Source organism: Tamandua tetradactyla, chromosome 20 (genome assembly GCF_023851605.1).
Source record: "Tamandua tetradactyla isolate mTamTet1 chromosome 20, mTamTet1.pri, whole genome shotgun sequence".
Classification (NCBI taxonomy): domain Eukaryota; kingdom Metazoa; phylum Chordata; class Mammalia; order Pilosa; family Myrmecophagidae; genus Tamandua; species Tamandua tetradactyla.
The window spans coordinates 47,384,692-47,528,870 of record NC_135346.1 but is presented as its reverse complement, the minus strand read 5'-3'; positions in this window follow the sequence as shown (position 1 = coordinate 47,528,870).

The following is a 144,179-nucleotide window of genomic DNA, read 5'->3' as shown; positions in this document are numbered from 1 at the left end:
GGTTTCTCTCTTCTTAGGCTCACTTTGAATGGTAGCCAAATGTGTTTTCCACCCAAAAGACCAGTATGAACACCTTTCTGCTCTTGGTACAGAACTATAGTTGAGTTCCCATCTGGTAAAACATTTTTTTAGCCCAATCAGAAAGATTTATTTTTCAATTTGGCTCCATAATCAAAGGCATGCTAAAATACCTTAAACTGTCATTGTGGAGGGCTGGAGCAGCATTCTACAAAAGAATCATCACTAAAGCGATGGAGGTCCATCTGCCTAATTATCCAGCAATGGAGAGTGCCTTTAGTAAGTGCAATATTAAAACTGTTTTCGGGTTCTTCAAAGTGTGCTACATTCCCATCATCTTCCCTTGAAAATAATGAAAGGGAAGACACAATAATAGAGCGCTAAAGTAGATGGCATGTAACAAGGGCTCCAGGCAAGCATTGTGTTTCCTCCTGTGAAAAGTATCACCATTTATTATCTCTCATTAAAATTTAATTTTATATGGCATCTTTAAAAGGTCATTTTTTAAATTGGAATTTTGTAGGCAACATTAGTGACTGGTTAACCACTGTGAAAAAAAACAAATCTTCATAGATTTATTGTTTTAAGCTATTATTAAAGAGGGAACTTAAAAAACAAATTATTTTCCTCATGTACAGCAAGATTGGGCTCCTTTCTAAGTAATTTAGTTTACACGATATTTTCAACTGATTTTTGCACTAGAAGCACCTAGGAAACTTAATTAGAAGGGAAAAATTCACTAATATATAAAGGGTTTAAACCTATAACTTAACTGTGACAAATTTAAGCCAAGATTAAGATGGTAAAATATGAATAGTATTAGAATGGAAAGTAGAGAAGTTTAACTTATATATTTATTCCTTTGCATTTACTGCAATTAAAGTCTATTTCTCTACTATTGAATCTTATTTTATTACTTTCTGATCTAAAATGGTTTCATGTAGCTGTACAGTTGTAATAAATATTAATACTTATAATATCAATATAAAATAAGCCCTTTACTCTCCAAAAGGCAAGAAGAAATTTAATATGTATTGAGCACTGAGGTTTCTAAGCACTTTATAGTCATTTTATTATTTAACCCTACAAGAACATTTTAGGATAGACATTGAGCTCATGTTGAAAATAAGGTGACTGAAGCTTAGGGAAGTTAATGCCAAAAAAAAGAAAAAAAAAATCAAGACAATGGTAATAGAATGTAAGAAGAGTTTTAACCCAGATCTCCCTGATTCCAATAAATTTCCACTATCTAGGCTACCTCCCAAAGAAACTGTCTTCGTTTGCATTAGAGCAGGGATCAGCAAACTTTTTCAGTAAATATTTTCCACCATTGCATCAAGAAGAAGACATAAACAAAATATAAAAGAATCGGCAGGTTATGATCTAATAAAATTTAATTTACAAAAATTGGCAGCAGGCAAGAGTTGGCCAAAAGGCCATAGTTTGCCAACTCCTGCACTAGACTACAAGCTGCACTACCACGTAACCCAATGACAAAAATGTAATGACTGATTGATGATGCCGAAAATAATGTTAACTTTGATGGTTGGGTTCAGATGTCAAATTTGGCCAGGTGAGGGTGCCCAGTTGTCTGGTCAGGCAAGCACTGGCCTAACTGTTACTATAAGGATATGTCATGGCTGGTTATTAAACCAGAAGGTTTACCAGTTGGTTTTCTGCATCTGTAGCTGATTACATCTGTTATCAACTTACGGGTGTGTCTTCTGCAATGAGAGAATCCAATCAGCCACATTTAATCCAATCAGCTAAAGACTTTTAAGGGAGAAGAGAGAATTTTCACTTCTTCAGTCAGCCAGTTTCTTCTGCGGACTTTTTTTGAAGACCTTCACTGGAGTTGCCAACAATGTGGTCTGCCCTACGGATTTTGAACTCTTGCATCCCCACTGTTACGTGAGACATTTTTATAAATTTTATATTTACAGATATCTCCTGTTGGTTCTGTTTCTCTAAAGAACCCTGTCTGATACACTAGCTAATACTTATATGGAGTTTGCTACATGTCTGGCACTTTCACATATAATAACTCATTTACTTCTCATAATATCCCTATAAATTAGTTCCTATTTTTATCTGCTTTGGGAGATGAGGAAACTGAGAACACATAACTAATGTGTCCTAGTTTACTCAGCAAGTAAGTGGGTAATATAAGATTTAAACTGCAAAAGTACATATGACACATAGAGGGGTCTAACAAAATAATTGGTTAATTATATGAATTAATAAATGATTGAGTGAATTGGTATGGAGTGTTGGTATAGGATATTTTAAAACATATATATAAATAACATCCAAGAGATTACTCACATTCAAATATCAAGGTTAACATAGCCAGAAGTAAAATTTAAAGCAAAGACAAATAAAATTAAAAGCTGTTATTGAGTATATGTTTCTGTCTTAATTAATCAACCAAGTTGAATTTTCATAAAATTGAATTTTAGTTGAGTAGATGGGGATGCTTAGATTTAACAAGTCTATATTTGTCTTAAAGGAATGAAAAAGCAAAGAAGGAAGGAACCAATGTAAAAAGGATTCCGGGAGAAGTAGAAAACAGAGATGGAAGCCAGGGGCTATCTATTGAGAAGAAAATTATAAGGGAGCCCTTTTACTCAACAGGCTCCGCTTTTGCTCAACTTTGCATTTACTCAACATTTACCAAGGCCTAACATGTACTAGGCACTGAGTTTACACCCTGGAGATACATCAAGTAGTGAAGTAGGTAAGAGGCATGCATGTGGAGGGACAGGCTAAGAGGATGTCACAATAATAATCCATAGAGAGAGAACAGTGAATCAGACAAGGGAGCTAATGGAACAGTATACTTGGGATGAATGAGTAAGTGGGGGATATGTTTTAGCAAGAATTATTGGATCAGATGTAGCAGGTGACAGAAAGAAAAGTGCCCAGGATTAGTGTTAGAAGCAGGGGAAATTCAAGAGTAAAATTTTGGAGGCTTTAAGTTTTGAAATACTGAGTTTTGAGAGACTTTTAAAAAGGGATATGCTGTAGGCAGTGAATACACAAGCCTACCCCTCAAAAAAGAGTTATGAATGAGACAAAAGAATTGGGAAATTTTAACATAGAGACGACATTGTCATGGATATAGTAAGATCATTTAGGCTAAGATTGTAGAGAGAAAAAAAGAATACTAATAGAATAAATTGTTATTTGAAGATTCTGTATTTGCAAATTCACCTACTTACTAAAATTTCTGTAACCCCAAAATCAATACTTAGCACTTTGGGTGTCATTTGTGGGTGTGTGAAGAATGGCAAAAAATCTGAGTTACCCAACACACGTTCCCATCTGAAGGTGTGAACAAGATGATGCTGCCTTCTCATTTCAGCTCTCATACTGTAAATGAGTGTCCTTTCCAAGGGAGAGGTTCACTAATCGCTATTATATCCTTTACTCTTGAGGATTTGCTCTGTACAATGGCCCCCAAGCATAGTGCTGAAGTGATGTCTGGTGTTTTTAAGCACAAGAAAACTGTGATACGCCTTTTGGAGAAAACACATGTTTTAGATAAGTTTTGTTTAGGCATACATTATTGTTCTGTTGGCTGTGAGTTCAATGTAATAATTGACAATATATATTAAAGGGTCTTTAAACAGAAATGTACATTAAACGTTATGACTGATTTGATGAGAATGTTATGACCAAAGGATAAGAGTAATCTAACCCTGCATTTTCTTGAGGAATGATGATTCATTATTTATTAATTCCATGTTTCTGGCAATCTTATAGAACATAACTACAACAAATAAAGAGAATTGAATGTTTTTTTTTTTTTGGAATGAGGTAAGGAAAGTACTTTATGTTGGGGATACAGAAACAGTAGCCAGAAAAGAAGGAAGAAAGCCAGGAGACTGTAGTTATATAGACGTCAACAGAAGAGTGTCTTCATGTAGTCAACTGTGTGAAATGTGACCCAGAGTTCAAGTAAGATGAGGACTAAGGAGAATCATTTGGATTTAGCATCATGAAGATCATTAACCAAAAATGTTTGGAAGTCCAGGGTACAAAAGCCCAGATGTGAGTGTTAGGGTAATGTGATGGTAAGGGAGTGAGAGTGTGCACAGACACACTTTGGAAAAGCTTCAGGGTGAATTAGAGTAGATAGTACAGGATCAGGAGAGGGTTAAAAAGACAAGATCCTAATTATAAATATTTGAATGATGCTGATGAGAGAATCCAGTAAGAGAGAGAGGTGAGAAGAGAAGAGTCAGAACGGCTTTGCATAAAGCTGCAAAGAAAAAGAAAAGAAAAGAGAAGCATGGGAGAGTGCAAGAACACAGGCTTAAGAAGATAGAAAAACAAATGAATGAAGCAAAGTTGGAGTTGGTATGGTTAATGAGAAAAGCTAAAATCCAAACAATTAATGACAGATACTACAGAGATGCTCTAGAAGTCCTGAAAGTTGGTCCCAGGCAATAATCAACAAATAGTATGGATTCACACCCTCACTTTCTTCCAGTATTTATGGGTGCAATCAATTAAGCTTAGCAACATTATACAGTAGTAGCACAGTGATTACATTTCCCATCCTGTGGGGCTGTCATTGCACAGAGTCATTTTCCAACTGTCAGGGCAGAGGATTCAGGCTCTGGATAGTGACTACACTTTTTTGAACATTTATTAGAGGCTCTTCCTACCCAGAAGAAGAACAATTACAACAAGCACTATCAGAGAATGATGCACTGCTTCCTTTTGCATTCTCAACACAGATATAACTAAGCTACGATATAAATCAGAAAAGCAAAGACACTCCTTAGGAATTATTTTCTTGAATTAAACTAGTCATTGATTTGTAGAAGATAGGTCTCTAGCACTCGCTCTATTTAAATTTATCTGTAGTCATTTGCTAGCTGCCAGAATGTGATATACCAGAACTGGAATGGCTTTTAAAAAGGGAATCTGACAAGTAACAAATTTACAGTTCTAAGCCTATGGAAATGTCGAAACTAAGGCATCCAGGGAAAGACACCTTAATTCAAGAAAGGCTGATGCATCTGAAACACCTCTGTTTCCTCTTTTTAATTTTTTTTCTGTGTCGTATGGCAGGGGTCACACTTCATTTTTTTCCCATGTGAGTATCTTCTTATTGCAGCATCATTTGTTGAATTGTTTGTTTGTTTGTTTGGGAAGTGTATGGGCCAGGAATTGAATCAGGTCTCCCACAGGGCAGGTAAGAGTTCTACCACTGAACTACCCTGGTACCCGCTTCTGTTTCCTCTTTTTAAAATATTCCAGTAAACTAATCAACACCTACCAGGAATGGGTGGAGTCACATCTCCATCTAAGCAAAGGTCACACCCACATTTAGTTGTGTCAGATCTCCATGGAGAGACTCTAATCAAAAGATTCCAACCTACAATATTGAATCAAGATTAAGAGAAACAGTTGCCCTCACAAGATTGAATCAGGATTAAAACATAGCTTTTCTGAGATATATAATATTTTCAAACCAGCACATCAAACTCTGAACTTTACTCATCGATTTATTAAATAAAAATTCAGAGAATACTATTTATCAGGTACTAGTAATACAAAATGAACAAGACAACATGTCCCACCTTTCATGGAGCTATGCTCTAGTGGGAGGGAGACAAAACTGCAAATTTATTTTGTAGAGCCCTGTGCAGTTGAGTCATTTGAAACTCATAGCAATACTGTGAGGAAAGCAGGGAAGACACTATTATTCTCATTATAAAAGGTAAGTAGAAAGGACTTTGAGAAGATAAAACTGAAAAGCAGAATGGCATAAAATGGTGGTTCTTCATGATTCCCAACCAGCATCAACTGGGAACCTGTTAGAAATGTAAATTCTCTAATCCTAGTCCAGACCTAATAAATCAGAAACTCTGGGATGAGGCCCAATAATCTGTCTGCAAAGGTCTCCAGGTGATCTGAAACACATTCAGTTTGAGACATGGGTATCAGAGAAAGGTATTAACTGCATTAAAAGACTGGGCAATGAGTAATATGTCCTTGGGAAAATTTCTTAACTGTTTGTCCTCAGTTTCCTAAATATGAGCCCCTTCTCATCTGTCACTATAAATATATCTAGGCAGGCCAGGAGTCACAAACTCAAACACCTATAGGTATTAACTTTAGTGACCGAAGAAAACAAAAGTATAAATGATAAATGTCACCCAGGTTTTGGGAGACAGAAATGTGTGGTAGTAATGGTAGAAAATATGAAATGATAAAGCCCTCCTAGAAAATATAGCCTCTTTTCAGTGATTAACATGGACAAATCTTTCAATTTTGCAAGAGAAAATAGAAATATGAATGTGTGAGAGAGGAAGGTGGGGAGAGGGAGATAGGCTTATTATTAAATATGAAAAAACACTACGTTTTTAAAAGGTACATGTTTGCAAAAAATAAAACGAAAGAAAAAAAGAGAAAGGAGAGGGGGAGAAAGAAATCTATGGGCTAAATGTGGTGAGAAGGCAGTGAAACCTGGTTTTGTTTTTGGAATACACATGAGGAAAGGACTACCTCTGGTGGAGGCGAGGATTGTGGTAGGAAGGGATTGATTAAATAACAAGGTAGAAGAGATAGACTCCCATGTTAGACTCTGCAGTGATTTTCTTCCTCAAGGTAGCACAGCTGGTGATTACTGGCATGACACATATGACTGCCCAGGAATAGCCAATTAAGACTCTGAAAAAAAAAAAGACAGGATGTTGAAGTTGCAATGCTCTCGAATTGTCCTGCTGGGCACCAGATGTCTAAGGGACAGGGTTAACCAGGTAAGGATAGGACTAAGTGTTTGACTAAAAAAAGTTCTGGCAAGGCTCAGGCAGGCAAAACGTATGATGAGATAGGAATATTGGGTAAATGCAAAATATGGGGGTGGGTGGGTAAGGAGATGAGAAAGGGAGAAAGTGGTGCTTATTTGAAATCTAGGTAAAGAGGTAATATTCGACCAAGGAAGCAAAACAAATTGGTGAAAAAGCACAATCAAGTCCAAGGTCATGAAATCTGAATCTCAGACAGAGGCTGATTTCTCTCTGACCTTCTAAAATATACTATACATGTTCTTGACCACAGAAGATAACAATTGCCAAATACATGCAAATAATGCTGAACCATGTTCAGGGCATTGACCAAGAAGCTAGGCAGGAATTATAGCCTTGACCATCTCTTTATTATTTTTATGGATACATGACAGAACATGACACATAGGGAAAATGGAGAATTTGAGACCCCTCCTTAAGAATGAGAATTCATGCTCTGAAAAAGTACGTGAATGCACACAACATTGATCAGTTAAAAGCCAAATTGACAAAATTGTCTACTTACATGTGCTTCAAAATGTCATTGCCTGTATCAACTAAAGCAAGTTTTCACATTATTACTAAACTGGCCTGAACCAAGATAAGCATGGCCATATATATTTACAAGTGCATCTTTACTAGCATGAGAGAAGGAAACTGAAAAGAAAAAAATCTAGTCCAGGTTGTATTCTATGGTACTTGACTTATTTCTAAACCAATTTAGGGCACAAAGGGAAGGCACTTCTAAATGAAAAAATAGTCACTACTTATGGCAGTATTTTAAACCATATAATGGCTGAAGGTCACCCATTTGCTGGCAGAGGTGCCTCAGTGCATTTGCACAAGCTCATTGCTCTCGAAATGTCTCCTTCTTTCTCTGTAATTGCCAGATTTCTCCTTATCTTTCAAGATCCAGCATAAGGGCAACCGAATCTGTGAAGCCTCTCTGGACTCCTGCAGTCAGAGTTATCTGTTTTCTTTCTGCTTCCACAGCACTCTGTCCCTATTTCTGTTTTATTTCTGTTCACTTTATAGATATTTATACGGCTATCTTATATTTAGGCTGTGAGTTTCTCAACAGTACTGCCTTTCCCCAATTCATCATATCTCCAGCATTACCAGAATATCTGCCCCAAAAGATGCTCATTAAATAAGCACAGAGTCAAATGAATGAACAAATAATGCAAACAAATATGATATGGAGGACAAGATGCATTTCATTAAAGCAAGGCCAAAGTTTCCGTGTTTTCATATGTAAATAATTAGGGCAGGAAGTAGTAATCTGTAATTGCACTTCACCAACTAACTCACAGGTGAATCTACACTATACACTTACCACATGTTGCAATTCTTATGGTTTATATATGCAAGGATAGGAGAGGCAGAGACCGGAAATGTGTGAACGATGTTGGAAGAGCAATCAATGAAAGAATTGTTTTCAACTCCTAATATCATGACTCTTTCATAATTCATTTCTATAACTATAGCCATATTTTTCTAGAACAGGTTTCCTAGAACAGGTACCATAGATTTTTTAAATTTTAATTTATTTGTTACTCTAATCCCATTGCTTTTAGTAGCTGGATGAGCATCTTATTTTCCTAAAAATCCAAGAGTATATCCAATATGTTCTTGGCCTGAGAAGAAAGGAGAGAAGATGCAAGACTAGGGTCCAATTTACATTCATCACCTTTAGACAAATATAATTCTATTTTATAGTAGTAGCCTCACCTTCAGTGGGATAGGAGTGGGAAACAGACTGAGGAACACCTCTTGTGAAACAACTGCATATTGTTTTTGCACTTTATACTTTCAAAATGTATTCTTAAGGTCATACCTATTACCTCTTCTGTTACAGAAGGTATAAAGAATATTTTATCAAGACAAGGCTCATATTTTGTCTCCTATGTGTGTGTGGATATATGCATACAAACACTCATGTACATATAAAACAGGAAATGCCTGAACCAGTAGAAAATGACACACAATTTGAACCAAAGAGGTGAGAAATTGCAGGTCTGTGTCATTTTATGTGAGGGAAAAATAAAGAAAATTGCTTGACAAATGCAGAAAAGTTGGAGGGAAATCTTTAGCAATTGCTGTTAGATTGCTACATTGTGAGGCATTTTCCCTTATTATTTTTATCTTTAAGGAGAATATGCAGTGCTCTGTTTATGCTATGCGTTTATGTCTCAACTTTGCTCTCTGATCCTCACTCAGACTCAGCAATTGACACTGCCATCTGTGGATCTTGGGCATTCTCAAAGGAGAATGAGACCTACTAACCACACACCTGCAAAGGAGCAGGTGAACAACCTGTTTCTAATGTTCCAAGAATGAAACTACTGAGTAATTGCTCCTAAATTGTTTTGTATCACTCAAGCCACAGGCTTAAGAAGCTTTTAATTGCTCAGATTTACTACCTTCCCATTTTGTTATACAAAATACTGCATTCAGCAGTTTACTGGTCAGAATTACTCACAGTCACCTCATATATCATTTTCTGATATTCACATTCCCTCAGATGCTTCCTCTAATGACAAGTACTGTCTTCTGTTGGGACACAATTCTGCTCATGTTGCTAATTTCTTAATTTCCCTGCCCCTACCCTTTCTCTTTATTGCAAAGAATCACTTGCAGGCTAAATGAGTATTTTTTTTTTTTTTTTAAGTCTTCAACTGTCCTGCTGCTCAATTTCCAGCTGAAGTTATAATCTTCTGTTTGGGATACCACAGTTGATTACTTTAGAAATGACTGTAATATTCATTATCCACCGTTTGTTGGAAGAATGGAGGAAAACTGTGATTAAATAAAAATTGGTTTGGATTTTGCTTCAGACTTCCACTTCATTACTTTATGGGCTTAAACGAAATTTTGCTGTTGGCATTTCTAAATGCTTGTAGCTATTGCTTGGTCATTACAGATGTGGTGGCTAAAATTATTAACTCCTTAATTACCTCTCGCTGAATCTGCACCCTTCTCCATGAAACTTTGCAAGTCCACTGCAAACAGGGTAAACTCCCACTTTGCTGCTGGGCTCAGCCCTGTGACTTTCTTTGGCCAAAAGGGTTGAAACAGACTTCCATGGTTGGGCTTGTCCTCTTCCACTTCTGCCATATTCTTATAACAACACATCATTTTAATAATGATAGCTCAAAGGAGATGAGATGTGCAGAAATAGATTTGGACTCAACCCTCAAGCTGGGAGCCAACCCAAACCAGATCAACCAACTCTCAGCCAAACCCTGCACAGATAAGAGAATAGTTATTATCTTAAATCGGTGAGTACTGTGATTATTTATTGTGAAATAATAGCTAACTGATGCAAAAACCCACTTTTATGAATATGAGGAGAAAAGTGTATTATGAACTTCAGTAATATATTCAGTGAACATTTAGACAGTACCTTTTAGGGGGTAGAAATGTGCATTATGGGGACCCACAAAAGATATAAAAAATTTTGATTCTACCCTGGAGGAATCCGATGAAATGGCATGACATGTATGTATTTTTCTAATGAACCTTTATTAAGACCTTATTCTGTGTCAAGCACTGTGCTTCAGTCAGAAAGTATAAAAATATAAATATTTTTAATATATTTTTATTTTTATACTTTATATAAAATGGTTATACTTTATGTAAAAATAGATAAGACAGAGATCCACACCTCAATGGAAGTGAGGCCAGTTGGCAGAGATAGACCTGCAAACAATATAGTGCTTTAAAAAGTGGCATTTATGATAAATTTAATTATGCATAGCACAGTGACTTGGAGCCGAGCATATTGTATCAGAATGTGTGGGTCAGTATCTTTTCATTTAGAAAGTATCATTTAACCATTTGTCTCAACTTCCTTTGCCTCAGTTTCCTCACTTTAAAAAGGAAGATAATATATGTTCCCAATGCACTGTACTAATAATGAGAATTAGCACTTAAGCAGGTACCTAATACACAACATAAACTCAAAGTTGGTTATTATTATCACTATTATCATCATTATCAATATCAGCCACAGTAGCCTCAAAATTGTAAAAGGTGGATTAGTCAATACTTTCTTGAGCATGACATGTTAGAGATATTGAAGGCATTATGCTAAAAGCCATGAGGGTTTAGAAAAGGAATGAAGCAAACATCCACTCTCAAGGAACTACCAGAAGAATCCACATGGAAAAGCCAGTGGATATAGAGGATGAAAAGAATGGAAGAAACACACAACAGACATTTTGGTAATTCAAAGAAATAAAAGCAATATTATTCCTTGTCTATATATCCAGCCAAACCTCACCAGTGATATTTGCCTCACCCTTGGTAAAGTTAATACTCTGCAAAGTCACACTTGGTGGTTATAATTAAAGTTAAAAAGTGAAGATTTGTATTTCTTCCTTGATGAGTTGAACCAACATTTGTAGAAACATAGTCTCAGACCACTAATCTCTGTGTAATTCTATTCAAGTTGTATACACTGACCAATAGCCAGACTCTGCCATTTCTGAATGTACATATAACATTTAATCTGATTTCTGGGGTTTCTCTTGTTTACTGTATTTCTACTCAAGACTAAGTGCATGTACAACATTCCTAACAGTACTCCAAGTTTCCAGATTTAACCACAGCATCTAATTTCCACTCAAATATACATACACTAGAACTCCACTTTTTTACCCCCAAGATGGTGGAATAGGGAGCTCTGGGATTTAATTCATCATCCAGGGCAGCTAGCAAACAGCTAAAAAGAACCTGAAACAACTGGTTAGGGGGCTCTGGAGACCAGAGAACACTGTACATCATCCAGGGAAAAGCAGTAGGAAGAGAGTGATAAACTGAGGTAAAGATCTATGCGTGGCTCTGTCCAGGCTGCAATGACTGGTGTCCATCCCCCACTGGTGGCAGACTGCCTTGGGAGCCACACCCTGGCTGGAAACAGCAGCCCTCTCTCCCAGGAATGGGGGAGGGGTGCACAGTAGGACACCAATGTGGCTTTGGATTGGAAAGTTTGGACTCTTGGGTGCCACTCTCAGCAGAGCTAAATATGCAACCTGCCCAAAACAGAAAACACTCAGCTGACTCTGTAACAATCCTGCTCCTGGCAGGGGAGGAGGCAGAGCAGACTGAGAGACAGTGTACCCATTCAGGATGGTGGGGATCAGTTTGCTGAGTGATAGCTCTTCTCCAAGAAGAGGCAGGGGCAAGCCTGGGACTGCCCGCAGCTTTTGATTAGCAAATTCAGGGTGCTGGATTCCAGCTCCCAGAATAACTACAGATTCAACCTGCCTAGAACAGAAAGCAGGTAGCAGCATCTGTTTCAAACTCACCACCAGCAGAGGCAAAGTGGGGTTGACTGAGTGTCACAGTATCTTCTTGTGGTGGTAAGGAACAGATTCCTGAAGCATAGCTCATCCTCCCCAAAAGGGGGAGACTTGACCCAGCACAAATTGTGGTGGTTGTTTAGAGAATCCCAAGGTCTGTCACTGAATAACAGTTTCAACCCGCCTTGGTCAAAACTGGCTGGCAGCCTCTGTCTCAGCCTCCCCTACCCCCAGCAGGGGAGGAGTCAGTTGGGAATTAAAGTCAGGGTCCCACCTTAAGACTGTGGTGGGTAGGTGCAGAAGAGGGCTGTACAAGAGACTTGCCCTACAAGAAATGCAAAAGACAGTGTTACAAGCTGAAAGGAAAATATAAGAGAGAGAGGCTTGAAGGAGAGTGTGAAAATGAAGAATTTCAGTAAGGGTTAACTAAAATAGTGGGTGGGAGAGGGAGAGAGGTAAAGGGGGGAGGGGGAGAGGAGAAAGAAGGAAGAAAAGAAGATGAGACATGTAAAAGCTAAAGGATAAAATGGTTGAAGTAAGTATTGCCTTTATAATAATAACATTGAATGTTCATGGACTGAACTTCCCAATCAAAAGACACAAGCAGCTTGGATAAAATAATACAATCAATCAATATACTATCTACAAGAGACTCACCTTAGACCCAAGGACACAAAAAGTTTGAAAGTGAAAGGCTGGAAAAAGATATTACATGCAAACAGTAACTAGAAATGAGTTGGGGTAGCTATACCAATATTGGACAAAATAGATATTTTAGTGCAAAACTGTTAAAAGAGACAAATAACATTATATATTAATAAAACGGGCAATCCACCAAGAAAAAAATAACAATCACAAATATTTATGTACTAACCATGGTGCCCCAAAATACATGAGGCTAACATTGGCAATGCTGAAGGTAGAAACGGATGTCTGTATGATAATAGTTGGAGATTTCATTATACTGCTCTCATCAATAGATAGAACATCTAGACAGAGGATCAATAAGGAAACAGCATACTTGGATAATATGATAAATGAACTTGACCTAGCAGACATTTACAGAACACTTCACACCAAAACAGCAGGTTATATGTTCTTCTCAAGTGCTATGGATCATTATTCAGGATAAACCACAGGCTAGGTCATAAGACAGATCTCAATAAATTTTAAAAGACTGAAATTATACAAAGCATTTTCTCTCATTAATATTGAACAAAGCTGGAAATCAACAACAGGATGAGAATTGGAAAATGCATAAATGTATGGTATTTAAACAGCACTCTATTATACAATTGGTCAGTCAAAGAAGAAATTGTAAGACAAATTAGCAAATACCTAGAGATGAAGCAAAGCAAGAACACACATATCAAAACTTAAGGGATGCAGCAAAGGCAGTACGGAGAGGGAAATTTATATACCTAAACACCTACCTTAAAAAGGAAGATGGAGCTAAAATTAAAGCCCTAAGTATACAACTGGAAGAACTAGAAAAAGAACAGAAAACTTATCCAAAAGTAAGCAGAAGAAAAGAAATAAAGATTAGTGCAGAAATAAATAATATTGAAAATAAAAACAGAGAGAATCAACAAAACCAAAAGTTGGTTCTTTGAGATAATCAACAAAATTAACAAACCCTTAATTAGACTGACAAAGAAAAAGGAGAGAGGATGCAAATAAATAAAATCAGAAATGGGACTGGGTTCATTACCAGTGACCCCATATAAATAAAAAAGATCACACAAGGATACTATGAACAACTATATGCCATCAAATTAGATAACTTAGATGAAATGAGCAATTTCCCAGAAACACACTAACAATCTATATTAACTCAGGAAAAAAAAAAAAAATAGATGACCTCAACAAAACAATCACAGATAAAGAGATGGAATCAGTCATCAAAAACCTCCCAACAAAGAAGCCCAGAACTGGATCGTGTCACAGATAAGGGAGTTTGAAGCTATATATATCATAGAAAAGATTATGTTCTTAACTTTAATCCATTCCTGTGTGGGAACCCATTGAAAGTAGAGTATTTTGGTAAGTAGGATCTTAAGTTAAGATGGGACCCAGCTCACTCAGGATGCGTCATAATCCTCTAATGGAGTCCTATATAAGAAGATAAAAGACAGGAAGATGTTGGGAGAGAAAAGCCAGAGGAGCTTAGAGAGAAAAATCACAGAAACTCAGAAAGAAAACCACTGGCAGAGTAGCCAAAAGCTGGAAGTAACTAAACCTGGGAGAGACCAGAAGACACTGCCATGTGTCTGGACATCTGACAGAGGAGCCAGATATCATCTGGTGACCCCTCATTTGGACATGTTCATGGCTTTGGGACTGTAAACCTGGAAGTTAATAAATCCTTCTTGTAAACCCAATCCATTGCTGGTATTTTGTGTTTTGTCAGCTTTATCAAACTAAAACAATAGGTAAATTCTACCAATCATTGCAAGAAGAATTAATACTGATCCTACTCAAATTCTTCAAAAATTGGAGAGAAGGGAGCATTACCTTACTCACTCTATGTAGTCAATATCATCCTAATGCCAAAGCCGATAAGATACTAGAAAAAGATACAAGAAAAAAAAAAACTATAAATTCCTCTAATGAATATAGATGCAAAAATACTCAACAAATCCAACAGTACATTAAAAGAATTATATACTATGATCAAAGTGGGCTTTATTCCAGGTATGCAAGGCTGGTTCAACACACAAAAAAAGAAATTAAAGTATTATACCACATTAACAAATCAAAGAGGAAAAAACCCACATGATCATCATGATTTACATGGCAAAGGCATCTGATAAAAGCCAGCATACTTTCTTGGTAAAAACACTTTGAAAGACAGGAATAGAAAGAAACTTCCCCAACCAGATTAAGGGTATATATGAAAAACCACAGCTAACAGTTTACATAACAGTGAAATACTGCTTTCTTTCTAAGATCTGGGGCAAGAAAAGGATACACACTGTCACTGCTGTTATTCAACATTGTGCTTGAAATTCTAGCCAGAGCAGTTAGGCAAGAAAAAAGAAATAAAAGGCATCCAAATTGGAAAGGAAGAAGTAAAATTTTCACTGCTTGCAGATAACATGATCCTATATTGACAAAGTCCCCTCAAAAACAACAAATCTCCTAGCGCTAATAAACAAATTCAGCAAAGTAGCAGGATACAGGATAGACATGAAAAAACCAGTAGTGTTTCTAAAATCAGTGGAGCTTCTATATACTAGCAATGAGCAACATGAAGAGGAAATCAAGAAAAAATTCATTTGGAATAGCAACTAAATGAATCAAATATCTAGGGAAGAACTTAACTCAGGATGTAAGTCAGTTGGATAGATGTCAGCTTTTCCCAATTTATTTACAGATTCAACAGATTTCCCTTCAAATTCAAATAGCCTACTTTGCAGAAATGGAAAAGCCAATAATCAAATTTATTTGGAAAGGCAAGGGGCCCTGAGTACCCAAAACCTCTTGAGCAAGTAAAACAAAGTGGGAGGACTCACACTTCCTGACTTTATAGCATATTGCAAGGCAAGAGTGGCCAAACGGCATGGTAGTAGGTGGGCCACGGTGACTCAGCAGGCAGAGCTCTCTCACCTGCTGTACCAGAGACCCAGGTTCGAGTCCTTGTGCCTACCCATGCAAAAAAAAAAAAAAAACAGCATGGTACTGGTATAAATTGGATCTCCATATCCAAAGAATGAAAGAGGACCCCTATTTCACACCTCATACAAAAATTAACTCAAAATGAACCAAAGACCTAAATATAAGAGCTAGGACCATAAAATTCCTAGAAGAAAGGAGGTAGGTTCTTAGGCCTTATACCCAAAGTACAAGCAATGAAAGAAGACATAGATAAACGGCAACTGCTCAAAGCAGAATACTTTGTGCTCTAAAAGGACTTAGTCAAGAAGGTGAAAAGACAGCTGACTCAATGGGAGAAATTATTGGAAACCACATAGCTGATAATGGTTTAATAATAAGACTATAAAGAATATAAAGAAATTGTACAATTCAACAATAAAAAAGAAATACATAAAGAGGGCTTTCACTTCTGAGCAAGATTCAGTAAGAACTGAATGAAAGAACTACTGAATCAAAAAAAAAAAGGACAAAATATATGAAAACATAGCTTTAAGTCCTTGGATATCAGGCAATAAAGGTCAGTGATTCCTGAAAGATCGCGCCACATGAGGTAGGTCCTATGATGACTCATGCTTACTTTCTTGAGAAAGTTTCCAAGCTGCAACAAAAGGACTAGAAACCTCGGTGAAGTTCAGAGAACTCCCTAAGTTGAAGAGATAGAGCTGACATTCTGGAAGGATCGAGCCTGTGACCAGAGGAGTCAGAACAGAGTATCAGAGAGAGAGAGAATCACAGAGATCTGCAGAGGGATCCTATCACGTGGTCAGTTGTCTGATCATTGACTGTGAATGAGGAAACTACCTGAAACTGGAGAAAGAACCAACTGAAAGGACGCCTCACACAGGACCTGGACCGGTGTTGTTTCCATGATTTGTGGGGCATCAAGCAGAGAAAACAGAAGAGATTTGCCAAAATCATGAGGAATTATAAGCCCAAAACTGTACACTGTTCTGCTCCCATCTAGCAATTTTTTAAATTCTTTTAAAATTGATATGTATTATACATTTACATATCATATTATCATCCAAAGTGTACAATCAGTGGTTCACAATATCATCATATAGCTGTGCATTACCATCACAATCTACTTTTTTAGTGAAAAATATCCCATATACAAAAAAGCAATAAGTTTCAAAGCACACTGCAACAATGAGTTATAGAACACATTTCAGAGTTTGGTATGGGTTATAATTCCACAATTTTACTTCTAGCTGCTCTAAGATACTGGAGACTAAAAGAAATATCAATATAATGATTCAGCCATCATACTTCTGTGTTAAACCCTACCTTCTCTGTATAACTCCACCAGACCTTTGATCTTTCTCCCACTCTTTAGGAGTATTTAGACTATGCTCATTCTAACTTTTTCATGTTGGATGGGGCTGTGGATAATATGGGATAGGAGGATGGAACTAGCTGATGTTCTGGAGAGGCTGGGCCCTCTGCATTTCAGGACTTATCTGGTCCAGGGACCCATCTGGAAAGTTACCCTCATGCATGGAACATTTGTAGAATCTTCTATAATACTCTAAGTGTTCTTTTTTTTTTTTAACATGGGCAGGCACCAGGACTCGAACCCCGGTCCTCTGGCATAGCAGACGAGCATTCTTGCCTGCTGAGCCACTGTGGCCGCCCTCTGAGTGTTCTTTAGGATTGACAGGAATGGTTTTGGTTGGGGGTTGGCAAGTTATGGTAGGTAGCAATATCTAACTGAAGCTTGCATAAGGGTGCCTTCCAGAGTAGCCACTCAACTCTATTTGAACCTTCTCAGCCACTGATACTTTATTTGTTACACTTCTTTTCCCCATTTTGGTCAGGTTGACATTATTGATCCCATGCTGCCACAGAGACTTTCACCTCTGGATGTCATGTCCCACAGAGTGGGTAGGGCAATGATTTCACTTGCAGAGTTGGGCTTAGAGCGAGAGAGACCACATCTGCACAACAAAAGAGGTCCTCAGAACTAACTCTTAGGCATATCTTTAGGTAGACTAAGCTTCTCTGCTATATTAACAAGCTTCACAAGAGCAAGCCTGAAGATCAAACAAAGTCTTGGCCTACTGATGTGGGTGTCCCTAATATTTGACACAGTATCAGGGTTTTCCCCAGAGGTAAAGTTTAATAATTCCATATTTTTTCTCCCATCCTTCAAGAGATTTGTATTTGCCAATACTTTTTGATTATCTGCTTAATGTACTCAGGGATGTATCCAGGCGTTATATTAAGCAAAACAGGATTAAAGACCCTCGTTTTTATTCTGGGCTTCTTGTGTTTGGACTGTTTAAATGATCTATCCAGACGGTTGAGTTAGATTATGTGCTACAGAAAATTTAGGTTTGGACAAAACAAACCTTTCTTCCTTTGGTCTCAAAGAATAGATGAGATTCTAAAATACAGACAATGTCTTCCTTACCCCTGTATGCTGAATTACTTTGATCCAGACCTGATTGGCTTCATTCTTACCTCTGAATACCAGGTTACATATATATAAGACAGTCTCTCAAAATCCAGAAATAAAAATTACCACTCCGGACTAAATGTGACTGCTGTAAGAGCTTACAATCTAAGCCCCTGTTTTCTTATACGTATTTTCTAAATGAAACCATACACTATTTGTTTTTTCTCTTGATTATTTTGTCTCATCAAATGTCCCACAGGTACATTCACAATGTTGCATGCCTCACAACTTTGTTCCTTTGTGTAGCAGCACAATATTCAATCATATGTATACACCATCATTCGCCAATCTATTTCTCAGTCAATGCATCCTTCAGTCACCTCCATTCATTGGGCATCATGCATAATATTCAAAGTCAACAGTCCATCAACATTCAATTTTAGATACTTTCATTGCCCCCAAGAGAAAGATAACCAATAAATACACCCTCACCAAATAAAAAATCTAAACCTCCTCTTAACTCTAGTTCCTCTACCTATTATCTACCCCTGGTGTTGCTGTGGTACCATTGACGTTTTCCTGTTAAACACAGCCCATAGCATGCAATAGCAGTTTTCCTCCTATAGTCTTTGTCCAAGATTCATACCTTTGCAGTAGTTCATGCAAGAACTTACTCATATTTTTAGTGTTAATCACTGAGACACATGGGTCTACACAACCCCTTTCAATCGTGTTCACCTTCAACATGATAATATTACTTATAGACCCACTAGTGAACCGCTGTCACTTCTATCCACTCCCTTACATTTAAGCTCAGCCTCATTAGCTAACCAGTCACCCATCTCTACCTTCTGTGTATCTCTAGGTCCCCTATATTCTGTATTATAAGCCTCTGATTTTACCTTTACCACAGTCATAAAAGTGTAATCATATAGTATCTATCCTTTTCTGTCTGGCTTATTTCACTCAGCATTATGTCCTCGAGGCTCATCCATCTTGTCCTGTGCTTCAGGACGTCATTTTGTCTTACTGCTGCATAATATTCCATCGTATGTATATAACACATTCTGATAATCCACTCTTCTGTTGATGAGCCCTTGGATTGTTTTCATCTTTTGGCAATTGTGAATAATGTTGTTATGAACATCGGTGTGCAAATGTCTGTTTGTGTCAATGCTTTCTGCTCTTCTGGATATATTCCAAGCAGTGCTATCACCGGGTCATTGGGAAATTCAATATTTAGTTTTCTGAGGAACCACCAGACTGTCTTCCAAAACAGCTGTACCTTTATACATTCCCACCAGCAGGGCATAGGTGTCCCAATTTCTCCATATCCTCTAAGACATTTGTAGTGCTTTGTTTGTTTAATAGCAGCCATTCTTATAAGTGTTAGGTGGTATCTCATTGTGGTCCTAATCTGCATTTCCTTTATAGCCAATGAAAATGAGCAACTTTTCATGTGCTTTTTGCCGTCTGTATTTGTTCTTCAAAAAAATACCTATTCATATCTTTAGTCCATCTTCTAATTGGGTTGTTTGTTCTTTTGTTATTGAATTGTTTGATTTCTTTATGTATGCAGGATTATCAAACCTTTGTCAGACGTGTGATTTCCAAATATTTTCTCCCATTGAGTTGGCTGCCTCTTCACTTTTTTCACAAAATCTTTTGGGGCACAGACGCATTTTATTTTGAGGAGTTCCCATTTATCTATTTTTTTTTCTTTGGTTGCTTGTGCTTTGGGTATAAAATTTAGGAAGCTAACTCTTATCATTAGGACTTGAAGATGTTTCCCCACATTTTCTTCTAGGAGCTTTGTGGTATTGGTTCTTATATTTAGGTGCATGATCCACTTTGAATCAATTTTTATATAGGGTGTAAGGTAAGGGTTCTCTTTCATTCTTTTGGCTATTGATATCCAGTTCTCCCACATCCACTTATTGTAAAGACTATTTTGTCTCAGTTTAGTGGCCTTGTCGAAGATCAGTTAACCACAGATTTGGTGGTCTATTTCTGCACTCTTGATTTGATTCTATTGGTCAACACTTCTATTTTTGTGCCATTATCATGTAGTTTTGACATGTTGTTTATAATGTTTTTTGAAATGCTGTTTATAATAAGTTTTAAAACTAGAAGTGTTAATCCTCCTACTTCGTTCTTTTTTAGGACATTTTAGCTATTCAGGGTCTCTTTCCCTCCCAGATGAATTTGGTAACTAGCTTTTCCAAGTCTGCAAATTAGGTTGTTGTAATCCACTTAGCAATTCTTAAAACGAACACCCCTTTAAGGATTAAAATGTTTTCAAGTAACTTAATTGCACCTTATGAAAGCTGAACTCCTGACAGGCTCTTGCTTCATCTGGTACTCCTGTTGTCCTAAATGTCCAGTCTGGTTCCAGGATTACTGTCTAGCTAATATTAATCCATTTATCCAACCCATTCCTTTTTCTGGTGGAGGGAATCATGTATAAAACTTCCTACTCCACCATTTTTTACCTGCATCCTCATGGCAGCTTTAATTTTAATAGCCCCAAAACTAACTCAACTCCACAGGGACAAATGAAGACAATTTCAATGGTAAAAAGAAGGTTAATATAAAAACTATATAAATATATATTGTTTTTCTTTTTTCTCTCAGCTTCTTTAAAAGATATAATATTATACAATGCAATAATCATTACAATAAGTTGTTGGGATTTAGCATCTATATATGTTATTATGTATGGTGCTAATAGCACAAAAGTGGTAGAAGAGGGATTTAGAATTACAAGTAACATTTCCTCTCACTGAGAGTAAGCCATTATCAACCTGAAGTAGAGTTTGATAAGTTAAAATGGGTATGTTAAGCCCTTAGAGCAACCACCAATGAAACAGTTTTAAAATTATAGTTAAAAAATGATTCAAAGAATTAAAATATTACACCATAAAATGTCCACTTACTATAAAAGAAGACAGTAAGTAGGAATATAGGAATAAACACAGAGACTAACAAAATAACACTCTACCTTATGGAAATATTTCTTCATCACTGACATACAAACCAAGTTATTCCTTTAAAATGCCTGTTTCATATTCTACTTAGTGTTATGCTCTACAGTTTAATTTATCTGCTACCAAGGATCGTTTAGATTGTTTCAATGTCCTTACCATTGGAAAACTGCTCTTGGGAACACATGCGTACATATGCCTTTGCAATTCAGGGCTTTTTTATTTTTGTTAAAGTGCCAGCTAGCCTATTCCTTCTCTCATAGGACAGTATCTAGCTATGGTAGGGATGGCAGAGCATGGATATAATATATAATCACAGTACTTTTCCATAGTTCGATTTCCTTCCAAATATGAGCCATCACAAAATGTAACTTGGGCTGCAGTTTGAATATAGACGACCCTTCTTCTCAGGATTAAATTGTGATGAGATTTCACATAAGCATCATAATTGTTGAGTTGGAAGAAAACATCTCAACCTCAATCTCTATGTGTGTGTTCACATAGGAGATCTGTGCAACAACAGGTACTCTTAAACTTAGTAAAATCAACAACTTCCAAACAAATCACAAACCACTAGAAATATCACCAGTACTAATATTTATGCTGGCATTACACTATTAATAGCGAGTCATGGGCTAAGTACTTTCTGTTATCTTATTTACTCCTCAAAGCAGTAAAAGAGGTAGATAGTATTGTTTCAATTTAAAAGATAATCTAATCTAAACACACATAGTTTAAGTAATTTGCCCAGTCACTGAACTGGTAAGGGAAGCAGTCAAAGATTCAGATACAGATTCTTCCAACAGAAAAACCAAACTCTTAAGGCTCTACTTCATGCTGCTACATTTAACATACAAAATCATCTGGAATTTCAATGGCTACCCATAGGGAAGACACTGAATAAAGGGTGAAATATTTGGACAATGAAATCGTCTGCAAACTTTTAAAATGTATATTCATAATTCACTAATTCCTGTCAAGGTAAAACAATCATCTAAACTTTTTCCACAACTCTGAGTATAGGAAGGGATAAAGACAGGTCTGTATTATTTCCAAAGCCTTTTTTTTTAATTTATTTCTCCTGGGCATATAGAAAGACTACATTTGTCCATTTATTTTGCAGTAAATTTGAGAGCATGTGGCAGAAGTGACAATAGCTACTTTCATGCCTGGTTCATAGAAACATCCTGTGTGAGCCTGCTGTCTTCTCTTACTCCATTGCAGCAAACTTGGAGGCCATGTGTTTGAAACAATTCAGCTATCATATGGCGGTATCTACAACAGGCTAAGACTCTGACTATGAGAAGCGGAGCCCCTGCCAACCTGCAATATATATATATATATATATATATATATATATATATATATATATATATACATAAATAATAGATGATGTGACTAAGGAATACTTGTGTGGTAAGCCCTTGAAATTTGGAAATTTGTCTCTCTAGCATAATTTAACATAACCTAAGAGTCTCTCTCTATGTTTGCAAACTATCATTTATGTGTGTCTGTATGGATCCCCCAGAAAAACATATACCATGCACCAAATATTAGAGATTTTCCCTTTCAATTTTGAGCTTATTTTTTTTCTCTTCTCTGCATTTCTTAATGCCATCTTCATAAAAATGACATTCTTTATGTAATTAAAATTTTCAAATTTCCTACTGTGTCAGCTTGAGGCAATAATTCAGAGGGGTTCTTCAGTGCTTTTTGGAAAAGTATTCAAATTTATTTTTCTTTCACAGCTCAGCACAAGTTTCAATCATTTATATGAGGTCTTTTCAAACTATGCTAATTGGCATTTATTTCTACCTTCTTCATTTTCCATTCAATGCTACACTCTTTTACTGTGTCCTTAAAAGTTTCAGAATTTGTTTAATTTATTTTAGATTTTGTTTGACAACTCAGACTGACATGTTTTACTAGCTTTGGCTAGATTTAAAATTCTCTGAGGACAGGGAACAGTCTTACAATTTTAGAATTTCCCCTAAGCCCCAAAACAGCTGTGACCGCGTCCACCAAATATTTATGACTTGTACCCATGAATATATTTGTGCCCATGAACTTCATTGTATTTCTCACATTTTATTAAGAATGTATCCAAGCACTGTATATTGGCAACCTAAGCAAGAGGGATTAATTGAGGAGGGAGAAATGGATTATTGATAAAGAGAAAGCTAGGTCATTGTTATCTCAGTGGGGTCACCAAGACACTCTGAGAACTGTGCATTGATCATTGCTCTCTCTCTCAGAGTCCTACAGATCAGTTATGATTACTTGAACAAAAATAACACAAATTATTTCTCTCACTGATCCAGGAAATAGCTGATCCAATTGTTTGTTTGCATTTATGGGTATGTCTGTTTGTGTTTATGTATGTGCATCTATAGAAGGTGACAAAAATAAGGAATGAAACGGGGAAGAAAGGACAGAAGGGATGAAGAAAGGATGGAACTTGCTCACCAACAAATAGATCAAGATGCCCACTTGCCAGCTGGATTTCTTTTCTCCCCTGAGCAGTGCTGCCAAACTAGAGGCAACAAAACAACAACTCACCTTCTATAACCCAGGACCCAATCACAAGAAATACCAGCTGAAAAAACCACTGGTCTCTGGACATCATTTGATTTACAGGAAATTCAGAATAGGAATAAAAACACATCAAACCTCAACAGCACCAGATGCCACAGGCTCTTACTTTGCAGACATTACCCTATTATTGTTGGAACACAAAAACAGTTTGGGGAGGAATTCTCCAGAAAACCATGTTACTGAATTTGTGAAATTTCCTCTTGTTTGCTAATTAGGAAATGAAACATGTTTTAAGGAAACATTAATGATAAGTTTTGCCTACATTTGCTGCCTTTTAAGTAGGGAAGACCTGAAGGCACAGGACTCAGAGAAGGAAGCCCAGGAATACATGCATGAGTTTTAAATAAATTTTAACTACAAAGGATCTGTCTTGAGGAAATATTCCTGGATTCAAAGTGGGCAGCTCATCCTGAGTCTCTTGCAATAATTTCCACAGTTCTATAAAATTGAAAATCAACATGGTACATGTGGCACACTCATATATTCTCTATTTCCAGAATCCCAAGGTCACTTTAGTTGCATTGTGATTCTGATGATTTTTTAAAAACTTTGTTCTACACCTTCTCCATTGTCAGTGTGTGTTTCACCACAGGTAGCCACGTACCTCAATAGAACCCCCAAAATGCAATGCAAAAAAAATGACAAGACAAAAACAAAATGTCCTTTAAGATGTGGTTTGCAAACTCTTCCTTGTTTGCTGCCTACTGTCTGTTTTTAAATAATGCACAAATCAACTTCAGTACCATGGAAATAATCAACACAGGATCAAAACCTGGAGTTTCTAGTAGAGCACAAATCAAAAGCTGTAGGAATCCAACAGCTGGAGCCTGTCTCATTATTTCTCTGTTCTTTGATGTGCTTTTCAGCCAAGTATCTTACAGATTACTTGCAGATATGTCTATCTACAAATTCTACATTGCTTACATATTATAGTTTCCAACAGAGATAAATACTGTAACTGAGTTTCATTTTCAAAATAGAAATCCCATCTTTTTTTTCATCTTCTATTATACACACAATCTTGTAAATGGCAGAACTGAAAATCAGCTGCATCTAATAAGAGAATCAAGTTTGTTATTGACTCTGAGATGCTAGTTTCCATTAGATCATCCATCATAGTTTTATTATGTGATCAACTGCCTAATTAATTTTGTACTGGGGTATTTAGACAGAACATTGAATGTTTCAGTGGGGTTTTGATATAATCCTGCACCTGCGGCCTCAGAGATTTAGATATCCTCCTCTCATAAGTTTATACTGTGTTTATAATCACTTCTGCTTCACTAGGATTCCAGCAATTCAGTCCAGTGAAATTCAGCAATATTAATTTCAGAAACACCAGAACATTTGCATCTGTGGTTATGTTTCTTTGGACTTTAATCAGATCAAAGTCACTGCAAGATATTAAGAGCGCTAGATACAATATTTTGTTCAGACAGTTTTAGTGGTTAAATCAGACACTGTTTTGATTTTCTGTGCTTATCTGTTAATATGAACAGATGCAATCATGCTATTGTATAATGACTCTTGATTGCCAGCAGTATTTGATTTTGCCACCATTCGGCAGTGATAATTAAAGATAACGGGATATCCTATACGGTAATAATTAAAGATAGCTTTGTGGGCTTTATCGCATGAATAAATGCCATAGACGAAGAATTGGTTCTCTGAAGTTCATTATGCGAAGCATATTTTTGGAAATACAAGTTTGAAAAGTCACAAAAAGAGGCATTTAGGAGCAACAGGCTTAGCTAAATGCAGGCTGATTTCAAAAGTTTCATTTATCCTGGTAGCCACATATTGAGGCTTAGTTCTTTATATGCAAAGCCAGACATCAGCACAAGTGTTTAGCTCGCAACCCAGAAACAGATGAGAGTCAAATAATAGGTCATTGGAAATTTCACATACAAACAGGTGACTTTATCTATTCTATGGAGATTAGGCAACAATTCAGGATGTAGACCTCTCACAGGACATTACCAGTCTTGGACTGAAGCAAAACAGTGTATCCATTATCTTTGCTAATTTTAAAAGATAACAAATGGCTTGTCACAAAAGACCTACCTTAAACTAAAGCAGTCAGTGGGCTCAGCTGGAGATGCGTGCCACTAGAAATACAAGGCTTAAAAATGTAATGTTGTCCAGTATAATTTTACTTTTGGATAAACAACTAACATGTCTTTTACTTTAGCATAAGTAGGTCCCACGAAATATCTGGTATGTGCTTATACTAAAAACATTGTTGGTTCCCTGAAATTCAAACATAATTGAGTATTCTGGGGTGGGCAGTGATGGCTCAGAGGCAGAGTTCTTGCTTGCCATGTTGGAGACCCGGGTTTGATTTCCCGTGCCTGCCCATGCCCAAAAAATACACACACACACACACACACACACACACACACACACACACATATATAATTGAGCATTCTGTATTTTTATTTACTAAATCCAGCCACCCTACTTTCTGAGACCTGCGCTTCAGAGTACCTGCAGTGTTTCTCAAAGGGGTACCTCATGGGGTCCAGCAAGGGTTAGAATAACAGCAGACTGAGCCTCACAAAGACCCAAGTACGGCCTGATGGTTGGGAGTTAATAACCTAAGCGGAAATGTTTCCTAGGCAGGAAACCACCTCTCCTCCCTCCTGCCATCCCTCAAAGGCTTGAAGATGATGCTGTTGAGGGAAGGTGGTGCATTTCTTTAAGTGATTTTAATCAGGAGTCTATGATACTTATCAGAAAAGAGAGTTTATAGTTTTAGTCAGCTTCATAAAAGAATGGATAATAAGTGAAGACTCCCTATTCGATGACAAGGTGACCAATCTGAAATAGTTTATATATTTTGTAGTCCTCTTTTTTCCACCCCATCCCGATCCAAAGTAGATCCTTGGCCTATGAATATCTTTTCCTCTGAATTAAAGGAAGGTTAAATACTAAATATCACTACATATGGCCTCAAGTTCTTTGATAAGACAAACCTCACAAAAAGATACTGAGGTTAAGAAATTAGTTAATAGTCATAATGTTCTACTGCATAGAAGATATGAATTGAGGAAGGTGACAGTAAAAGTGGAGTGAATTTTAAATTTTCTATCTCCCGGTGAGTTTTTTTTAAAGCTGCCAGAGAGACTGGCTTCACTCCTGATATAAATCCTGACTTTTCAAAGATTTGCATTGAAAGGATTTTGTGAGGAGAGGCCTCTTTTCACATTTGGCAAACAATAATATTTTGGAAATGCTAAATCTCCATTTTTAAACTTCCTTTTTGTAGATCTTAACATTGGGTCTGAGGGACCTCATCAAGTCTCTTATGTCAGGCATTTTAAATTGCTATAAGTGAGTAGTAATACAGAGCTGGGGTCAGTAATAAAATAAGTAGCCTTCTACTCTTTAGCTACACGAACTTGGAGAAATGACCTAACTTCAAACTGCAGTTTCCACATCTATAAAATGGGTTTGAACAGAACAACCACGTACGCTCAAGGTAAGGAATAAATGAACATGCTGCGTATACAGGATGTAGCACCGTTCCTGGCATGTTCCATCTACTTAATTAAAATGAATGATTTCCTTCTAAATATTATTTGGTTATTCTAACTTAGAAGACTCCAATTTTTAAACACATTTTTAGGGAATTGTTATGTAAAGATTTTGACAGATAATTCTTATCCTTTACATAGGACAGCCTCTAAGGGTACTTGAGAAAGCCAAAAAAGTGTGAAATTCCAACATACCATTCCCCAGAAAAATCTTTAGAGGGTAAAGAAAAGGGTATTTAGAAATATATTCTTTCGATGTTAGAATGTTGCCATAGCAAGTTTGTGACAAAATGGATTAATGAATGCATAGTAAATATTTCCACAGATTCCTGATCAGTTAGTTTTGCTATAACATTTGAAAATGCAAATTTAGTCCAATGTGATTGATATATTAGGGAACAATTTGAGTAAAATGTGAATTGTGTTTACTTATAGGCAATTTCATTTGAGAGAAACACTAAGGGAATTCAGAAAACTGCACCCAGCTGAACCAAGCTGTGTAAGAATTCATGAAACACAAACACCTCAAAAATCCATCTGCTACTGCATTTTACCATCTCTGTTAGGAGCTAAGCTACCCCTTATCTGGGGTCACACTTTTTCTTCTGATTATCAGATAACCCTGATTCCATCAACAGGTTGCAACCTTTCTGACATTCACTTCCAGGCACCTACTTCAGGTTTTGTTTTATTTTTTTCTTGCCTGTTGTAGCATTTATGAATATATTAACCATTTAATATATGTAAAAAGTGTGCAACCCTTTTTATTAGACTCTTATCTCTTTTTTTAAGTGTCAGCAATTAAGTTTTTGAGTGTTATGTCCCTAGCCTCATTTCTTCCATAGGAACGGTAGTTTTTATTGTGCCGTTTTGCAGATTGAAGTGATTTTTAGATGTGAAATATGTTGCATCACAGTAGAACTGACTGTACAATGAAGGCATACTTCATAATTTTTCCAATTGTGAGTTACATTTGTGCTTAAGAAAAATAAACGCAAATTATTCTTTCATTTCTGAAACGTTAACTGGTCTGAAGCATAAGCATTTAACTCGTTGTGCAGTACACAATTTGTACATTTAATCTAAGATTTGGGGGTTAGAGGGACAGGACAGAAGGCAAGCTTTAGTTCTTTCCCTATTAATTGTTAGACACCTTGTCCTCAATAATTAGTTGAATCTTGGCTAACATAAACTGTAGCTTGCTGTCTAAACATCTCTATGATTCTTTAGGAAATTGAGTCAAATGTAGGTAGGTCTGTATTTATAACCAGTGAATTCAAAGTTAAAGAATAGCACTTGCTTTTCTGAAGGATGAAGAATTTTTTAACAATTTTCAAACAGCTTCACTTTTAAAACCCTTTTTTTTCCTGTGCCTTTTTTTTCCCATTAAGAAATTAATTAAACAGATACCTATTTCAATTTTGGGCAAAAACATTTCCTATCTTACTGCTGTTATGCACCAGTGTTGGACCCGCACGTGCTAGCAAGCAGATGCTTCCGTCTCCCACGTGGCTTTCGGATGCTTGTTACTACATTTCAGACTGCAGGATTAGTTTTGATCATGGTTCAGGATCTAGTCTACCAGCATCCCAGTTGGTCCACTAGTATTTCATCTAATAAGTAATTTTTTAAAAAGCACTTAAAAGCAGAGTTTTATTGTGTTTAAGAAGTGATGTGAGTAAGGCATCCAAAACTCCAATTAAAGCATTTTTTTTTCCTGCTCACAGCTGCTGATTTTATACCAAGATGATTCTGTTTAAAAAAAAAAAATCATATATGTGTCCCTGTTTTTCCTTATCGGTTGGGGCTAGGGAATGAGTGTGTATATTACTACCAGAAAGAAGGGGATTAATGGTATTTAAGTGTCCTGTTCTTTACTTTGGTCCTGTGTTATAGGAAAAGATCAGTTTCTTCAGGAGAAAAAAACATCTAGAAGCATTTGTGCTGGCAGTGTACTAGCACCTTTTCATTCCAATTCATACATAATAGTGTGAAACAATTTTATGGCTCCTTGCCTGCCCTACTGGGTGACAGTATAGCCTTGATTAGCTCATCAGAGATCAAACTCTTTAGCAAGTTACCGACAGATGCAGTTTTAAATCTAGGAACTAGGTCAGGTTTATTACCTACATCAATCCTTTTATATAGTAAGGCAGAGGCATAAAGAGGGAGTGAGGGAGAGTGTTTTTGTGCAGGAATGAGTATACAGATACAATACAAAAATAAGTCTTATCCTTTAGAATATCCGTTATTTAAAAAAAAAATAGAAAATTACACCTCAAGATAGGGATCATGTAAATTCCAGGCTTACATGAGTAAAATGTGATTGCATGGCTTATCATGATTATAAATAGAATTTTTCATGATACATGGTCAGGAGCAGTAAACATTCTTTTCGTGCTAATACAGACCTGATTAAGGGAAGACCCTTCCACACCTGCTTTAACAGAGCCTCTGACAAAATATACATATTTTTGCTAGCTGAATGGTGAGTACTTTATAATAATATTTAAACTAAGATCATTCTAAGTTCCTACAAATTTTGATTCTTGTCTAAATTTTTCCTGGGAGTATTTCTGTTTGATCACAATTCCACATTCAATCTCTTCCTTCCTTTTTCTCTCTTTTGACCTCTTAGCGCTTTGTTTTCTATTGCTGCCTGTGAAAATAAATTTAGCCCCAATATAAAACTTGAGGATACAAATAAAAACATGCTGTAGCTTTCATTTTTATTCATACATTTAAGTAGATTTTGGAGGATACTAACAATTGAAACCATCTTTCTGCCCCATACTGGTTAAGTAATTGATGGTAGAAATAAGGAAGAGAAATGAAATGATTTTTTTTCCCATTAAAAATCAAGAAGTCCCTGCCTATATTAATAAAGTATAACATGACCACAAAACTTTTTCCGTGGCTCAGCAGGCAAGAATGCTCGCCTGCCATGCTAGAGGACCCAGGTTCGATTCCTGGTGCCTGCCCATTAAAAAAAAAACAACAAAACTTTTTCCTTTTCTTTGTTCTCTTCTGCATTTGATTTACAATGAACCAGTAAATGTGAACAATAAATACCCCAGATTAAAACAATTAACATCTCTAGAGACCAATTACAGGACTTTTAAAGAATTAAAACAATAAGCTGAGACAAAAGTGAGATCTACAGAGAGTCATATTTCATAATTAAAATATATGAATTGTAAGTACGCTTCCTTGGCCAATCATGTCACCACTATGGATCTACCATAAAAATCAGAAGGCACCACATATTCCAATTAATGCTTCCATCTTGGCTGACTGACATGGTGGATTCAGAAAGCCAGAATATGCTAACAGTTTCACATATGCAGCATATGAGCTGGTCCAATACTTTGTTAACATGCAACTCTTTCCAAATACTAGCACATGCTCTGAATACAAAATGACAGGTGTAATTCAAAAGTAACATCATGAAAAGCTTAAAAAAATGATAAAGAATAGCTCATTGTGTAGCAATGTTTGTAACTGTAAAAACATGACAGACTTCCTCTTTTTAGGAGGGAGTGTTGTATAGTCCAGTCCATACATGGGAAGTATGTTTTTTGTTCTAGCCAAATGAGTCCATGAACATCATGAATTTGAAAGGCTGTTGGTTAAAAAAGTGCTGGCACACCCATTACCACCTATTTAAAAGATATTTTTCAAAGCATTAAATAAGCTTATTTTTATTTGGTTGGAAAATGTTTCTGAAATAAAATAATACATTCCTGAGTCTATCAAAATCTCTCTACATATCATTAATCTGTTTCATAAACAACTGGAAATCATGGTCTGTCACAGCACAGTTGCCAGATTATAACCTTAGGTAGGTAACATCCTTTTAGAAGGAGGACAAGCAGATAAATGGGAGAGAGGAATTATTAAAAATAAAATATTTGTGGGGCCTGGGGTGGATTTTAGCCCAGAGAAATACCTTTCAGAATAACATATGTTCTTAATTTAAGTTTGTTTCTCTGCCTGACTGGCTGTTTTTCTCAAGCAATGGTTAATTGGTTCCTAAGACACATTATCTGTACTCATGCATTCATTTATGCATTTATTCTTTTATCAATCAAATATTAATTGCCACATATTATGTGGGCAACAACTAATTTTTTTTTTTAATCTGGGGTTAAAAAGATGAATAAGAGAAGATTCCTGGCCCCAGGAAGTAAAACATGCAACCACCAATCTAGAAAATAAACACAATGACTAAAATCCACTTTAATTGATATATGGACAAAGTGTTTTGGGAACACTGTGGAATGATGTATTAATTCAGCTCTTGTAGGAAATAAAGAAAGGTGAATAGGGACTTTTTTTGAGGCATGAATTCAGTCTTCTCTTGAGCAAAGAGATTATTTTGAGTGATGATATGACGGTATGAAAGTAGGTATTTTCAAGAAAGAGGCTAGCGTGTCTCACTTATAAGAGGCATGAGGATTCGTGGCAGAAAATAATCAGCTGTGCTGTGCGTTTCTGTGTGTATGTGTAAGATAGGTTTGGGACCAGTATTCACAGAAGAGTTAACTTTGAAGCTGTCTGAAAAATTGAATAGGCTTTCACCACTGTCTTAACTTGCCAGGCTGCTGTAACAATTACCATACAATGGGTTGGTTTAAGGAACTAGAATGGAATGGCTCACAGTTTTGAGACTAGAAGTCCAAACTATCAGCGAGGCTTGCTTTCTCCCAGCTTCTGTAGCTTTCTCGTGCTGGCTGCCTGCAGTCCTTCCGGTTCCTTAATTTGCATCTGTCTCCAGTCACGTGGTGAAGGCTCTTTCCTCGTGCCTACACTTCCCAGTTTCTTCCTGTGTGGACGTCTTCACTTTTCAGCTGCTCTTTATAAAGCCTCCCGTAATTTGGCTTAAGACTCACCCTTGTGAGATCCAGCCACACTTTAATTAATATTAATACCTTCAAAAGTTTTTGTTTACAGTGGGTTCATACTGGGATAAGGATTAAGCATGCGTGTTTACTGGGGTACCTCAAAGAAAGAATTGCACCTGAGAAAATTAAATAGGCAAGGCGACTTTATCAGAGACTGCTATAACAGGGGATAAAAAATAGAACTCAACTCTTTGGAAACAAAGGACAACAACCTTTTTAAGGGTTGAGGGTGGTTTGGAGAAAAAGCCCTGGAAGATAATAAGTGGGGGTTGGTCATAGGGTGGGAGAGTGATTTACTTAGGCATTTAGGATTGCTTGGTTCCACCTAAGCCAGTGAGGTTGCAATTAGAGCCACTTAGTTTAGAATGTTTCCCTTTGTGATAATTAGGCCATCTGGGGACTGGGGGCTGGGAGAGATGAAGAGGGAGCTAAAAGAACCCCTTGAGGAGTCTTTCAGGTGACTGGGTAGCCCAGGTGAGAGCGAGAAGCTGGGGCAAGATTGATATTTATGATAGGGATGGAAGCTGTTTCTTTTTCCTTTTTTTTTTTCCCCTCTAGAGTTTGAGTTGTTTTTTTTCTGCAGCCAAACAGCTGCAAGATTAATTTCAAGACAGTCAGGACCCGGGAGGGAGTTGCTAGTGGTGAAGCACGTGAAGAGGAAGGCTGGCCGCTTGGTCGAGAGCAAAAAACACACAAACATCCAGTCTTCATCAGGTACGCATTTCAACCCACACAACCTCCAAACAATGAAAGCCTATTCTGGCAGCAGTAACAGCACGTGCACAGGAGGAGTAGAACATCCCCGATCACGAGGAAATGATTTCCTTTCATAGCCCATGTGGTGGATGCTGAGGAAATCAGGGACACACCCAGCAGCTATCTCCCAGCCCTCCCCTACCCCTGGCCTGCACCCACCTACTTTTCTATTGTTTGTAGGTGTTTCAGTATGTTTCTATTTAGCAGCCCAGAAAGACATTAGGTCCAATGAAAAGGCCTGACCAAACCTTAAGCCTAGGAACCGGGAGCAGTAACCCCAAAATGTGTATCATGGCTGTGTAAAAGGGAATTTTATAAAGCTTAACAGTAGCTAATTTTTCCTGCTTAATTTAGCTATTTACATATATTTTAGCTTCTGAAATATTCAGCAAAAGCATTTGTGTCATTTTATATTCACGGCTATGCATTTGGTGTGAGTTAAGAATTATAAAGAAAAGAATTATGGGCCCCATCAGGCTGAAGATAAACAATCCTGGCGCCAAGGTTACTTGTAAAACTGTTAAGAAATGCTTATTGTAAAACTGTTCTTATCTGCTTTTTTGCAAAACAGCACCTGTGACCCATGCTCAACCCCCACCCCCCTCATCTTACCCTTTAAAAAGCTTTTGCAAACTTAGGTTCGGGGCTCTCTGTTCCTGCGTGTTCAGCGAGCCCCACACATGTGTGGAAAATAAACCCCTTGCGTGTTGCATGAGAGAACGTCTCTTGGAGTCCTCCTTTGCGTGGCAAAATTCTCAAATTCTTACAGCTGGAACCCTCAGTAGCAGGAAACCCTTCCCCCAGGGTCCTATAAATACCCCACCTTTGATGGCACACATTTGTCTCTCCTCTCTATCAGGAAGCGGGGTGGGTGGAGCTGCCACCTGTCCTGCCATCCCTGACCTTGACCTCAGCGATTGGCCTCCCCAGGAGACCAGCCCCGATGGGATCTCTCTCTTGCTTTTTTGGTTCCTCTGTGCTTTGTAAATAGTCAAGCAGTCATCTGCTGAAAGTTTCATTTATGCCAGAGCCTGTGTTCCCTTGATATACCATAAGAACAACTTGCTTGATGGTAGAGAATCGTATTTTGTAAAACTGAACTATTTGATTTAGTTTAGATTATAAAAAGCCTTCACATTCTGAACTACGAAGTTTAGATGTTCTTCGAAATGGAAGGGAATGAATGAAATAATTTAATAAGGTTAATGATATCAGAAGTCTCTTCTGAAATGATCATTGTAGCAGCAGCCTAGAAAACAGATCGAAACAAACAAGGAACTTTCACTTCCAGAAATGATGCATAATCTTTTCATAGTCTAGTAAATGTGTAAATTTAAAAAAAAACAATAATGTAAAAGACAAAGAAAAGAAATGCATAGCTTTTTTTAATGTAACAAAATGAGAGAGATTGTTTGCAGATAACTCCTTCCCGACCTCTCCTTTTAAATTTTCACTGCAAATGCTTGGTTAACGCATTCACATCTTGCTTTGGTGGATGAGAATCCCACGTACATCACGACTGCCTTGCCCAGGCCCTCCTGCTTTCGACGCTGAGCTTTGGACTCTATCCTATGCAGCCCACAGCACTCCAGATGGGTCTGGGAACTGTGCCACAAGCGGCACTCACCACCCCACCATGATTTTATGGCCTTATGTTGGAGCGTTATACAGCACTATAGAGCCTGGATGACACTTTTTAGTCACAATAATAATGACATATGGCACTGTCTTCATAACCCTTCCATTTGGGAGAAAACAACTTTTCTACTTATTTTCTTAAAACATAGGGGCTGAGTGACTGCTGCAGCTTCTGAAAGGGACACTCAACATGAAAGAGCACTAGCCTATGGTGACCTATTGAGTGGAAGGCTCACAGTATGACATTCTGTTTAAGTGGTCTAAATGAGTGGACATCAGTAACAGGAGTTTAAAGGTCTGAAGAGATGGCAAAATATTATTAATTCAATATCTCTTTAATGCTAAAAAGTGTGGCCGTGGGGACCCTTTGACAATTTCTTGGGCTATCAGAATACCTAATTGGAGATTAATCTCTAATAACCTCTTAACACTATTCGGAAGTTTAAATGAAGCCCAAATAAGAAAGACATTGTCAGTTCAATGGTGTCATTTACAGCTAATGCTATGGAAAATTCTTTAATTCGTTATGGAGGCAGAGAGGCCCATTTCAATTTTTGCCCTGTTTCTATCTGGCCAATTAAATATAGTGACTGCTAAATACCAGAATTAGAAAATGGAATTCTTGTGCCCAGCATTAACTACTGCAATGAATTTTTTGGCTAATGCTTTGGGTGTTAGGCTAAATATCAGCCCAAGGGCTTGCCTTACCTTACCCTCCAGGCCACAGGTTAGCCTGTCTAAAAACTAGGTATGATGGAGGCATCAGGCTTAATACAATGAAAATTGCAAATGTGTTTCTCTTTAAATTATTCTGTCACCTCCCACCAAAAAGAAAACAAAACCTCAATGGGGCCAGGTCATTTGTCTTGCATATTAATGTATCGCAGCTCCTGGAGAAGTGCCTTATTCAGTAAGTAGATAGGCAATATAAACTTATTGAAAAAAGAATGAATGAATGCACCCCTGAATACACACTGAGAGCCTGATCTTAAAATCTATTGTGAATGATATATATTTGCTCCTGCCCTACAAATATTATTACCCTATTAGCATGTAGGTTTACAGGAATGAAAGTATTTTCCAAACCTCTCAATCATTTGCAACCCTTTAGAGACAGTGTCTCTGAATTATAAAGTTCAGTCTTGTCACTGCTCTTCTGTGTGTGGATCCTAGATCTAGCTCAGGAAATACTAAAGTAAAAAAGAAGGGACCAGAACCTAGTGTTCGTAATATTTGTCCCCATATTAGCATAACCTGTTAGCACTTTTGTTTTATCTTCATTTATTCCATGAGGAATAAATCAGTTTCTGTGGTAAGGAGATCCCTGGCAAGGACCAGCCATTCTCTCATAGCAGGAAAAGTCCAGTGTAATGAATCTGACTCAATTTTTGATGTTTGACCACTGACTTCTTTTAATCTCATCTTCCCTTGCCCCTTTAGCCATATCTGGATTGGTTGATAAGAAAGTCCTCTCATGCCTCTTCCTGTGATGCTGGTGGGAAATTCAGACTTACAAATCCCCAACCCACACAAAGAACTTTCCCCAGTTTCACCCTCAACCCACTATAAAGGCCCAACCTACTCCCTCTGCCTCTCTCAGACCAAACCAGAAGTGTTTATACCTGCCCTGCTCTCTCCAAGAGTCCCTTTTGTGAAGAATAAACCTTCTCTCAACTTATTATTAGAAGGGGTCCATCCATCCTTCATAGAGTGATTACAAAATAGCCTACCTGACCTAAAAGGTTTCCGCCATTGATTAACTTCATACCTCAAAATAATTCAGATATTTTATAAGAGTTTATCTACAGAGGCCCTTGTTTAAAATCCACATTTCACTCATGATCACATATTGGTTGACTCCGCAGAGGGAGGTATTCTAAAGGAAGAGGCTTTAGAACAATGAAATGTTAAAAAAACACATGGATTTGAATGACCCATGAGAATCCCTTGGTGCTGGGCCCTGGATGCATGGAAGGGCTAACAAAAAGGGAAGAGTGGTGTCAAGAAAGAAGAGGGGGTGCGAGGGTAGTACAGTGGTAGAATTCTCTGCTGCCATGCGGGAGACCTAGGTTCTATTCCTGGTCTATGCGCTACCAAAAAACAAGCAAGCAAGCAAAACAACAACAACAACAAAAAACCCAAAATTCAACAAATGTTGCTGCAATAATGGGATGCTCACCTGAAAAAGATAATGAAATGTGACCCTTCCATACAGCATACAAAATAAAAGGGAGGTGGCGAAAGGCATCTTCCTCAGTTTAATATTTTGGTCTGACCATCTCTTAGCATAATGATGGCTGTGGGGTTTGGAAACTTTGGAAAGCTCTGGTTTCTAGGTCACATGCTAATTTACATAATTTCCTTTCTTTCTTTCCTTTTAATTTTGTAGCATCTTAATTTCTTATTTTCAAGATTAGTGTTCAAGTTTTAGAACAATAAAATCAGTACATAATAATGACACCACGGAATACATTTGCAAAGGAGCTATTTGCTCTTTTAGCATCAGTATATGCCTTCACTTATTGCCTAAATCCTTTGAGGTCATCATCATCCCAAAGGGAAGTTGCCAGGGTGAGACCAGAAGTGAAGATGGCAAATCTGTGGCATCTAAGGGAAAAACAGCCAAATCCAGATAGAACTAAGAAAAATCTGTGAAGAGTTCCCAAGACAGTTAGGTCAGATATGAGCTCTCTGAGATGACTGGATGACTGAACCCTGATTGGACCTCAGCCCTCCCTGTATGCCCTGGTAGGCACCAAATCCTCTGAGATTACTGCAAAAAATGTGTTTTGAGAGGAGAGAGTATATAAAAATACTGGTTCTAGCCCATGTGACAAGGCATGGGAAGTTGCTATTTGTTTTCCCCTAAGGCCATGAATGGTGAAATTGTGACACTACAACCTGGACACCTGGAGGAAACTCAGACATGTAAAGATGCCAGAGAGGGAAACAGTGCGGATGGAGAATTTGTTGGGACAAAGAAGCTTGAGCAAAGTTAATATAACATCCAGGAAATCAGATGCACCCTGGGGAGATGTTGGTGGGAGTAGGATAGGTAGAGGAAATACTGATTAAATTGAGTTTAATCCCCAAATACTGAGTGAATGAAATGGACTAAAACTCTAGGTTTAGAAGCTCAAGACAAAGAAGAAGTTCACTTATAAAAATAAAAAGTACTTTTTTTTATGTCCTGCAAATCTGAACAAGTAGCTGAGAAATGTCATCACCCATATCTACAATGAATATATCTGTGTTAGGAATGTAGCTTGTTAACTTTGTCTTTGAGAGCTCTTTCAACCAAAATTTTTTTGAAATATCACTGACTATTTTTACTAAATAACAGTCTGAAAGCAAAATTAGCAAGTCACCAAGGACAAACCTTATCCTTGGTAGAGTCTGTGTAAATGATTTGTTAGCTTCCTTTCATCGAGATTTTTGCCAATTAATTCATAAATATTAGCATTCCATTAATTGCACCAATATTAACACTTCATGTCAGTGGGGATTTTTAAGCAAATTTCTAATTACATTCGAAAAGTAAAATAAGAAAAGGTCTTTCTAATACTAATAATAGAGGGTCCTAGATTAATTTTGCCTAGAGTACACATACATTCTAGTATGAAAATATTTTGCTGAGATTTAACGATCAATTTTATGGGTATATTATGAATAACATACTGAGTGCTATTAATTGGCTAATGAATATAAATGGTTAGGATGAATTTAAGCAGCAATCCATGTATCTTTCTCTTTAAATCAAAAGAAAATCAATTCCAAGGACATAAAATATTTTCTATGGGCTTATTTAATTAATCAATAATTCAAGTGAATTATAAGCATATTGAAGGATATTTTTATTTTGATCATTTTTTTCCAAGAGAAAATTGTTTCTATGGAATAATAAAGTATAGCAGGGAGCTTCTTTGAGAAAACTCAACTCATTCTTGATTTTAATAATCCAAACAGACACTTCCACTATTTTGAGATTCACTCCCTATTCATAATACTAAGCTTTATGCTAATTTACCATAATTTAATTTGCTTTACATATAAACTGTTCTCACACTAGCCACGCACTACAGAAACAAAGTAACATTTCATTTGTTTAGTAATCCCTTTAATAGAAACTCCTGAGGCTTAATGAGTGCAACCTGGAAACAATGACTTTGGGGTTTCAATTGGCATAAATCATTTTGTTTTTGTTTGTTTTTTTATCCTTTGTTAGACACACTTTAATTTCCTTGGGGAAATCTTGGATAACTTAAGGGGAAATATGATGATGAATAACAAACATAAAGGTAACTTGTGAATTATGCATGCAATTGACCAAAATCCGCATTAATCCTTAAAAACACCAAGGGTTTCGGGTTTGTTTGGGGTTTTTTTTGGTCCGATTTTTCATTAATTTTGTGACCATTTTCCTTAATGTTTAAAACACTCAGAAAGTGGGGACATCCCTTTCTCCTACCTCTTACAGAACCTGAATATCCTTCTGAAATCACCCTCCTTTCTCGTGCTTTAGCAATATTGGCCTTTTATCCAGTCCATGAGTGATTTGAGGTCTTCCCCACTTTAAGTCCTTTGCACATGCTATTCCATTTCTCTAGCTAATTCTCTCTTTTTTTTTAACATGGGCAGGCACCGGGAATCGAACCTGGGTCCTCGGGCATGGCAGGCAAGCATTCTTACCTGCTGAGCCACCGTGGCCCGCCCCTCTAGCTAATTCTTAATTTTAAAAATCTCATTGGAAAAACTCCCTTCCCCAAGGAGTTATCCCTTGATGCTTTAGTCTAAATTAGATAACTTTTGATGACATCCTGTTTGTTCTTTTCCTGACATGTATTAAAATTGACCTATATATTTATGTGTGTATTTCTTCTACTTATGCCCATTTATCAGACTAGATTAAATTCAAGAAGTTAAGGACAGTGTCTATTTGTTGCCTTGATATACATCGTGTAACACAGTTGGCACAGAGCAGGAATCCAATAAATACATAGAGAATGAATTAATGATGGAAATTCATCTGCCTACAGCAATATCTTGCTTAGTAAATTACTTAGAATCCGGCATACCATTATTAAGCATTAACACAAAACTGGATATTCATAATGATGTTCCTGAGTCCTTTAAAATAAAGTTAAATTATGTTCAACATGCTCTGTTTAGGACAGCAGGAAATGTTTAATACATCTAGAGTAATTTCCATAAAGAATTTAAATAGTGCCTAAGGGGCAAGACCCACTTATAGAGAAAATGTACATATTGTAAAACATCTCAAATATCTAACAAGTCCATAAGCATTTCACATTATTAGAGTCATTAGAACACCATTTCCCCCCTGAAAACCTGAAGATTGACTCCTTAAGAAGACACAGGTAAGAGCTGCACAGCTTGAAAAGCCCTTTTTGAACTTTAAATGTTAGCAGCAGCTTACTGGATAGCAGCTAGAGGGAGAACTGGAAATTCATGCACATTCATTGAAACTCATAACCTGGTCAAATACTGCAAATGTGTGGGTCTCCATTTTTTTTTCCCCAATTAATTATTCCAGATTTCTTGTGGAGGAAGAGGAAAAGGTGAGAAATGTGGAAATCCCATGCAGTGACTGCCGCTTTTGGATCAGGGTGTTCTGAAAAGTCAGTACCTGCCATACTGATTGACTGAGAGCAACAGAAAACCCCTGAGGCCTTCTGGTTCAGTTGGAATTGTAATGATAGACTAGCAAGATAAAAGCCTGCCAGAATCCTACCTTCAACTGTATGACAACACCCTGCTCCAGAAGATAGGATGCCGGTGGATGAATTAGATTGAAACGTGGATCCTGTCAGCAGCACTGATTTCACCCAGAGAGCCTATATGCTGGGAGGATGCTGTCTCTGCTCGAGTTTAGGACTCCAGCAATGTGTGAAAAATTCGTTTTCTCAGCTGGAAATACTCATGGGTCCAGCCAGACAAGTGGTAAGTTTGGGGTTCATACTAATGCTTCAGGAGAAAGAAAAAGGTAGAGAGGTGTGAATGTCTGCCCTTATTAGGAATGAGTGGATATTTTTTGATCTAATTCTGGGGTGTGGGGGAGGATCACATACTGTTCATAAATGAAATGCCTTCCTAGGATAACTGGAAACCCTACTTTCCATGGCACCTGACACCAGGGAGTAATTTATTTTCCTCCCCTCCATGGAACAGACATAGTTGTCATGAGTTTTATTATTTCTCTGACTGATTTTCTCCCTTCCAACTCCACAGAGCATGAAATTTACCCTCCAGAGGTACAGAGGAGATAGATTTCCTCTTTCTTTTTTGGTATTATTCTTCCAAAAAGGAATATTCAAAGAAAAAGATGAAGATACATTTCTTCACCCCCTTATTAGAATGGTTAATAACATTGACTTTCGTATCAGACAGTACTGAGTAGGATTTCTCTACCTGTGAGATCTTAAGAAAGTCACTTTAACTGTCTAAACCTTTTAGGGTTGATGTATGAATTTAGTAAGATAATTCACCTAAATGTGACACACAGAAGCTACCTATAAATGCTAACTAATGTCCTTATTACCACAAACACAATGGAAACACCACCACCATTTTTTCCACATGTTTATTGATACTGTATCTTTTGATAAAAGGGTCAGGCTGAAATATGGCAATTAATGAGAACTTTTTTTTTTTGGTGAAAAGAGCCAGGAATGGCATAAAACTTCATCAGAAAAGTCATTCTCAAAGTGGGGATGCATGAATTTGGATCTTCACCTTAGAGAAATGGTTATGAGTCTTTTCTGTGATATGACAATGATACTTTTCCTGATATTTGGGATGAGGATGTATAATATATAATATTTTCACTATAAAATTTAACTCTTATTGGACACAGTACCTATGGGATGTGTGTAATTCAGCTCTGACAACTCGAATTTTAATCTTTGTGTAATATAAACAAATCCTTTGTGGCTTCTCCTTTCATGCCAGTTGACTGGGGCTCTTTCTTGGTTTACTAGAAATAACTGATTAGGAATGCTACTTTCATTTTTTTTTTAATTTCAGTTTTCAGTTTTTGTTGATGGAGATTTGTTTATGAGATAAAACCTGATGATACTTTTACACCATAACAGGTATTTGCAAAATCTATAGCAGTTTTTATTTTCCTACCTATAAGTGAATTGTCAAAATGGCTACATGCCATAAAAGGGGTTTGAATTTTTGAACCTTGAGATTATTTAGGTTGAAAGGTCATAAGTGATCATCTTTCTTTCAAGGAGTTAATGCATTTTTTTCTCTGGTAATTTTAAATTTCTTCCACTACCAACTCAGTCTGTGTCCTGTAAATCTCATAGATAGAAGAAGTAAGAATTGAACATTGAGTTACCATTTTAGTTTCATGTAAAATCTCTTTATTTGGAAAACATTTTAGACATTTACGATATCAGATAAAAATCATTTGGATTTACCTCTCCATTAACTGAGATATGGAAATAAAAGAAGAGGAAAATAATGAGTTTGCTTTTGAACATATTGTGTTTTACATACCTACTCAAATATCAGCCATCTGGAGATACTCAGCACTCTACATGAGGTATAAATCTGGACCATAGGAAAATGGCATGAACTAACTAAATAAGAACTATTAGCAGAGAAGACAGTTGAAAACACAGATGTAAGCTAAGACAATGCTTCTCAACTTTTAATGTATGTATGAATCACTTGAAGATTGTGTTCAGATGCAGATTTGATGCTTTAGGTCTGATGTAGGGGGTTTGTGATTTTAAGAGCTTACAGATGATGCTGATTCAGCTGGCTGGCAGATCAAATCATGAGTGGTAAGGATTTTGATCACCTGGGCAAATGTGTAGGCTGAAATGAGTAGATAACTAAGAGATTATCTTTGATAATACATCAGAAAGTAATTCAAAGAACAGTAGTGGAGAAGATTAAAATGGATGAATTAGAGCATAAAAAAATGAGCCAGTAAGAAAAATAACAACAGCTAAGAGAGAAGCAATTTTCAAGGAGGAGTGGGTGGTCAAACAAGGTCAAATGATGTGTAAAAGTATTAGAGACAATCGAAAAGCCTAAATATTTAGTAATTAAAAGATCATTAGTGTATAATAGATATTATCTACAATCCTTGTTAGATATATGTATTGTGAATATTTTCTCCTAGTTTGTGGCTTGCCTATTCATATTTCAGTAGTGACTACTGATGAGCAAAAGTTTTAAATTTTTGTGAAATTTAGTATACAAGTTTTCTTTAATAAATAGTTATTTCACTGTCCTAAGATATGCCTTCCATACCCTAATGAATGAAGATAATTTCCTATGTTCTTTTCCAAAAGTTTTAAAAAATTTTGTTAACTTTATGTTTCAATCCAAACTTCACTTTGAATTCATTTGTATATGGTGTGATATAGAGGTCTGTGATTCTATATAAAGTAAAAAACTCAATAAAATGAGCAAAGTAATTGCAAGACCCTTCACAAAGGGAGATAAATAAGTGGACAATAAGATCATAAAAGAGTCCTCAGCATCCTTAGTCTTTAGGAAAATACAAATTAAAAATCACATTTAGATATCGTTACCTACTTGCTAGAATGGTCAAAATTAAAAAGATTGACCAGATGAAATGTTGGCCAGGATATGGAGCAATCAGAACTTTTGTACATTGATTACCAATGGGAATGTAAAATGATACATCCATTTTGGAAAATTGTTTGGGAAACTTCTTATAGAGTTAAATGTGCATCTACATTATGATCCTACAATCCCATTCCTAGGCATTTACAGAAGAGAAAATGTAAATCTAAGTCCACAAGGAGTCTTGTGCAAGAATGTTTGAGTCATCTTTTCTCATCATGACCTGACACTGGAAACAACCCAAATGTGCCTGAAGAAAACTGATTAATAAATCAATGTTCCTATAATAGAAGGCAACTAGTAATATAAAGGAATGAATTACTATTACTACCACATATAATAATATGAATGAGACTCAAAAATATTGTGCCGAGTGGAAATGTAGTGCGAAAACCAGCAACGAGGCTGCAGGCCTCCAGGAACGTTCTGCGAAGTTAGAACAGGCTGAGACTAAGGATCCTTAGTTTCAGGAAGCAGGTTTTATTTGCTATGGCCATAGGGCTCAGCCAAGTAGCCTCTGAAAGTCTGAGCCCTGAACAAAAGGTTAACATGAGTTTTTATAGACAGGATGACGTGTTAAAGACAAGTTAAACGATGGGCTGGTTTAAGTTGAGAACGGCGCAGAGCTGGGTTACAGAAGCACATGAGTCGTTAAGGGAGGGGTTCCTATCCCAGGAATGTGTCTATCTAGCCATTGCAGTTTCACCTGCTCTTGAAGGCTAGGGGTGGGAGTTTGGGGATTTTCCACAGAGGAAGCAGCTGAACCAGAAGAAGGGTTGGGGAGAAGCCTGCCTTCTGCAAAGCCTGCTTGCTATAATAACCTCATTGTTATAGTAAAAGTCAAATGCCTCTACTTAAAATCATTGCGGAAGTTTCAGAAATTCTTGTGCATGTGCAGCATTAGCAAAATTTTTAGCAAAATTTATGGTGTTTTCTGTTCTTGTTTGTTTGATGAACCACTTGGTAGAGGATGAGAAGACTAAAGGAAGAATTTTTATTCAAGCTCAAGGAACACAGATATCATGTAAGGCTTATGCTGAATAAGAAAAGAACCTATTTAAATGCCCTTGGCATTTTACTCTCATGGTCTTAAATGAGTGGTCTCAATACCATCAGGGTTGTTAAAGTACTTCTCACGGCGTAAGTTTCCTATGGCAATAGGTCTCGTGTCCTCCTGTCTGAAACAGAAAGTGTTCTAGAGTCTACTGTATTTTAAAATAAAATAATACCTAAAATAATTCACATTTAAGATTTTTAAGGAAAGCTTCTAGGGTTAAAAGATAGCTAGGCTGCTACCAAAACAACAACAAAACAACAAAAAAGAAAAACAAAGGAGAAATAGAAAGTAAGGTTGGGAATCCCTCATGGTAAGGAGCTACATCTGGGATCAGCAAGGGGAAAGCTATTTAAATTCTGCCTTTAGCTATAATCAATATGAAAGTGATACTGTTGAACCCAGGCTGCCATCAGTCACTAGGGGTCTTTTGCAATGAAGCGAACACAGCAAAAGCCATTTGCTAATATTTTTCAGGGGCTCAAACTTTAATCTATTAAATGTTTTACTTCCCTGTTTTGCACTATGCTTTGGGGGATCCAAGAGGAATTACATGGTATTCCTTCCTATCTCTTTATTATTTCGTCTAGATTTTTAGATATTGAATCTATTGTACTTGACACAAGCAATATCCTTTTATTAATCCTAACTCACCAATTTATCCAGTAGATCTGAGTGAATGCAAACCCTATGGGGAGAATGACATATAGGATTATGCAAGGAAAAGAGAAATGAGTATTCTCCAACCTTCATGAAAATACAGGAGGAATCCATAAAGGTGGGTTTTTCTTATTTCCTTTTATTTTAGTTTTTATTTTCTTTTATGGGGGATGGAAGAGAATTGGAACCTGGAATTTTCAGAGGAAACCATGGCTTAGTGGTTACGGTACTGGCTTTGAAGCCAGATTACCTGGGTTCAGAAGTTACTTAGTCTCAGTGTGACTGTTCTCTGCAATGGGGATTAATTTCCTGTTCTATGCAATGGGGGTTAGAGTAGGTTATGGTAGCAGTATTAGCTCTTGCAGAGGGCAGCCATGAGGAATTAATAATATATGTACTCTTGGAAGAGTGCTGTGCCATAGTAGGCAGTCAACCATTATTACCAGAAAGAAAAAAATGACTTTTCGCCTCTAGTAGTTGTTCTCCCTCACTGAACTATTGTACACACACAGGTACATGCACGAAACAAAACACATTTCTACTATATTTATGTTCCAAAATATGTTGGACTTGCAACAGCCATTGCTCTGAACTCATGACTCCTAGACTTACAGTTCTAGTTGAACGGAACCATTTCTTCTTCTGTAACTAATTTAGAATTCATTTATCAAATGCCTGCCAGAATGTCTGTGTGGCTCAAGTAAAATTTCGAATTTCGAAGCACACACCACACTCTCTGGTCCCCTTCTGCTCTCCACGGATACTGTCAAGCCAATCTCCTTTCTGAAATATTAGAAGGAAGGGGGTTCTTCTTTATTAAAATACCTGGGTTCCTAGTTTCTTTCATAATGTGGCTATCTATACTAGTTATTTCCAGGAGTTCCCTATTTCTCCATTCGGTGCAGAGATAGCCTGCCCTGAAATCTTTAATTACTGATCATACCACCACCTAATCTTCTTTCCTCCTTGGTCTCTTCACCCAAGGCTGATTTGTGACTTCTGTCAACATCCCTACAGATGAAACTGCTTCTCAATTAATGTAGCCCGCCCCCCACCCACTGATTTATATAAAAAAAAAAAAGCAACAACCTCCTATTCTGCGAAGAATGCCACTTAGAAAGGTTGTTAATCACCACATGCCTGTGCTGAGTTGCATTGTTCTGCATTGAATCCGCTGCTCGATTGTAAGCTCCCCGGGGCAGAGCCTTTGTTTGCCATGCCCCACTATTGTTCTGTGCAGTGCACACTGATGGCACTATAGAAAAAACAAACAATGGCTTTTTCCATGTTTTTCCATTTTAAATTGTCAGATGGGACAGTTTTAAAAGCGCAATTCACACAAGAAGTTGAGTACTCTGCCTCCAAAATTGCTAAAATAAACCTTGTGCGCTGTAGAGGTCAAGTCTGTCTTTTTTAAAGTATCACTTTCAACGCTTGTCCATTTGTCTTTTGTTTTTCCCCCTCTAAAAATTACCTGCAAGTCAAACATGTCATCTAAATGATTGCAGGTACCTTTAATCTCATTTGACTTGAGGGAAACTTGGTGGGTGTAAATCTAGTACCCGAGTTTAGTTGGCACTGGCAGAATTACGGACATTAAACGCAAAGTCTTTGAAAGGCTTTTTACAAGCTGGCTCCGTAGAAGGTACTGTTCCCCTGCAAAGCCCACAATTAGCAACATGGACGGCAGTCGGCACATTCTAACCTGTGTTTTTTTGTGAGAAGTGATTAACATAAATTTTGAGTGCTAATCTCTTGCCAAAGCACAATTTGCCTTATCTCTAGGAAACTCGGTACACGCCAGGAGCATAACATTTCATCAGTTGCCAAGTATTTTAACTGCTTCTGCCTGACATTAGTTCCTACAGTACATCACATTTGGGATTATTTCAGTGCATCTTTGGATTCAATATCTTACTAAATAGAATGTTGATTGAATGGTCAAAGCACTAGATGGACTCTGAGAAATAGCAATATTGCACAAGACAGATGTATAAATACCATAAATATCAAAGCAGATTCCAGGAAAATTGACTTATAAATGGATCCAACACACAGTTCTAAATGTAAGCCTTCCCAAAGTCTCACATATGAATAAAAAAATTTATATAGATATACATACTAGAAATAGTTATAGATAAATAAGTCCATAAAGATATATTTTAGAAATACTGTATTTATATGATACATGGTGATCTTTGATTCTTGGGAGTAAAATAATAAAGTGCAGGGTGCGCTGTGGTTTCTGTCTCAAGAAATTACTGGAGGCATTTATCAAAAGGCAGATTCCAATGTTCGACTCTAGAATTATTTAGATTTTCCAAGGGAGACTCCTAGGTATCTGTATTTTTAAGAATTCCCCTACTTGATTCTTATTGATCAGGCAATAAGCACTAGAATGGAAAAAAACGTGAAGACAGAACTGGAATGCTAAAGTACTGATTTTTTTTATTTTGTATGCTGCTAGATACGGTCCTGTGGACCTTGGGCCACTTCGTTCTCAGCCTCCTCTTTCTCAAACAGAAATAGAAGGGTCTAGACTGGGGATTCTCTAAGGTACTTTTCTACTCCAACATTAATTCTGTGATTCCAATTAAGAAGATGAGCTGGTTCATATTGTTTTCTGATTCATCTTTACATATCTGAGAGATTGTCAGCTTGCTAAGAACAAAGCACATTCCCTTTGTTGTTTCTCTTGATACATATAACTCAAGGCTAATTTCCCTACTGCATGTCAATGCATTAACACTGTTGTAGAAAAAGACTTCCTTGAGAAATTTGGACTTGTGGGGGGTGTTTGGAAGGGGATCAGTAAAAAGTAAAATTGTTTGATGCGAAGATTAAATTAGGTCTTAGAAGACTCTTAGAAGGCTTTTTAAACATCTATTCATGATATGGCCAGGAGCCCCTGGAGAGTCATAGAAATTATTCTTAAGACTCTTTCATAAGATAATGGAGGCTAATTTGAAGAAGTAAATAGTAATTGCAATATTAAGCAATTCAAATCACCTTTACAACTATTTCTGGAACTCCCCATGCTGACAGATTTATTTGATGCTAAATCCTTTTCCCTCATCTTTTAAAAAAACATTTTACATAATCTGGCAGTACCTATTTTACATATGTGGCATTTTACTTAGCATTAAAGTAGTTGATTTGGAGAAGATCCTTTACACACTATTCTGGGGAACAGCCTGCTACTCTCTTCATGTAGCAGCAAAAGATGCAGGGATGCTTGTTGAAGTGTAGTTTTTCTTAACAGCTTGTTGAGATAGGGAACAGAACAAGAGTGTAAACATTATTAAAATAGTATATAGTGCCAAATGTAGGGAAGCAAATGCCAAAAATTCTCCAAAAGTAGCATGGAATTGACAGAGAAGGCATACTCCACTATTTACACTCTTGGTTTACTATGGCTTCCCAAGGTTCATACACCAGCCACGTGCTCTAACTGGTAAGCTGCGGCTGCATGCCTTCTCTTCCCAACAGCGCTGCAGAGAAAACAACAGGTGTTTCTAGTCAAATAATCCGGTGAAAAGCAGTCAGTAAAGACCCAGATGGGCCTAGTAACCCACAGATTTGCTTTAAGATTTTCTTTTAATGATATCCTTTGCTTTTCTGGACTTTGGGGAAAAAACAAAACCAAAAGAACATACAAACACACACAGTCACCCACAAACACACCGACGTTTGTACGACTGTGCCCTCACTTCCCTCAATTCCCACCATTTTTCAGCAGAATTCAACATTGTTCACAACTTGACAATGAAGGCTTGAGGTAAAAGAGAATGCAGCAGACACATTTTGCAGCTCCATAAAAAGAATGCAAACAAAGGGATTTCTGATAAAGCCCAGTATTTTAAATGTTGGAACTCACCCCTGCCCTTTGTAAAACACTAGCTGCTCTATATTTGTCCATGAGTGGCGTTCAAACGCAGAGCTGAGACAATAGCTAAATTCTTGGGATTTTCTTTCAAATACTGTGTACAAGAGTGTGGGGAGGCGCAGGGAAGCTGCTTCAGCTCAACTTGAATTTTAATCTGTATCCTCTGACCTCTTGTAGGACTGGAAGGTTTTGTATGGATGAGGCAGGAATTTACCCTTGCCATGAAAAAAGATGATGCTGTAGGCTGTTTTGCCTTAGCAACAGGATATGTATGTGTCCCTCCAAGGAGACAAACCTAGCCTGACAGCTGTTGAGTCTCATGTTACTCAATTGGTTTTCTCCTAGTTAGTCCAGTTGCAGGCATTAATTGGCAGTGTCTGGAGGTGACAGGGCTATTTTGGTTTTAGCTTTTATGCTATAGAATCCAAAAGGTAAAAGAAAATTCCTGAGGTTGCCGGTGACAAGTTTGAAGAACTCATCATAAAATCTCCATCTAGTTATAGGAAATCTTGTTTTCTGTAATTTTTTGTATCACTACCTCACATTTAAGACTAAAGATTTGGCTGTTCTAATTTGCTACATGCTTATCAAATTTTCCCCACTGTCAGTTGTAGATATATTGTTATCTAGTAAAAATCCCTTAAATGGATTTTAAGCTCCCAGAAGGTAAGTTAGAACTAGCGTTTATCTGTACACAAAGTTGATAGATATTGAGTGAACAAATAAATAATGGCAATGTTAATACAATAACTGTTCTGAGTGATTTATTCTTTTTTAGGTATTATGTGATACATCCTATTAGCATTATTTCATCTAACCTTCAAACCATTCATATGAATTAAATGTTTCCACAAAAAAATAAGAGTAAGTCATTTCCTTAAGACTAGAAGGAACAAACAGACATTAAACTAGTCATGTCTTATGACAGAATCTTAGACTTATTCATTACTTTCGAACGTCATGTAAAGGACTTACATCCAACTAATAAGACAGGCATAAATGTACAGATGGAAAGGTGCTAGTCCTGTTCACATTTTGGTTTATGGTATAATGTTAAGTAAATGAGCAAGGTTCAGGATCATAGATGTTATATAATTTTACATATTGTGTATATCTATGCATATATATATTTCTTTATGCACATGTATATTCATTTATGTAAAATGTGAGCACAGTTTCCTTTTGGCTATTGAAATTGCAGGTGATAACTTTTATTCGTTTGTTTATTTTGTTTATCTCTATTTTATATTTCAAATTTGTGCATGTATTCCTCATACAGCAAATATTTTTAAAGATATGTAGAAAACTAAAACTCCAAGATCAGAGATTGATAGAGTGTAAGCTGAGCACAGCCTCAGGAAAAAAGGTGATTGAGTTAGTCTGAAGAATCTTTCAGATAAGGGCAAATGGAGCAGATGGCTAAAGATGTTTTGAAAAAGGAAAAACCTTCTCAGGTTAAGTAAGAGGCATGAAAACGATGGAGCATGTTCTAAGGACAAACACAAACAGAGGTCAGCTTTCTGGTTCAGTATATTAAAAAGAGAAAGAGAGAGAAAGAGAGATGGACCATACAAGGAGAAGCATCCTTGTAGTATAATCTTTAGGATTAGTCTTTCCCATCAGTTCCCAGAAGAAGTCTGGAAATTTATGAAACTGAAACTGAAAACTAAGATTCAATTCATCTTCAAAATAGCATGGCAGTCATCTCAGTCAAGGTTCAAAATTTACTTTGTCCCTCCCTGTTCACCAAGGCCCTAATGAGTCAACTCACACAAAAGCTTTGTTTGGAATCACTCATACTTAGGTATAAAATCCTGTCTCTTAAAAAGCCAGGCTAACGGTAGTACTGATTTCCCACTGTTGTCATGAGAAATAGATAATTTTCTGCATGTCAAGTGCTTAGCACAGTGGCAGGCATAGAATAAGCATTCCATAAATCTTAGCCAGACACTAGAGGGATGGTCACTCACTAAAGTGCTTAGAAGGTTTTTGCAAGTCCTCTTGAAAGAGAATATTTTCCTGATCAGATTGCCATAGTGCCTACAATTTCTGCCATTAGCCATCCCTTTTGTATAACATGCAAAGGCTCCTGCTTAGATACAACGGCTTATTTAACAAAAGTAAAATGAGGAAAGGAACTAAACATTTACCAACAAACTGATATTTCTCCAGGTACTGTAGAAGATACTCTGTGGTCTCTGTTTTTTTTTTTGCCATTTCTTTAAATTGTATACTGTACAATTTGTACAATGTTAAATTGTAAACATATATACAAAGCAAAGAAAGAAAAAAGCGATAGTTTTCAAAGCACTCTTCAACACGTGGTTACAGGACAGATCCCAGAGTTTGTCATGGGCTACCATACCATCATCTCAGATTTTTCCTTCTAACTGCTAGAAGAAATAAATATTTTTTTATCATCACTATTGACTTTTTTCCATTTTTGTGAAAAATAACATATATATAAAACAATAAATTTCAAAGCACAACACCACAATTAGTTGTAGAACAGATTTCAGAGTTTGGTATGGGTTTTATAGTACCACACTTTTAGGCTTTTACTGCTCTAAGATACTGGAGACTAAAAGAAATATCCTTAGATTGATTCAGCAATCATATTCATTTGTTAAACCCTACCTTCTCTGTATAACTCCACCATCACCTTTGATCTTTCTGTTCCACTCTTTAGGGGTAATTGGCTATGTCCATTCTAACTTTTTCATGTTGGAAGAGGCTGTCAATTATATGGGTTAGGGAGATGGAACTAGCTGATGCTCTGGAGAGGTTGGGCCCTCTAGGTTTCAGGACTTATCTGGTCCAAGACCCATCAGAAGAAGGTTGTAGGTTTCTGGGAAGTTACTTTAATGCATGGAACCTTTGTAGAATCTTATATATTGCCATAGGTTTTCTTCAGGATTGGCTGGAATAGTTTTGGTTGGGGTTTGGCAGGTTATGAGAGGTAGCAATGTCTAACTGAAGCTTGTGTAAGAGCAACCTCCAGAGTAGCCTCTTGACTCTAATTGAACTCTCCCAGACACTGATACTTTACTAGTTATACTTCTTTTCCCTCTTTTGGTCAGGATGGAATTGTTGATCCCATGGTGCCAGGGCCAGGCTCATCCCTGGAAATCATCTTCCATGCCGTCAGGGAGATTTTCACTGGAATGTCATGTCTGTGGTCTCTATTTTTAATCCCATTTCAAACACAAGAAAACCAGAGGATCCAAAAAGACACCTTATTTCTCAGACTCATTTGAATAGAACATTGGGAAAATGGAATTCCAATCTAGTTTTTTTCTGATTATCTGAAGTTTGTGGTTTTTACTCAAGGACTCATGTTTACTGGAGAGAAGAAAGGCTTGCATGTTGTACACAGGTAATTTGAGATCATTTAATTTTCTGTTTGTAATGTTATCAACTGTTAAAGGAAGAGATCAAATTCTATCAGCGTTTCAGGACCCTTTTTCTTCTAAACTCTTTCAAGTTTTATTATTTAAAACCACTGGCAATGGACAGGTTGTAATGAGAGATAAGGTATGTGCAATCCACAGTATATCAGGAACTGTGCTAAATGCTCTACATATATTAACTCATCGATTTTCTCACAACTTTATGATAGAGTCATTATTAGTTACTATTTTATCGAGATTTTACATATGGGGAAACTGAGGCACATGGATGTCCAGGATCATATAAATGGCAGAAATTGATCCTTCATCCAGGAACCCTGGATCTGCTTTTGTGCTCTTAATGGCTATGCAACCATCAGATCCTTGAGTCTGTTCTTCTGAGTAAAGCAAAGAAAAACATAACTCAATGCAAAATGATAAAGATTTGGTGCTTGAAGGTAAGCTGACTTGTGTGGCCAGTAAAGTCATATGAAGCTACTGGATAGCTGCAGTAGGAAAAGTCAAGGGGAAAGGAAAAGGGCTGAAATGTAAGCAATTGATACAAGCTTTACACATTTGCCCAGCTGACATGGTTTGATTCTGGGATTTCAGCTAGCCTGGAATCAGTAAGCATTTTCAGATAACAGTACTCATACTTGCTGTGAGAAACTTTCCTCCCAATACTCTGAGGCAGAGTTTCTCAAAATGTGTTCCCGACTGAGCAGCATCAGGGTCAGCATCACCTGATCATTTGTTAGAATTGCAGATGATCAGGCCTACCCCTGACCTTCTAAACCAGACACACTGGAGACACTGCCCAGCCATCTGCGTGTGAACAAGCCCTCAGTTCCATCGTGATCTGTGTGACAGTTGTATCAAATCCATCTGGCTCTGACTTTAGAAGTGGGCTTTTAATCCAGATGGGGTCCTTCACACCATTGAGGAGCCTGAGAAAAGTGGCTGACAAACCCAAATGGAGTCAATGTGACACGAGCCTTGGAATCTGGTGGGAAATCTTGAGAGCACAGGAAGGGAGATTGGACTCCTCATCACAGGTAGGGGAGAATGGAGCCGACACAGGGAAATGCAGAGGAGACCAAGATAAAAGAACCATCCCTTCTTTTACCACTATCCCACTGCCTCTCCAAGGTTTGTGCAACACAAAGTGTGTACTGTCAGGTGCTCATTTATGAGAGTTGCTTCCTTTGCCCAGAATTTTCTTCCCACGCTTTACCTATTTTATCTAATCTTTCAAGGTCCAAGCTCTAACATCATCTCGTACCAATAAGTGGCCTGCTTTGAGCCCCCAAATCCAGCTATAGATAAAACTTTATACCCCAAGAAAGGTCATATATATGAACTAATAAATTATTTTGTAAGCCGTTATGAATTCATTTGCTCTCACTTGAAGCCTCAAGAGTACTTTGGTATATATACTTCACTGCCTTTCACTTAGATAACTAGCTCAGGGACAATGGCAAGTCTAAGTTCTGGTTCCTGGACTATTTTAAGTTTATAGAGTGAATACCCCACCAATAAACTCCTCGGTAAAGCCAGTCCATCTTCTCTTAGCAATATAATTTATTCATGTTGTATCATCTGCCTAGAATGCTCTTTCCACTTCTTTACTTTCCTCAGACAGAATTAACCATTTCCTGTTCTTATTTACTCACCAGCTTTTTTCTTATCCTGAATACAGCAGTAATTACCCTTTACTATAGTTAGCTGTTTTTGTATCTGCTCTGCCCTCATTCCTCACCCCCAAAAAGAGAGCTTTCTGAAGACAGGAAGGTAAAGTTGCAGCTCATTTTTATATTTGTATCCCTAGGACTTAGTCTTATAGTTCAAGCTTAAAATATGTTTGTTGAATAAATGACTTTCCTGAATTCCATATGGGATTATTGCAAGGATTAAATGAAAGTAAGACTTAGAATAGATTTAGTAAAATATAAAGCTCTATACAAACATGAGCCATATTTATAATTATTAAACTTTCTTGTGGGCTTATCTCTTCTACAAACGTGTCATCTTGAGGAATGACTAGGAAATAAATCTGGAAAACCTTTCATATCTGCGGTAAATTGGTTACAGAAATGGATGCAATGTTTGTTCCTTTCTACCAAATCTGCACATTAATAAAAAAATGACAAATGTGATAAAGACATGGAAGAGACATTAAAGAGCCTTGACTGTGTATTGTACAGAGATCTGACCTAGCCTGAGTGACCAAGGACAAGAGTGAGTCAGTTTGGTTGAGGCTTTCAAGCTGAGAGAATAGCATGTGCAAAGGTCCTGTGGCAGCAGATATTCAGGGTGAGGGGAGCTACAGATGTAGGCAGAGACTGCAGAAGGCACTAGGCTATATTCAATGGTTTGGATTTCATCCCAAGAGTAACGATAAGCTATGAAAACTTGATAAAAGATGAAAGACATGAACAGACTTATAGTTTGAAAGACTACCTTGGGTTCTACAGTTTTATACAGTTAGCCCACTCCAATATTCTGTTGTTTTTAGTACTTCTGATTGATAGATTACAAATTGAATAAATATTTGCAGACTTTTGAAAGTTATATTTATTTTGCCCTAACCTTCGCTCAAGCTGTTAATTTGTTGAATACAAATCCCTTTTTGGTTAAGGGAGAAATTTTGGTCACCTATGCATTGGGAAATGTAAAGTTTGGATTTGACAGATTTTAATAACCATCATTTAAGGAAGTGTTTCAAAAAGATTACATCATACACAGAAAAATTTGATATGTACATACTTGATTCATTCACATAGTATTAAAATGCCATATCCAATTTCAAATTTTATATTTAAAATAATCTCGGACTTCTTACAGCAATTCAACATGTAAAATAATTTTTTAATGAGAATTTTAGTAAATTTTACACATAATTTTATGTAAAATTACATATGTAATGTGTAATTACATATGTAATACTACATATTACATATGTAATAACATATTACATATGTAATTATTTATTTGTTTTTCATCAATCTTGAAATTATACATTATAAAACATGGGTGTCTCTAGCCACATCTAATACTTGACATCCAATTAAGAAATGTGTCAATAAAAGGAATATAGAAATCCCTAAAGAATTTTGAGATTTTTTTGTAGAACTTCATAGCACAACCAATAGCATGAAGTGACTAAAAAACTCTTAGTTTATTCAAAAATAAGTAAGGAAATATTTGTTCCACTTATTTTTTCCAGATTCTACACATTATACCAAGTTTACGTCCTTTTAAAAACCATTTTGTTAAATTTGGATGTTCTGGCGATATTGTTTGCAGATGTTTGACACTACCCCGCCTACATCACGGATTTGACACTCCCACATAATCTTCCTGTTTCTCCACTGCCACTTTAGGAACACATGATTGCTATTGTCAGCTACAATTACCACCCACTGCAGAGATTTGCTTAAGCTGATTAGTTAGAAAGGTATACATGTTTCAGCAGCTTTGAAACAGAGAAAACTATACGTAATTCACCATATGATGTTTGCTTTGTGTTCCAATATAACAGAGGAGGATACAAGGCAAAAAAAAAATAGAGACAACCACGTAATAAAAGGAGAGCTTTAAGGGCATGAATCATCATTGGCCCTGTTGCTGGTTACAGCTCTGTTTGGACTTTGGCCACCATGCTCCTGATGCGGGTTTCTCAACTTTAGCGCTACTGACACTTAGGGTCAGATAATTTTTTTTGCTGTGAGGGGGCGATCTATGCATTGTAGGATATTTAGCAGCATCCTGAGCCTCTGCTAATTGCCAATAGAGAACCCTCTCCCTAGTTGTGTCAATAGAATGTGTCTCCAGACATTGCTGTTGGGAGGTGATGGGAGAAATCAGCCATGCCCCTGCTGAGAACACTACTCTATACTCCATCTCTTTAAAGCTGTGATACCTGCTGGAAATTATCTAGCTCTGTTACTGCCCTAGCAAATGGGCTTAGAATTAACCCGGACCTGCCTTAGCTCCAATGGCTCCGTGATCTTTATTCTGCCCCCAATCTCCAGCTGTTTATTAGACAAGCGTGTTAACGATAACAGAAACAAAATGAATAGTAGCTATTATTCTAGAATAGCCATAATATACCAGATCTTGCTTTTAAGCAAATTATATGCATATATCTCACATAATCTTTACCAAGACCTCATGAGAGTGTCAAGATTATCTTCATGTATATTGAATGAATCATGACTCATTAGAAATGTTAAACAGTACTGATAGGGGAAAAAATCCAAAATTCTGATGTCCCTTTCAAGGACCTCCAGGATCTGGCTACAATTGCCTTCTCCAGACCATCTCCAGTCATTTAGACTAACTAGGCTTCATTTCAGTTCCTCAAATGAACATGCCAGTCTCTAGGAATCCCTAAATGATGTTACTGCTCTGGAAAACTTGCTTCCCTGAGCTCCATACTCCCAAATGTGGTTATGCATCCTCTGGTTTCAGTAGATACCCGTTCTCCTAGATATGCCTCATCTAACTCCACACGATTAGGCTCTCTCTTTGCACACCAACTGTACTTGATATTCTATTACTATTTGCTCTATGTTTTTGTTTTCTTCACTCGTTTGTGGCCTTTCTAAAGAAAGGGACTTAATTTAGTCCATTGCTATTTCCTCAGTGTCTAAAACAGGGCTGGACTCAAACTTGCCACTTGAAAATATTATTGACTGACTGACTGAATGAATGAGTAATGGATTAATATTCTCAAAGTCATTTAGCTTAGAAACAGCAGAATGGGAATTTTAACTCACATCTTTCTTATTTTGAAGCTGATTTCCGAGGTTTACACCTTTTGAACTACATCTACCTGAAAAGCTTCTCAATCTTTTGGCTTCATTTTAGCCTTTCCCAGCTGCAAACTATGACTTTGCATGAAGACAACTTGAGACATATGGGTATCTCATGATCTAATAGCAAGGACTAAACTGTTATTTGCAATTTCACAGAACATACACCTGAAAAACAGTAAGTTCACTCTTAAGTTGAAAAATCAGAATTAGATGACTAATGGAAATCAAGACCAACAAATGACCCTTTTTTTAAAAAAAAAAATCCTTTGCTAGATCTTATCAGTTCACATGATAATGAGTGTAAAATCGGTGGAGTTTAAAATGCCAAGCCTCACCCTCTGCAACGGTTAACAAATGGAGTTCCCCCATGTGTGAAAGTTTCATGATGATACAATCTATGCTTCCCAATATATTTCAATAGATAGCAAGTGGTTATGGTTGAAACTTTTCTTACCACTCTTCAGATTTCATTGAACTTCATTATGATTGGATGACCTCCACAAATCTAATAACAGTCACTGCCACACTCCTGAATGAATATGTTTACAACATCTAAAATGCCTCATGAACTATGTTTAATTATGCATAGGTTACAGCTGTTTGCTTAGCACACTGTATATGGGATGAAATATTCAAGTCAGAAATAATATATAACCTATTGGAAAAGGATATTAAAGACAGCTACTGTGTAAACATCTACTTCAGATCTGGGTGCCAAATGTCAACATTCCAAATATATGAGTAACTGCATGGTCTCATCTTTCCTACTGCTTGTGGTTTTGTAATTAGTCCAGTGGATAAGGGCAATAATAAAAAAGGTTATTAATTTAAATTCGTGATTTAATTCTACATTTAAAAATGCAAAATGTTAGTTCATGGCTAACCTTAAATTCTGGAACCCAGCTTAAAAATACACAAGCAAGTAATTTAAATCAAAATAAAACAAAGCTCTCTTTAGCCCCCACCCCCACCCCGCACCTCCAAGAAAACAGCAGCCAAAATCTCTGATTGGGCAGCTCCATTGACCCTTTACCTTGGGAAAGTCCCAAGTGGTAAATAATATGGGAGAAGTGAAAACGACTATAATTCTTTCAGACTAACATGCAGCCGTGACTTGCATCTCTATAATTGGACAATATATTATCCCACAAAAATCTGGTTCATTGAGCTCTCAAATTATTGATATTGTCTGCCACTGCTTAGATCTCCTTTGAAGACAATTTTTGTGTATCATCTTATTCTTCTACTTAAGTATGTATTTATATATATAAGTGACGAAAATGTTTGATGGTAAAATGCCTTTGAAAAATTAATTTTCCTTAGCAAACTCCTTACTCCCTTTGGAGGGGAGAGGAGTTTCCTCATCCTTTGTCAATTTATCTTTGGCTGTTTTCACTTCTGTACCATTTCAACAGCAACTCAGATTTGAAAAGAACAATGTGCAAGGAATATGGTAGCTGATAGAGGACTTGTAAATGATGAGGAGAAAGAGGGGCATGAGGAGCAATCTTCATTTTATTGAAGACTTACAATGCGGCAATCACAAAATCACAATGGCACGGCCTTAAAAATAGTTTATCCTGCCACCATTATGAAAGTTGCATGGGATCAGAATTATTATTATTTAATTGTTATTTTCCTTGAAATTCAGTTAATTCAAGTGCCAAGCTGAAAATTATCCAGCTAGATATTTTATTTCAAAGCATATTATACTATGCTTTTTTAGTATACCATATTGGATAATATAACTAAAAAAGACATTTATTAAATTTTGACCAAGCTCTGAAGGGTCAAAAGGTTAAATAATGACAATAAATGAAAAACAGAAATTTAGGATACAAAATAATGCAGATGAACTAATGAAAGAGTTGTATTATTTTATCAAAACATTCAATATAATATGCTGGATAGAAATTGTTATTTTTATATACAGAGAAGTAAAATAATAAAATTAAAATGGTTCTTAATTATATCACCCAGATATTGTTGACATTAGTAATTATCAACAGTATCAAGAAGTAACAAAAATTATAGGAAACCCTTATCCCGAAACCAAACCCTGACGAGAAAACTGTTTTACTACATTTACCTGTGTGCACACACCCATGCTTGTGTGTAACCTAATAGATCACTCTATAAATACTTCTGCATTTTGCATTTCTTAAAGAAATAATATGCCATCAGGCAGACTGTAAGCACATTAAGATCTCTTGTATCATATTTTTTTTTTTTGGTAATTATAGTTGTCATTCTGTTTTGAGATCTTTATTGGCAACAAATATTTTCAATACTTATTTGCAACATTTACCCCAAAAATAACAATTACCAGAAAAATGGGATTTATTGTTTATATAGTTTGGCACTATTAAGGCTTAAATAAAAATTATATCACATAGCTTTTAATCACTGAGTAGCCTTCTATTGAACAAAGGTACCGGAACTGATTTAATCTGTACCAATGAACACTTCAGTTGTTTCCAGTTTTTGCTATTAATGTGCTACACTGAATATCCTGTGTGTGTTTAAATGTGAACGTTTTTGTGTATGTCGGCAAATTCCTAGAAGGAAGATTGCCCGATCAAATATTAACTTATGAATAACCAATTTTTGATGCTTTTAAGTAAAACATTTTAATCTCATTAAATAAGAAAATGACAACTAAAATTGCGAGTACCTTGAAATTTTTTTCAAGGTCATTTGTTACATCAGTCTAGATTTATTATATTCTAGTGATGAATGATGATGATGGAGTCCAATTGTGTACAAAGAGGACAGAATTTAAATTTTAAGCTGTTAAAAATAATTCACAGAAAAGGAATGTGGACACATGGGAATTCTGTGGTTCCTTTTGGTTTTCTCTTTAAGTGAGGTATGATATAGCACTCTAATAGAACTGCCTGGTTTCCTTAATGGCTCCAAGTTAAGAAAGATTTTACATGGTCATTTGTCTCAAAGTAAACCTTATCTTTTTTTGTCTTTTCAAAGTAAACCTTATCTATCCATGTCTATAGTTTCTCTTTAAATATGTATCACTTTCTGGTTAGACAATACTTTTCAAAAAAGCAAATGATACAAAATGATAGCTACTAATAAATGAGCATGTACAAGATGCCAGGTGCTGTTTAATTCATTTAGCTCTCAAAATAAGTCCACTTGAAATAAATATTGTAAAAAGGGGGTTATTGTTATTGACCTCATTTAGAGATAAATAAATTGAGGCTGGGGTAACTTAGGCAAGGTCACAGAGTGAAGCTACATTTCAGGTGCTGGAATTTGATACCAGGATTGAACCCAAGAGACTCTTTCCTTAACTGCAATAGTATAGTGTGCATACGGATAAAAATGTGTTCATATCATGGAGTTGAGCTAAAATAATTAAATTTCAATATTGGGATTCTCTTCCTTGAGTCAATGAGATTCAGTACAAATAATTATTCTACTGGCAACTTGGATATATATACATTTTTACTTTTTGTAATATAACTTTTAGCATTGATTTATCAAAGACCAAGAAGATTAGGAAAGAAAAACTAATTCCCAATTTACCTAGAAGTTTCACTCTCTAAATCTTCTCCTACCTTTTAGATTAATCTACTTATCTAGGTGGAATCACACCCTCAGGAAGCCAAACTAGTAATACATTTTTAAAATGAAAATGGAAAAACAAGATGCATGATAATTCACCTAAAATTTTCTGTCTTGAAAATTTCAACCTACTTTTGGCAAATGACAAATAATGCCAAATATCTAGAAACTGTGATTTTTAATCATTAAGATAATACTGTTTCCTTTAATAGTATCATTTTAAGTGTTTAAAGATCCACAGAGAATAAGTTGGCATTTTATTATTAATATGTGGCATCTCATAATAGCTTTAAGCACTATTTCTGATTGGTTGTTGGCTTGGCTAGTTTCAAATAGTACTAATGAGTCCAGCAGCTGATGTAGATCTCCATTTAGATGATAAGCTTTTTTATACATCTGAGACAAAAGACAAATATCTAGCCTTACCTGATTCTCAGGGGGCACTAGATACAGAAGACATAACAAACTCATTGCAGAAAACATCTTTAGAAAATAGACTTTAGCAAAGATTCTAAGTGTGATATGTTAATAACACTGATTTCTTTTATCAAAGGCTAATAATAACAATGATTATATCCAATTGTATTGGGCATTTACTATGTATCAGGCACTGTCCTAAACCTTTTGCAGGCCATTCCTTTATTTATTCTTCACAGTAACACACTGAAATAGGTACTTTAATCAATTCTGTTTTCCAGAGAGGAAAACTCAGGCAAAGCAATGTTAAATTGTTTGCCCAGATTGACACAGCAAATGAGTAGGAGAATCAGGATTAAAACATGGGCAGTGGGCAATAGCTCTGGCTTGCTGAGAAGACTCAAGCATGTGAAATGAAGAGGAGCGATGCACTTGTCATTAAGTGTATACTCTGGCTGGCCAGGCACATCTGTGAAAGAAAATATTCAGAAATTTACATCCCTTACTTTTATCTAGTTTGACAATTTGATAATTCCATTGAATAAAAATAAATAACTGCAAAAATAGAAGACTTTAATCTTCCCACTATCAAATGTACAAATTTACTTATACCCATCTTCATTTCTTCCTTTCTATTATATTGGCTCTCACCCTTTATATTTTCCTTTCTACTCCTTCCTGTATCTGTGATATCCCTTCTCTTCCTTGAATATTTAATCTCTCCCTCTATATTAGATTTTTATCACTGATTTTTTTCATTATACAATTAAGTTGCTCCCATTTTAAAACTACGCTTTCTCAAAATCGGTTGTACATTTCCAGCTACAGCTCAATCTCTTTCCTTTCCCCACCATGCAAATATTTAGGGAAAGTTTTCCTTTCCCCCTTTTTTTTTTTTTTGCCTCCATTTCTTTAAACCTTGCTTTCTTCTTAACCAATTAACTTCTGTCACCATTAAAGCACCAAAATAAGTTTTATAGAGTCACCAATAATTCCAATTCCTTATTATTATACCAACCGTGCTGTTACTTGAAACCTCAACAACATTCAGCACTGTTGTCCAATACCTTCTTCTAAGAGCATTATATCTTCGGGTATACTATAGTTAGTTCCTTGGACATTGCATTTTTCTGATCTTCTTTATCCTTTTGGTTGCTCCTTATCATTTGCAAGATTAACCCTAATGTCTACCCAGACCTTTGGTATTGGCATGTCTTGGAATAAAACTGGATATATCTTTCTCTTCTTTATAGGCAATCTCTCTAGGTGATCACCACATCTTCTGTAGCTTTAATTGTATTCTTAGGAGCCCATCTGATGCATTTCAAACCATACATTCTGTAGTAACTTCCTGTATTTTTTTGTTACATTGTAGTACATAATATATTTTGGTAAGAATGTATAACTAGTAATTTTTGTTAGTAAAGATACCTCAGACATCTATTTCTAGGGCAAAAAAGGGATTCTATAAAAACATTACCTTGCTACCTCAAGTATAACTATCTTTTGTCTTATGTGTGAATATTTAATGTATTTTCCTAATAAAGATTCTAACAGGGATATTGGGCAGAACTTGCCAGTTGTTACTATAAGTAAATGTAGAGAAATTGTGGTGGAATAAAGTCAATTGAATAGAAATCAACTATTCTGAAGGAAGGATGTAACAGTGTTTGACAACGACCTCCATGCCCTATCACTACACTGGGACACTAAGGCTGCTGGGGAGAAAGTATAAATATTTGTATAGAAGTCAAGGAGAGCACTTGGAGTAAAATAATAGAAAAACTGACTTTTTTTTATTGAGGTTCTCCTTCAAAATGGTACAACCCAACTCCAGAATTCCCAAGAAGAAAGTGAACATAAAACTGGTAGGAATCCAAATCCAGACCTAGATTAGAAGTTGCAAACTGTACCTGTATAGGCCATATTTGACTTATAGATGTGCTTTGATTGACTTCCATAGTTTTTTATTCATTATGTTTGATTTCAACATTTAGGGCAGAAGATTTCACAGGAAAATATGGATTTCTGTTTTTTTTCTTGAAAAATTTAGTGTCACATAATTCTCTTTTGGCCCTTATTCATACGGTCCTCATATCACATGGTAACAATCATGTGGGATGAATCACAGACCTCATCTGAACTGTTTCATGCATCTGTGTTATCTGTCTGGGTCTGGGAGCTTGCACCCATTAAGGAGCATGGTGAAGGGCTGGCTCCAGCAGTATTGCATGGCTATAGCTACTGACCTTTGTATACTATTGAAAAAAATCTGGGAAGACGATGCACTTGAGTTGTTACCCAAGAGAGCCCAGGCTTGGAGCAACTAACCTCTGAGGAGAGAGAGATGTCCTACTCATCTTCTTTCCACCCTGAGAAACTATGAGCATTCACAGGGCTGACATGGTTCCAGCGTCCCCACACTCTCCGTGTTGGATTTGGACTATGAGGAACTGTTGGTTTCCTGCAGGACCTCTCCATTAACAAGGACAGCAGCATCAAGGGCAGAGAACAAGGTCAACCAGTAGACTTGTCGGATTTTCTACTTTTCACATACCAGCCAGTTGCAATGAAGACGGCTACCCACTTGTACTGAGTATAGCCCTAAGAGTTCTCGAGGGGATCCCATGTCAGAGGGAATGATATTTTCTTGATTATGAGGGGAGCACTCTACCTGATACACTGATTTTAAGAAAGAAGGATTATCTTATTTTTATGCCTTCAAACGTGAACCAGAGTAAACTAGCGATATGATGAAAACATTAAAAATTTAAGTAAGAACCTTTATAAGTTTGGATTAATATTTAAACTGCTTGCCACAAGTTGTTGCATCACATACAGGAAGCACATTCAGAAGCACCCGCAGGCATCCATTTGAAGGTGATATGACCATATTCATAGCTTAATGCAATGTGATTTGCAGGCCAAACCCTACCTTCCCAGAGATGCTGTGCTGAGGTATTCTGAAAGAGGTCATGCTCTATGGAATCGTATTTTCCTCAGTGTGTGCAGGTGTGTGCACTCTTGTGTGGGTGTATGTGTGTACACAAATGTGAACATTAAGTTGTACACGTGGATTTTTATGGAGTCATGACTAGAAAATGTCAGTTTCCAATTTAGGGACATCCCCAGATGAAGAGTTCATGAAAAGAATCACCACTGGAGTGAAATGGAGTTTCTTAGATATTTTTAAAAGACTGTCACCTCACCGACCTCTATTATATCTTAATGAAAACATCATCAGAGCAATATGTAAAAAGGTGCTTTACAGATTATGACTGAGATTTCATGTTGAGAATTCTCACAGTGGAGAAGATGGAGAATATTTTTGCTAATGCAAATTGGCTGAGCTCAACAGTGATGTTGATTTCACTAATAACCAGTTTTAATATATGTTTTTACTTCTGGCCACTTAAACATTTTTTATTGATACACTATGGAAAATCATAAAAAAAATGCTATGCTTGGATTTTATCCCTGAAAACTGTTAGAAAAGGGCTCTTTTTAAAATCTAAAATTAGTTTTAAATTACCCTCCTCTTTTCAAGAACCTAATCATTAAGCAACAAATATATATGTAACTTTTAAACAACTATATGCCAATGTTTTCTATCAAATAAAAGTTTCTATTAACTAATATTTTCACAAATATTGTATTTATAATGATGACACCAAGACTTTAAACCTCACCCACCTCAATTATCATTTAAATCGCTTCCTACAAAAGAACCCCCAGCCTCCTCAGTATGGGGTAAAAGGTTCTGAAGGACCTGGCCCCTACCGATGATTCTAGGGCCATTAGTTCTAACTCTGCATCCGCCCCTTGTGCTCTAAGTGACATATCTTGTCATTTCTTACTTGGGAGCCTTGCTCATATTCTCCTCTTGAACAGGTCATGTAACAACTTCTGGTTTGTAGGAGAATACTTTGTTCAGTTATTACTTTTGTGAAATCTTTCCCTTTTTTCTCCTTTTTTAATTACAGAGATTCATCATCATGATGCAAGAAACATGAAAAAGTAATATATATTAGCATAAAGTTTACTTGGTGGGCAGCAGTGTCTCCCAATGCCCCATTTCCTGGCATTCATTCTCTTAGTGTGGACTGGATTTTGCATTTCCTCCAGTGACTAGAATTACTTGTGGAATTGGGTAACAAAGAGATTGCAGCTTTCCACTGGTGCGTTCCTCTGAGGAAGACCAGCTGCCATGTTGTTCTCTGCCTTATGTTGAGGCACAAATGAGAAGGTATTGAGGCAGTTCACCCAAAGGCCAGCAGGGACCAACAGCCACATGAGTGAGGTGGGAAGTAGAACTTCATCCAGCTGTGCCTTGACTTCATTGCTTCCCTGGCTGACACCTTGATTGCAGCCATGGCACATTGAATTATGTTCCCCAATTTAGACATGTTCTTAATCTTAACTTGCATTCTTGGGTCTATGAACTCACTGTAAATAGGACCTCTTGAAGATGTTGTTTTTAGTTAAGGTGTGGCCAAATGAAGCAGGGTGAGCCTTAATCCAGATTAACATAATACTTTATAAACAGGAGAAATTCAGAAATAGTGAGAGAAAGCTACAGGGAGGAATTGGAAGACAGAGTCAGTGGGAACCTGGAAAAGAAAGGAGAGGATGTTGCCATGGAAGAGAAAGCCAAAGAACCCGGGGGTCGCTGAACAGTCAGGATGCTACTGACGCTGGGAGAAAGTACCCTTCTAGCCAACACCTTGATTTACACCTCTAGCTTCAAAACTGTGAACCAGTAGATTCCCTTTCTTTCAGCCAACCATTGTGCGGCATTTATCATAGCAGCCTAATAAATGAAGATACCAGCCTGTGAAAGAATTTGAGGCAGAGGCACTCAGCTAAGCTGCATCTAGTTTTCTGATCCAGAGAAAATGTGAGATATTACATTTGTTGTTTAAGCCTCTAGGTTTTGGGTAAATTTGTTTTGTACCAATAGATACTTAACATAGTTGCTAACTGGCTTTCTTTGGGAAAATGTATTTTGAATCTGAGGTCATGTTCTCCCTATGTTTTAGGGGTTAAAATGGTCTCTCTATATGGTATGATGATGATAATATATTATTTTGTTCAAGCCTGTACTTAGGAAAATAAGTCTTTGAGCCCTACAGAATTTTAAAATATTTTTTTCTGTCTAGTAAAATAAAAAAAATTTGAATGTACTTGAAACAATGCCTATATCGTTTACATATTCTAGTTATCACTATTTTGTGTTGAATAATGTAAATACTTATTGGCATCTGTTTTCTCTAAATAAACTGTGTATTTGTAAAGTGAAAGAACTATGTGTTATTCACTTTAACCAGCACTCAGTGCAGTCAGTGCCTGGTACAGAGTGTAGATTCAATGAATATTTTGAATGGTTGAATAAATAAAAAATTAGTTTATAGAAATGTTAAATAGAACATGTCATCAGTTCTCCAGCAATACCCTGGCATCATAGCTTACTTTGATATAGTGTGAAGAATCCAGGTATAATAGAAAGAATATATTAGATCCCCTGGATAATCCCTAATATTTGGTTTCTATTACCTAGAAAGTTAAAGTTCAATTAGATAGAACATACATTATCATTTCCAAGTCACACAGCGTTATCATACTGATATTCTATATATGACTCAGCTAAATAGCAATTCAATTTTTGAAGTTTTTCCTTCCATTTCTGTCATCATAAAAGCACAACACATGTCAATTATTAACCATCCACTGGGTCATGAGTGATGACAATTATGAGTGCAATTAAAAGTAAATAATGCCAAAATATGAAAGTGCTGAGATTTAAGCATACCAAGGGAGACAATGAGTTAGGAGAACACAGATAGGAACACACAAATACACACACCTTTCTCCCATTATACATATAAGAATTAGGTTTCAGAGTAACTGAGAATTGTGATATTAAGTAAATCCTAAAAAACACAATAAAAAAGAAAAAGACTGACTATAGCATATGGAAATCCATGTGGACCATCTTCTCTAGGAAGGTAGCTCAACTGCTACCATCGCAACAGAAGCAAGTTGGTTGTATTCACATTCTGACTGATAGAGGATGAAGACAGAACAGCCAGCTGTCTGTGAGAACCCTGTGTAGTATGCACTGTAGGAGAGTACAAATTTTGTCTTGCCATGTAAAGTACATTGCATCACGAACAAATCAAAGACCTAGCACATTAGCAATAAAGAACAACAAACTAAACCCATAGTGGGCAGAAGGAATGAAATAAGAAAAATTAGAGCAAAAGTAAAAGAAATAGAGAATAAAAAACAATGGAAAGTATTAATAAAACTAAAAGTTGATTCTTTGAAAAGATCAATAAAATTTACAAAACTTTAGCTAGTTTGACAAAATATAAAATGGAGAGGATTCAAGCAACTACAGTCAGGAATGAAAGGAGGTACATTAATACTGGCGCCACATATCAAATGGGATTTCTCTTCAATACATGAAAATCATTTAGTTTAATACACCATATTAACAAAATGAAAGGAAAGAAAAAATCAAATGCAAATCTCGTGACACAGAAAGGCATTAGACAAAATCAACACCCCTTCGTGATTAAAATATATATAAATGGAAAGATATTTCCTCAATATGATAAAGGCCAGATATGAAAACCCCACTGCTGACATCATAGTCAATGGTGAAAGACTGAAAGTTCTCCCTCTAAGATCTAGATTAAGACAAGGATGCCCATTATCACCACTGTTAATACAATATTGTCCTGGAAGTTCTAGCCAGGGCAATTAGGCAAGAAAAAGATGTAAAAAGCATTCAACTTGGAAAGGAATAGGTAAAATTTTCCTTATTTGCAGATGACATGATTCTATATACAGAAAACCATTCAAAGTCCACCACAAAATTTCGAGAGCTAATGAATTCAGCAAAGTGGTAGGGTACAAGATCGACATCCCAAATCAGTATACATTAGTAATGAACAATCTAAAGAGGAATTTAAGAAAAAATTCCATTTACAATTACAAATAAAAGACTCAAATATCTAGGAATAAATCTAATTAAGAATGTAAAGGACATATACACAGTAAACTAGAAAACAATGCTAGAAGAAATCAAAGAAATGGAAAACCATTCATTCTTGTGGATTGGAAGACTAAATATTGTAAAAATATTAGTTTAATCAAAATAATTTACCAATACAAGGCAATCCCATACAAAATTTCATCAGCCTTCTTTGTATACATTGAAAAGCCAGTAATCAAATTGATTTGGAAGGATTAGCAATGGTTTCTTAGAACTTACACAAAAAGCACAAGCAACAAAATTTAAAAAATACATAAATGGACCGCATCAAAATTTTGAAAACCTTTGTGCATCAAAGAACTTCATCAAGTAACACACAATGGGTGAAAATATTTGCAAACCATATATCCAATAAAGATTTAATTTCTAGACTTTATAAAAAAGGATTACAACTCAAAAACAAAAAGACAAAAACCCAAGCAGTAAATGGTCAAAGGACTTGAATAGACATTTCTCCACAGAATATGTACAAATGGCCAAAAAATGTATAAAAATAAGCTCAACATCTTTAGCCATTCAGGAAATACAAATCAATGACACCCACTAGAATGACTACATATGAAAAAGAAAAAAGAACAACCATTGGAATGGATATGGAAAAAACAAGAACACTCATTCATTGTTGGTTGAAATGTAAAATGGAGCAGCCACTGTGGAAAACAGTTTGGCATTCTTCATAAAGTTCAGTATACAATTACCATAAGACCCAGCCATGCCATTTCTAGGTACATATACAAAGAATTGATAGCAGGGATTAAAACAGATATTTGCACACTGATGTTCATAGAAGCTTTATTCACAATTGTCAAAAGATTGAAACAACCCAAATTATCATCAGCAAATGAATGGAAACGCAAAATCTGGTATAAATATACAATAGAATATTATGCAGCCACGAAAATGAATGAGGTTGTGATACATGTGACAACATGGATGCACCTCAAAGACATCATGTTGAATGAAATAAGCCAGTCACAAAAGGACAAATAATGTGTTATCTTACTGATATGAATCAATTAGAAGAAACAAATTCATAAAGTTAGAAATTAGAATGCAGGTTACTAGAATTTTGGAGAGGGCTAGGGAATGGGTAGTAAAAGCTTACTTGTTAATAATTTCTGTTTGCGTTGATGGAAAAGTTTTTTTTTATTAATTAAAGAAAAAAAGAAATTAGCACAACATTTAGAAATCATTCCATTCTACATATGCAATCAGTAATTCTTAACATCATCACATAGATGCATGATCATCATTTCTTAGTACATTTGCATCGATTTAGGAAAAGAACTAGGAAACAACAGAAAAAGATATAGAATGTTAATATAGAGAAAAAAATAAAAATAATAATAATAGTAAAAAAAGACACAAACAAACAAACAGACAAACAAACGAACAAAAACCTATAGCTCAGATGCAGCTTCATTCAGTGTTTTAACATGATTACTTTACAATTAGGTATTATTGTGCTGTCCATTTTTGAGTTTTTGTATCCAGTCCTGTTGCACAGTCTGTATCCCTTCAGCTCCAATTACCCATTATCTTACCCTGTTTCTAACTCCTGCTGGTCTCTGTTACCAATGACATATTCCAAGTTTACTCTCGAATGTCAGTTCACATCAGTGGGACCATACAGTATTTGTCCTTTAGTTTTTGGCTACACTCACTCATAATGTTCTCTAGGTCCATCCATGTTATTACATGCTTCGTAAGTTTATTTTGTCTTAAAGCTGCATAATATTCCATCGTATGTATATACCACAGTTTGTTTAGCCACTTGTCTGTTGATGGACATTTTGGCTGTTTCCATCTCTTTGCAATTGTAAATAACGCTGCTATAAACATTGGTGTGCAAATGTCCATTTGTGTCTTTGCCCTTAAGTCCTTTGAGTAGATACCTAGCAATGGTATTGCTGGGTCGTATGGCAATTCTATATTCAGTTTTTTGAGGAACCGCCAAACTGCCTTCCACAGTGGTTGCACCATTTGACATTCCCACCAACAGTGGATAAGTGTGCTTCTTTCTCTGAATCCTCTCCAGCACTTGTCATTTTCTGTTTTGTTGATAATGGTCATTCTGGTGGGTGTGAGATGATATCTCATTGTGGTTTTGATTTGCATTTCTCTAATGGCCAGTGACATTGAGCATCTCTTCATGTGCCTTTTGGCCATTTGTATTTCCTCTTCTGAGAGGTGTCTGTTCAAGTCTTTTTCCCATTTTGTAATTGGGTTGGCTGTCTTTTTGTTGTTGAGTTGAACAATCTCTTTATAAATTCTGGATACTAGACCTTTATCTGATATGTCGTTTCCAAATATTGTCTCCCATTGTGTAGGCTGTCTTTCTACTTTCTTGATGAAGTTCTTTGATGCACAAAAGTGTTTAATTTTGAGGAGCTCCCATTTATTTATTTCTTTCTTCAGTGCTCTTGCTTTAGGTTTAAGGTCCATAAAACCGCCTCCAATTGTAAGCTTCATAAGATATCTCCCTACATTTTCCTCTAACTGTTCTATGGTCTTAGACCTAATGTTTAGATCTTTGATCCATTTTGAGTTAACTTTTGTATAGGGTGTGAGATACGGGTCTTCTTTCATTCTTTGCATATGGATATCCAGTTCTCTAGGCACCATTTATTGAAGAGACTGTTCTGTCCCAGGTGAGTTGGCTTGACTGCCTTATCAAAGATCAAATGTCCATAGATGAGAGGGTCTATATCTGAGCACTCTATTCGATTCCATTGGTCGATATATCTATCTTTATGCCAATACCATGCTGTTTTGACTACTGTGGCTTCATAATATGCCTTAAAGTCCGGCAGCGATTTTTTTTTTTTCCTCAAGATACTTTTAGCAATTCGGGGCACCCTGCCCTTCCAGATAAATTTGCTTATTGGTTTTTCTATTTCTGAAAAATAAGTTGTTGGGATTTTGATTGGTATTGCATTGAATCTGTAAATCAATTTAGGTAGGATTGATATCTTAACTATATTTAGTCTTCCAATCCATGAACACGGTATGCCCTTCCATCTATTTAGGTCTTCTGTGATTTCTTTTAACAGTTTTTTGTAGTTTTCTTTGTATAGGTTTTTTGTCTCTTTAGTTAAATTTATTCCTAGGTATTTTATTCTTTTAGTTGCAATTGTAAATGGGATTCGTTTCTTGATTTCCCCCTCAGCTTGTTCATTACTAGTGTATAGAAATGCTACAGATTTTTGAATGTTGATCTTGTAACCTGCTACTTTGCTGTACTCATTTATTAGCTCTAGTAGTTTTGTTGTGGATTTTTCCGGGTTTTCGATGTATAGTATCATATCGTCTGCAAACAGTGATAGTTCTACTTCTTCCTTTCCAATTTTGATGTCTTGTATTTCTTTTTCTTGTCTAATTGCTCTGGCTAGAACCTCCAACACGATGTTGAATAATAGTGGTGATAATGGACATCCTTGTCTTGTTCCTGATCTTAGGGGGAAAGTTTTCAATTTTTTCCCATTGAGGATGATATTAGCTGTGGGTTTTTCATATATTCCCTCTATCATTTTAAGGAAGTTCCCTTGCATTCCTATCTTTTGAAATGTTTTCAGCAGGAAGGGATGTTGAATCTTGTCAAATGCCTTCTCTGCATCAATTGAGATGATCATGTGATTTTTCTGCTTTGATTTGTTGATGTGGTGTATTACATTAATTGATTTTCTTATGTTGAACCATCCTTGCATACCTGGGATGAATCCTACTTGGTCATGATGTATAATTCTTTTAGTGTGTTGTTGGATACGATTTGCTAGAATTTTGTTGAGGATTTTTGCATCTATATTCATTAGAGAGATTGGTCTATAGTTTTCTTTTTTTGTAATATCTTTGCCTGGTTTTGGTATGAGGGTGATGTTGGCTTCATAGAATGAATTAGGTAGCTTTCCCTCCACTTCGATTTTTTTGAAGAGTTTGAGGAGAGTTGGTACTAATTCTTTCTGGAATGTTTGATAAAATTCACATGTGAAGCCATCTGGTCCTGGACTTTTCTTTTTAGGAAGCTTTTGAATGACTGATTCAATTTCTTTACTTGTGATTGGTTTGTTGAGGTCATCTATGTCTTCTTGAGTCAAAGTTGGTTGTTCATGTCTTTCCAGGAACCCGTCCATTTCATCTAAATTGTTGTATTTATTAGCGTAAAGTTGCTCATAGTATCCTGTTATTACCTCCTTTATTTCTGTGAGGTCAGTGGTTATGTCTCCTCTTCCATTTCTGATCTATTTATTTGCATCCTCTCTCTTCTTCTTTTTGTCAATCTTGCTAAGGGCCCATCAATCTTATTGATTTTCTCATAGAACCAACTTCTGGTCTTATTGATTTTCTCTATTGTTTTCATGTTTTCAATTTCATTTATTTCTGCTCTAATCTTTGTTATTTCTTTCCTTTTGCTTGCTTTGGGGTTAGTTTGCTGTTCTTTCTCCAGTTCTTCCAAGTGGACAGTTAATTCCTGAATTTTTGCCTTTTCTTCTTTTCTGATATAGGCATTTAGGGCAATAAATTTCCCTCTTAGCACTGCTTTTGCTGTGTCCCACAGGTTTTCATATGTTGTGTTTTCGTTTTCATTCACCTCAAGGTATTTACTAATTTCTCTTGCAATTTCTTCTTTGACTCACTCATTGTTTAAGAGTGTGTTGTTGAGCCTCCACGTATTTGTGAATTTTCTGGCACTCCGTCTATTATTGATTTCCAACTTCATTCCTTTATGATCCGAGAAAGTGTTGTGTATGATTTCAATCTTTTTAAATTTGTTAAGACTTGCTTTGTGACCCAGCATATGATCTATCTTTGAGAATGATCCATGAGCACTTGAGAAAAAGGTGTATCCTGCTGTTGTGGGATGTAATGTCCTATAAATGTCTGTTAAGTCTAGCTCATTTATAGTAATATTCAGATTCTCTATTTCTTTATTGATCCTCTGTCTAGATGTTCTGTCCATTGATGAGAGTGGTGAATTGAAGTCTCCAACTATTATGGTATATGTGTCTATTTCCCTTTTCAGTGTTTGCAGTGTATTCCTCACGTATTTTGGGGCATTCTGGTTCGGTGCATAAATATTTATGATTGTTATGTCTTCTTGTTTAATTGTTCCTTTTATTAGTAGATAGTGTCCTTCTTTGTCTCTTTTAACTGTTTTACATTTGAAGTCTAATTTGTTGGATATTAGTATAGCCACTCCTGCTCTTTTCTGGTTGCTATTTGCATGAAATATCTTTTCCCAACCTTTCACTTTCAACCTATGTTTATCTTTGGGTCTAAGATGTGTTTCCTGTAGACAGCATATAGAAGGATCCTGTTTTTTAATCCATTCTGCCATTCTATGTCTTTTGATTGGGGAATTCAGTCCATTAACATTTAGTGTTATTACTGTTTGGATAATATTTTCCTCTAACATTTTGCCTTTTGTATTATATATATCATATCTGACTTTCCTTCTTTCTACACTCTTCTCCATACCTCTCTCTTCTGTCTTTTCGGTTCTGACTCTAGTGCTCCCTTTAGTATTTCTTGCAGAGCTGGTCTCTTGGACACAAATTCTCTAAGTGACTTTTTGTCTGAGAATGTTTTAATTTCTCCTTCATTTTTGAAGGACAATTTTGCTGGATATAGGAGTCTTGGTTGGCAGTTTTTCTCTTTTAGTAATTTAAATATATCATCCCACTGTCTTCTAGCCTCCATGGTTTCTGCTGAGAAATCTACACATAGTCTTATTGGGTTTCCCTTGTATGTGATGGATTGTTTTTCTCTTGCTGCTTTCAAGATCCTCTCTTTCTCTTTGACCTCTGACATTCTAACTAGTAAGTGCGTTGGAGAACGCCTATTTGGGTCTAATCTCTTTGGGGTGTGCTGTACTTCTTGGATCTGTAATTTTAGGTCTTTCATGACAGTTGGGAAATTTTCAGTGATAATTTCTTCCATTAGTTTTTCTCCTCCTTTTCCCTTCTCTTCTCCTTCTGGGACACCCACAACACGTATATTTGTGTGGTTCATATTGTCCTTGAGTTCCCTGATACCCTGTTCAAATTTTTCCATTCTTTTCCCTATAGTTTCTGTTTCTTTTTGGAATTCAGATGTTCCATCCTCCAAATCACTAATTCTATCTTCTGTCTCTTTAAATCTATCATTGTAGGTATCCATTGTTTTTTCCATCTTTTCTAATTTGTCCTTCACTTCCATAAGCTCTGTGATTTGTTTTTTCAGTTTTTCTATTTCTTCTTTTTGTTCAGCCCATGTCTTCTTCATGTCCTGCCTCAATTTATCGATTTCATTTTTGAAGAGGTTTTCCATTTCTGTTCGTATATTCAGCATTAGTTGTCTCAGCTCCTGTATCTCATTTGAACTATTGGTTTGTTCCTTTGACTGGGCCATATTTTCAATTTTCTGAGCGTGATCCATTATCTTCTGCTGGCGTCTGGGCATTTAATCAGATTTCCCTGGGTGTAAGACCCTGCAGGTTGAAAGATTTTTCTGTGAAATTTCTAGGCTCTGTTTTTCTTATCCTGGCCAGTAGGTAGCGCTCGTGGCGCTCATCTCTCTGCGTGTCCCACCAGTAAAAGATGCTGTGGCTCCTTTAACTTTGGAAAACTCTTGCTGTAGTGTGGGGTCGCCAGCCGCTGCAGCTTGGCGGAGTGCCTATCCACCATTCCCAGCTGACCGGGAAGCCACGTTTTTGGAAGGGACCCCGGTTGCCGTTCTCCGCGGCTTGGGGATCTCCGATCCAATTCTCCCAGCTGGTCTGGGGGGCCGTGCGTGGGGGAGGGGCGCAGTCGCTGCGGCTTGAGGGGACCGCCTGTCCAATTCTCTCAGCCGGCCCGCGAAGGAGGGAGGGAGGGACTCCGGCCGCCTGCCGCCCCGGCCCGGGGAAGCCTGTGCCCCTCAGCGATCTCACCGGAGCGGGTTCTCCCTGCCAGTCAGCCTTTCCAGAATGCGGTACACTGTCTTCTTGGTCTCTGTCGTGGCTCCGGGAGCTGTTCTGTATCGTTTCTACTTCTCTAGTAGCTGTTCTGGAGGAGGAACTAAGACCCGCATGTCTTACTAAGCCGCCGTCTTCTCTGGAAGTCAATGGAAAAGTTTTTAATGGATGCTGGTGATGGTAGCATAATATTGTGAACATAATTAATCCCACTGATTTATATATCTGAATATGGTTAAAAGGAGGAATTTTAGCTCAATATAGTTACTAAAATAGAGCTTTTAGAAAGAAGGATGAGTAAAGAGTTGCTTCACAAGTTGAAACAACATGTCTGCACTCCAGGAGCCATCTTACCATCAGTGGATTTTCTTATGACTAAGTGGCTTAGCTATAACCAAGACTTAGCTATAATTGCATCAAAGGATGCATTCTTTTTTTTTTTTTTTTACTGGTGTCACCATTAAGTGCTTTGGTACTTTTTACCAACTGGTGTCTTTAATGCACTATCTGACTCTTGAAATACATTTGCTGCTAGGTATAGAAGAAAGTTTACCTCTCCAGCTAAGGTTTATTCCATAGCTTCAACTTTCTGTTGCAGAGAAAACTTAAACTGGCCCTTCATCTCAGCATATCCCAGGGCCTGAACTTCAGCAGTTTATCCTGCCTGGCAGTTCCTGATACATAGCACTAGAGACCTTCTATGATTGCTCTAAATTTATATAGCATTTTAAGCAGTTGCCCAACTTCTTCTCAAATGCTGTTCATTTTTATATATGAATATAAGGCATAATGCAATGAAATAACTTCCTCAAATTCATAAAATTATCACATTTGACAAAAGAATCCATACCTCTAATACCCTGTCAAGGATGTATTCTATTACATTGACTGCCTTAACTTTAATATCCCATCACTCCCTGATGGTATGCAAATGTACCATGTTTTGAATAGTGTCCCCCCCCCAGAATTTATATTCATCTAGAATTTCAGGATTTGGCCCTATTTGGGAATGGGGTATTTGTAGACGTAAATTTGTCAAGCTGAGGTCATGCCCCATTACAGTGATCTAATGGCTAGTGTCTTTAAGGGGAAGGAAGAGGCGGATTCAGACACACTGACGCACACAGGAGGGAAGATACCATGTGAAGATGCGGATCATCATTGGAGTGATACAGCTACAAGCTCAGGACTGCCAAGGCTCACTAGAAACCATCAGAAGCCAGGAGAGCTTCATAGGACAATTTCTGCCTCACAAGGAACCAAACCTAACACCTACTGCTTTCAGATAGCTGGCCTCCAGCATTGTGAAAGAATAAATTTCTGTTCTTTTAAGACATCCAGTTTATGGTAATTTGTTACAGAAGTCCTAATAAACTGATAGAACATGTAACCACAGTTTCAGCTAACATGAAGTTGAAGGGATAACTACCGTGTTAGATTACTGAATCAGAATCCAGAAAGCCATTTTAGACTGGGATGAAAAACCAAGTAATAAATTTAACCAGGGCAACTATCAAGACCTACACAAAGGAATATTAGGTAAGGATAGATAGGACAAGATATGACTTAACAGCACTTGTTAAAATGACCAAAATTTTAATGGAATATAAATAAATACAAGCACAAAAATGTGACTTTTTTGCCAGCTAGACAAATCTATTCTTTAGAATAAGAATGCACTAAGAAATTTCAGGTTGAGGTTCCTTCCTCTACCTAGTCCAACAAGCTAGGTTTATAAAAGTTAACACACAATTTATATCTAGTCACTTGGTCTCTCCCAAAACCCTTTCTAAACTGATTCAGAGAAGAAGGGAATTCAAAGCCCCTCTCTCTCTTTTTCTATAGTTTAAATACGACCTAAGTACCCAGTTTTTGCTATCAGATCTTCTGGTTTCACTACAGTCACCTCCTGCAAATAATGCTTTATTCAATTTTTTTTCCAACTCTGCTAAACTTAAAGATGACTTTCTCCTATTGTATGTATTGTGGGAATCTCCTGTGCTTGTCTGAAGCCATCTACCTTCTGGAACTGCCTGACTGATCTGTAATTGTGAGCCCCCAACCATGATTGAACAATACTATCCCCTCCCCAGCTCCTCTGCTCTAATTGATTGGAAGAGGAACAACTTGTCACCTGAGCTTTGCTGGGGCACTTCAACTCTCTGGGAATTGGGAATTGTAAATGAAGGATAGTTGGTCAATCTGAGTAAATCTTGAAGAATAACTTGCAAGGCTTTGAGCCAAGAGGGCCTCCTAAGCCATCCTGGAGAGATAGAAAAGAGTAAACATATAAGGTATATATGGAGTACGTCAGAAATAAGGTGGAAATTGAGAAAGAGAGACATACAAAGAAAGAGAACATGAATGAACAGATGTTATGGGTTTTTTACAGCTTTGTAGATCCTTGATCTAGTTCCCTTTTGAGATTTGGCTACAACCCTAATCTTGGGTTCTATGAAATACTTCTGAATTTTTACAATAATTATAATATGAATCTCTTGCTTGGACCAAGAAAAACTCATGCCAAGAACTTCAAATCTTACCACAATTCCAGAGATCCTCCAGGCCCAAAGCACTAATCCAAGCCCATAACCTGTTAATCCCTCTCAGTCTTTGATTTTATAGTTTGCTCCTACTTTCAGATGAAGTGAAATCACAAATACTTTCAGTGGATTCTAGGAAAGACTTAGTGGCATTGACAGTATCCATGTGTTTAGACAAGAACTGAGATGATGACCCAAAACAGTATCACATTAGGGATTGTAGAATGCCTCAGGATTGTCAGCTTGGAAAAGAAATGATAGAAAAGGCAAATAATCAGTCTGCAAATTAGGTAAAAACCTCATTATCATCTCATGTTACTTTTTTTCTTAATGTAAAATGTAATAAGCTATTCAGGAAGGTAGTGCGTTCCCTGGCATTGGAGTTCTTCCAATAGTAGCTGGATTCCCTCTTAGCAAAGTGTTTGTAGGAAAAAAGAAATCAGTCATCAAATTGGTGGTTTTGTAGCTTGCCTCTAAATTTTCATCTGACTATTAGATTCCATGATTCACTGATTTATACTGAATGCCTATAGAATATATTGTAAAATGTAATATGACTCTCTAAATGACTAATAATATTTTGTTTAAATCACAAAATGTAGTACCAGCAATAACTTTCTCCAGTGGATAAGAATTAGAAAAATATACAAGGTAGTAAATAATATTTACCAATTGTACAATCTGATCCCAAATGGAGGAGAAAGACTTTTTTTTTTTTTGCATGGGCAAGCTCTAGGAATTGAACATGGCAGACAAGAATTCTACCACTGAGCCACCATCACACCACCCAAGGAGAAAGACTTTTACAATGGCATTTAAAGGTAGGCTTCATTTAAGATTAACTGTGTAAAACAACAGCAGTAAGCACAAGATGCCTCAAATATGACATGTTCAGTCTTAATGACATCATTGCTGAACAGTGTCTTCAGCTGAGTGATCAAGGCTGGCATAGTGTGAGCTCACTGGTCTAGAAAGCCTTGCAATCATATGTTTTTGTTTGTGTTTTGTTGTTTCCAAGGTCGTCCATTAAGCTCATTAGAAGCTTTAAGGTTTTTTTAAGTGCCTTGTCTCTCCTATTCAAAATTGTTTACAGTATAATCCAGATATCCTTAGCTGGCTTCTTTTTTATAAATTTATAATACATTTACTGTTATTAGGGCACATTACCACAAAAAGATTAAGCTGGTTAAAACACAGGAACGATGACTAAATCTTGTTCTGTGGAAGCTCTGATCGTCTAAGTACTCCTATTCCAGAAAATGGTAAGAGTAGCAGCTAGGAGTGTGACTTCATCAGGTTTCCCACAGTTCTTTCCTTCCAAATATCCAGAGCATATTAGAAACCAAGAAGCCCATTTCCTGTTTCTTCTTAAATCATTTAAGGTTGACCATTGTGTGTGGGCTGAATGGCAGGTCCCAAATAAATATGTCTATGTCCCAATCCCCAGAACTAGTATGTTACCTTCCATGGCAAAAAGGGAAATATTACCTTATATGGCAAACAATATTATTAAATTAAGGATCTTGAGAGGAGGTTCTTATCCTAGATTATGCATGGGGGCCTAAACACCATGCCAAGTCCTTATAAAAGAAAGTGGGAGTTAAGACAGATGATACAGAGGTAAGAAACACAGAAGAGAAGGCCTTGTGAAGTTGAAGGCAGAGATTGGAGAGAGTGTGGCCCTGCTTACACCTTGATTTCCAATTTTTGGTCTCCTGAACTTTAAGAGAGTATGTTTCTGTTGTTTTAGCCATCAAGTTTGTGGTATTTGTTATAGTAGCAACAGGAAACCCACCCACCATGGATTCCCTTTAAGCAGTCCTGGTGTCTTCCTTTGTGAGCTAAAAGGACCTCATGCTCATCCCTAATGCCCCTTCTCAGAGATCAAGGAAGCAGTGTGGGAAGCAAATCTCTTCTCTATCCAATACCTCTTCCTCTGGATATGTCCTCTGTTCAATTTATAGTCATCGATGTGGAGTATGAAATGAAATAAATTTATTTTTACTTCTATTTATTCATATTGACTAACATGTGTATTCATTTTCCTTCCCGGATTTCTTATATTTCATGAAGAAACTATTACCAAAGTCAAGTTAATTAAACAGTTTAAAAGTTCAAAAGTCCTACAGAAGAATCAGTCAATGGGGAATGTTAATCAGGCCAAATTTTAGATAACCTTTCAAGGTAATGGATACTTCAAAGGCTGTATATTTGCTTTGCTAGATTAAGATTTCCTATCACTGAAGGAAGCCCAGGTAGAATTTCCTGCTTTGATGTAATGTAAAAAAATCTTGCTACATATCACATTCTGTGGCCTCCATACAGGGGAAAACAACTATGTAGGGCCTAGGCACAAAGATTACTTTAATGTCAGATGGACCTAGATTCAAGTCCTGAGTACAGCACTTAATAAATACATGATGTTGGAGAAGTGAAGAATCTCTCTATGTTCAGCTTCCTCACCTTTAAAATTAAATTAATATTAATACCCACCACATGCAGTGGGGGGAACACAAGGACAGCACTGAAAACATTCCAACTATGCTTAAATTAGGATACTTATTGTAATATTATTATTATTAACAATGTTTGGTGTTTTCTGATGAATCTTTGAAAGAATAAATATTCTGGTTTAGTTAATATTTACCTATTGCCTGTCACAGTCATTAATATGGAATGAAAGTACTCTTAAACCAATATTCTGAAATTAAAAAAAAAAAGATGTCCTGAAGAGAAAATGTATAAAAATTGATGCCAAAATGGTGCTTAAAAATATTAAAAGATATTCATATTCAGTCACAATAAGAGAAGTGCTACTAAAACTAAGATATTGTTCATGACTCACCGGATTGGCAAAAATGCAAATGTTTGAGGACACAGGTACTGTCAGACATTGTTGGTGGAAACGAACATTGGTACAACCCTTATGAATCTGTACTTGACAAAATCTAATCAAATGGCATGTGCATTTACACTTCAAGTCTGGAATTGAATGTACCCTGCAGAAGCACCTCCAACACTTTGAAAATGCAACAATACAAGATTATTCATTCTAGCATTATTAGCAACTGAACAATATTAGAAACTTTCTTAAATCTCCAAGCATATGATATTGATTGAATATAATGGAGTAGTATGATGCTATAGAAAAGGAATGAAGGTCTCTATGAACAGGACATATTGTCAAAAAGCAAAGTGTAAGTGAGCATAGATCCTATGCTCCTTTTTGTGTGAGAAAGAATAGAAAGTAAGAAAATGCACATATTCAAGCTTTTCATTATAAAAACCAATACACACAACCAACACCATTCCTGTTAACCCTAAAGTACACCTAGGGCTCTATCTGAGATTCTACAGAAGTTTCACATACTAAGATTATTTTCCAGGAACCTACAAACTCCAGATGGGTTCCTAGGCCAAATAAGTCCTGAAACCCTGAGGGGCCAGCCTCTCCAGAACATAAAATAGTTCCATCCCCTTATCTCATATGATTGATACCCCTTTCCAACTTAAAAAGTTAGAATGGACAGAGCTCAAGTACCCCTAAAGACTGGAAGACAGATCAAAGGAGAAGGAGGGGCTATAACAGAGAAGATAGGATTTAACAAATGAGTATGACTGCTGAATCATTATATTGACTTTTTTTTTGGTTTTCAGTATCTTGGAGCAGCTAGGAGAAAAAACCTGAAACTGTGGAACTGTAACCCATTCCAAACTTTAAAATCTGTTCTATAACTACTCATTACAATGTACTTTGAAATTTATTACTTTTTGTATATATATTATTTTTCATAATTAAAAAAAAGTTTAAAAAAACACATGTAAGGATCATAGACAGAAAACAATGGAGTTGATTAATTATAAAGCGGGAAGTGGGAGGATTGGGCTAGAAGGGATAGGTGAGAAAGTACAATTCTTGAGTATATGTGTAGTTTTGACTTTAGTAGCATGTCAAGTGTTCTGTTTGCTAGCTGCTGAAATGCAATATACCAGGAATGGAATGGCTTTTAAAAAGGGGAATCTAATAAGTTGCTAGTTTACAGTTCTAAGGCTGAGAAATGTCCCAATTAAAACAAGTCTATAGAAATGTTCAATCAAAGGCATCCAGGGAAATAAACCTTGGTTCAAGAAGGCCGATGAAGTGCAGGGTTTCGCTCTCAAGTGAGAAGGCACATGGCGAACACAGTCATGGTTTCTCTCTTGTCTAGAAGGGCACATGGTGAACACAGCATCATCTGCTAGCTTTCTCTCCTAGCTTCCTGTCTCATGAAGCTCCCCAGGAGACGTTTTCCTTCCTCATCCCCAAAGCCCTGGCTGGTGGACCCTCTGCTTAGTGGTGCTGCAGCATTCTCTGCTCTCTCTCTGAATCTCCCACTTTCTGCAAAATGTTTTCTTTTTTATAGGATTCTGATAAAGTAATCAAGACCCACCCAAATGGGTGGAGACATGTCGTCACCTAATCCAATTTAACAACCACTCTTGATTGAGTCACATCTCCAGGGGGATGATCTAATTACGGATTCAAACATACAGTACTGAATAGGGATTAGAAGAAATGGCTGGATTTATAAAATGGGGTTAGGATTAAAACATGGGTTTTCTAGGGTACATGCATTCTTTCAAACAAGCACATTCCACCCTCTGGACCCTAAAAAAGACATGCTTTTCCCATATACAAAACACATTCATTCTATCACAATATTAGAAACTCTTAAACCATTTCAGTAGCAATACAAATGGAATACAAGTTAGAAGCAGTACAAATTCCTATCAAAGTTAGTTATGGGCATGGTCTGTTCTAAGGCAAAATTATCCTTTGACTCTGGACCTGTAAAAACTTATAACAAGTTATTTGCTACCAACATACAAAGGAGGAGTAGTCATGGAATGCATATACGCATTTCCAAAGGGAGGAAAGAACACAGAGGTCACTGGACCCACACAGTTTTGAAAACCCTCAGGTCAAAGTCCATTAGATTTCAAAGTCTGAGAATCATTTATCTTCAGGGATTTAGAAAACAGCAGTTCCACCCTTTCCAAATGCCTACGCAGAGGCCTGCCTCTCTGTGAACGCAACCTTGGGGGACATTGGGGAGACCACCTTTTTCTCTGCTCCACCCTCTCCAAGCATTGGGGCCACACCTGGGCTCTCTGCCTTTCTGGAGCACACACGCAACCACTCCATGTGGTGACAGTCAGGCTCTCACCAAACCCCAAGTAATGTGCTTCACCCTCTCCAAGGCCTGAGGTGGCATGACTCTTTCACTGTAACAAGGTGAAGGCCCATCCTCTGCCTTTGGGGCAAATTCACCCTTTCCACATATTTGGGTGTGTCCACTCTCCTAGCCTGAGGCTTCTTGACTTCAGACCTCAGTCTCCACGGTTCTGCCTCTGAAGTTATTTTTCCTTCAATGTATCCCTTCTCTGTCCTTCTCAGTCTCAACTGGCAGTGGTTCTATTTACACAGATCTCAAAACACTCTCATTGGCTTTCTATGTAGTAACCCTGGATTGTGCCCATCAGACATAAGGAGTTTCCACAAATCCTTCCTGGATAACTCCATGTCCAATCCTGGCTTTCTCTGAAATGGCTGGCTGGTTTCACATTTGGCCAAATCTTCATGTGGGGCACTATTCTGGAAGCCTAGAATTTTCCAGAACATCAATTTCTGGTTTCTTTGTATCCAAGAGTTCAGTTCTCTGCTTATCTCTTTCCTGTTGCATTTCACTATAAGCTGTGAGGAGAAACCAGGCTGCACTTTCCACATTTAATTTGGAGATCTCTTCTGCTAAATATACACATTCATGGCTTTTAAAATCTGCCTTCCAGTCAAAGCCACTAGTCAATTTTGCCAGATTCTCTGCTAGTTTAAAACAAAGATAGCTTTCCTTCCAGTCTGCAATAATGCTCACCTCATTTCTGTGTAGAGCTTCATCACAGGTATCTTTAGAGTCCACATTTCTAACAACAGTCTCTTCAAAGCACCCCAGGCTTTTTCTATCAAGCTCCTCACGAATCCTCCAAAATCTTCCCCTTATCCATTTAAAAAGCTGTTCCAACATGTTTGATATTTGCAAACTGCAGCAGTACCCCACTCCTGATACCAAAATCTGTTCTAGTTTGCTAGCTGCTGGAATGCAATATACCAGAAATAGAATGGCTTTTAAAAAGGGAAATTTAATAAGTTGCTAGTTTACAGTTCTAAGGCTGAGAAAATATCCCAATTAAAATAAGTCTATAGAACTGTCCAATCAAAGGCATCCAGGGAAAGATCCCTTGGTTCAAGATGGCTGATGAAGTTCAGGGTTTTACTCTCAAGTGAGAAGGTACATCGAGACACAATCAGGGTTTCTCTCTAAGCTGGAAGAGCACATGGCAAAAACAGCATCATCTGCTATAGCTTTCTCTCCTGGCTTCCTGTTTCATGAAGCTCTCCAGGAGGCATTTTCCTTCTTCCTCTCCAAAGCCCTGGATGGTAGACCCTCTGCTTCATGGTGCTGCAGCATTCTCTGCTCTCTCTTTGAATCTCCCACTTTCTCCAAAATGTTTCCTCTTTTATAGGATTCCAGTAAGCTAATCAAGAGCCACCCGAATAGGTGGAGACACGTCTCCACCTAATCCAGTTTAACAACCACTCTTGACTGAGTCACATCTCCAGGGAGATGATCTAATTACAGATTCAAACATACAGTACTGAATAGAGATTAGAAGAAATGGCTGGATTTATAAAATGGGATTAGGATTAGAACATGGGTTTTCTAGGGTACATGCATCCTTTCAAAACCAGCACATCAATATTCCACATGCAAAATTAAATTAAATCCTGAAGAATTAAAATGGGAAAAATGTAAGGAAACTGAAACGAATGAAGCTAATTGTATTTCAAATGAACACCATAATCATATTTAAGGAGGGAATAAAGAACTAATCTAAGTACTTATAAATACCTTAATCTTGGGCAAGCAAAGTGGGGTATAGGATGAGTTGGCTGAAGTGGAAAAATCCTGCATTCTTTTTAATAGGTTAATTGTAATGGTGTGGATGGAAATTCTGAAACCATTTTAGATAACTGTTTTAGTTTGTCAATGCTGCTGGGATGAAATATACCAGGAGTGGGTTGGCTTTTAGAAAGGGAATTTATTAAGTTATAAGTTTACAGTTCTAAGGCCACAAAAAATGTTCAAACTAAGGCATCCAGGGAAAGATATCTTGACTCGCGGAAGGGCCAGTGATGTTCAGGCTTTCTCTGTCAGCTGGGAAGGCCTCTGGTGATGCCTGCTAGCTTTTTTTCCGGGCTTCTCCTTTCAAACAGCTTCCCAGGAGCGTTTTCCTTCTGCATCTCCAAACGTCTCTATTATGTGTCAGTTCTGAAGCTTTTTCCAGATGGTTCCTCTTAAAGGACTCCAATAAGCAACCCTACCTTGAATGGGTAGAGACACATCTCCATGGAAACCACCTAATCAAAAGATCCCACCCACAATTGGGTTGATCACATCTCCATAGAAACAACTTAATCAAAAAGATCCTACCCAACAATATTGAATCAGAATTAAAGAACATGGCTCTTCTAGGGTACACAACAGTTTCAAACTGGCACAATAACTATAAACAAATCTAGGAGTAAGCAAATTAGTAAATGTGTTGATGATGTTGAGAGCTAGAATCCTCACTGTATAGGATGAGAAAAATGAAATAATCTCTAAAATATCTGTATTTGTAAGTATATGTGTTTATCTGCACATTAATACAAACATATAAATACGTATATGAAGATATGTCTGTATATGTGTGCTTATGTGTGTGTACACATACATTCTTAGTCTTGGTCCTTCCAGTTCAAGATACCATATTAAATATATCCAGTTAAAGATACCATAGTAGCAGTGAGCATAGCTGGCATCTATATCTTGGCTTCCTATACTCCCACCCACTAAAAGGAATCAGGTTCCTCAGAGAAATTGCTGATTCCAGGAATGAAGCAGGGTAAGTACAAAATAAGCTGAAAAGTAAGAAATTGCTCATTAGTGGTGAGACATATCAAAAGGACAGAGGAAGTCAATTTGAAGAGATCACACTGATCAAATCTGGGCAGTATAAACATCTAGATTATCAAGAACTGCAATGAATTATAAGCCATTCAGAAAAATAGGAATTCACAAGTTCATACCTACAATAAACAGATAGATGGTTATATGCATGCATATGCATATGTATGTATATAAATACATATGCATATATGTGTATATAGTCACACATACATACATATGTATATATAAGAATGATGTAAAAAAGTAGAATTTTGAGGCTGTCAGATAAATGTGAAGGTATTACTAGAATGGGAAAATCAACTTGGAAAAGATTGGATCAGAAAAGAATTATCACTAGGCACTAAATCCTGTGAGATATTTTGATAAATAGCAGGATGTTTGCATGATCTTTAAGGTGACTCCCCACAGGCTGTTTATAGTTGTAAAGAAGGAAAAAAAACATTAATTTTACCTAGAGAAAATAGAAATGGGGCAGCACCATGATCTGGTGTTAAAATTAGCATCTCTGATGTGGGACAGGTGGATATTGTGTTGCTACTGCTGTGTAATACTAAGAGGGACAGCGTATATCCTAGGCAGCCTTCCAGCGAGAATACACAACCACAGCCTAGTCAGGATGAAACACCACACAAGTACAGAAAAAGATATATTCTACTAAAAAGTGGGGAGAAACATATTATTCAAAACTGTCAATATCATTAAAGACCAAGAAAGGCTAAGGAAATGCTCTAGATTAAATCAAGCTGAAGAGACATGACAACTAAATTTAATATCTGCCCCTAATCTGGGTTCTCTGCTGGTGGGGAAGAATTGCTGCAAAGGACATTATTAGAGCAACTGACCAAGTGGGATGTGACTCATAGTTTAGACAAAGGCACTGTATCAATGTAAATTTATGAAGTTGACAACTGTCCCGTGGTTATGTAAGAGATATCTCTATTCCTACAAAATCCACACTAAATAATTTATGGGTAAAAGGCCATCATATATGAAATTTACCTTCAAATATTTCTGAAAAATTATGTATTTATGCATATAAAGAGAGCATGAGAGAGAAAAAGGGAGAGAGAGCACACAAATGGTAGAGCAAATGGGGTAAACTATTACTAATAAATCCAGATAAAAAGCACATAGATGTTCCTCATGCTATTTTTGTAATGTTTTATGAGTGTGAAATTATTCCAATTACAAAGTAAAAAATTAAAAAAGAGAAAGATAGTTATAATCAAGATACATCTACTCCCTATGGGTGTCACACATACACATGGACACATACATGCAGACACAAATGCGTATTTTCCTTTATGTCATTTGCCACACAGAACAGGTGTGTCCTGTTCTTGGCTGAACCCTGAGGCTCTCAGAGTCTCATTATCTACTTCCAAGGACTTCCCAAGTTTGTTGTATTGTCACTTCTACAGGTACATTAAAAACTCATCTGTCAGATTGAAATTTGACTCAAAAAGTACTTTCAAATAAAATAAATGTGATGTTACTTCCTAAAATGGGATATTCCCCCAAAGAGGCTTTTTTTGTAGTTGTTTACAACATAATATTTATTTTGCATTAATTAGAAGACGAGAAATATGGCAGTACCTTAAATATGACTTGTTCAAGATGCATACCCAATGTTAAGTTTAAAACTGATTATTTATTTTAATTAATGCAAAAGCCCTAATAAACATCCAAAAGAAGCATATATTCTTTCCATCATGGCCATGTCAAGATAGCAACCTTGAAGTTCAAACACCTCTACGATAATTTGAAAATAGTCCAAAGTGTTTGTCAGCAGGATATATGAAATGTTCTAATTTACTGTATATTGCATGAATTTATAAGAACTCTCTCTATTCTTATATTTCTATTTGTGGAACTTTTCAGTATTTTATAACATTTTTCATCCTTTATGGATTCTTTCTTTCTCCATCACTCCCTGCTTCTCTCTTTTTTTTTCTTTTTTTTTCACATGAGCAGTGTATAAGTAATAATTTCTCATTGAATATCAGTGTTCTCAATAAGTGTAAGGAATATGAAGTTACTGTGCTATCTAACTATTTCTGTTTCTGTTTGTCATTCCTTGCTCATTTTTTCTTTTTCTCATCCCCTGTCTTCATTCTGTTTCTTTATTTTAGTAGTAAACATGTGCATTGAAGTATACTCTTTTACTTACTCATCACATGAATTTACCAATGCAGGCATTCATTTTCTTTTTTCTTTTTTTTTTTTTTTTATTAATTAAAAAAAGAATTAACAAAACAATTAGAAATCATTCCAATCTACATGTACAATCAGTAATTCTTAATAACATCACATAGTTGCATATTCATCATTTCTTAGTACATTTGCATCGATTTAGAAAAAGAAATAAAAAGACAACAGAATAAGAATTAAAACAATAATAGAAAGAAAAAAAAACAAAAAAAACAAAAACAAAAAACCTATACCTCACACGCAGCTTCATTCAGTGTTTTAACATAATTGCATTACAATTGGGTAGTATTGTGCTGTCCATTTCTGAGTTTTTATATCAAGTCCCGTTGTACAGTCTGTATCCCTTCATCTCCAATTATCCCTTCTCTTTTTTATTTATTTATTTTTTTTTAATTAACGGAAAAAAAGAAATTAACCCAACATTTAGAGATCATACCATTCTACACATGCAATCATTAATTCTTAACATCATCACATAGATGCATGATCATCATTTCTTAGTACATTTGCATTGGTTTAGAAGAACTAGCAACATAACTGAAAAAGATATAGAATGTTAATATAGAGAAAAAAATAAAAGTAATAATAGTAAAATCAAAACAAAACAAAACAAAAACCTATAGCTCAGATGCAGCTTCATTCAGTGTTTTAACATGATTACTTTACAATTAGGTATTATTGTGCTGTCCATTTTTGAGTTTTTGTATCTAGTCCTGTTGCACAGTCTGTATCCCTTCAGCTTCAATTACCCATTATCTTACCCTGTTTCTAACTCCTGCTGAACTCTGTTACCAATGACATATTTCAAGTTTATTCTCGAATGTCTGTTCACATCAGTGGGACCATACAGTATTTGTCCTTTAGTTTTTGGCTGGATTCACTCAGCATAATATTCTCTAGGTCCATCCATGTTATTACATGGTTCATAAGTTTATCTTGTCTTAAAGCTGCATAATATTCCATCGTATGTATATACCACAGTTTGTTTAGCCACTCTTCTGTTGATGGAGATTTTGGCTGTTTCCATCTCTTTGCAATTGTAAATAATGCTGCTATAAACATTGGTGTGCAAATGTCCGTTTGTGTCTTTGCCCTTAAGTCCTTTGAGTAGATACCTAGCAATGGTATTGCTGGGTCATATGGCAATTCTATATTCAGCTTTTTGAGGAACCGCCAAACTGCCTTCCACAGTGGTTGCACCCTTTGACATTCCCACCAACAGTGGATAAGTGTGCCTCTTTCTCCGCATCCTCTCCAGCACTTGTCATTTTCTGTTTTGTTGATAATGGCCATTCTGGTGGGTGTGAGATGATATCTCATTGTGGTTTTGATTTGCATTTCTCTAATGGCCAGGGACATTGAGCATCTCTTCATGTGCCTCTTGGCCATCCGTATTTCCTCTTCTGAGAGGTGTCTGTTCAAGTCTTTTTCCCATTTTGTAATTGGGTTGGCTGTCTTTTTGTTGTTGAGATGAACAATCTCTTTATAAATTCTGGATACTAGACCTTTATCTGATATATCATTTCCAAATATTGTCTCCCATTGTGAAGGCTGTCTTTCTACTTTCTTGATGAAGTTCTTTGATGCACAAAAGTGTTTAATTTTGAGGAGTTCCCATTTATTTATTTCCTTCTTCAGTGCTCTTGCTTTAGGTTTAAGGTCCATAAAACCGCCTCCAGTTGTAAGATCCATAAGATATCTCCCAACATTTTCCTCTAACTGTTTTATGGTCTTAGACCTAATGTTTAGATCTTTGATCCATTTTGAGTTAACTTTTGTATAGGGTGTGAGAGATGGGTCTTCTTTCATTCTTTTGCATATGGATATCCAGTTCTCTAGGCACCATTTATTGAAGAGACTGCTCTGTCCCAGGTGAGTTGGCTTGACTGCCTTATCAAAGATCAAATGTCCATAGATGAGAGGGTCTATATCTGAGCACTCTATTCGATTCCATTGGTCGATATATCTATCTTTATGCCAATACCATGCTGTTTTGACCACTGTGGCTTCATAATATGCCTTAAAGTCAGGCAGCGCGAGACCTCCAGCTTCGTTTTTTTTTCCTCAAGATGTTTTTAGCAATTCGGGGCACCCTGCCCTTCCAGATAAATTTGCCTATTGGTTTTTCTATTTCTGAAAAATAAGTTGTTGGGATTTTGATTGGTATTGCATTGAATCTGTAAATCAATTTAGGTAGGATTGACATCTTAACTATATTTAGTCTTCCAATCCATGAACACGGTATGCCCTTCCATCTATTTAGGTCTTCTGTGATTTCTTTTAGCAGTTTTTTGTAGTTTTCTTTATATAGGTTTTTTGTCTCTTTAGTTAAATTTATTCCTAGGTATTTTATTCTTTTAGTTGCAATTGTAAATGGGATTCGTTTCTTGATTTCCCCCTCAGCTTGTTCATTACTAGTGTATAGAAATGCTACAGATTTTTGAATGTTGATCTTGTAACCTGCTACTTTGCTGTACTCATTTATTAGCTCTAGTAGTTTTGTTGTGGATTTTTCCGGGTTTTCGACGTATAGTATCATATCGTCTGCAAACAGTGATAGTTTTACTTCTTCCTTTCCAATTTTGATGCCTTGTATTTCTTTTTCTTGTCTAATTGCTCTGGCTAGAACCTCCAACACAATGTTGAATAATAGTGGTGATAGTGGACATCCTTGTCTTGTTCCTGATCTTAAGGGGAAAGTTTTCAATTTTTCCCCATTGAGGATGATATTAGCTGTGGGTTTTTCATATATTCCCTCTATCATTTTAAGGAAGTTCCCTTGTATTCCTATCTTTTGAAGTGTTTTCAACAGGAAAGGATGTTGAATCTTGTCGAATGCCTTCTCTGCATCAATTGAGATGATCATGTGATTTTTCTGCTTTGATTTGTTGATATGGTGTATTACATTAATTGATTTTCTTATGTTGAACCATCCTTGCATACCTGGGATGAATCCTACTTGGTCATGATGTATAATTCTTTTAATGTGTTGTTGGATACGATTTGCTAGAATTTTATTGAGGATTTTTGCATCTGTATTCATTAGAGAGATTGGTCTATAGTTTTCTTTTTTTGTAATATCTTTGCCTGGTTTTGGTATGAGGGTGATGTTGGCTTCATAGAATGAATTAGGTAGTTTTCCCTCCACTTCGATTTTTTGGAAGAGTTTGAAGAGAATTGGTACTAATTCTTTCTGGAACGTTTGGTAGAATTCACATGTGAAGCCATCTGGTCCTGGACTTTTCTTTTTAGGAAGCTTTTGAATGACTAATTCAATTTCTTTACTTGTGATTTGTTTGTTGAGGTCATCTATGTCTTCTTGAGTCAAAGTTGGTTGTTCATGTCTTTCCAGGAACCCGTCCATTTCCTCTAAATTGTTGTATTTATTAGCGTAAAGTTGTTCATAGTATCCTGTTATTACCTCCTTTATTTCTGTGAGGTCAGTAGTTATGTCTCCTCTTCCATTTCTGATCTTATTTATTTGCATCTTCTCTCTTCTTCTTTTTGTCAATCTTGCTAAGGGCCCATCAATCTTATTGATTTTCTCATAGAACCAACTTCTGGCCTTATTGATTTTCTCTATTGTTTTCATGTTTTCAATTTCATTTATTTGTGCTCTAATCTTTGTTATTTCTTTCCTTTTGCTTGCTTTGGGGTTAGCTTGCTGTTCTTTCTCCAGTTCTTCCAAATGGATAGTTAATTCCTGAATTTTTGCCTTTTCTTCTTTTCTGATATAGGCATTTAGAGCAATAAATTTCCCTCTTAGCACTGCCTTTGCTGCGTCCCATAAGTTTTGATATGTTGTGTTTTCATTTTCATTCGCCTCGAGGTATTTGCTAATTTCCCTTGCAATTTCTTCTTTGACCCAGTCGTTGTTTAGGAGTGTGTTGTTGAGCCTCCACGTATTTGTGAATTTTCTGGCACTCTGCCTATTATTGATTTCCAACATCATTCCTTTATGGTCCGAGAAAGTGTTGTGTAAGATTTCAATCTTTTTAAATTTGTTGAGACTTGCTTTGTGACCCAGTATATGGTCTATCTTTGAGAATGATCCATGAGCACTTGAGAAAAAGGTGTATCCTGCTGTTGTGGGATGTAATGTCCTATAAATGTCTATTAAGTCTAGTTCATTTATAGTAATATTCAGATTCTCTATTTCTTTGTTGATCCTCTGTCTAGATGTTCTGTCCCTTGATGAGAGTGGTGAGTTGAAGTCTCCAACTATTATGGTATATGAGTCTATTTCCCTTTTCAGTGTTTGCAGTATATTCCTCACGTATTTTGGGGCATTCTGATTCGGTGCGTAAATATTTATGATTGTTATGTCTTCTTGTTTAATTGTTCCTTTTATTAGTATATAGTGTCCTTCTTTGTCTCTTTTAACTGTTTTACATTTGAAGTCTAATTTGTTGGATATTAGTATAGCCACTCCTGCTCTTTTCTGGTTGTTATTTGCATGAAATATCTTTTCCCAACCTTTCACTTTCAACCTATGTTTATCTTTGGGTCTAAGATGTGTTTCCTGTAGACAGCATATAGAAGAATCCTGTTTTTTAATCCATTCTGCCAATCTATGTCTTTTGATTGGGGAATTCAGTCCATTGACATTTAGTGTTATTACTGTTTGGATAATATTTTCCTCTAACATTTTGCCTTTTGTATTATATATATCATATCTGATTTTCCTTCTTTCTACACTCTTCTCCATACCTCTCTCTTCTGTCTTTTTGTATCTGACTCTAGTGCTCCCTTTAGTATTTCTTGCAGAGCTGGTCTCTTGGTCACAAATTCTTTCAGTGACTCTTTGTCTGAGAATGTTTTAATTTCTCCCTCATTTTTGAAGGATAATTTTGCTGGATATAGGAGTCTTGGTTGGCAGTTTTTCTCTTTTAGTATTTTAAATATATCATCCCACTGTCTTCTAGCTTCCATGGTTTCTGCTGAGAAATCTACACAAAGTCTTATTGGGTTTCCCTTGTATGTGACAGATTGTTTTTCTCTTGCTGCTTTCAAGATCCTCTCCTTCTCTTTGACCTCTGACATTCTAACTAGTAAGTGTCTTGGAGAATGCCTATTTGGGTCTAATCTCTTTGGGGTGCGCTGCACTTCTTGGATCTGTAATTTTAGGTCTTTCATAAGAGTTGGGAAATTTTCAGTGATAATTTCTTCCATTAGTTTTTCTCCTCCTTTTCCCTTCTCTTCTCCTTCTGGGACACCCACAACACGTATATTTGTGCGGTTCATATTGTCCTTGAATTCCCTGATACCCTGTTCAAATTTTTCCATTCTTTTCCCTATAGTTTCTGTTTCTTTTTGGAATTCAGATGTTCCATCCTCCAAATCACTAATTCTATCTTCTGTCTCTTTAAATCTATCATTGTAGCTATCCATTATTTTTTCTATGTTTGCTACTTTATCCTTCACTTCCATAAGTTCTGCGATTTGTTTTTCCAGTTTTTCTATTTCTTCTTTATGTTCAGCCCATGTCCTCTTCATGTCCTCCCTCAATTTATCGATTTCATTTTTGAAGAGGTTTTCCATTTCTGTTCGTATATTCAGCATTAGTTGTCTCAGCTCTTGTGTCTCATTTGAGCTATTGGTTTGTTCCTTTGACTGAGCCATATTCTCAATCTTTTGAGCGTGGACAGTTATCTTCTGCTGCTGGCGTCTGGGCATTTATTCAGATTTCTCTTGGTGTTGGACCCAGCAAGGTTGTAATATTTTTCTGTGAAATCTCTGGGTTCTGTTTTTCTTATCCTGCCCAGTAGGTGGCGCTCGTGGCACCCGTTTGTCTGCGGGTCCCACCAGTAAAAGGTGCTGTGGGACCTTAAACTTTGGAAAACTCTCGCCGTCCTGGGGGTTAGCTAGCCGAAGCAGCTTGAGCCAGCCCGGGGTCCGAACGCAGGGAGGGTGTCCAAACGCAGGGAGGGTTGCTGGTCGCCGCAGCCAGGGAAAGAGCCCGTCCGAATTTCCTAGTCGGCCCTGGGCAACAAGCGTGGCGGGAGGGCGCCAGCGGCAGCGGCCCGCCCGAGAGAGTGCACGTTCCCCGGGAGTCACGGGGTCACCGTTCTCCGTGGCCTGGGGGTTTCCGATCCAATTCTCTCAGTTGGTCCGGGGGCTGCGCGTGGTGTGGGCGCCAGTCGCCTTGGTTTCAGGGGACAACCTCTCCAATTCTCCCAGCCAGCCCGGGAAGGGGGAAGGGAGTAACTCCGGCCACTTGCCACCCCGCCCGGTAAGGCCCGCGCGCCTCGGCGATCTCACCCGAGCTGCTTCTCTCAGCCAGCCAGCCATTCCAGGATGGGGTACGCTGTCTTTTTTATCTCTGTTGTGGCTTTGGGCGCTTTCTGTATCGTTTCTACTCCCCTAGTAGGTGTCCTGGAGAAGAAACTAAGATCCGCGCGTCTTACTAAGCTGCCATCTTCCAGGAAGTCTCCTTTAAAGCAGTCGCAGGCATTCATTTTCATTTATTAATTCATTATGTTCCAGACCTATTGAAGGTTGACATAAAATAAGACCACCTGCCTGTTGGTTTGTTTTCAAAATACCCTATCTGAGTCCCCCATTTAGAGGGAGCATCTGCTGTTTGATTTCAGGTTTACTGCCCGTCAGGACTATCCACTGAAAAAGTACAAAGGGATGAACTGAAAAGAAAAATTAAATATGTTCATTGCTAATGAATGATTTGAATGCTGAGTGAGTTCATAAAAAAGTAATGAGAGGTGTACATGGACTGACCAGAGGCGCTATCCAGTTCCCTAATTCAGGCTCACTCACTGGCTAAAATATGGATTCAAATGAATCCATCAGCATAAAGTCTACCAGCCACACAGGCAAGATTCTCACTGTTAAGTCTAATAAGTTATTACTAAGGGAGCTCTTGGCAATAGCCGGTAGCATTTATCTAGAATTAGAAAGGTATAAATGAGTTCTATGACAAACTGTACCAGCAGAGAAGAAAGATAAAGGAGGAAGCAGAGGGGATTGAGCACCTGAAGGTGTGGAAGTAACGTGGTGTGAAAGTTTCAGGAAGAAACATTTTGTTTCACACACCTGCCTTGGGTTACCCGGTGTTCAGAGAAGAGTTTTCTAGAGATCTTGAGGTAAAGATGGTAGCAAATCTGTTCCTTGGTAAAAAACCAAACAAAACACCTTACCTAGAACTTACTAGGTGTGATAGTTAGATTCAGTTGCCAACTTGGCCAGGTGAGCATACCTAGTCTTGTTGCTAGGGGCATAAGCCAATGGTATGTGAACCTCATCTGTTGTCAATTACATCTGCAGTCAGCTAGGAGGCGTGTCTGCTGCAATGAGTGAGGTTTGACTTAATTGGCTGGTGCTTAAATGAGAGAATGCAATATAGCACAGCCTAAGCAGCTCAGCATTCCTCATCTCAGCACTAGCAGCTCAGCCCAGGCCTTTGGAGATGCAGAAAGAAGTCACCCCGGGGAAAGTTGTTGGAACCCAGGGGCCTGGAGAGAAGACCAGCAGAGACCATCTTGTGCCTTCCACGTAAGAAAGAACCTCAGTGGAAAGTTAGCTGCCTTTCCTCTGAAGAACCAACAAAATAAATCCCCTTTTATTAAAAGCCAATCCGTCTCTGGTGTGTTGCATTCTGGCAGCTAGCAAACTAGAACACTAGGATATCCAGTTTTTAAGGCAATTTGTCGCTGTAGATTTCATGGCCCCATTTCCCAACCTGAGCCTTGGTTTATGGCCTTTCCAAATTTTCACATCTATTGGACAGATTGGCAACTTTTGTAGTCTTGAAGATAACCAAGTTACTACATCAAAATGTGTCTTCTCTTACCTTCTATTTGGATTTCTTCACCATAGTGCCCTCTCCTGAAGACTGAATTATTCACATTTTGCTTCTAGGAACCCAAATGTCCTATAAGTTTGATTGTTATCCTATCAATTATTTGCAGATTATTCTATTGTCAATCACTGTCCTACTTTTTAATTTATGGGTTAATTTATACTAACCAATTTTTGTAGAAATTTAGTAATCAAATGGATCAACTTTATTCTTTCAAAGGATTTTTTGAGTCCTGTTTCTTGGATGTATCCAGAGTATTTATTTTGCAATCCCCTATATTTCTGAGACTGAAGAAACTCCAGAGAATATTCTAAGACCCAGGCAACATCATGAATTATGAAATGTTATTGCTATTTCTTTATAAAATACTTCACCATCTAACTCCTGCCTATGAAATTACATAACATCTTTGGTATAAGTAAGTCTGGGTATGTTTAGATCTGATGCAAAATCATGGTAACTTCAAAGAATGAGTGAATTTGAAAAAAATGTGTTTTCAATGAATTTGTGCCCGGGCACACACTATCTGACTAATTACTCTATAAATAATTCCAAAGCCTAGCACATAGTAAGTGCCTAATAAATATTTTCCAAATGAATGAATCACTTAGTAATTATGTTAATTATGCATATTTTAAGATGTTATATAACCTTAATTACATTAATTACATATATAAGTAAATTTGCGTTCAAGGAATTTTTGGAGAAATAACAAATCTGCCCCAAAATGGGCCAAGACTTGAGCTCTGTCTTGAGTAACATTTTCTTTCTAATAAATGTTTAAAGCAAAGCAAAACAAACAAAAACTCTTCCACTAACTTGCAATGTGATTTTGAGCAACTCAAGCATTCAGTGTCTCAGTTTTTGTATTTTATAAAGTGAGAAAGTGGAAGATTTTTCAGTTTCTTCCAGCTTAATTAGAATCTATGTCAGTACAATAACGAGAGATCATAATATTAGAAGTGGAACAAGAAAGCAAAGTGAAAATAAATTTATTACTACTAATCAATCTTAATTTTACTTTATCTTTTGGATATCTTGTCTGTGGGAAGACAGCTTGTTCTGAGAGTTCATTTAGAACTGATACATTGAGCAATTCTGCATCACTTTTGCAAGTTGAAAAGTGAAAAAGAAAATTTTCAATTATGTTCTCATTCTTTGTCACATAAAATTTATGTTTAAATTTTATATTCCTAGTGTCTATTTTATTTTTATATTTTGTCAACTGTGTACATGTTCCTATTTTTCATTTTACAATGCTTATAAGTCTGTCTCTAATGTATGTTTGAGTCCTTGTGTCAGCTCGTAACACCTCTTAATAAAACAAGCTACCAAGTTTAAAAATATTATTACATACATTTTACATCTAATTTTATACTTTTATTTTGGATTAAGAAAATTGACAGATATGCTTTTTAATACTAAAACAAATTTCTCTCCCTTTTAACTTTGTATAAAATACTTAGCAGGCATGTATTTAAGATTGTTTTCTCTGCTTCAACTAAACTAAATGCAATCCAATTTTTTAATGAAAATGTCTCTTATAACAGATATAGGTCTGCACATAATATGTGAAATTAACCTGCCTTTCTCTCACTTCCCTCTCTTCTTGACTTTCTTGTCAAACTATGATCACTAAAGCAGAAACAGAGGGGAGCGTTCGCAGTGGAGGCTGTGTAATGGAAGGAGGGGATGGAAGGGCAATTGGAGGCATTGTGTTTCCATAAAGCTACTCCTTTCTGTGTATGCACAGCACTCAAAAACACATAGGCACAGGTTATGTTTAACAAATCTGGGTAGAGCTAATTCTGAAAACTTAAAAAAATTCTTTAAACTAATAACTCACTTATATTAGAAAAGTGTAGCAATTTTAAACATAGTATGTTAGCAATATTATGAAAATAAAGAAAATACTTATGAGTATTTATAGACAGTAGTTTGCATGATAACTTAATGGGAAAACAATACCTAATCTTAAAAAATGGGTACAAATAAGTCATAAAAATAAAAATGACACATAAGATAAAAATGTAAATAAATCATAAGAAACAGATAGGAACAAATAAAATAGTATCACAAATACTTGGAACAGTGTAATTTGCATCTTTCTGGAGTGTGTGATATCAGTATCTATTGAAAACCATTAAAATGCACATGACTTGGAATTTACAGTTTCATCTATGAAAAATGAATGTGTGGGGGGAACAAAGCTATATGATTTTATAATAAATATGATTTATAATAAAATGTTCAGAATGTTATGTATAATGTTAAAATACATATAACATGAAACCACCCAAATAATCACTATCTAAATAGAAAATACCAAACACCAACTAGCCATTAAATACCATATTTTATGATGAAATACTTAATGACATTGGAAATTACTTAAGATATATTTTTAAATACAAAATAGGTTTTTATATAATCTTTAATCTGAAATCTTCAACAATACATTCTGGGAGATATAGTTTTATCTATACACGTACCACAAGTTTCTGTATACAGATTAAAAAGTTAGAAATATTTTACTACAAATGTTGACACCTATACAACTGAGTGATCTTTTTACTCATAAGTTTTCCAATATTTTTGTCTTCATTGAAATCTATTTTTTAATCAGAAAAAAATCTTATTTGAAAACGTTATTTGTCTTACATAATTTGTAACCCTCCCTCCATTTAAAATTCTCCATTTTTTCACTGTTATGGTCAAAGTGTTAGTTTTTTGTTAAAACTTTGAGAAAATGCTTTATTTGAGAAAGTACTATGTCCTTAAAAAAAATCACTTAACCTTAAATAATGATTACCTATAAGATAAAAGCTTAAAAGAGAAGTTAGAAGAGATACCGTGTTTAACATTTTCCTCCCCTGAGAGCTTGATATGTTAAAAAAGAAAGAATCATAAAGGAGCTTTTGGGTTGCAATTTTATTTAGAGCCATTAAGTAACTTCTTTAGACTACACTGTCTCACAAAATAACTATTCTGTCAAAATGGAGTGGCAGAAGGTTGCCTGATGTTTAACAGGACTCGTTCTCTGGAAATAAAAGTTTTGAGACAAAAAAAAAAAAAAGAAAAGTTGGAAATGACCCTGAAATTAAATCAACCTAGTAAATAAATATAGGATACTTTTTTCCTACTAGATATAGAATGAGAAAATGTATTTATTATATTATACTTCCCAAGTGAATGATTTACTACTGAACATAATTGTTAACAATCACTTATGAGAGCATAAATGAAGTTTTGAGAGTTGAAGGAATTTGGCTTCTCTAGGCTGAAGTTTGCCAGGACTGTGTGTGGAAAATCTAAAATGTGACAGTGTACATGCTTCCCAAACAAAACTTAGTTTGCTTTACAGTCATTTTTGTTTTCATTTCAAATAATTTGGAAGTTGTTTAGGCATCATGAAGCATTTGCCAGAAGGGCAAGACGCATATTCACACACAAACCACCCCCCTCCCCCGACAAAACTGAAAAATTAAGAACCCAAGGAGTAATAGAGTTTGGAAACGTCGAGTTAAATTTCCCTCTCTAAGAGACTCTGGATCTGCTCTTTAAATAAAAGATCAAGAGACAAGAAAGCTGGCAAACATAGCCCCGATAAGAAAAATAAAACTTTGCAGAGAAATTTAAAATCTTCCAGAAACTCTTATGTCCCACATTTTCATTACGCTTATATCACAAATTACTAAATGAATTTATTTTGAAACAACATTGACACTGGCGATTTTGAAGAATATTTTTGAAGGGCTGAATACATTTCTTTTTCCCCCCAAAGTATAACCAATTGAATCTTCTTGCATCATAAACTAAAATAAAGCTATCGCCTATGTACTAAGTGCCTGAGTGGACTCAGTTAACACGTTAGGGGATGTAAAAGAAACAGGCAAATCCCTACTGAATTTCTTAGATACCTTGCTTAAGAGATGGATTGACACAAAATGATGAGATAATGGTACAGGCAGAATGGAATCAATGGCTAAATTACGCGGTGCAGAGGAGAAGCAATTTAACTTCTGCAATTTGCTGTGAAAACATCATAAGGGAGGGGAGGCAGGGATGAAAGTGGAGGGATGCAAGGACCTTCTTTTCGTACAAGCAGTGGTGGGGAATGTGTTCTAAGAAGAAGCTGAAGTGGGTGGAGCACTGAAGGGGAGAAAGGTGAAGAGACAAGAGGGCATTTTAAAAATATTTTAGAGTAGGTGTATTTTAGAGAAGACTCTTAGAAAAATTCCCAACTTGTCCAGGTGTCTTCGGCTCTCGTCTGAAGCTACCTTTTTCTCTTCAAATGTTGTTTGGGAGCAAGTCCTCGCATGCCACCGGGCACTCCTCCTGCTGACAATTTTGACCTTTATTAATTCAGGTCTGCTCAATCTCCACTTCTGATCTGTCAATGCTGACACCTTGTCACACTCTGATTTTGCAGCGAGAATGCTGAAAGAGTTCACAAGCCATCACATTGGTTGACTTGATACCACAGAGAAAATGATAATAATAATAAAAAACCCGGGACCAACCTCATTTCCTTTCTATATTTAAACACAGTCTAAATTGAAGTTGCACTGAGGATCACTCATGTGTTCCCGAGAGTTCTCAAGATGAATACCAGACTTACTATGGGAATAGTTATGCTATTCATATGCTTATATAAATTGGTTTTCATGAGTAAATTTCCTGGTTTGCCCTTTTCGGCTAAAATATGTCCCTTGATGCGGGAAAATGCAATAAAGCAATGCAGTGTGTTTTTTAAACTGTGGAAAGTTGAAAAGGTTACATGCTGTGTGTGAGTTTTCTATTCTCAGAATATACATACAAATTCCATAAAACAAAAAAAAATCAGCATAATTTAACAGAACCCTGTGTCTTGGTTATCGCTACACGGTAGTTTTCTGGCAAAGAATGCGTAAAAGTAACTTTGCAGAGAAACAGCAGTTTGTTTTTGTAAATTTCAATTGGCAACCATGACCTCAAGTCTTTTTTATTCACAGAAACTAAAAATGAGAGGTGTGCACCCTTTGAGATTAAGTTATTACACTACAGCGTTCTGGATCAGTGCTGTGTAACCAATAAACTGCAACTTGCTGACATTTACTTAAAAAGAGGTATTTTGCCCTCACAGTTTCCCCTCCCAATTAGCCACTATATGATTATTATAAAATAGGCATCTCTTACTGATTATACTATTGTGCTGGTTTGAAATGATGTATGTCCCCTAGAAAGGCCATGTTTTAATGTAAATCCCATTTCATAAAGGCAGAATAATCCCTATTCAATACTGTATATTTGAATTTGTAATTAGATCATCTCCCTGGAGATGTAACCCAATCAAGAGTGGTTGTTAAACTGGATTAGGTGATGACATGTCTCCACCCATTTGGTTGGGTCTTGATTAGTTTCTGAAGTCCTTTAAGAGGAAACATTTTGGAGAATGAGCGATTCAGAGAGAGCAGAGAAGAATGACATAGCCACGAGATGCAGAGAGTCCATCAGCCAATGCTTTGGAGATGACGAAGGAAAACACCTCCCAGGGAGCTTCATGAAACAGGAAGCCAGGAGAGAAAGCTAGCAGATGATGCCATGCTCACCATGTGCCCTTCCAGCTGAGAGAGAAACTGTGACTGTTCGCCATGTGCCTTCTCACTTGAGAGAGAAACCCTGAACTTCATCGACCTTTTTGAACCAAGGTATCTTTTCCTGGATGCCTTTGATTGGACATTTCTATTGACTTATTCTAATTGGGACATTTTTTCGGCCTTAGAACTGTAAATTAGAAACTCATTAAATTTCTCTTTTTAAAAGCCATTCTGTTTTGTATATTGCATTCCGGCAGCTAGCAAACCAGAACAACCATCATTAGGATAAGTGTCCTAAATCATTTCATAGTAATTGTATTAGTTAGATTCAGTTGTCAACTTGGCCAGGTGAGCATACCTAGTCTTGTTGCTGCGGACATAAGCCAATGGTATGTGAACCTCATCTGTTGCTAATTACATCTGCAGTCAGCTAGGAGGCGTGTCTGCTGCAATGAGTGAGGTTTGACTTAATTGGCTGGTACTTAAATGAGAGAACGCAATGTAGCACAGCTAAGCAGCTCGGCATTCCTCATCTCAGCACTAGCAGCTCAGCCCAGGCCTTTGGAGATGCAGAAAGAAGTCACTCCGGGGAAAGTTGTTGGAACCCAGGGGCCTGGAGAGAATACCAGCAGAGACCATCCTGTGCCTTCCACATAAGAAAGAACCTCAGTGGAAAGTTAGATGCCTTTCCTCTGAAGAACCAACAAAATAAATCCCCTTTTATTAAGCCAATCCATCTCTGGTGTGTTGCATTCCGGCAGCTAGCAAACTAGAACAGTAATGTTAATGTTTAAAGTGATTTTAATCACTTTTCTTAAAAGTGGCTGACATAGGAAAGATAGAGGCTAGTGGAATAAGTAGGTTTTCTCTGTATAGGCTAGAGGGACTATATCAACAAATTTTAGAACTGGAAAGGACCTTGAAGAAATTCCCTCATACAACAGATGAGGCAAGTGAATATCAGAAAAGTCATGTATGGCATGCTGGTTGCACAGCAGGCAAGAAGCAGTGCCAAACTCTGGAGCTCTGGAGGCTCCTTTGTCATGGCTTGTGGCTGTGATCTAGAGTTAATTTATGGATGAAAAGGAAGAAATGAAAACTTTGAATATTTCAAGTTCACTAATGCAGATTTGAAAAAATTATTTTCAACAGGCATTGAGCTAAACATTACTGTACAAAAAAGTGATACTTAAGATAGAAGGGTAAATCATTGAAATGAAAATAAAAGTCTTCAACATTTCGAACTGTGGGATGGGAATGGAAACTGGGCATCACCACATTCTTTCACATTTCCTCCCTGTAAATTTTCATATTGGCAAAATAAAATGGGGCCAAACAGGAGTTCATCGAATGATCATGATAAGAGTCATGCTAAGGTCCTAATATGGACCAGGCACTGTGTTAGGAGGAACTATGCATTTCTTCTCTCATTGATTCTTGCTTCCGTGACTCAGGCTGAAATTATTCAGGTAGCAAGCATGAGTGAAAGAGATATAATACATGAACATGCGTCTAGAGAAAAAATATATATATTTAAAATGTAACATGACTAAAAAATGTAAATAATTGTACATCTTTAAAAAATACAATGCAGTGGCTTAGAGCCATGTGCTAGCTGGGTAAAGTAAAAAACAAACAAACAAACAAACTCAATATGGTCCTTTATCTGCAAAATGCTTTGTATGGTCTTTGGTAACTAAAAAACTGTTTGGTATAAGTACTTCACTCAAGCAGCCTTGACTTATTTTAAGCATAAAAAACCCTCATTGAAATAGTTTGCTGTTGGTCTAATCGCAATAAAAAGAAAATTACTGTCTGTTCCCAGAAACCCTCCCTTGCTCTGCTTGCAGGAATGAAACATCATAGGAACTGAAATCAGTGCCTCCCTGTCCTTGAAGGACAAGATCAAAGACCTGAATGACCAACGGAGAAAGAAGGGCCTACAAGGTAACAGGACCCAACAAAAGGAAGCAAGCGACTGATACTCAATTTCAATGAATTCTGTGACTTCTACTTACTTAAAAAAATTTTTTTTTCTGCTTTCTTCTAGACCTTTGCAATTTCTTTGTCTGTTTGGGGTTATAAAAGTCCAAACCACCCTTTTACTGCACACTGGTCTTGGGAAGTTTTTCCTCCAGTGCCTTGATGATGCATCTTCAATGAACTCACCTTCTCACCCAGATAAAGAGACTTGTTTTTCTGACTAATGCATGATCAGGTGGGCCTGACTGTTGAAGACCATGTTTTCTGAGGGCAATACAAGAAAAATGCACTCTGAATCATTACTGTGAGTGCGAACCCCTTGTAAATGGGATCGGACATTTTGATGAAGTTACTTCAGTTAAGGTGTGGCTCCAATGAACCAAGATAAGTCTTAATCGTATTACTGGAGTCTTTTATGAGCAGAATGAAATTCATGTACAGAGGAAAAAAGCCAAAGGGGGTAGCTAGAAGCTGGAAGTCAATGGAACCCAGGAGAGAAAGAAGCCAGGAGAAGCTGCTATGTGCATTACAATGTAACAGAAAAGCTGAGGTGCAAGAGCCCCAGAATGCCACAATCTTCTAGGACAAAACATTGCAATGATGATGCCTTTATTTAGGACTTGTCCTAGCCTAAAAACCTTGAGCCATTGTTTAAGCCAACCCATTGCATGATATTTGTTGTAGTAGTCAGGAAATGAAAACATAGGGAATCTGATTTTTTTTCCATTATATTTCACATAGGGCCTTGAGACAAAAATACTAAATGCATTTTGAGAATAATGCATGTAAGATAAGTAGGTGACCCGAGAATATACATGCTAGGATGAATAGAAGCAAAACTGTGTAGTATCAAGTATTTTGGAGTAGATAAATAATTACATATCTTGTGTATGCATTCTTTCTGTTGAGGGATCACTCAAATTTCCTAAAGGAGCCTTTCCTATGGTATCCTTTAAAGGGAACAAGTCCAAAATTTTTCCGACAGTTAAAAACAAAATCATAGCCTGTGTTATTAAAATAATACAATAGAAAAAGTTGGAAAATAAGACATCTCTTTTAGAGCATCCTTAACCTATCAAGAGCCCCATACTTAGAGGAATATTTGAAGAGTTAATCTCAAATCATTATTACTTTTTCACTAAAGCAAGACTATAAATATGTAAATTTTGAAGGTTTATTTCTCAGAATACTGAGGACAATATGTTACTTATTTGGTGTGTATTTAAATTAATTGAACCTAATTATTTATTTATATGAAGATCAATCTACTTTCTGCTTCTACTGGACTGCTCAAATACTTCATTATGTATATAAGTATATAAAATCAGATACAGTGGATTTTATTGACCAATCCCTGCTAGCTCCTTTACCATCAGCAAGCTTAGTTTATGAGATAGATGTTAGCATTTGAAGGAATGCACGTTAATTTCATCTATATTAAAACCCCTTGTTTTGTCTGTTATTGTTTTCACCCAAGGTTGAATATCTTAGCTGATCTTTACTGCAGATATAATAGCCCATGATACATTAGCATGATTATACCTGGAAATTTCTTTTAAATATATCCATTCTCTGTAAACTCTTTTATAGTTAAGGTCTGTGGAATATGTCTGTTGTATACATCACTTAGCCCACACACCTAATATGTATTCCAAATTAAAATAGTTCAATCCAGTACTCCAATACAAAAAGCACATGATTCACCTAAGTTGGTAAAATAAACCTTTTGGAGACTCACAATGCACAGTCATTATGAGTGATGCTTAGATATTCTAGAATAAGAAATCTGTTTACCTGTGTCTAACCACTTTTCTTAAACTATTTGAACTCAGAAACTTTTTCATTTTTCCAAGAGCTAGAGTATCATGAAAAACATTTGGGGAAACTCTGTCCTTGCACAAGATAGCATTAACCAAATAATACATATCCATAGTCTTTATGGTCAAACATCCCTATTATTTGAGATTATTATACTTAAAAATAATTTTCCACATTTTTGTGACTGCAATGTGCTAGATTCTAGAGATAAGAAATTGTATTAGGGTTCTCTAGAGAAACAGAATCAACAGGGAACACTCGCAAATATAAAATTTATAAAAGTGTCTCATGTGACCGTGGGAACACAGAGTCCAAAATCCGCAGGGCAGGCTGTGAAGCCAATGATTCCGATGGAGGGTCCCCATCCACAGGTGAGGCTCACCGGCCGAGGCAGGAAGAGAGCCTGTCTCCTCTGAATCCTCCTTAAAAGGCTTCCAGTGATTAGATTAAGCATCACTTATTGCAGAAGACACTCCCCTTGGCTGATTACAAATGGAATCAGCTGTGGGTGCAGCTGATGTGATCATGATTTAATTCTACGAAATGTCCTCATTGCAACAACAACAGGCCAGCACTTGCCCAACCAGACAAACAGGTACCACCAATTGGCCAAGTTGACACATGGACCTGACCATGACAGAAGTGCAAAACCAAAAATTAAATAATATTTCCTAAAAATTTGGGGAAGGGGTCTCCAAAGAAGTATAAAGTAAGTTCATGCATAGAGTTTCCTTAAGGTAAATTCTTAGACAAAACCCACACATGAACATACTCTCTGAGGAATGATTCCCTAAACATGTGCAACGTTTTAGATATTTCTCATTGCTGCTGAAAAATAACTTTTAACAAAGAAAAAGAAACAAATCCAATCTATATACCTGTTATAATAGCTTGAAGTTGTATGTACCCAGAAATTATGTTCAGAAAAGATCACCTAATCCATTCCTGTGGGTGTATACCTATTTATACAGGTGGGACCTTTTGATTAAGGGCAGTTGAAGAGTGCCCAGGGAGGTTTTTACTGGAGTCCTTTATAAGAGGATAAATGCCTTATAGGGAAGAAAATAAATGAAATTCAGAGAAGCAGAGACATATGGACACACCTAGAGAAGCTAGAGAAAAAGAAGCCAAAAGAGAGAAATGTGCAGCCAGAAGCTGGAAGCAAGGAAACCTGGAAGAAAAGGACCAGCAGATGCTGGCTACGTGCCTTGTTTTGGGACAGAGGAGATCACCAGCGGCCTTTCTTCCGGGAGAAGGTATCATACTGCTGATGCCTTACTCTGGACATTTTCACAGCCTTAGAACTGTAAATTTGTAAGCTAGTAAATGCCTGTTGTTAAAAGACAGTCCATTTCTGATATAGTGCATTCTGTCAGTTTTAGGAAACCAAAACACCTGTTTTTTTTCTTTTCTTATGCCTATTCAGAAGCTTTTAATTATTTTGTGCAGTAGGGTAAGAAGTGGGGATTTTCTTTAAGCAATTAATGAAAACTGTCCATATATCATCAAAGTCATCAGTCCTGCCCTCGGTTCTGTGCTCTGCCCTTTTGCATGAGCAGAACATGACATTAATAATAATGTCTAATTAATGGATACCTATCCATTTTGCTGAAGAAGATTGTATGGCACATTTCCAGAGTCACAGCCATGCTCTTTTAGAATCCTGCAAACTACTATCAATTTTTCAATGCCAAAGTCAAAGATGTTCATAGCTGCATCATAGTGTGCTTGGGTGAAATTTCACACCAAGTCAAAAACAAAGAAAAATCACTTCGTGTATATGCAAATAAATTTAAGAAAACCTCTTTATCTCTGACTTTTGGGAAGTCATTAAAAATATTTTATTCTACAATGAATGAATTCTACTGTCAAACTTTTCACCCAATTTTCTTCACAGATCCTCAATGTAGGATAATCAGGTGTTAATATTAATAGAGTTCATTGGGGGAGATGGGGGAAATAATGAAGTCAGATAGAAGCAGTTGACATTGCTGAAATGAAGTGTACAAAATGAGGTGTGCAATCATTTTGCCAAAAAACTTTCACATGTCAACCTATGATTTAGTTAAAAATATGAGTTTTTTTATCTTTGTCCATAAGAGAAGTATTTCTTCTCATCCTACAAAGCAAATAAGAAGATAAATTATATTTTATAAAGTCTAAATAAAATCTGAATTCCAAGTAAAAAAATTTATGATTCAATTTTGTGAACTTTAGTTAATTGGATACTTTAATATGCTGCTTTGATGCATTTCAAAGATGGTTTCTCATTTCATAGCCAGAACTGTTTGGCTCAAATAGTTAGGAATATCAAGACCCATAGACCATCTAAAGAATATGGTACATTTAAAAAAATTTCAATAGTTGGCAAAATTGTGGTCCAGGAATATTATGAGTTTGCACAAACTCACATAACTTTTATATATATATATATATATATATATATAAGCAAAATTGAGACAAATATCTTGTTTGGATTGAAAAAAATATACCCTTTTTTAGAGATAAAGTATATAAATGTCATAGAATGTTTTAATTGGAAGAAACATAAGTAACCACTGCTTCAAAAAAAAAAATCCAAAAAACTCTTAACTTTTGTAGCCCAGACCCCATGAAATTATATGCTAGGCCTAATGTCACACAGCTGGTTAATTGCAGAGGTTTACATAAAGTACCACATTTCCTAAATTTCAAATAAACTATCTCTATTATATAAAAACTTTTACCGATTCTGGAGAATTGAGAGCCACTCTACAAACTGTGAATTGCAGTTTTTCTCAAAAATTACATTATATTTAACAACTCTACTATAACTAAAGTTGACAATGCAGTGTTATATAAATAGCATGGATTTTATGGAAGAAGAACAAGCAGACACAAGCCATGATTCCCAGATTTACTAGCTACCTACTGAGCCTCAGTTTCCTCTCCTATAAATCAGGATGCTAATGAACCTTGTAGCACTGAGGTTCATTACGATTAAATAAGGAAACGGACATGACTATATTTGGTACACTGTAAATACAAAGAGCTATAGAGAGCACTGTGATCTCTATTTAATTATACTGAGTGAATTTTCAAATCATATAGTGCCCTGTTTGAGTCAACAATGTTCAAATCCAAGTGTGTTTACTAAACACTGCTGTTACCAGACAAAGGCTGTGGATTCTTTTGCTTGATGGACTCAATAATCAATTACTGAGGGACAGTTTATTACTAAGTGCATATTAGGAGAGCAGACAGCCTATAGGCTCAAAATCTTGTCTCCACAAGCTGCAGTAATTCTGATAGTTTTATTAGAGAAAAAGATGGGCAGGGTTTAGGATAATGACCATAGTGCCCCCAGATGATGTAATTAGAGGTGATCTAATTATTGAGCATGCCGGATTGATTACATGCTTAGAGAACATATGTAAGAGAATGGTGGAATGAGGTATTATTCGTTATATACCTCATTATTATACAACTAACTCATTATTGAGTTATTTGTAGGTTAAAGTCTAAGCTACTGTGCACATCAGACGGGACAACTTTTGTTAGATCCAGTCTTGGCTGTCAAGATCAAATTTGGACATGGGGTGGGTTACTTCTGGACTGACCCAAGACCCTTCATTGATAAATATTAGCAGCTCTCTTTAGTGATTGCAAGCTTTAAATTTGAAAAGCTGGATATTTGGGCACAAATGAAGGTTAGTCATATGTTTTTACAATCTCAGGGGCAAGAAGATAAAAGTTATACAATCATTATCAAAGATCAAGGCAGCTGGATTATAATTTAGAGATTTCAGGAATTTCCCTCTGTCTCCTCCAACATACCAGAAAGCAAAAAGGAATATCTGTACTATGATTTGGTAATCAAAACCATCCCTTAAATCCTGATTTCTTGGTTACACTGTACAAATAATGATATTCTCTGATGGTCCTCTTTAGAATAAATAAATCCCTGACATTACCCCTTTTTGTTAATTTCAAAACTGTACAATATGGCCTATGAAAAAAAATTCCCAGCTACTTCAGTTTTCTGATTTGCTGGATATCACGCAACTATGACCAAGAAACTCTTAAGCTGGTGTGGCCAGTGCTTCCAACCAAGGTCTATGGGTTGTCCTGATAATTTTGGACCCTGTGATTTTTGAAACCTAGATGGATAGAAGTTGGAGGTTGGGGGATGAGGGAGAAAAGTGACATTTAAAAACAGCCAAGTGGTTTCTATCATTCAAGTGACAGAAATTTCAATACTGTGTTTCTGTAGGCAGAATGTTCCTTTGTTCTGTGAAAGCCATCTAAGGGACCATTTTAGTTATGCAAATGTAAAAAAAAAAAAATCCTCTCTTCTTGTAACGGGGATGTAGTTCTAAAGATCCAAAAGTGTTTCATCAGTGGGGATGTAAAAATCCTCTACGTTAGAAGAAAGACCTTACCGAGGAGAAGATCACTGGCCTTCTAGGTAGAGTCCAAGTATGTTTAGAAGGTGTGCTGGTGTGAATCCATTATGTACTCTAGAAAAGCCATGTTTCAATCCTGACCTATCTTGTGGGGGCATCTGTTTCTTTTAATCCCAATTCAATATTGCAGGTGGATACTTTGATCAGATTATCTCCACAGAGATGTGGCACGTCCAATTGTAGGTGTGACCTTTTGACGATATGGAGGTGTGACTCTACCCATTCCAGGTGGGTCTTGATTTGTTAGTTTACTGGAGTCCTTTAAAAGCAGAAACATTTTGGAGAGAAAGCAGAGTTGACAGAAACTTCAGCACTCAAAGCTGACACAGATGCTGACACTTGGAGGACAGAGACATGGATATCTGGGGAAGCTTCAAGCCCAGAAGATGTTGCCATGAAATGTTAAGCAACCTGGAGAGAGCCAAGGGAAGCCAAGAGATGAAACCCAGTCACAGAGAAGCAAAGTGAGGAGCAGCGGCTGAAAGCAATGGAGGCTAGCAGCAAGGGACCAGCAGATGCCAGCTATGTTAGGTATTCCAGACCCATCGGCCTAACTTAGTTTGGACATTTTCATAGGCTTAGAACCGTAAACTTCTAATTTATTAAATTCTCTTTTTAAAAACCATTCCATTTCTGGTATATTGCATTCTGAAAACTTACAAGCTAGCTTAGGGCGGTAGGCACTAAAAACAGATGAAAACTCTTTTCATAAAACAATACGTGATATCCTAAGCCCAAATGGAAATTACTTCATTTCTTAAGTCTAAGGAATGAATGTGGCCTAGAGTGACTCCCTGTCTTTATCCAGAACTCAGCCTTATTTTTATGCATGTTATTGTTATTATTTTTGGTGTCATATGTTCTGAATTATTGTTGTAATGTCAAGAATTGTATTTTTCACTTCTAGATTCTTTTTCATTCTTTTTTTTTTAGATCTTCTTTTTCGGCTTTTTAAGTCTCTTTTTGAGTCCTTACTTTGTGTTTCCATCTTCTATTTGTTTAAACACTCATACATGGGCATTTTCTATTCTGAAATACTTGGGAGATTTAAAAATTTTGCTTGTTGTTTCTGGCGAGCCTCACCTCACTCATGATGCCTCATTTCCTGATGCATCTGAGAATATTTGAATGGCAGTTCATATTTAATTGTTATGTATGGAAAATCTGAAAGCTTACATTGATAATATTTTTCTTGGGCGTTCCCCTATATTCAGTAGTATCTTTTCCGTGAGCCCAGGGGAACTGCTGTTCACATGCTACTCCTGTCCCTTTCTGGCTTTCTCCTGAAATGCTATGACAGGCACACCCAGGGCCAAGCATCCAGCTAGGAGGGTCAGTATTTGCCATCCCAACTCACAGCCTTTGTTTACATTCCTTGATTAGTTTTTGTTTTTCTTCCTTTTGTTCCTTAAAGATCTCCCTTGAGTCCTTTATCCAGCAACACTTTAATGATACTATTTTATGAGGCTCCTGTTGATCTGCTTTTTAGGAGGACCTTTCAGGATGTCTTTGCTATGTTGCTAGACGAGGAAGTCTAATATATCCTCATTGGTAAAAATAGTTACATAGCCTCCCTTCCAGTTAATGTGGGCCCAGTTAAAAAGAAGGAGCCAGTGGGAGGTGAGCAGAATTGATGTGTGTGCTTTCTGGACCATTTTCTGTAGGACCTGTTGTCACTTATCTTGGATTTCTTACCCACCTAGTCTACAAACCCGTCCCTTCTATCTGCAAAACAGTGACAAAAGTAGCACTAACGCTTCATCCAGGTAAAGAAGTCAAATATTGAGGAGCGCAAGACCTGCTAGCAAGCCTGGATCCCTACAGCCTTACAGACTAGAGATTCCTACCTGGCCTGAATGTCATATAAGCCAGAAACAACTAAGGGGTTTCAACCTCTGCATTTGACTAACTGCACAAGTAGCTCAGCTCTCCATAGGGAAGTGTTAACACACGTACTTCCTCTTCAGCGATAATATGAGTAGACATCCTAAAAATGTCAACTTTTACGAACAAGTTCTCTGATCTTTTAACTGCAGGTTGCAATTGAAATTAAAGTAAAGGAACCAGTACCTAGGAGAAGGAAAAAGAATGCTGAGGAAAGGGCGGGGAGGTGGGGCATAAAGGGTTTAGATGTGACAGAAAACTGAATAAAGTCCTTCTTATCTTATGCTGGGGGTGGGGTGGGGGAGTTTGTAATTATCCAGTAAGATAAAAGCTGTTGAATTTGTAGCAATGGAAATATTAAGACAAATTAAATACCAAGCTTATCTCTGCTCTGTACTATCAATATTTTATACTAAACATCTGTTCCTTGTATCTCATCTCAGAAACACTTCTACACTTTATCAGTGCACGCACAGCTTTTCAAAGCAAATTAAGCTAAACCATTTTCACTTAATCACCAATTGATCACAACATGCAGAATGCCACATATTGATCTCTAAGAGCCCCATTTTTCCCCATTCAAAAAAGCATATTGGAGGAAACACTTCATTTGCAATCAGAGTGAGGCTTACTCTCCTGACATATTTTAAGTGGGAAGTATTTCAGTCATTAAAAGGATGAAACAACATGTATTTTCAATGAGAGGTGAAAAACATGCAATTTTCCCCTTTTAGTTTTCAGTCTTAGAGCTACAAGAGGCCTTAGAGATCCTCTAAAGTTTCTTCCATTGATGAGCAACAATTTTTACAAAAGGGACAAATTCACACACACAAAAAAGGTATGGTCCATGCGTTTTTTTTTCCAACTCAAAATGAAAATAGCTTTATGGAGTCTCACTGGGGACTCATGTTCATCATGAGAAGATAAATATTTTTGTTTTGTAGGCCACTATAACATTAATAACTGAGCACACTAATCTTCTCCCTGAAATTTGATCAAGGACTATTATTCCAAACCAGGTAGACTGTATGTGGATTTCTTGTCAATCTCCGATCTAGTCCAGGGCTGCATATGCAAACGCCCGCAGGAGGCAGGCGGTTAATGTAAATGAGTGAACAGGCAGAGCGTGTCCGGTGTTGTACAGACAGATGCTATCAGCTCCAGAGAACTATGAAGTCATTGTTACCACACCTTCTTACTTCTCAAGACAAACTTAAAAAAAAAATCAAGATATGTATGTGAAATCTCACACTTGTTTTGCCTCCTGGTTATGCACCAAACAAAATAGCTTTAGCTTCCTACAACCAATTTTAAACTCTTAATCTAAATTTAGCTACTCAATATAGAAAACAGGATTGCAAGGTCAACTATGAAGAAGAAAGAGACATGATGTTAAAACCTGTGCTTCCGGGTTTTGTTCATACGAGGATGAACAACTGCCCCCGTTTTTGCCTGGGACAGTCCTGGGCTAACTGGAACAGGTGGTCCCCCATTCCAGATCTTTGTTTTTCACCACACCCTGACTACACTTTTCCCTTCTCCTAACACAAGAACAAATAATGACAAATAAAGGCTTGTGGCTTCTATAGGTTTATGTGGGGATGCAGCTGCCCAGGTCCCTATGGTGACAGCTGACGACGTTACCAGTGACATTTATCCTCAAGCCGGAGTAGGTCTAACTGGGCACAGTGTCAGATGGATTGAATGCTCATCTCCAGCAGGTGTAGATTTTTAGCTCAGGATCCCTTATCCAATTACTTTTGCAAGAGTGTCTTAGGTAAGGTGATCATAAGTAGTTATTTTGTTTTGTTTAACCTGCCCCAAAAGATAACCTGAAACATAATTTCTTTTAGCGTGTTGCTCACTAAACTTTCTATTATTTAACCAATTAGTATGGTAAATGAAACTTCAGAAGCTATACAAATTCCAGCCATTTCCAAGGCATGGACAAGGACCTTAGGGAAAAAGAGAGTGAGCGAGCAAGCCTTTGGAACTTGGAGGTTACAGATCCATTACTCATTTTACTACAAGACCCAGGAAATCTATCTGTGCTCAGAGTTCCAACCAACTTCAAAGGAAGCCTTGTGATCACAGAAACTTGGTGAAATAATGTACTAGGAATAAAATTATTCCTTTGTGAATCAGACTGCAAAGGCAAGAACTTGGCTTCATTTACCTAAGAAGCTAATGTTTAAATTAAAATTTTTATATACCCTCTGTAGTTTACTAAGGGTCCGCCCAGAGAAACTGACAAAGAAATTATGGTGGGATGCAACAGAAGTCAGTAGTTTTTCATTTCTATTTCCAAATGATTGCCCTTACATATGCACTTATCTTTTTATTCCCCAGAGCCAGCATAGAAGTGACAATTAGAGCGTGATTTTTTTTTTCCCTTTGGCCCTGAAGGGATCGAGGAAGAGACGTTCGTATTTTTCTTTTTGTAAAATAAGGCCTGGCTTTGAAGCCGGGATCTCTGAAATGAGGCATTGCAAATGTCCTTTGATGAATCAGTCTGTGTGAAGGAGAAAGGAAGAAGGAGAAGGAGCAGCAGATTGATTGCAGCTAATGTGCCTCACATGCCATGCCCTTTTAATCTTCCTCAAATGACCGTGGATAATCAAGAGGCCGATCATGAAGGCATCGAGGGGTCCTTGTCTCAGGGCAGTTTCCAAACAGTTGAAGCCCTCGCTCAGAAACACCATTTAAAGCAGGTAACAGAGTGGGCCAGAGTGGGGAATGGGGAGCACTAGAAAATGCTGACTTCGAAGTGGGAGGCCATCTGTCAGCTAAGTCTGAGATCATTTCCAGTTAGGAATGTTTCCGTGGGATGTGCGGATCCGACTTCACCGTGCACTTAATCCATAAATAACTACGCAAATGAAAACATCACATTTCGAAAAAGGGGGCAGGCGTAAAGACACTGTAGGTAAAGTTTTAAAATAATATTAATAAAGATGCCTAGAAAACTCAATTACAGTTAAAAAATCACAGTTACAAATTGAAGCCTCTGTTGGATGACACTCCAGGGGCAGTCCTTTGAGTTGTGTTAAATGTCCCCTTAGGGATTTCATGCCTCTGGGGGCCCTCTGTCTAAAGGAGAGAGAAAAGTGAGTTTAGGGGCTGAGAAAGAATTGCTTATGTTAGGAAACCGTATCTGTGAAGTTTGCTCAGTGTAGAGCTGCCAGCTTGCTGCCCTTAGTAGAAGCACTTGGCAGTTTCGATCCTGCTAACCCAGAAAGAAATAGCCTTTTCCTTTCCTTTAAGAACATCTCCAACTTCAGATGGCAGCCCCTTTTAAATTTTGGATGAGGTGTCAAATGAAATTTGACAGCTAACTGATAGGTTCAAATTCTCACAGGGCAGTCTATCCCAGAGGACACAGAAAAACTAATTCACTGCCAGTCCAGCAAATTTTCAGCGAGCCCTATCATTCCACATGCAGTTTGATGTGCAACCAACTGCTTTTCTGGTGGGAACATAGCACCCCTCATTAGAGGGACCCCTCTGTGACAAAGGACAATGATTTCAGGAGGCACTTGTCATCCCCCAAAGCTTACTGATGTTCCAAAATTTACTTATGCATTGGAAAAAATGAGAATGGCCTCTGTTAGGGGAATCACTGAACTTAAAAGGTATTTATGGAAAATATTATTATTATTATTTTGCACGGGCAGGCACCGGGAATCGAACCCGGTGTGGAAAATGTTATTTTTAATGTCACTTAGATCTTATCTCATGAATAATGCTAAAACTTCAAAATTGTACATCTTGGGAGAAATTTTAAAAAAACAAAACTTGGTTAGATTAGCTTCCTACTTTATTTCTGACCATGCTTATTCTGGCTTTCCCAGGGATGTGTTCATATCCTCCTATTATAGGGTTGATCCTATCCTAATCCTCAAATCAATTGAAATTTAAAGCCCAAAGTACTTAAGCAGTCTTAATTTGAACAATTTCACTCCCCTACCCCACCCCCCAGCCCCCCAGTGAGTCTGCTGGGTGGGCATTGTTGCATGTGCTTTGTGTTCAAATTTGGTCCCACTTCACCTATACTACATATGAAACACTGGAGATATAACTAAATTCTTTGGATCTTCTTTTTCTCATCTGTAAAATGAGGATATAGTATTATCTAATGCATAGGTATTGAGATGGTTAAAGCACACGATGTTTGATACACAGTAAGTCCTAAGGAACATTGTCTAATACCGTCCTCGATCTCTGGATTGTGTGACAGTCACAATTCAACTTGTGCCCTGTAACTTAAGTACTTCGAATCTGGCCTGGAAAACAATGTTGTAGGATTAAGTAGGCCATCAGGTTTCATCACTGTCCCCCAATCCCAACTTAGTTCTTTGCCACTCTGAAATAATATCAGGGAATACAGTCCTGAGTTTATCGTTTGAACTTCTCCTCTGTTTGAAAGACTGAACTTGTGCTTTGGTTCCTATTTCCAAGACCCATTTCCTCTAGTGTGTCTGTGGTATTGCTGTGCTGCACAAGGAATCGAAGTTATGGAAGAGAGAGGATGGAGACAGCCATGTGCTTTCCATCCTGGATTAGAGTGGAATGGAACAGAACTGGAAGAATTAGAGCATATTTTCATCAAGACATAGAAAACGGTTTGTCTTACTTTGCCATAATATTCTCACCTATGAATAAAGTCATTAAAGTATATTTTTCTCTGAGATCCCTTCTATCTGATTAGTCTATATAAGTGGGACAAGGAATCCCTGAAGCAATATGAAATTTCAAAACAAAGTAAGGATTGAAAGTAAAAATTTTAGGCAGAAGTGTGAAAACAAGGAAGAATTAGCCAAAGAAAATGGATACTGGAATATAAAGTAAAACATAGTTGTACTGAGAAAAGATAAGTGCTATTAGATTTACTGTGTAATGAACAATATGCATACTGCTGTATTTGTAAAGAAAAAAATATCAATGAGAAAACACATGCAGTTGGTTGAATTTTGTCCTCCAGAACTTGAAAAGGTTACCGTTTTAGTTTTCCAGGACTGCTATAAGAAAATACTACAAACCTGGTGGCTTAAACCACAGGAATTTTTTGGCTCACAATTTGGAGGCTACAAATCGAAAATCCAGGTATCGGTGGGTTATAGCTGCTCCAAAGCCTACAGTGTTCTGGTGATGGCTTGCTGGAATTTAAAGCTCAATCTCTGCTTCTGTCCCATTGCAATTTGTCTTTTACTGTCCCCTCCCGTGATTTGTATCATGTGTCTGAATTCCCCTGCTTATAAGGACTTCATTCATATTGGATTAAGGACCACCTGATTTATTGGACCTCATCTTAGTAGGTTTTTTTTTTGTATGCTGTATGGTTGGGTTACGTTTAATTTTTTTCCATTCAGGAGTCACCAGAATCTAGGAAGAGGTAAGAAGGACCTGCCCCTCAGGTCCTCCCCTAGAGCCTTCAGAGAGAATGTGACCCAGCCAACATCTTGATTTCAGATTTCTGGTCTTCTAAACTGTGAGAGAATAAATTTCTCTTGTTTTAAGCCTCATCATTTATGGTAATTTGTCACTGCAAGCATAGGAAACAAATAAACCATACATGCCATTGTGTGGACTGCTAGTGGATGGAAAATATTGATTCATAAACTCAACAAATATTTACTGATCTTTTGCTCATGCCAGGTAATGTCCTAGACTCTTTGAAACACATCAGTGAACAAAACTGAAAAGGATCACCATCTTTGAGGAATTTATATCCTATGGGGGAAAACAGTAAGTTAATAATAAACTACACAAATAAGTACATTCTCTGATACATTAGATGGAAATGAATAGTCTGAGAAAATATATAGAAAATGGTACATATGGAACAATAGAAGTATAGGGTCAAGGATAAGTAGTCAGTGAAGTAAACAAGGAGGTTAGGATAGGCTATCATTGAGAAGCTCACATTTGAAGAAAGATTTGAAAGAAATGAGGGAGTTAACCCTATAGCCATAGAAAGGAGGGTTTCCAGGTGGAGGGAATAGTCATGGCACAAATTCTAAGGTGAGAACACCTCAGTGTGGATATCGGGAGGGAGTGTAGGAGATGAGGTAAGTAAGTGAGGCAGCCCTATAAGTCACTTTAAGAATGGAGGCATTTACATTAAGCAAAACAGGAAACCGTTGTAAAGCAGAGGAGTGACATGATCAGGCTTAAATTTCAACGGGTTCCCTCTAATCCAGTTTAGAGACGGTGGTGGTAGTATGGCTGGGACCAGGCTGGAAGCCCAAGAAGTGGCTAGAAGACAACCTTTGTGAGGTAGAGCTGAGAGGGCTTCCTGATGAATTAGCTGTGGGTGTGTGAGTAAAAGAGGAGTCAAAGAAGAGTAAGAGAGCAGTGGAGGAGTTTGTTTGTTTGTTTTTTAGTGGAAGAGTTTTGCAGTAAGATATCAGAAGTTCAGCTCTGGGCATAATGAGATTGCTTTGTATATGGCACATTCATTCAAGAACAGGTATTCAGTAGGCACTGGGTACTTGAGTCTTGAGTTCAGAAGCAATGTCTATGCCGGAGATATAATGTAGGGAATTATCATCTACTGATGGTATTTAAAGTTATCAGACTACCTGCAATCACACATTGTGTAATTGTGGTTCAAGATAAGAAATTTAATCATTATAGTCTACATTAAAAGGAAAAAGATCACATGATTTTCTAAATGGATGCAGACAAGGCATTTGACAAATCCCATATCTTTTAACAGTAAAAACACTCAGAGAAATAGGAATAGAAGGTGAAGTCCTCAGCATGATAAAAGATACATATCAGAAACCCATAGCTAACATTATATTTGATCTTGAAAGACCAAAAGCTTTCCCCTGAAGTCAGAAGAAAAGAAAAAGATGCCTACTTTTGCCACTATTCTTCAACACTGTCCCAGAAGTCTTAACCAGAGCAATTAGGAAAGAAAAAGAAATTAAAGAAGAGTAGAGATAAAACTATCCCTTCACAGGTGACATTCTCCTTTATGTAGAAAATTTCAAAACATCCAGAAGAAAGCTGTTAAAACTAATAAGCTAATTCAGCAAAGTTGTGGGTTACAACATGAATGTGCAAAAACCTATTGGGTTTCTAGGGCGTACAAGTGTACCGTGCAGAAGAATTCTTGCCTGTCATATAGGATACCTGGGTTTGCTTCCTGGTCCATGAACTTCCCAAAACAAAACAAGAAAAAAATAAACAAATCAAACAAACAAAAAATCAATAAATGGTGCTGCAATAAGGGATACTCACATGGAAAAAAGAATGAAATATGACACCTGCCATACAGCATCCCCCAAAACACACACACACACACACACACACACGCTGGGTTTCTATAACAGCAAAAATTCAAACTGGAAATTTAAAAAACCCATTTGCAATAGTGTCAAAAAGAATAAAATATCTAGGCATAAACAACTATATGGGAGAAAATAATTGCTAACCACATATCTGACAAGGATTTACTATCAGAATCTATAAGGGACTGTTATACCTCAACCACAAAAAGACAAAAAGCCAACTAAAAATGAGCAAAGAACTTGAATAGACATTTCACCAAAGAAGATATACAAATGACCAATAATACTTGAAAATATGCTCAGCATCACTAGTCATCAGTGAAACCACAATGAGATACCACTTCACACGAAAAGGATGGCTATTATTAAAAAGCAGAAAATTGCAGTGTTGGTGAGGATGCTGGTAAATGGGAATACTTGTACATTGTTGGTGGGATTGTAGAATGGTGCACCCACTGTGAAAATCAGTTCAGTTGTTCTTCAGAAAGTTGTATATAGAATTATAACCCAGCAATCCCACTTCAAAATAAATACCTCAAAGAACTGAAGGCAGGGATTCTAAGAGACTTTTGTACACCAATATTCTTAACAGTATTAGCCAAAATATTCAAAAGATGTAACAAAATGTGGTATATAGGCATAACAGAACATTATTCAGTTACAAAAATGAAGTTGTGATGCATGCTTCAATATGGATGAATCTTCAATATAGGTTGAATGAAATAAATCAAACTAAAAAGACAAAATATGTTATGATCTCACTTATATGGAATACCTAGAGTAACAAAATTTGTAAATGCAGAATACATAGTAAAGTTATCAAGGGCAGGGATTGGGGGAGGGTGTAATTAGGAGTTTTTGCTTAATGGGCACAGGATCTCTGTTTGAGATGATGAAAAAGTTTGAGTAATGATGGATGTTCCTAACAGTATCACAGAGTTGTCGGTGTAATTAATGCCACTGAATTTATACCTTACATTGGTTAAAATGGGAAACTTGGCATCAGGAATGAGTATGGCAAAGGGATGTTGGAGGTTTCAAGAGGGAAGAGAAGTTGCAAAACCATTCACTAGCAAAATAGGAGAGTGAATAGAATAGGTAATTAAAATGTGAATACCTGGCACCATCAATGTCTCAATGAAAATTTTTGTTCATTGACTCAAAATGAGACCACTCAGATTGGTTGTGTGCTTTTCTGTCTTACATTTAGCTGAACAATTAAAATTGTAGAATAGAAAAGTGTTGGGATTTTCAAGGGCTGTGGTTTTACCAGTGGATTTATCATGAAGTGCAAGAGGAGTTTGGAAGTTAAATAATAGCAAGGTAGTGAGTCTAGTATATAATTAATATATGTAGGAAGGGGTATAAGGACATTAATGATGAGTAACTGTGAGCAGATGATAAGATCCATTGACTAGAGACCCTGAAGTTGTTATAGAAGGCAGGATCCTGAAGGGAGGGAGTGGAGAAAGATGCAAGGTGGAAGTTAGAGAATAGGGTACACAAAATTGAAATTATTGAAGGGTTGGAGGTATCAATAATAAATAAGTTTGATTAAGATATATACACTTAAGTAGGGTGGAAGTCCATATCTTGGAGTGGATTAGTTAAAGAAAAAAGTGAAGGTCTAGGGTTTTAAAAGGATCATCTATTGCCAAAAATTAAAACAGGAGTACTTTTGGAGAAAGTGACAAGAACCATGTGATAAAATCATCTACAAAGAAGAGGAAATGACTTGAGGTTCTAGGTTTTCAGCAACAACAAGGTAATCTGATAACTTTATTTTCAAACTTGGGGCTTTTTATGGACAAGTGAGTGTGCTGGTTTGAAAGGATGTATGTCCCCTAGAAAAGCCATGTTTTAATCTAAATCCTATTTCATAAAGGCAGAATAATCGCTATTCAATACTGTATGTTTGAAACTGTAATCAGATCATCTCCCTGGAGATGTAATTTATTCAAGAGTGGTTGTTAAACTGGATTAGGTGACGACATGTCTCCCCTCATTTGGGTGGGTCTTGATAAGTTTCTGGAGTCCTATAAAAGAGGAAACATTTTGGAGAATGAAAGAGATTCAGAGAGAGCAGAGCAGAACGACATAGCCATGAGAAGCAGAGTTTACCAGCCAGCGACCTTTGGGGATGAAGAAGGAAAATGCCTCCCGGGGAGTTTCATGAAAATGGAAGCCAGGAGAGAAAGCTAGCGGATGATGCCATGTTTGCCATGTGCCCTTCCAGCTAAGAGAGAAGCCCTGACTGTATTTGCCCTGTGCTTTCTCACTTGAGAGAGAAACCCTGAACTTCATTAGCCTTCTTGAACCAAGATATCTTTCCTTAGATTGGACATTTCTATAGACTTATTTTAATTGGGACATTTTTTTTCTTTTTTCTTTTTTTTTATTAATTAAAGAAAAAAAAGAAATTAACACAACATTTAGAAATCATTCCTGGGACATTTTCTTGGCCTTAGAACTGTAAACTAGCAACTTATTAAATTCCCCTTTTTTTAAAAAACCATTCTGTTTCTGGTATATTGCATTCTGGCAGCCAGCAAACTAGAACAGTGAGGGAAACAAGTCTTAAGAAGAGGGAATCCCCCTTATCTGGAGGACCAGGAATATAGGGGAAATGCAATCAGTAAGGAGAAATAGTTTCCTCAGAGGAGAGCCAGGAAATGCAAGAAGTTTACAGGATCATTGCAACAACAACAAAATTGTTCCTTGATGGAATTTGATATGATAATCAAAATGTATTCTATATTAGAGGAGCCATGTAATCTGCGTTACTCTCTTTTACTTGTATTCATATTTTTACTTTAATTCCTATTTCATTGTTGAGTTAATTTCAATCTTAATTAATTTAAACAAGAAAGCAATATAGTCAGATCCTAAAATGATTAGAATACGTAACTCTCAACGTCACATCAAAAGAAAAATCAATAAACCTAATGTAAACTGGTTGTCCCATTTAAAATAGCTCTTCTGTGTTTGATTCTCTGTTCTTTAGATAGGTAAGAAAATAATGCAGTGGAAAGTGTTCTGGTTCCATGAAGGAAGTAACTTCATATACTGTTATTTTCATGTTGGATCAATCATTTCCAACTCATTTACTACTTTTCCTTCTAAAAAACCAGCCTTACCAAGAATTTCAATAGCAACAAGTAAAATAATTGGGGCAGCTGACAGGTAATTCAATTTCTAGATAAAGATTTTCTAGAACGATTATTTCTAGATAATCAGACACCAAGGAGAAACTTGTAAATTTGTTTTATTTGTGGCCAGTTTGCTATGGCACACTTTTCTCTACCAGCTCAACTCAACTTTTTACTCAGCAGAGAAGGTAGCATCATTATACTGCAGCACAATTGGCTTAGGTGGTTAACCAGGCACAGATCATCATTGCTGTGAAAAAGCCTTCTCCTTGCCTCCTGCATTCTTAAATGAATTGCACTCAAGTCTATGTTCACCCATTAGGAAGCTTGTGCCATACTCTTGTGACTCAATCACGGAAGCAGAAATAAACATAATTCCTCTGATCCTCCTACCTCTTGGAGGCTGTGAACCCTGTGAAGTAATTACCAGGAGATTAAGAGACTAGCTAATCCATGGGTCAAGAGGTAGAGTGCTGAGGTGAAACCAAATACAAGTATTCTGGACAAGTAACTACATATGTGCTATGGCAAATATCAACAGGGCAGAGGATTAGCACATTTACTGTAAAGGTTACTCAGACTTTGCCAATGAATAGCATGCTAAAGATGACCTTTTCTATTGTTTAGCAGTTTCTATACAGGCCAAAAGGATAGCACCAGAAGACAGCAGGAGAAGGGGTTACAGTGGAAGCAAACTAGCCTCTCACCAACAGTGGAGCCAAGAATGGGTGTGGACTCTAAGAAAGGGAACTGATTTTAATTATCTCGAATGGGATACTGTTCTAGAAAAACACATTGCAAGCAAGTCACCCCAACATAGGGGGACTGACTGCTAAAAGCCAGTAGCTGAGGGAAAGTTGTGAGAGACCAAGTGGAAGATACTGCCTGAGCCAAGGCACACAGAGATTTCCAGTGGAGGAATCTCCACAGAAACAAAGAACACAAAACAAAACTGATGTTTGAACATCTGCCTCATTCAGAGGCCATCGATGTCAGAGTGGGTTAGTAAGAATTTTTCCTGCCGTGTCTATGTTGGGAGAAGTGTTAATCAGCCTGTTGCTGTTACTATGCACAAATGAAAGCCTAGCATTTTATTTTCTGATTGAAGAAGAAGGAGGAGGAGAGAGAGAAGAATCTTAATACTTACTTTGTAAATGTTCTTATTTTAAAATAAAGAATACAATGTCATAATTTTTAAAAATTGCATTGTAAACAAAATATCTTTACGGGTCATATATGCTTCACTGAACACTACTTTGTGCTCTCTAATATTAGCAATACCACAACCAGTAAAGTATTTTATACCCAGACCTCACTGACATTCTTATTAGGAATATTTGTTATGGTATAAGAGCTTTTTTTTAAAAATCTTTCCCACTTGTAAAGGTAGAAATGGCTTTTTGCTACCTGCTATAAAATATTTATATAGCATCTTTTAAGGTTGTTAGTCAATTAATTGTTCAGTCACATCTTCCTAGACCATTTAGTTTCCAGAAATTTATTGGCAACTCTATCTGTGTCTATTTATCTATCTACCTATCATGTATCCATACATGGATGATAGTCTTATTTTTTTAGTACCTTATTTTTATCTTTATTCTTCACCCTATTTATATGTTTACTTTGCATTATGAAAATAATAAATACAAATTTAATAAATACACAAGTAGGTGGGAGTAAATGCTTTTAAAATCTCACAATCCTGGTGGATATGATCTTTAAAATCATTTTGGCTTGAAGTGTTTCTCTTACTCTCTTTCCTACACGCACAGTTTAAAAATAAATAAGTAAGCTCTCCTTTTTTTGGATGAAGGGAAAAAATAAAATTTCTAATGCTTTTTGTTTGCCTATATCCCTTTTTGAACCCTTAGATAAAAGCATTGATGCTCTGATTTTGAACCCAGCATAAAAATTTGATCTGAGACATGTAAAAGAAATATAATTTGGAAACTTTTACTAGGTCCTTAAATGTGGAAACCAGGGGGGATAGAGCTTTTGTTTAAGGAAACATCTTATTTGAATATGCAGGGATAAATCCTATGGCTTAGCCAGGATTGGAGAGGTTGAAACAAAGAAAGGGCAATTTGCTTTGCATAATAATGCAAAAAGAATTTCACACTGTTCCCTGGAGGCTTGAGAAGGAGGATATTGGGAGAAGGGAGAGGCTTGGGATTCACAGAAGCAAGAGGATAAAGGACACTGGGACGGGAGGGGGCGGAGGGTGGGAGGGTGCTGAATCAAAGCTGCAGCACCCTGGGCCCTACCTCCACAGAGCCCCCGAGAAGTCCAGTGAAGGGGAATGAAGGCATACTTCACAAGCAGGATGTCTGAAGCAATTTTGAGTTGTTTCCTGTTGTGTGCTGTCATTCTCTGCCTTGATCCACAAACCTTGCATAAGAGTTACCCAGACCAGAATGATGTACCATTGCTGCTCTAGAGAATGACAAATAGCAGACTTCCTACCTTGTTCTGAGTGGAGAGGACCAGAGTGAATTGATGCTGCCTGCAGGGGCAATGAGGCCCCTGGAGATGCCCAGGAATGGGAGTTTGAGGCCACATGCTTGAGTCACTTCCAGGACAATGTACGATGTCTCACGCCAGGATTCATTAGGAACCAGGAAATCTTTGGCCAGGGCACAGTCTCATGGGATGGTAAACTTCAGTTAGCAAGTTCATTTCCTCTTTTTCTCATAATGTCACCAGAATTTCACTTAAAGGAGCCATTGTGGGCAGCTCAGTGGGAACTGCCGATCGACCAGCACTGCCTCCGCTCCCTAGACCCGGCCCAGTGGTGCACACATGACCCTGGCCAAGCCTTACCTAGGAAACCCTCAAGGGTCTTTAATAAAATGGCTCAAGGACAGAAAATGGCTGAAGTAAATTCTTCACAGTATAAGCAGCTTGAAGATAACTTTCATTAGTCTCTGTTTGCCAGAGTTCAGGAGCTGTTTCACTCTAAATGTGTTATAAAGTGTGGTTCTTTAGTTGTTTGGTCGCTGTCTTCTTCTTTTTTTTCCTTGCATTAACTATTATTTTGCTTTTGTTGCTTGCATTCAAAGAACCATAAATGTGACATGTAAAATGGGGGCACAGGTCGTTTTTATATGTATAATAAAAAGGTAGGAAAACTAGAAGTGCATTCAATCTTTGCCTCTCTTCTCCTCACTTCTCCCCTCCTCTCTGATCAGTTTACACATATCAAAGCCTTCACATGTAGTTGGTTGTGTGAGAAAAGAAGGGCATGGATGTGACTCAAATCTATTATCTCTACATTAGGAGGAGCATGGGAAATGCAAAAAAAAAGGCACACGACTTGGAGGAAAAGGCATCTGTTGGAATCCTGGATCTACCATCCAAAAACATTTCCTTTGCTGCCTCTGTTGTTGTTGCTTTAATACCGGGCATGCTTTCTCAGCTTCCTTTTCCATGACATGGAGATTATAGTCCCCCTTTCGAAGTTGTCATGAAATGTCTATGAAGCTAACTAGTGCTGAGTAGCTAATGTACACTAACTAAATAGCGGTGGTGATGGGGATAACGATGAAGAATTACTTCTACTTTTACCATTACAGTGAGATCAGACCCTAACCATAATATATTATATCAGTGGGAAAATTGATTGTTTATATGTAAATATCAGTGTGCCAGGGAAAAGCTTTTGAAGACGCAAGGGGCAAAGTTCTTTCAGAAAAGCCAGAACCGCCATTGGCAGCCTAAGAATTACCACAGGGACCCTGTTGGGAAAACACAGAAACTTGCAGGGCACAGAAATCTTCTGTTTCTGTAAATATGAAGAGAGATTCCCCACCAGATGGGGTTTGGTAAGTGCTTACAATTCCAATATAAATAGACAAAAAGACTTAAAAATCAGTAAACACAATCTAGATATAAATACTACAACCTAAAATCTTTTATGTCACTTAAATAATTAAAATGCTTCTCATTGAATAATGAAGTTATTTAAGGAGAAACATCAGAAGAGCATCCAGCCGGCAGCTCTAACTGTTTTTGCCTCGAGTGACATGTTCCCAGCAGTGGGTTATATTATGCCTTCATAAAACGTGTTCTGTCATTTTTTTCAGTGCTGTTATTTTTAGCTGATAGTAAGAAAAAGTGTGAAAGCTCTGGATGAAAATAAGGGGGTGAGTGATTCATGATGCCAGGTGAAGCCCTCCAAAAATTTAATGCCAAACCTGTCCAAACCAGAGGAATGAAAGTGGCAATCATGCATAGGAATTTAGAAATGCCGTGCTTTTAACACTGTGATGCCAGGGGTTCTGCTTCATCGCATAAATTTTAACAGAAATTGCAACTACACTGAGGGTATGATATAGAGTGGAATTTTTGCTCTAGGATAGCATTTTGTGAGTAATATTTTAATAGGTGCTTTATAATGAAGGGTCCACGATTAACTAACTTTGGAAAACACTAGGTTAAACAAGGTTAAGCAGGTTTTACCTGCTCTTCCATCTGTTCTCACTGCCACCCTATGGTAGAACTACTGCTGACCACCATCTGTCCTCTCTTTTTCCTTTAGAATTTCAGCATAAGGCACAAGTTACACTACATTTCCCAGCCTTCTTTGAAGCTAGGTGTAGCTAAATGACTATGTTCTAGCCAGTGGAATGTAAATCAATGTGATGTATATTAATTAATGCTATGGTCCATCAAACCTCTCTTGAGCTCTTCTCCATAGGCTCTTGCACTCCCTCCTGACTACATGACAATTGATCAGCTTTCTGAGAAGTCATCTTTTGAAAATGGCAGAACCACTGTCATCTTGGGCCCTTGAAGGACTCCATGGAACAGAGAGCAGAACATCCTTTGATAACTTAAAACATCATCGTGAATTGCCTCCTCATAACTTTGATGCACCCTCACCCCCACTGTACACTCATACATTCATCTCATGTTATTCAACTGAGACTTTTTTTTTCCTTTTTGCGTGGGCAGGCACTGGGAATCAAATCCAGGTCTCTAGCATGGCAGGTGAGAATTCTGCCACTGAGCCATCATGGCCCACCCTCAACTGAGACTTTTTAAGTCACATTCTTGGCTTTATGTGCGCATATCTCTGAGTGTTTTGACTTTGTGAACACACACTTTTTCACTTGGTTGAACATCACATGAACTGAATTTCCGGAAAATGTCTCTATCTAAGCATCACTGTTTCTGCCACTTTCACATTAATGAAGGGGTTAAATGAAAACAATTTTCCTTGGGATGTACGTATCTTGATTACTGATCATAGGAGTAAATTTCAAATAAACCAATTTTAGATTAACATAAAATAAAACCTATACTTATTTCAGAGTGGTGGAAACATATTGAGTTATAATATAATACATAATAATAGCTACAACTTTTTGATGAAAAATGAACATAACCAGCATTTATCTGAAAACTATTAAATAGTGTAATCCCAACACCACTCACTAAGTTCTCAGGCTACAATGGTTAATTAGCAAGTATTACATTTATTGATTCATAGATAGGCATCTCTTTGATAAGATTTTGAACTGCCCTTAAAGAATATATGGTACAGTAATAACTACGACAATCAAAGAGAGCTCTAGAGGAAAAAGTGAAATATGAAGTCATCATTTCTCTCACTGTGTCTACATACAGAGATCATGGGTGCTTATTTCTTCCATTTGGAAAACCAGCCTCAAGGATTGGTATACAGACATGACATATTATTATTATTGTACATTTCTGATGTGGATAGCAAACATAGTGAACTGCTTTTTATGGACACCAGGAGCGGACGAAAAAAGAAAATGCATATGTTAGATTACACTTGGCAAATACTTTCACTTCCAGTACCAGATTCAAGAGGTTACTAGTGACTTAACTGTTGAGAAAGAGTCTGAGGCATCAGACTAGTCCAGAGTCCTGGTCCGGAAGGAAGTTGTACTGGTATTAATTAGCAATGGCAGTTGAGCATGCTGGCACCATGATCGCTAAGCATGCATGCCAGAAATACGCTGTGCTGTAATAGTAGACCAAGCTCTGGTTGAAGTATGCTAGCTTCAGAGTTACAGTATTAAATCTTAAATGAGATTTAAGCCCCTATTTCTCTTCTAATGTGTCAAAATATTACATTTAAAACTTATGGAAGATTCTGGTTACCAACTTTTAATGGTAGCAAGATATTTTGAAATATCAAATAATGCAGTCTCCTTTTTTTCCTCTTCCCTTTATATGATCATTTTTCCTATTTGGTCACAATCATCTTTAGCTTCAGGGAAGAATAGGGTTGACATTGGAGGAAAGCAAAGAGAAAGATGGGTCAATGATGAGTGAGGTTTTAACTTCCAAATTGGACCCTTGAATTCTGCATCAGAGAAAACATTTGCAGAAAATAGACGAATCATTATTTGCAGACACTTAGGGATTATTTGGGGGTAATAATCCCTAAGTGATGGGAGATGGAAGATGGGTGCTCATGGTGAAAGAATGAAGCAGAAAATTAACTATTAACAGTAGTTGGCAAGAGAAGGAAGTAGGAAGACAGACAGGAGACTTGGGGAGGGCGCCAGTGCAGCCAACCAACTTTGCAAAGACTATAATGAAATCGACTTTGGGACTTTCCCCAGCCTCTGCCTGAATGAGGACCCCATCTAGCAACAGGGAGCTACAGAGAAATCAAACCAATACCTAGAGTGAGTCAAGGGACCACTCCTATTCTGTCTGTGCTCGGGGGTAAGCTGGCTATCTTTCCCTTTGGGAACTATCCCTTCCACAGCTGCCTGCACTTTGCCAAGCAGAGTATTCCTACCTGATTCTTTCTTAGCCTTTCTGATTACTCTCTGTAAAAAATCTCCCATTCCGATTAGGCAGGACACCTATGCAGTGTTAGGTGCGGCTGGCTCACACAGGCTTGTGATTGTTAGGTTTTCAGGAAACTTGCACACCAACTGTTAAATGCAGGAAGCTTGTAATCAGTCATGGTAGGTGTATTTGCACTGTGAGCACTTGGGAATATTACAAATATCACTGCCTATAAATTCCTCAATATCGGTGGTGGGGCCATGGCTAAATGGGAGGGCATAGAGCAGGGGAAAGGCCCTTAACACTGCATTTAGGTCAGATGGAACTGACCAGGAAGCAGATGAATTTATCCCCCAAGTTTTGAAACTCACCCCCCTTCATAAGTCACCTGCTCATCACCAATGATTCTCAAGTGAGGGCCTATGATTCAGTCATAGCTATGATTATGAATATATCCAAGCAAAATTAAGTTTCCTGTAGATATTTTTGACCACTAAATTTCTTGGAAAAAAGATTTTGAGAATTGTAGTTTCCAATAAAATGAAAACAAAATAAAGTATTCCTAAAAAAAAAAATCACGACACCTGATTTAAAAATACGAAGACTTTATCTACATAGTTTGGAGGAAAAATAGTAATGTGTTTCCTATGCTGCATAATTGCCCTCACCAAGAAATCTGGGTTTTCTTTTTCTCTGTCTTTTAGAACTATTCAAGCAAAAGACCATTAACAGCCTGATGATCCTGCAAAACATGTTTACCTCTGGAAAATTGTTGGGCAATATGGAAACCACAGGAGTGGATTAGACTGCCCACTCAAACGCTCTGTGTTGCTTCAATTTGAGATTTGATGAATTGGAGCTGAAAAAATGTGACCCCCCCCCACACCTGTTTCTCTGAGAAAGCCAAGTATTAAAGAGTCTGTGAACATCATTTCCCTAGTTTCTTATTAAAGACATGATGCCATGATGAATTTTGGAAGTTCTGGTCCCCACGACCTCCCAAAGGTCATTTGTAACTACATCTCCTATGAGCTCCGAGCCCTTGCCATCCACGGAATAAAGTTGATCTGCTGACAGTAATGAGACAAATATGTATTAGCTTCATGCCTCAGAAACTGTAATGCCCCTAGTGAATCCTTGACATTTACTGTGTGCAATTTCTCCCAGCGTAAAATGCAGTTTGAAAAAAACAACTGGAATGTGAGGACATGCCAGCAATGGCTATGGCAGCCAATAACTGATTCCTTTACACAACGTGACAACCTGTTCTTCAAGCACTGATCCTGGTGTGTGAATAAAATAGCTCTAGGTACTTGGGACTGATGTTTAATCATTCTTTTATAACAGTTTCTTTTCATTTGAATCAGGACCTCCATCATTTTTTTTTTTTCCCCTAGCTTTTAGGAATGTGATGTCTCACACAGCATGGCTTTAAAACATAAATCTGATACCATCAGCCTCCAGTTCACTTAGAATAAAATACTAACTCTTAAAGCACTCTGCACAACGTATTTACTATCTGCATCATCCAAGTTATTTTCCCACCACTGTCTCCTATCTTACCACACGCCAAACAGTCATCTTGCTCTCTGGTTCTCACATTCAAGATTTTCCATTTGCAGGTCTTTCTTTAACAGTGGTCCTTCCCAGGATAAATACATCAATCCTGGCATGATTGGACTTCATTTTTTTTTTTTTTAATGGTTGGATTTTTTACTTTGTTCCCAGTACAACTAAAATTTCATATTCTCCAAAAGACTTTCCTGGACCACTATTCAATTTGGCCTTGACCACTCTTTATCACATTGTCCTGTTTCATGATCTTCATATCATATTGTATATTTTTCTTACTTTTATTTCCAAAAGAATGTGAATTCCTGGAGAGTAGTAGCTCTTCTCTGTGTTTGCATGGCTCATAAAAGACACTTTGCCAAAGTCATCATGACCCTGATATATTTTGAGACTGATTTGGTTTCCACTCAGCATGTACATATAAAGGCACATAAATGTATTTTCACAATCTTGGCAATGGATCACAGAAGCTATGAATAATGGAATCAGAAAGATTACCTAGTCCAATCACCTTGTTTTCAAGTTGAAAACTGCTGAATAGAAATGGCAGACCTTTGTTTCTTGCTCCCAATTCTAACCTCTTTCTGACATATCAAAATGTATTATGAATGTTTTGCCTTAAATAAGACTTTAGTAAAGATATCAGACAATTATCTAAAACATTTGAAAATTAGATTTAACTTATTTTCTGAAATTGAGTTATTTTCTGTAGAAAAAACCCCAACCTTTTAGCTTAGGTTTAAAATATTCCCATAACTTTAGCTATCCCATCTAAGAGTCTCCACATCATTTCCATTCTCATTTTCGAAGGTTTACTAAACAAACTTTACATTCATTCATTCATTTATTCACTTATTCAATAATTATTTGGTACTTTAATGCTTATAGAGCACTGTAATATGCAAAGCAGGGAATAAGAACTCATAGACACAAAGTCTCCCAATAACCTGAGATGGCAAAAATGACACATAGATAATGATTAAGTAACCAATGAAGGTAACAGAGATGTAAAATATACTATCATCTTGATAAAAGTGTGCTGCATTCTGAATGGTGCCTTGGACAAGCAATTTGGTAGATAGATTTCAAATGATCTGATTCTCCAGGAAAACTGGGGGTTGCTATTTCTATTTTACAGATGAAGAATCTGAGGCTCAGCAAGGCAAAAATAATGCCTAGAGTCACACAGCTAATTAGTGTGTGGGAACTTGACTCTAAAACCATAATCTTTGTCCAGGATCATGATTTTCCAGCCACGTACCACAGAAGTCACTGGAATTTGAGAAATTGATGGATTAGTGAATGGAGCTTAACACAGCCAACCATTTTTAACCAGAGCTGCTCAGTACCTCTGTGGTTTATGGATGTAATGAGTGCAGGCTATTTCAGGGGCATGGCATTATTTTAGGCAGGAATTATATACACAAAGTATTCATATGGTTTTGACAGGCATGTCTTTCATTATTCAAAATAACAAACGGAATAATTAAATATAGGTCTCACAGAAAAAAATGAAGTATAAAGTAGGTAATATAGTTGAAATCAAGAGATGCAGAGGGTTAGGGATAATAAAAGAAGTCTTTGGTGGTAAAATGTTTTGAACAGATATCACATGGCATTCCACTATGGGTTCAAAGGACAGAGAAAGATGATAGAAACCATCCCGAAGTCTTTACTAGGACTGAGATGTGGTGTATACAGAGTGAATTCCATTCAGATGGGTCAGCGAACACTTCTGATTGGTTAGTCCTCAAGGCTATATGCTAATTGTTTTAAAAGTCATCTCTGACTGCTATCTTAGAGGGGAATGGAAAGGGCACAGATGCTTTAAGCATGTATGTGCTAGATATCATGCTAAATTCTTTCCATATTCAATCTCAATCTATCTTCAGGTTAGTCATAATTTACATTTTATAGATTTGGGAAAACGGTAAGAACTGAAAAATTTTGCCTACATTAAGGCAATAAATATTTTGCATAAGCACTTTTTTCTTGTTTTGTAACCAGTGCCCATTATTTTTTTTACTAATAATGGTACCCTACATTTTTTTTGTGAACCATCCCCCCTCCCTGATCTTAGACTATAATCTACCCTAGGCTTGAGGAATGTGCAAAGAAAGGATGTTTATGTTCCCCTAGCCATAGTGGATAACTTTATAAGTGGGATCATGGCCTCAACCAAGACAATTCAGAACCTAAGTGGCACTTTCGAGTGAGAGATTGGGAAAGAGTCAAGCTCTTCTCTGCTTGAAGTGCAACACTGAGGATGTAAGTTTGATACTACTGGAGCCAATATAAAATGAGAGCCCATCTCCACATAGAAAAGATATATAGTGTGATATATACAGATATATACAGTTGCTCACATCTGTAATTGAGTATGGATGTGCCTCCCACAAGCAAGATAATCCAATCACCTAGATTTTATCCAAACAGCTGAGCACATTTAACAGGGAGGAGTGAATCTTCATTTGTTCTTCAGCCAGTAGCCTCTCCTGTGGAGTCTGTCAAAACCCTTCACTGGAGTTGCCAGCCTTGCAGCTTGCACTATGGACTTGGAACTCTTGCATTCCCATGGTTGCATGGTACCCTTTTATAAACCTTATATTTACAGATATCTCTTGCTGGCTCTGTTTCTCCAGAGAACTATGACTAATAAAATCACCTACACAAAAGTTGAAGCAAAGTAAAGAAAGGACATAAGAAAGACCAAAGAAATAGAGTTTATCTGTGATCAGTTCCTAAAATGCATAGAGAGAGAAATTATTCATTCTGTGATCAAGCAAATATGGAACAATTAATAAAGTACTATCACCAATACTGAGCACAAGATAAGAAAAGAATTCCTATCACAGAAGGATCAATTTCTGTGGACTTTCTGACTCTAATAAGAATATAGGAGTTATCATATAACAAGATTTTCTCTTCATATTATTATTTTTCTCCTACTAGTTTCCAACCTCTTTGGGATTAATAACTATATTTGTATCTTATTTCTATCAACCCACTCACCTCTATATTTAATAAAGACTTGCATTTGTTCCTACTTTTTGTTTAATAAATATATAGTGGACTACTTTGTGAATTAAAAAAAAGCATCATGTTTTTTTAAACTTTTTTATTGTATAGTATAATGTACATACAAAGCAAAGAAATAAAAAAGCAATAGTTTTCAAAGCACTCTTCAACTGTCTCTAGGACAGATCCTAGAATTTTTCATGGGCTACCTTACAATGCTCGCACATTTTTCCTTCTAGCTGCTCCAGAATATAGGAGGTTAGAAAAGTTAAATATTTTTTATCATCACAATTGACTTTTTTTCCGTCTTTTTTTTGTGAAAAAAACCACATATACAAAAAAGCTAAAAATTTCAAAGCACGTACCACAGTTGGTTGTAAAATATATTTCAGAATTTGACACAGGTTACAATTTCACAATTTTAGGTTTTCACTTCTAGCTGCTCTAAAATACTGAAGACTAAGATATCAATTCAATGATTCAGCATTCATATTCATTTGTTAAATTCTATCTTCTCCATATAACTACACCATTACCTTTGATCTTTCCATCCCTCTCTTTAGGGGTGTTTGGGCTATGGCCATTTTAACTTTTTCATGTTGGAAGGGTCTGTCACTAATATGGGGTAGGGAATACAGCATCATATTTTTATTAACCATTCTCTTACCTACTAGACTACAAATTCCTTGAAAACAGGGACTACATTTTTTTCAACATGTTGTAGGTATCAATAAGTAGTTACTGAATGTATACACGTGCCATTATCAATCAAACCGAAAACAGAGGGCTGTGAGTTGAGTGTAGAAGACTACTTTCCTCAATAGAAAATTAATCGTGAATGTAGTTGGAGGCCACTGTCATTGGGGACTTGAAAACAACAAAACTTGGAGCATGCTAAAAACAACCAAATGTGCTGGAGGGGACTGAAAATTGAGATTCTGTGTGGAGAAGTTTGTGGAACAGATAACCTTTCTAGTATGGTATGGAACTCTACATTTAGGATCAGATAAATTAACATTGAGCTTCAAAGAATGGACCATGTATATATGATTACAAAGAAGCCCCTTGCCTTTATTTTGAAGCATTTACAAAACATTTCTTTACAATCTATTTAAAACATTTTTTGAAATGTAAGAGGGAAGGCTGTTATACAGCTTTGCAATTCTATTATGATTCTGATAAATACTCTTTCCTTCTCAATTGTTCAACATACCAAATGCATAACCTTTATCCATATCAAACATCTGTACCTTGAGAGGGTTTTGATCAGAACATACTGACAAAGACAAACATTGTTAATTGCCTTCAGCACTATTGTACCAGCTAGTTATAGACAATAGTAACTACGAAACCAGGAGACACCTCAGACCCCATCATCTGGTGCTTTAGAAAATTTTCAAGGGCAAATGTACTTGGCATTGAATTTAGGTATGAATGGAGGTAACGTCTCTGTCCTGAGTGGCAGCTTTGAGGACAAATTATGAAGCACTGGAATAAAAATGACATTTTATAGAATTCTAGATTTGGTCATGCCACATAATGTCAGTGTAGGTGGGAAACAGCTTATTTGAGAGGAAAATAAATGAGAATATAAAGAACTAAAAGGAGAAAGGAGAGTGAGTGAAGGAGTGAGAAATGAAGAAATGAAAGAAAACAGCAAAAATCAGGATTCTAATAGAGTATGCCAAAGGTCAAATTATGTTTAATAACCTTTCTAATTTTATGAGGTATAAATATGATGATAGTCATGTCATGACATCATTTAGCCCTAGAATTGAAGGAGTGCTTGGTCATTTAGATAATGGAGCTGAGGATAGTAATAGGATGAAACATATAGTACAAGGTGACAGGTTAGTTCTTTTAGGATCATAGCCTCCTTCCTAGCACAGCATAAAAGGGATTATTATATTGGCTTTCAGAAGTATCTTGACATTTCCATTAAAATCATGATTTTGACAGGTTTATATATTCAGCCCTTTTTATTTGCATGAGATTGAAACTTGACATTAGAAATCCTCAGACCAGATGCATTTTAAACATCATGCATACTTGCATATTTATGTGTACACACAGTAAATGTAACATGTAAGCCTACACGGTATATATCAATTTTTAATAGTCCTTATGCATTCTAGATTTTACTGAATTGCTCATTAGTTTGAACAGTGTTAGAAAGTCTACCAAAAAGATGAAAAATATTTGGAAAGTTAAGATGAGTGTGGAATCCATAAAAAGTTATTTGGTAGTAGCCGAGATGCTTGCCACTTAACAAGTTCTAGGCTTTTAATGCAATTCTATTTGATTTGGTAAAGCCATTTACATCACTTTATTGTCCTTTGCTATATACACATATCTTTTGGCTTTTGTTTTTCAATGGCTATACAGTTCATTCAAAGCCATGAAACTTAATACATTTAGAATCCTCTGTACAGATTTATCACCACCTTTCAAGCAAAACTGGGCTTTCTCTATTATCATCTATGCCCTTACCACTTGAAATGTGGTCCAAGGACCAGCAGTATGATATACAACAGACAGAACTTAGACCCAAAGATACAAATTGTTGAAAGTGAAAGGATGGAAAAAATATTCCATGCTCATAGTAACCAAAAGCAAGCAGGGGTAGCTATACTAATACCAGACTTTAAGTGAATAGACTTAAAATAAACTTTAAGTGAAAAGCATTTATAAAAGACAAAGAAGGACACCATATATTTAAAAAGATCAAGAAGTAAAATCCAGTGTTAAGAGTTTATGGGGGATCAAGATCAGAGAGTTTTATGGAGAGAGAAACTTGAACCAACAATAGCAACAATACAAGAGCAGCTAAAATTGCCAGCCTCAACTCCCAGGTGTATGAGATCAAAATTTCTGCCTTCCACCACCACCACCACAGAATTATTGCTTCCAGGCTACATGGGTAAAGGCTGTAGTCATGCAAATATTCCAGGCACAGGTGTGTGAATGATAAAAGAACTCTGTTCATCTGTGGTGGGAGGGAGGGACGGGAAGAATGCAGTGACACAGGTGCAGAGAGTAGATGTCGGACTTCTACTCAGGGCCTGGTCATTTGAAGCCCATTGCAGCCAATGGACAGAGACTGCATCAGTGACCCAGGTTTCCTCAAAGCCTATCACATGTGTGTGAGGTGGGCATAGCCTTTATTTTCCTGAGGTTAGCAGTTGGCCCTGGAGTGGGATCCTGCCTTGGAGAAAAAGAGTCAAGTTGGTGAGTACTTTCTCCTGTCACCTTTCTTTCCATTTTCATTTTCTTTCTCTACTACTGCTTAGACCCTACTTGTTGAGATGTACTATGTGCTTCTACCCTCTCTCTTTGGGCTACTCAGAACCCAGGGACTAGAGGACCTTTCAAATGAATAAAGTCCAATTTCCCCACTTTGCTCAAAATGTCCACCTTTGAGATACAGCTGTTTGGGAAATTGAGGTCTGTTCCTCATTCGCTCTAGATTCTAGGTCTAAAATAGAGGGCAGAGCAGGGATTGTGCTTCAAAAGTCAAGATCACCTAATGCCCGGACCATAACTTGGTGGAAGTCCAGGAGTGTTACTGTGTCAATTTTGCTATTAATAATATGTTAACTATTAATGGTTATTGAAGTGCTATGCAATCCCGATGGTATTTATGCCTTTAACAAGAGAAAACTGAGTCCTCGATATATAAAATGGCTTGCCTTCGGTAGTAAACAGTGTAATAAGTACTCAAGCCTGGGTCTAATTGGTTTCAAGCCCTTAAATCTTAACTGTTTTTATTGAATCATTCAAGACACCTGCAGAAACAGAGTTACTGGGACAGGTAGGAAGGATAAATTATTTATTCTCAGAAAATAGCCTTGGCTACTAGTTTTATGTTCCTCCAATCTACAAACCTGCCTAGTCTGGAACAATATCTTGATCTCTCTGTGCCCTCCTCACCCCACCACCTTTTACAGGAGTTCTATCCCAACATAATCCCTCCATCTGGGTTCCAGTCCCATCTACTTATCTTTCCTTTAAGCTCAATTTATCAAGTTCCACCCTGATGGAATGGAAAAGGAGGAACACTGTCACCAGATAGCTGTGAATTAAAATGCTTTTTCCTGAAACAAAGAACAAGCTATTAAACGTCATTGAACCTCAGATTTCAACTCTGTAAAATGGGGATAATATTCTTTATATATTGATATATTTAGGGTTAGATAATGTAAATCACCTAAGTAGGTACCTAGAAAATAGTAGGTACTCTTTTTATTCATTCTCTTTAGTCTTCAACTTTGACTTATTCTTAGCTCTGAGCATATAAACTTGCTCAGTCATCTCACACTGAAAATAAAAACCACTTTCCCTGGGTCATACTGATCTCGTTACCTATCACTGAGGTTTTTCTATTGGCCTTGACAGCCGCAGTTGTTTTCTTCTTGTTTCATAGGATTAGTGGACTGTTTGGTGGAGTAAGGCAAATGATTAATTCCAAGTGTGTATCTATAAAAGTGTTTCAGATAGGACCATCTTAAATTCATTCTTTCAAAAGGACCTTTCCTTAAATCAATTGCTTAACCCAATAGTTGAGACTTTTGGTCTCTCAAGTTCCATGTACTATAGGTTGTATTTTTCTGTTATGTTGGGTGTTGGGAACCAAACAACTAGAAACTTTTCATTGCTCTGCGATTAGGGTTTAGCTTTTAACATGTGTTTGGAAATAAGTCTTTGTCATTATACCACTAATATGGTCCTAAGCAGGAATGAGCGGAAATGCTTCGTTTCTTGCTGGCGTTCTGTTTTAAGTACTTTAGCACATAAGCTTCACCTTTTCTTTGTCAATTAGGTTCATCTGTGCTTTTTTGTCTGGGCTTTGCTAAATCAGTAATGGCAAGCATAGCCCCTCCATTTGTTTTGGTGGAAACTGTTTATTTCTATTAGCATCTATTGAAAGGTTTGAATGCGAAATCCTTTTTCAATGTTAATTTGAAAAAACAAACAATGTGAGAAGGTGTAGAGTTAAATATGTCCATTCCTTGGCACCAGTTACCTCTTTCTGCCTCCTCTCATACCACCGCCCTTACTCCTTACAGTCAAACTATTATCCATTTTCTACTCATGTACAGGTGTGTTGTTTACTCGCTGGAAGCCAGTGTCTTATAGACTGAGGCATCGTTTTGTGCTGATTGAGAATTTCTAAAGATGCATAGTACTTCTTTGTGTTCATAAACCCACCAGTGATTGATCAATGCTTAAGTGGTCTTCAGACTTGCTATTGCAAATAAGGGTGTTTCTAATATTTGCCTTTAAACAGATTGAGCCAATTATCCCGCAGATGTGGCACCAGTTTACACTTCTATCACCAATGGAGAAGCACATTTTCCCCATCCTCAACACAGAGGCATATAATCAAATGTTAAGAAAATTGTCAGCCTGATATGTCAAACAAAGTACATCATTGTAATTCTTATTTATCATCTCATTGTAATTAATATTAACACTGATTTCAAGTACACTTCAGAGCCATATCTAGTTTTCTTTGAACTGTTCAGATCTTTTGCTCACTCTAATAAATTGAACTATTGATCACTTTCATTGTGGAGGGGGGGTGCCTTTGAAGGCATTACTATAATATAACAGAATATAATGATTGCTGTTCAGGGAAGAGAGGTTACCTTGAAGAAGGGAACAAAAGTACCTAGTAAGGCATGTAAATGAATGGATAATGTATTACCTTTATAACAGTTTGCATTTAACTTCTGCATTATTTTTATATGAATCTTTGTAAGAATTGTAATCTACTCTAGAGAAACTAAAGTACAAAGAAACAAGGCTAAGCACATTTTTAAAAGTTACCCAGAGAAACTTACCTAGAAAGAGCTTCCCAGTCACCAATGAGGTCTTTAGATAGTTCTTAAGTAATGCGCAGTATGTATCTCACATTTAAATAAATTGGTTTGAAAATGTGCTTGCTTCTGAGAATAAAATTAGTTGCATGGCATTCTAGCAATGAGCACCATTTCAGCATTCAGTTAGTGCTTCCTTCATGGGCTGTAACTTGGCTCATTCATCAGCCTGAAATGGGCTAATTTAAAATAGTCTGAGAAAGAAAAGGGGGAAAAAGCTAATTGTCTGCAAAGAGGTGTTAAGAATGAAATAAAAATACAGAAAATTAGGAGTTGAAGAGGTGTCTTTTTCATCTGTCACAGCCTACAGTCTGAGGACACGTACCAGTAGTTTATAAAGATGGGTGGGTATTGAATTGCTCTGTGCACAAAGCCAGTCTCGTGAATGATAACTCCAATACCAGATTTGACTTGACTGGATTAGGTGCTAAGTGGGTTTAACAAAATTACCCAGAGCATTACATCATATTGTTCCCATTTCTTCTGACAGAACCTGTTATTCTTGTGGAACTCTTCTGATAATGAAGTGGTCAAGACTCTGAAGGGGTAATAGGGCAAGAGGTTAAGAAGGATGGAGAAAAAGGGGGTTTCTCATGATTAATCCTTGCATTTTAGAAAATTGGGGAGCATTTTGCTGAAATCTGGCATGCTTGGCTTGAAGTTATATTTTAATTTTTTTTTTTTTACTCTAATGAAGATTTACCGTTATTATCCAAAAAGTTTGCTGCTTGTATATTAGATATTGGAGTTAAATATTTGGGATAAATGAGACAATAACAGTGATAACTTTCTTTCTTCCCTTCTGGCCCCTATCTCTGCCTCCATATCACAGCTGGTCATTGGACCATGCACTGAAGAAACAAATACAAATACACAGTACCTGGCCTCAAGCCGCACACTTGGGCCATTATACTACACAACCAGAAGAAACGTAACAATAAAGATCCATAAAACCTGAGAAAGAAGAAACTTTTTGCTGTGGATTTCTGATGTCATGTGTGACTAGGAAGCTGAACAGTTTAAAGTACCAAATAATGGCTAAATAAATACAAAACCAGCCAAGATGTGCTGCTATTCTCTTAACAAGGGAAAAGGTTAATTTCCATAGAGAAGTAAAGATTGTTAAAAGTAAAAAATATTAAAAAGTTAAAAACAATCTGTCCAAAATGTGATGCAAAATTATAAGTCACAGCATCTCATCCTACTTAAAATCCCAGATATGTTGTACTTAAATTTGGAGTTCTGCATCCCTTGGATGGTGACTTATTTCTCACTGTGCATGACATCTCTGTTATTTATCTTTTAAATAAGAGAAGAGACCTTGGGGACCATGCCCTTAGCATACTGGGCAATTTGATTCTGGACCCGGCTTCTACTACCTTAAACAGGTGCCATAAAAATAGAGCTAATGATTTTTCATTTTCTTCATTTGAGACCAAGCAGCAGACAAGGAGATTCTAAGGCAGAAAAAGCAAAAAACAATGCCTCTGCAGTTTTTCTTGTGGTATATCACATCACAACTACATTGGCAGTCAATCTATAATATTTTTCACCCATTAAACCAAAGTCTGTTTCTAAGGAAGGTGATATCCTGATGGTATGTTTTTACCTGTCTCCTTAGAAACGTTTAGACTTCTAGTCAATGTATCCCTCTTAGTTTTTTCACTTCACTAATTGTCTGGTGTCACTTTGTCACCCACTTTTGTGACTCTTGATTTTTTTTTATGATCAGTAAACTGATCACAATCTAATTATAAAACTTTTAAACCAACATAAATAATTTTTTCAATTTAAAATAGCACATAAGTGCACTTATAATACCACATTGTCCTGGGTCTGAGATATATTTAACATTTTTTTTTTTCTGTTCAATCAGCTGGTGCAAGTCTCTGCACCGACTTGACTGCTTTGTTTCATAATGCCAACAGAAAGAATGACATTCTAAACATTTTAAGCATTGAATTTGGATTTAAAGAAGGATTAATACACGTTTATTCTACAAACTTTATTTTTCTCTTTGTAGTCCCTGAAGATGTATGAATATGGAAAGGATCTGTCCTATTTTAGTGCCTGCTACATCAGGGAGATGTATAGGGTTTGACTGGCGTACATCTGAAGACACAAACATTATAATCTTCCATAGATATGCCTTATATTTCTGGGACTGGATAAATGCAAACAACAAGGGGACATTTTTTCTATGCTCAGCAGAAAATGAGGAAACTTCGTGATTTTGATGTAACACACTGAGAAATATTTTTATGAGCCTGAGAAATATTTTTAAAAAGAATTTGAATAGCTAAAATTGTTTTGGAAGTGAAAAACATTAGCCTTATTTAAAACAAAAAAAACTTGAGACAGCTTTGAGAGAGCAGAGAAAGGTTGAAATGTTTTCAAACAGATTGGCTCAGAATCTGGGAGGTATAGTGGGTCCAGGGGCACTTTATAACTAGATTTTAGAAAAGAATGAAATATTTGAGGGAGGAACTTTAGGTTGTTAACTTTACTCTGTGTGTGTATGTGTGTTAATGTCCGAACTTTGGCTTCAATGAAGGGAAAAATGCATTCTTATATTCAACCTAAAAAATTAGATCCTGGCCTTCTGTAATCATTGTCTGTCCTGTATATTGTGTATGTGTGTGTGAGAGTGTGTTAGTGTAGATAACATCGAGAGAAACTGTCATAACTAATGGCAGAAGAAATGGTTATTAGTAGGGATTCTGCAATACTGTGTCAAGAACATGCTCCAAAATAGCTTCAGGTTGATGGGGAATACGTAAGCTGCCAGTGGTTTAACCATTGCTGACAGAAATCCCCTAGAGCGAGGCAAGTGATGAGTGGTGTAAGGAGCAGGCAGAACAGAGCTCTGGACAAATGCATACGCCCTTGTCAAACGTCGAAACTGCCCAGATGCATCCATGTATGTCTTCCAACTTGCACCTTGAGCCCCACCAAACGTGACCATCTCGTAGCACAGCCATCAACGTCTCTGATATGTTTACTGACAACAGAAGCACCCTTGCTGGATGCTGAAATTGTGAATATCACCAAACAGAGCCCTTTGTGTTTGCGTGCCTCATTCCCCCACACAGCTACTTAAGTCAACTCTTTATTGACAGTAGAGCTCTCCCGAGTATGTGAAATGAAAATGCTGTAATATGTTCCTAATGTTTTTGTGGCAAGCACTAAATACTAGGCAATTATTATTTTGATGCTTTTTCTGACAGTTTTTGGCAGACCACAAATGGAAAACCGTAGAAATAAAAATTTAATTACATTTGACAATTCTTCAATTCCCCTGGGCTGACAATTTTGATTTTGTGGATTTTGAACTCTTAGTTCTTTGCTTTTCCATAATAACTTCCCAATTATGAGAAGCTATCTATGAGGTATAAGTATCAACCTAAAGTTAGGGAAATTCCCAACATCCACAAATATAAAACTATCTCTTGTGAGAGTTATATTATGAATTCAGAAAGAAGACAGATTCTCTTATCTAGTCGATAGCATGTTCCAGGGTGTTCTTTAGGTGATGGAAAAAACATGGCAAAGCAATTGGCAAAATATTAAATTACTTTTATTTACCAATGGTGTTTCCATCATAAGTGGAAAGGTTTCAGATTCCCTTATATTTTGAAAATCTTTCTTTTCCCACATCCCCTCTCCTCATTTTGGAGAGAACACAAGGCAGGGGTAAAAAAAAGGGGGGGGGGAGTATTATGTAGCTGTTTGGAGAACTGGAGTCAAAATTCTTGAGTTCACAATCTGGTCCATTGTTTGCTGATCCTATAACCTTGGCAAACTACTTCCTTTCTGGAAACCTTGGTTTTCTCATGGATTGCATGTCAGAATACAGTAGTACATGTGTACTGGTTTGAAAGTATGCATGCCCCCTAGAAAAGCCATGTTTTAATCAAAATCTCATTTTGTAAAGGCAGAATAATCCCTATTCAATGCTGCATGTTTGAATCTGTAATTAGATAATCTCCCTGGAGATATGATTTAATCAAGAGTGGTTGTTAAACTGGATTAGGTAGAGGCATGTCTCCATCCATTTGGGTGAGTCTTGATTAGTTTCTGAAGTCCTATAAAAAAAGAAACATTTTGGAGAATGAAGGCGATTCAGAAAGAGCAGACAATGTTGCAGCACCATGAAGCAGAGAATCCATCAGCCAGTGCTTTGGAGATGAAGAAGGAAAATGCCTCCCGGGGAGCTTCATGAAACAGGAAGCCAGGAGAGAAAGCTGGCAGATGATGCGGTGCTCACCATGTGCCCTTCCAGCCAAGGGAGGAACCATGACTGTGTTCACTATGTGCCTTCTCACATGAGAGAGAGATCGTGAACTTCATCAGCTTTCTTGAACCAAGATATCTTTCCCTGGATGCCTTTGATTGTGCATTTCTATAGACTTGTTTTAATTGGGACATTTTCTCGGCCTTAGAACTGTAAACTAGCAACTTATCAAATTTCCCTTTTTAAAAGTCATTCCGTTTCTGGTATATTGCATTCTGGCAGCTACCAGACTAGAACAATATGCTTTACATATGGCTAGGGTTATTATGAGGCATAAATAATGTGTAAATCAAGTTCAGTACAGTGTCTGACCAATTTTAAGTTAATCAATGTTAGTTTTATTATTGTTTGATAGGTGTTCATTCTCGCCACCCCCCCCCCCCCCCGCCATGTTCTCATTTATAGCCCTACAAGGAGCTTGAACATGCTGTCTTGAGCCCAAAGTTGGGAGGAATACGCTTAGGAAACATTGAGTAAACAATATATTTAAATCTGAGATTTCAGTCTCTGAAAATATAACATTCTGAAAAGAGAAAAAAACATATTGCATGTTCTCAAATTTATCTGAAATCCCCCTTTTAATGGAGTGGGGCTTGTATGCCACAGAACCCTGAAAATTCTGGCTGATATCTTTTATTTGTAGCCCTCCAGGTGGATGCCCCGATTTGAGTCTTTAATCCCATTAATAGATACCTCATGGTGTATTCAGAGTTATCACCAAAATTACAGCTCTTGATAATAAATTTCACTTGAATTTAAAAAACTTTCATCTGTTTCCCTTGATTGCAGAAGACATTCTAAAATCTTTAGCCTGGCACTCCATGACTTTGATATACTGAC